Here is a 120,589-nt window from a genome sequence, read left to right as displayed (position 1 = left end):
TTTTTTTTTTTTTTTGAGACAGAGTCTAACTTGCTTAATTGCTGAAGCTGGCTTTAAAGTTGTGATCCTCCTGCATCAACCTCCTGGGCCACTGGGATTAGAGGCTTGCACTACCTCGCTGGCTCTAAAACATTCACTTAGTTTTTAATTGGATCGCTTGTATTATTTTACTATATTTTTACAAAAAATGTCAAAGGGATGAAATTAAAACATCACAGATTCCTTTATTACTTTAGAACAACAACACGAAAACTTCCTTATCTAAGTAGATAAAGACACCAGACAAGGGCTGGGGTTATAGTTCAGTGGTAGAGCACTTGCTTAGCATATGTGAGGCACTGGGTTCGATCCTCAGCACCACATAAAAATAAATAAATAAAATAAAGGTATTGTGTCCATCTACAACTAAAAAAAAAGACACCTGACAAACAACACAGTGGCTTTGTTCTTGAAATCCACTTAAATTTCACCTATTATTTTTCTCATATCTTACTAATATATTGGGGAAAAATATTTTAGAATCTCATCTTGAGATGGCTAATTCTTCATTATTTTGGGCCCTAGACATGCATTCTGTTTAGGATTAAGAGTGTTTTGTCCACCCTCCTGAAATTTCATTGTTTGGGGAAGAATGGGTTACCTGCTCACATCTAGAGGAGTGGTGGAGGCCATCATTCACTGGTCCCTAACCTGTTTTGTTTTCCTCTCCTTGACAGAGCTTCCTATTTGTCCATCAATCTCTGGCCAGAAACTCAGCTGGAACCTCCTTATAATATAATGGAATAGCCATAGCCAGTCCCTGGGTTAAAATAGTACTGTAGAATTTTATTGTTGAAATTCTTTTACTTTGGTTCTAAATTTCCTTTTGATTTAGAGACTATGTCTGCAAGATCATAATTTCAAAGAGTTATTGACTCTTCTTTTAGACCAGTGTACAGACAACACACATGAAACTATCAGCGCATAACCCTTTCTACTCTTTGGGGTTAACCATCATGTGTGTAACTCCTGTTAAAATAATAAAAGCATAATTCTGAATTTAGAACAATTGACTCTTGTTTTTATTGTTTTTCTGATTGTATGAACAATAAATGATTTCTTAAACATCCAAGAACACAAAATAATGTGTAAAATACAAGGTGAAATCACCCCCTTAGAGCTGCATTTTCTTATATGGACGGTAGGCTTCTAGCCACATGTAAGCTAATGAGCATTTAAAATGTGGCTTGTCCTCACCGAGACATGCTGTAAATGTAAAATATACTTTGAATTTTAAAGACATAATTAAAAACAAGAATGTAGCTAAGCACAGTGGCATAGGCTTGTAATTGCAGTGACTTGGGAGGATGAGACAGAAGGATTGCAAGTTTGAAGCTAACCTTGGCAATTTAATGAGACCCTTTCTCAAAGTAAACAAAGCAAAACAAACTGCTGGGATTTAGCTCAGTGGTACAGCATCCCTGGGTTCAATCCCCAGTATTTACATAGAACCAAGAAAAAACAAAATAAAAACCCAAAACAAGAATGTAAAAACATTAACATTAATTTTTAAACATGCATATGTTGAAAGGAGAATATTTTTTGGTATATTGGGTTAAATAAAACAATATGTTTCTTTTTACTTTTTAAAAATATGACTTAGAAAACTGAAAATTTCATAAAATCTATACTTTTTTTTTTTTTTACTGGAAAGTGCCACCTCTTAGCAATAATAAATTTAAAAAATCACTGCCTTTTATTGAGGTTTACCATACGCTAGAGACACTGTTTTGGGTCTCTAAGATTTTTAATTGAATTATCACGGTGGTGATAATAGTTTGGAAATTATCATTGCCATTTTTCAGAAGGCAAAGCACAATTTAAATTACAAGTCCAAGATTAGGAGAAACATCACATATATTTCTATACGTAAATAGGTTACACATAAAAATATATGAAATTAGGAGAAACATTACTAACATATAAAGTAGTTATCACAAAGCCTAGCATATAGCAGGAGATAAATAATGATAATAGATAATAAAGAAAGTTAAAGCTCATTTGGGGCTTCTAGATAACTTTTAAGTGGATATTTCATAGCAGCAGTCTCCTTCCTTGTTATGGTTCATAAATAAGGTTGCAAGACCTTAAAGGTCTACCAATGAATAATAACCAAGAAAGGGCATATTTAATTTAATGTACCTAAATCTTTGAATAAAGATTTGTGTGTGTGTGTGTGTGTGTGTGTGTGTACATGTGTGTATGTGTGAGATATTGGGGATTGAATCCAGTGGTACTTTACCACTGAGCTACACTCACACTTTGAGACAGGGTCTTATTAAATTGCCAAAGCTGGACTTGAACTTTCAATCCTATGGTCTTACCCTTCTGAGTAACCGGAATTATAGCCATGGGCCACTGTGCCAGGCTAATGACTTTTTTATTGTAAAAAAATATCGGCATATTTTTTAAATCTTTACAGTATTACAATTCATTATATTAATAACAGTTTTAAAATTTGAAAACTTAAAAACTATTATGTTTATTTCCCTAACAGATAATTGGAAAACCACCTTCGTTTTGTCAAGGTAAATTGTACTAATGTTGTTCCAGTTTTTTATCTACTTAGTACTTTGCGTTGTCTAAACTATATAATACTCTCCAGAAATCCACTATTACAACAATCTCCTTCCTGCTGCGGATCTACATTTCAGTTTATCCTTGTTATATGAGCAGTGTAACTTTTCTAAAACACAAGCTCCATTGTGTCAATCCCTTACTTAAAAACACCAAAAGAAAACTAGTGGATTGAAAGGTGGGAAGCAGAGTGAGGCCAGTAGTTTATAGGTGACCTTTGAAAGTTGACTTTCAAGTGGGAGCTTTTGCGAATGGGATTAATTCAATAAAAGGCATTGTTTTACTTGGTTCATGCCAGTATGGTTGGCAGATGAATTAGAGCCAGCAAAGATGAGTCAGGGCAATTGTCTGTTGGGGATCAGGTATACTGGGCTGATAGAAACAAAAATGTTTCTTGTAGACCCCGGGCCTTGCCAAAGAAATACTACCTTGCTGAGAGGCTCACAGTTTTAATTAGTAGAAAGCTCCAATTTTTTTAGAATTTGTAGGGTTAAATATATAGAAAATGAGTCAATTAGTTAAATGGGTAGCCATTTGATTTTGGACATAAAATCTGTATCTGAAGCACAAAAGAATTTCTGTGCTATGATTGAAGGGTTGCTGAGTCATTTCTGCATGTGAGACCTTGCCCAGGAACATCTGGACTTTTTAAGAGCCATAACTATGCTTCTGCCATTAGGATCCCAGGGCAGGTAAACCAGTTAAAACTTTGTTTTGGTTCTTGTTGGGGTTACCAGTACCCCGGGAGAGCAGATTCCTGTTTGGAGCTATGAACTGGCCAGGAAAATAAAGAGTCTGAAAATAATCAAAAAGGAACAGAAGACAATAGACAGAAATAGTTATAAAGGCAGGGCATTGGTGGGTCTTCCAGCCCTGATAGGAACTGGAACTGAACAAGGGAAAAAGGCCCAAATCCTTTTTTTAAGGGGAACTATGTCAGATGGGTTTCAGTGTGGTAGGCTTCTTGAGGAAAACAGGATAAAAATGGGGAAAACAAGTTGGGGCTTGGCAGGTTCCACCATCTCCAGGCAGCTGCGTTTGAACCTAGGGCTGTGAGCTAAGTCAGGGTACCAGCATGATCTGGGCTTTCTTGGATGGGGGAATTTCACCCAGGAGTTCCCAGAAAAATAGTCTCCCTGCCTTATGATACTCAAACAAACCCATAATTTATACACTGTTTCCAACAAGTTCTTGCTGTAAATTTGCAGAAATCTGTGATTCTGAAGTACTCTCTAAACTTCCAGAATTCCCTCCCAAGTCATTACTGTCAACATTTTGTTTCTCCCTGAGCTAGATAGATAGTCTTTTCAATCATCCTGGCTCATTTCAGGTGTGAAAGAAATGTGACCCTTGTCAGAATAAAAAGGGAGTCACTTTTGTCAACCCTAACAACAACAACCATAAATAAAGCTGGAGAATTATGAAGGAAGGATTTCTTCCTTATGATTCTATTATAATAATTATCATAAGAGATTCTGGCAGAGCCACAAGCTTGCACAAAAGCCACCATAACCATACACAAAAACCAACAAACCAAAACAAACAAACAAACAAACAAACAACAAAAAAAACACTTTTACAAGAACATCTGCCCAGTAACTGTTCATCTTGGACTGACTCCACTTTCTAAAATTTACCTTTGTGACTCAGATTGTTTCAAAATATCTGATGTAATCTTCATTTTTGTCTTTAAAAACATTCCCTTGGCTTAGGGATGCATGTTGCTCAGTGATAGAGCACTTTGCCTAGCATGTGAAGCCTTGGGTTTGATCCCCAGATCCACAAAACCAAAAAAACAAAAGCTAAAAATAAAACAACAAAAGTAATTCCCTTCCCTCAACTTACTAGAATATGTTAGTAAATCAGGCCCATTTTGCCTGCCATGCAGTAGGCCACTCACTGAAATGTCTAGTTTTGCAAAAGAGAACATGTTTTGTCACAATGTGGCCAAGTGTGTATAGCCAGGAGAGCAAGTCTCAAGTCTACTTCCAGGAAGACATGGTTTGAGATATGTATGAGCAGGTACAGGGAAAAGTGACTGGAGGTTAACTATGAGAAGGTGGAGGGTTAGGTCTAGGAGGTTTAATCAGTAACTAAGAGTGGGTGGTTTATTCAGGTTTCCCCTCCGTTTCAAATATTCCCATAGTTTACTATGGTATACACATTCCCATCAGAGGGCTGTTCTATTCCCAAATAAATTCACTGGAGAATCTCTCTTTGGTTGTTTTTTTATTTTAGTTGACACAGAGAACAGGCAATATTCATATTTGCTGCTCTTACACATATAATAAGACTGTGTTCTCTAGGAAATGGGTCTCTTGATTAAAGGAAAAAGAATACTCCTTCTCATTGCCTCTTCAGATCCAGGTTCAGACTAATCCCGTGGGAAATAGAAAAAAGCTAAGGCAAATGAAGCCAGAGGTAGTAGAACCTGGGAAGGAGGGAGTCCTTACAGAATCAAATGCCTTAAAATCTAGAAGCTTGAGTTACTCGATTTTCCCAAATTATCAGAGACTGGAGAACCATTTCAGAAAGAGGGGAGTTCAGTATAAAATGGGAGAGTTGGTAAAAGAAAGCAGAAGTTCCCTTTGTATATTTGGTATACAAATTTGGTATCAGATTATTTTTTCACTTCCTGCGAGCACAACTTCTTTAGCACCCTTCACCTGCATGCAGCCTGTGCTAATGTCTTTTCACTTTCTACTTCTGAACTGTTTTAAAGTAGTAAAGAGCTCCATTTTGCTTCCCCAATCAAGTCATTCCTGAAGATTATAATTTACCTTTATTTCTCCATTTTCTGAAATATTAAGTTCATACTTAAAATTACACCATTTAGTATGTAATAGGTATATAAAAAATGTAAGCCTACTCTCCTTCAATTAGATAATGTAATTCCTGAGTTTGGAAACTATATGTTAAACTTTTTTTGAATTATCTGGAAAAAAAATTATGAGCTCACGCTTATTTAATATACTCCCAGGTCAGAAGTTCTGCCAACTATGCAAGAACAACTGCTTAAAAGCAATGTATAACAGTTTCTCTTTCGGAATGCTTTAAACACTTTTAACTAAAATTTCATATAAACGTATCCATCCGTTTGACTCAACAAGATCGCCAAGTTATTCCTATGGCTGAGTTGATTGAAATCTTTAAACTTATTCAGAATTGTCACAAGAAGGGGCAGCCTTCACTGAGACTTCTAGCAATCAGCTCCCAAATTCGGTCCTCAGTAAGGAGCATCCTTATAATCATCCTATGATAAAGGCTTCAAATTTCGCAAACACTTGGGCAGGGTGTGAAACGATCATCTAACAATGACATTTGCTTACCCGTCAAATAAGGCAGTTGACTAGGGTCCCTGAGCTCACTACCGCTCAGATCTTAGCTCGGGTTCACATCATTAGGCAGCCAATTGAGCCGTCTGGGTGCCGTGCATCCTGGGAGTTGTAGTTTCCGGCTCTTTCCTGCAGACCACAAGCTCCACTGAGCGGCTGGAGGACGGTTGCCTGGTGTTATTAGCAAGCGGCAAGTATGGCTGTAGCACGCGCTGATGCGACTTTGCCTCCCGGAGAAGGTAAGGCGATCCCTACCCCAGAATCCCAAAGTTTACTCCACCCAGCCGAATTAAACAGATGCCTGGTAGAGAGGAGACGCCTGGGTTTAGAGATGCAGTTCTGGACCTGTTCTTTTGATGCGGAGCTGTGGGCGACGCGCAGGCGCGCTGCCTTCTGGGAGTTGTAGTCACGGTGTGCTGTCCCGCTCCGCAGCGGCGCGGCGAGGGCTGTACTGGGGACTTCAGTCCCCAGGAGCCTTCGCGACGCCAGTCGTCCGCGTCCCGCGCTCCCAAGCCTGGCTGGGCGGTGGGCTTCGGGTTGCTCTGACCTTTCTTAAACGTTTACTGTGAATTCGGAATGCCTAAAAGGAATTGGCAGGATCTATCTGTTTTGCTTCACGCGTCCGTGTTCCCCCTGGGTTCCAAGAACGTTCAGGAAACATTTCCTCAGACTCTTCTCCGTAGACTGACTTGGAACACTTGGAAATGGCCACTGGCCGTGATAAAAATCTAGGGGTGATCCAGAGGCCACAGTTCTCTACCCCTTGTTCTGCATCCTGGGTCAGGTTTGATCGTTGCTGAGCAGAGCGCGAGGTGTAAGTGCTTTTGTGACCCGGAGATACCCCTGTGGAGTGCCGGACCTGGGCTCCTTTGTTTTGGTTACGGCTCTGAGGCTGGTAGCCGCCTTGTGGATCCGCGGCTGGACCGAGATCGAGGCTCGTCTCCACTACTCAGACCCGGGACTGGTTGTCTGGGAGCCGTAAATTCTTGGGGCAGGAGTCGGTAGACGGTTCTAAGAGGTCTGTCGATCTCTTGGAATAGTGTGAGGAGATTGCACTTTCCTGGGACAGCATGCAGCTTTCAACAACATTCCCAGAGGGGCTCAAGACCCCTCACATGCTAAAAGCCTTTAGGTAATAGGAAATGTTGAGACCCGCCGGGAGAGCAATCACGCCTGATTATTTCCCGCAGTAGTCCTATCTAGGTAGAAATTTGAAATTGGCAGTTTCTCTGGCCCCGCCCCTTCTGATGGTTGCTTTTCTTAAGAAATCTCCACCTCCATAGCCCACCAAGGCAATTTAACTGACGATAATAGCAGTTAACGGTTATAGAGCGATTTTTTATGAGCCCATTTTCTGAATGCTTTGCTCACCTCATTTGTGTGTGTGTGTAACAGCATTTATAAGGCAGGTGTTATAGGATAAATTCCCATTTACAGAAATAGAAAAAGTGAGCTCAAGAGACATCGGAAACTTGCTTATCCAAAGTGGTTTACTGGTGGAGCCAGGATCTGAATGTCTGTTATGTTACCCTAAAGAGCTTTCCTCAGCATCAGACTAATGTAATAAGTGTATTATTCTATTTTATAGAATTAACTGAACTATGCTTTGATTTTCAAATAGTTTGGGCACTTACAGATAGGCCCAATCTGTTTAGGTTGTAAACAGATTGATATTTATCAAACGTTTATTTCCATAAAAAAATGCCATTGTTACGTACAAAATATGGAAGTAATAGCTCATACTTAAATGTGAACAATTTCAAAGGATTATAGAAACTTGAATATCACAAATCTAGTTGTAATTTGATAATTCTGAGGAAAAATTAGTTATTGAATCTGTGGTTATTTAGAACTCAAGATTGCTTTAGCTTTACATTTTTAAAAAAATTTTATTGATTCTTCTTACTTATATATGACAGTAGAATCCATTTTGATAAAATTATACAAGCATAGGATATATCTTATTCTAATTAGGACTCCATTTTTGTGGATGGGGCACAATAGTGGGAGCTTTAAAATTTTGATGTTTATTATGCTGTAGTATTTTTCTAACTTGTATAGAGGTTTTATTAGTATAATTCCATCCCTCTGCTCAGCTGTCATATTTGTTTGTGTGTTTTCTAACAAATTTTCTTCTCTTTTCAAGGATCAGTGGTCAATTGGTCAGGGCAGGGACTACAGAAGTTAGGTTCAAATTTACCCTGTGAAGCTGATATTCACACTTTGATTCTGGATAAAAATCAGATTATTAAATTGGAAAATCTAGAGAAATGCAAACGATTAATACAGGTGGGTGTTGCTATCCGTGAAATAGCACTAAGTTATTATTAAACAAAATAAAGCAATAAAATAACCTGACAAAAAGTAACTCTGCAGGCCTGGAAAGCGGTAAATGTTGCCTTAAATTTTTACATGACAGTTTCTCTTGAATATGAACATGTATGTGCTACATTTAGAATGGACTAGAGAAAGAAGCATTATTAAAGAGAAAAAACATTTTATGTTGGTAAAATACAGTGTTAAGATAAACTTTTTAGGGGCTGGGATGGTGGCTCAGTAGTAGAGCGCTTGCTTAGCATGTGTGAGGCACTGGGTTTGATTCTCAGCACCACATATACATAAATAAAAATAAAGTTCTATCAATAACTAAAAAAAATTTAAAAAAAGATAAACTTTTTACCTAATAATGAGAGTAAAGAGTTTATTCAACCATTCATCATCCAAGAAATGTTTACTGGGTCTCTGTCATGTGTCTCTCTATGTTCTAGGTTTTGACTCAGGGCTTACATTCTCAAGTTGTTGCTTTGTTAAAAATATCTTTAGAGGCTGGGGCTGTAGCTCAGTGGTAGAGCCGTGCCTTGCTTGTGTGAGGCAGTGGGTTTGATCCTTGGCACCACATAAAAATAAAGATATTGAGTCCATTTACAACTAAAAAAAATATTTTAAAAAAAGGTCTTTAGTGATTGAAGGAGGTCTAATCACTCAGTTATACCTGTGTTGCTTAGGAACAACAACAAAAAACCAGTAATTATATTGCAAATAATAGATTTAGATGATATATGTGAAAGATACAAATTGGGTTTGTGTGTTTTAAACCACTGTAATGTGAAAATAATATACACATGTATACACATATAGACACATAAAAACATACACACACACACACACACACACATATTTGTTTGTTCCTGGGAATAATGATATGTTTCCTTTCTACAGTTGTCAGTGGCTAATAATCGGCTTGTTCGGATGATGGGTGTGGCCAAACTGACCCAATTGCGAGTATTAAATTTGCCTCATAATAGTATTGGCTATGTGGAAGGTCTAAAGGAATTAGTACATTTGGAATGGCTGAATTTGGCAGGAAATAATCTCAAGGTAAACTGTGTATTTTATTTTAGTAATTAGGTTTTTTAGGTTTTTTTTTTTTCATTATAGATCTATTTTCTATAAAAAAGAAAAATTGAAGCAGTATAGAAATAAGTAGTTTAAAAAAAAATGAAATTACTCCCATTCTCCAGGGATAACGTTTGTCAACATAAAGTTTTAAAAAATCTCATTTTTAAACACACAAAGCAGTATTCTTGTAAATGGGAACAAGAATCCATATTATATTTAGGAAAAAAGTCAATCAAACAAATACAATGGTAAGGAGAGAGTTTATGTCCTGCTGAATTAAGGGTTAAGTAATATTTAATGGTACAATGGAGAATATACTGTTTTAAAAGTCATGATATCTGGATTCTAGTCCTGCTTCCACTACTTAGAAACTGTATAATTTTGGATAAGTTAATAAGTGTTTCTTTGTCTTACTTTTCAGTGGACTAGATTAAATGATAGTAATAGCTGCCTTTTGTTGAACAATTTATGGTAGTTATTCTCCTAGTGCTTTATCTGCTTTAGGTCATTCAATCTCACCACAGCCTACAAGGTAGGTATAGTTATGATGCCAATTGTATAGATGAGGAAATTGAAGCATAGAGAAGTTAAATAACTTGCCTAAAGTCATACATCCAGGAAGTTGCAGAGCCAGGATTTAAATCCAGGCTGTTTGGCTACATTCTAAACTTGTAAACTCTGTATTAATTTTCATGTTATTACGGTTTTTTCAGACTAAATATCTAGGATGGTATGAACTGCTTGCTAGTCCTCTATTCATAGAGGAATTGTGAGAGTGGAAATTTATAGCATGATAGTTTATTAAATTTTGTTAGCACTCTTCCCCTTTCTCTTGTTCAACTTTGCTGCCCTGCTTCTAATAATAATAAGATATGTTAGGTAACTCTTTCAGCTTCAGGAACTATGGAATAATTTTAATTTTTGATTTTGAGTGCAATAAATAATGTGATAATTTTCTTGTGATAGGCCATGGAACAAATCAATAGCTGCACAGCTCTACAGCACCTTGATTTATCAGACAATAATATACCCCAGATAGGTGATTTATCCAAATTAATATCCTTGAAGGTAAGCATGTTTTCTGTCATTTCTGAAATTGTATCCCAAATAACAAGAAAATATCATCTGATTATCAAGCCTCAAATTAGCTTCCCATATATGAAGAACAGATTGTTTTTATTATGATAAGAATTCTATTAGAGTACCAAAATAAAGTATGGAGTTTTTTATAGTTCTTTTCTTTTTTATCCTATCTTCTCTCTTTCTTTTTATTGTGACAGAGTCTCAGTGTGTTGCCCAGGCTAGTCTCCAAATTCTCAAGCAATCTTTTAACTTCAGTTTTTCAAATGCTGGGACTATAATAATACCCCACTATGCCTGGCTTTGTTGTTTGTTTCTATGACTGATTTGTTTTATGTGAAAGTGATCATTGTAGCTAAGATTCTTATTTACCATTGTGTGCACATGATAGAATTTCCTTCATGCTCAACCAGCAAACATGCTAGTGGCTTTAGTTATATAGTAAAAACACATTAGTAAGGTTGAAAGTAACAAAACCTGAACTTGAGTCTTTTTTGTTTGTTTGTTTGATATGGGGTCTTATGTTTTGTTGTGCAGCTCCTGAGCTCAAGTGATTCTCCTGCTTTAGCCTCTTAAGTAGCTGGTGCTAATAGGTGCTTGCAATTTACAAGTGTACACAATCATGCCTGGCTGAATTTAGTTGTTTTTTTTTTTTTAACACTTAGTGTTGCTATTTTTTTAGTAATAGTTGCTACTTAATTAACAATTAATTTCTCTTTACTTTAAAAGATGAACACTTTTTAAATAAATATATTTAGTTGTAGAGTGACAATAATACCTTTATTTTATTTATTTATTTTTATGTGGTGCTGAGGATCAAACCCAGAGCCTCACATGTGCCAGGCAAATGCTCTACCACTGAGCTATAAACCCAGCCCATAGAATACAGTACTTTTTAATGAAGGGTAATGTATCATGCAATCAACAGATGAAATTACAGCTTCAAAAAACATATGTAGGCCTTTTCTGTATTTTTGATTCATTGGATAGTAGTACTTAGATCAGAATAAACTCATTAAACCTTAGAAGCAATATCTTATCTCTGTGTTTCTTCAAAAATCACTTGGTTTTGGGGGATGGGGGGTGGTGTACCAGGGATTGAATTCAGGGGCAGTTGACCACTAAACCACATCCCCAGCCTTATTTTATTTATATTTTTTTAGAGACAAGGTCTCACTGAATTGCTTAGCACCTTGCTTTTGCTGAGGCTGGCTTTGAACTTGGGATCCTCCTGCCTCAGCTTCTGGAGCTGCTGGGAGAAATCACTTTTAGCAACAACTATACTAAACACGTTGATGTAGACAGATACTACTCTAATAGATACTAAGAGAATTCAAATGAACTAAAGATAATTGAACATTTTAATTTGTTTTTGTTTTTTTCTGGAATGGAAACATGATTACCAGATCAGAATCCTGAATATTCAGAGTCTTGTTTTTATTCTTGTTTGTTGTTGACTTAGTGTGAATCAGCCTCATATGCAAAATGCACATTCTGCCTTCCTCTAGCTTTTTTTTTTTGGTGTGTGTGGGTGGTACTGGCGATTAAACCCAGGGCTTAGGACATGGTAGAGAAGCACTGTAGTGCTGAGCTAGATCTGCAACTTTTTATATTTTATTTTACTTTATTTTTTGAGGCAGAACCTTTCTAAGTTGCCTAGACTGGTTTTGAATTTAATGATATTGCCTCAGCCTCCTGAGTTGCTGGGATCATAAGCATGCACCACTGCTCCTGGCTTCCTCTAGCTTTTAGTTACCAAAAGAGTGTAGTTGTAACCTATGGGCTATTTTATTTTATTTTATTTTTTTTGCTGTGTTAAGAATTAAATCCCGGGGGGCTGGGGATGTGGCTCAAGCGGTAGCGCGCTCGCCTGGCATGCGTGCGGCCCGGGTTCGATCCTCAGCACCACATACAAACAAAGATGTTGTGTCTGCCGAAAACTAAACAATAAACATTAAAAAAAATTCTCTCTCTCTCTCTCCCCCTCCCTCTCCTCTCTCTCTTTAAAAAAAAAAAAAAAAAAAATCAACCAGGGATTAGGGAGTATCTCGGTGATAAAGCACTTGCTTGGCATGCACAAGGCCCGGGATTTAATTCTTTTTTTTTTTTTTTTTNAAGTGCTTTATCACCGAGATACTCCCTAATCCCTGGTTGATTTTTTTTTTTTTTTTTTGGTCTGTTTGTTTGTTTTGTTTTTTATTTTATTTTTTTATATTTGTGATGGTCAGCATGCCTTTATTTGTTTAGTTTTTTTATGTGGTGCTAAGGATTGAACCCAATGCGTCATACATGCTAGGCAAACACTCTGTCACTGAGCTACAGCCCCAGCCCTGTATGATTGTTTTAATGACTTTTTGTTCACTTTTTTCATCCTCTATTTTGGTGTTTTGAAGGAAATGAATGAGAGTATTCAAAATTGCTCTCTGTATTTAATAAGGTAAATCTCACAGTATGCTTGGACAAGTCTTTAACTTGGACAAGTCTTTAACCTTCCCTGAGTTTAAGATGCTGTCATGAAAAGACAAAGTTAGATCAGAATATATCCTAGGTCCCTTTGAAGTATTAATAATCTTGATTTATGTGCAATGACAAGTATAACAAAATAGATTCCTTTATTCTTGCATATGCCATTTTAATGTTGTCTGACAATTTATTTGTACTTTATTCATTGGTAATTCATACTGTTTTTACCTTCAAGACCCTGCTTTTACATGGAAACATCATCACCTCACTTAGAATGGCACCTGCTTATCTACCCAGAAGTCTTGCTATACTGTCTTTGGCAGAAAATGAAATCCGGGACTTAAATGAGGTAAAATTTGAAGATATTCTGTGGGATCCAGGATATTGGAAGGTCCAGGAGATGCATTGGAGAGGTTAGTGAGCTCACTTTTAGACTGTGAGCATCTTAGAAGAAAATCCATCAAGACGAAACACTTGGCTCTAGATAATTGTTATTTTTTCCCCCCACTTTTTCTGGATGTAAGTCACACATTAAGGTTTAATTTCATTTATTATATTGCAGCTATCACATTGGGAAGTGATTGGTGATAGTGAGACATCTACATTTCAAGGATTACTAAGGCACCCTACCCTATGTTTTCAAAATAGGAGTATCTCTCCTAGGAAATAGTGCTGATACTTTTTAAGGGAATCTGTGCAGCAAGGACAAATGGTCATATTGTTGGGATTTTGGAAGTCTGTTGCTAATGAAAGAGTATTACTTATTGCTTTTCAGAACAATAGGTAAATTGTTAAATTCTAAAATGCTGCCAAAGATGTGTAATCAGCGGAAACCCCGTGCTTGACACTGAATAGTCCATTTTGTTCAACAAATATATCCTTTGTTCCAGATCTCTTTTTTGGCATCTTTAACTGAACTGGAGCAGTTGTCGATCATGAACAATCCTTGTGTGATGGCAACACCGTCCATTCCCGGGTTTGACTATCGGCCATATATTGTCAGCTGGTGCTTAAATCTGAGAGTCCTAGATGGATACGTGATTTCTCAGAAGGAAAGGTGAACATGACCTCTTTAACATCACATAAATCATGGAAGACCAAAAAGATTTCTAATGTATTACAGATTAATAAATTGGATATTTCTGAAAATGTTAGTTTAGAAATTAAGAGCATTACTGCAATCACATAGCAGGCTATATGCTGATTATTTAGGATTGTCTCTCCCTTCTGCATAAGAGCAAGAAGAAAATGTGAGCCCCAGAAGTTGTGTGTAGTGAGTCTAACTTAGTGCCCAACCTTATAATAATTTAATTTTGAAGAGTTCTTTTGTTAATAAGTTGTTTGGAACTTGAAACAGTTTTGCATAGATAAGAGATTATAGATATTGTGGAGCATCTTTGATCAATCCCACAAAAGCTTATAACCTATTATGTAATTAAGGGAAATATTAATGATAATATCTTAGAACTTAGGGCTAGTGGTGTAGCTTAGTGGTAGAGTGCTTATTTACCATGCACAGGGCCCTGGGTTTGTCCCTAGCAACACATACTCACACCACCCCCCCCAACAACAACAACAACAAACAACAAAACAAAACAAATAACAATAAAATTAGAACCCAATTACCTTTTATAATTCATGCAGACAGTTCCAATTTGGAACTAGTAGCAGACATACCAATTGGTCTTTCCCTTCTCATACCTGAGAACTGACAGAACTGGAACTTCCCCCTCTCTGGATCATTGATCCTCTCTGTGGCTTGGACTGGGACCCTGACAAGTGGAATCTTCTGGATACTGGTACAAGATCAGTAGAATCAACAATTTAGAAGAGTTAAGGAACTAGGATGTGGACAAGAGTCAGGGAATTAGAGGGGATGAGATGAAAGTTACTCTTTTTACCATGCCTCATTTCATTCTTTGCTCTTAGTACATACACACATGCATTCATGAACATAGCACTCACATTCTCCCTCACTTTTTAAAATCCTCTGTACTACAGATAGGTTACTCGAGGGGTTTCCTCATAGAGGATGAGTGGCATATTGTAATGAAATTTCCTTCTTGAAATTTCATGTAGTTGCTGGATAGAGTAGGGAACAGTGAGGAATGGCATCCAGGAACTAAATAGTGGTGATGCTGGTACAGATTAAAAGATATATGTTAGGTCTAGTTTGCTTACAAAATGGGTGGCTTTTCCTTTTTCCTGAAATTAGTGTTGCTCTGAGAAGAAACCTTATTTTGTTTCAAACTGATTGGTTCTAAAATTAAAATATAGGCTTACTTGAATTATCTTCTGTGGCTCTTCCTTTAGGAGAAAGAAGATATAATTATTGCATTTTTCTATAGTGGCAGCGTTTTCATATCTGAGAAGCATTTTTATATCTGGTAAGGTGGACAGAGATAATGACCTTCCATAATAGCCCAATTTCAACATGGCCAACCTGGTTTCCTTTATGTACCTTCATTTACTCTCCCTTTTTCTGTATTATTTTGAAGGAAATCTCAGTTTACATATCATTTCATCTGTGAATATTTCAGTATTTTTCTCTAAAAGAGCTTTTAAAGTGGTAATCACAAAACTAATATTACATCTCAAATAATTAAGGATAATTTTGTAATTACAGATATTCAGTCAGAGCTTACATTTCTAATAGTTTTTCTATTTTTTAAAATGGAATTTTTTTGAAATAAGATTCAAATAAGGCCATGTTTTGCAATTGGTTGATATTGCTCTTAAATTTCTTTTTTTAGTGTCTTAAAATATCAATTTTATTTGTTTTTTAAAACACTTTTTTAGTTTTCGATGGGCCTTTATTTATTTACATGCAGTGCTGAGAATTGAACCTAGTGCCTCACCCTTGCTAGGCAAGTACTCTACCACTGAGGCCCAACCCCAGCTCAATTTATTATTATTACATGCTCCATAGATTGATTGTGCTGATTGGGTGGTTTTCACTTGGGATCATGTGTCCCTGCAGTCACATCACATGGGACTAGAATCATCTGAAGGCTTGACTTGACTGGATGTCCAGGATGACTCCCTTAATCCCTTAAATCTATCTTTGTTTTTTTTTTCTTGGTTGTTGAAGAAATTGAATTATTTGGCCTAAAAAGTTTTCCCACTGTCTGCTCATTTTGCTGGGTATGGTTATTTCCTATGTCTTTAACATGTTCTTCTCTCTTCTGTACTACCTGAAAATTGGTAACTGGGATATGAAGATTTGATCAGGTTCAGGGTTTTTTTTTTTTTTGTAAGGTAAGACTACCGCTTTGTGTCCTCTATTGGGTGACATCCAGTGTCTGGTTGTCTCTCATGATTCTGATCAAAGCCTAAAACAATTAATTGATTAACAGTTGTAAAATTCTAATTCTATCATTCAGTTTTTTATTATGAAGAATCTAGGTTACCCATTGGTATAGTTTGTATAAGAAATGATATTTAATTCTTGCCTTTATTTACCATTTTTAGAAAATGAGTTGGTGATTTACTGGCATTCTCTATGACTAGTTTTTTATTTTAAAAATTGTCATTATGAACTAATGGATTTAAATGTTGTTAATGTACAGAAGTACTTCAGTTTGATAAGATGAATGGAGAAAATACTGATTGCTTCTTTGCAAATAATTTAAAAATATTTGGAGTCATTAATTCAACCTATGGAAAATCCTCTAAGTAAGAATAAAGCTTTAAAACATTATTAGAGTAAGAGAAATGAGTCAGAGCATAGATTTTTTAAAACTTGAATGGATTTATGAAAAATAGCCAATGGCTTTATAAAGGTTAATTAAGAAGGAATGTCATTGTTGCTTAACAATGTATTTTGAACACCCCAGTGTCATCCTCTCTTCTTTATTTCTTTCAATTCCAGTTTAAAAGCTGAGTGGCTATATAGTCAAGGCAAGGGGAGAGCATATCGGCCTGGCCAGCATATCCAGCTTGTTCAGTATCTAGCTACAGTCTGCCCTCTCACTTCTACACTGGGTCTTCAAACTGCAGAGGATGCCAAACTAGAGAAGATTCTGAGTAAGCAGAGGTAAACCCATTTATTTGTGGCAGTTGATGAATTCACAAGTGAAAATACCTCTAAGTCTTTTGTATGGTTAAGCCAGTGTTTTTGGCCTATATCTCCAGGCACTTATGCCCCTTGTCACTGCAGTAGTTCTGAATCACACAAGTGTAGCTTACTCTGTGGTATCTGTATTACCAATAATTTCCCCTTAATGAGGGAGGAGCCAAGCAATATGAGCTGGGGGAATGGAATTTTTAAAACTATGTACTTGTCAGGGCCTGGGGGTTATAGTTCAGTGTAGTAGAGTTCTTGCCTATCTTATTCAATCTCTAGCACCTCAAAAAAAAAATGTATTTGACTTTTTAATGTAGGCGTGTCATAGGTTTTTAAAGACTAATATTAAGAAGTATAAAAAAAAGAAGTGTGGGCTGGGGATGTGGCTCAAGCGGTAGCGCGCTCGCCTGGCATGCGTGCGGCCCGGGTTCGATCCTCAGCACCACATACAAACAAAGATGTTGTGTCCACCGAAAACTAAAAAATAAATATTAAAAATTCTCTCTCTCACTCTGTCTTTAAAAAAAAAAAAAGAAGTGTAACTAGAAGCATTTAGTGGTTACTTTGTTTATCAGAGATCCTGTATTTAAATATTTCTGTATGTGTATACATGTGTATATGAGGCTGTCTATGGAATTTAAAAATGTTTTAACCTTTTTTTTGTAGTGTTTCCAAATAAGACTATAATTTGCCAGTGATTAATGGTTCCTGCTTTGTAAACTTGTAAACTTCTACCTTATTGACATTGTTACCTAGGAAGAATAAGAGCTTTCTCTTTTGTTTTATGCTGGTAACATCAGATGTTTTGATTTTTAGGTTTCACCAGAGACAGTTGATGAACCAAAGCCAAAATGAAGAGATGTCTCCTCTTGCTCCTATTGAAACAAGGGTACCCCTTGTACCTGAGCATTCAAGCCCTGTTCAAGATTGCCAGATAGTCCAGGAAAGTGGTAAGAAATTAATTTATTTCTATTCACTTTTCTTCAGGTCATTTGATTTATTTGGTATTGTAATATAGAATAAGTACATATTTTATAATTTCTTGTTTAACTTCACTGATCATTTGGATCTGCTATTTTATAAATGTATATGTGTGTGTGTGTGTGTGTGTGTGTGTATGAACATTATAATTATTGCATCTAATTTTAAAAAACATTTCAAGGACTATTAGCCTTTTGTATGGACTTGAGGGATTGAGTATTATGATTATTACAAAAATTCATATTCTTAAAAATGTTTGGTTTGATGTTTTAGGTATATTGGAGAAAATCACTGAAGGCATTTTATTATATTTTATTATATTTCAAGGAATAGATTTCATTAAAAGCATACAACTAACAAAACAATTTAATTATTTAAATGATACTCTGTTGATTCTTCTAGAACCTGTCATCCAAGTGAATTCTTGGGTTAGGATAAGCAGTAATGATGATCAATTATATGCTGTTAAGAATAGCTTTCCAGCCTCTACACACACTACAAGATATTCTCGAAATGACGTTCACCTGGAAGACATACAGACAGATGAAGACAAGTTAAACTGTAGTCTTCTCTCTTCAGAGTCTACTTTTATGCCAGTTGCATCAGGACTATCTCCAGTATCACCTACAGTTGAGCTGAGGCTGCAGGGCATTAACCTGGGTCTTGAAGATGATGGTGTTGCAAATGAATCTGTGAAGGAGCTGGAAAATCAAGATTTGGATAAGGAAGAGGAAAAGGCTTTATGGGTTTCAAATGAGGATTCTGTTCAGATGCTGAAAAGTAAGATCAGTTCAGAGATAAATGAAAAAGCTGTGTTGTTACCTTGTCCTGCGCCAGCAATAATCAGTGCTATCTTGAAGGATGATAACCAAAATCTTACGTGTGTGTCATCTGGACAAAATGTTTCCCATACAGAGACAGATAGTGAGGAAACTATGTCTCAAACAACTTCAGAGAAATTTCCCTGCAGGATTTTAACCCAAAGATCTGTTGCTTTGGGACAAGATAAATGTACACTTCAGAAATTGAATGAAGCAGCCACAAAGCTTCAAGCCTATTGGCGGGGCTTTTATGCCAGGAACTACAATCCTCAAGCAAAAGAGGTGCGTTATGAAATCCGACTGCGCAGAATGCAGGAGCATATTGTCTGCTTGACTGATGAAGTAAGGAGGTGGGTCAAAAATCTTGTTGGGTGCTGTTTTGTCTGTTTGAAATATTGGTTTCTTAAGTCATTTGAACACTGTGCTGTTCTGGTCATGACACTTTTCATGCCATGTAGCCACTGTTAGCTTACTTGGTTGTCTTGTAGAATATACTGAAAGCATTTTTAGGGTACAGATTGTCAAATGCATCCCTATCCCCTTCAGAGCAATTGCTGCATGGATGCAGTATCACAAAATGTTGAATCAATGTGAGCTATAAAGGCATCTATAATTCTAAACATAAAAAGGTCCAGATGATATAGCAAATTTGGATAAGTAAAAGAGAGAAGACGAGGAAGTGTAGATGACATAGACGTAGAGAAAATAGCAGGGACTTAAAAGGGACTAAAATTTTGCAGTTACAATAGGAATTCTTTCTTTTTTTAAATTTTTATTTATTTATTTTTTAGTCATACATGACAGTAGAATGCATTTTGATAAATAATACATACATGGAATGTACATACATCAATCATATTGTCTATTTCTTTTTTTAATATGCATATATGTTTTAGATGTAGGTAGACACAATACCTTTATTTTATTTTTATGTGGTGCTGAGGATCAAACTCAGTGCCTCATGTGTGCAAGGTGAGCACTCTACCATTGAGCTACAGTCCCAGCCCGGGAATTATTTCTTAATTCCATGGCTCATATGATTTGCTGACTACCAACCCAAGAAGATTAGGATTTAATTAGCATTGCAGCTAGCAATATTTATTCAAATTATCAGATGGAAGAGGAGAAAGCAGCAAAGGAAACTGAGAAGGGACAACCTGTGTGGTAGGAAAACTAGGAGAATAAGTGTCCAATTCCACAGGAGGAAGGTGTTTTAGGAAAGATGAAAAGTGCCTTAGGAAGGAGAGAGAACTAGACAGTAGATTTAGCAGTTGGAGCTTGTTGGTAATTGTGTTGGTGACCCTTAAGACTATTCTCAGGTGTTATGATTTGCTAATGTACTTACAGAACTCTGGAATATTCTTTTGTTCATGCTTATGGTTTATTTCAGCAAAAGCATACAGATTAAAACATCAAAGAAAAATGGCACATAGGGCAGAGTGCAGGACAGGCCAGGTACAAGCTTCCTGTTGTGTTCTCTTGGTTGTGTTGTACAGACAGGGCTTAATTCTCACAGCTATGATGTATGACAACACATACGAACTCTTGCCAAACAAGTATGCTCATTTTGAGTCCTGATGTTCAGTGTTTTTTTTTTTTTATATATATATTTTTTTGTAGTTGTAGATGGATACAGTACCTTTATTTTATATATTTATCTCTATGTAGTGCTGAGGATCAAACCCAGGGCCTCACACATGCTAGATAAGCGCTTTACCACTGAGCTACAACCCTAGTCCCCAGGGTTTTTATCTGGGGGTCAGTAACAGGGATTGAGTGCTCATGTGTCTGACCTTAACTACTCAGACATCAGGTTCCTTAGACATCAGACTGATGCACTATGGCCTAAGTTCCCACGTGAACAAAACAGGTGTTCACTAGGAATCACATTGTTGGCATAAACTATCTGTTATGACTCAAGACTCCATGAATACAAAGATACTCTTCAGACAGGATATTCCAATGGCTTAGATTGGGGGTTATCAACCAGGAGCCAACCAGGGGCAGGTTCTGTCTTTGGAATATGCAGGCTCGAATGTGTCAGTCCTGCTGAGTTAAGCCTTTGCTGCACAGTGACTTTCCTACGAGCACCTTTAGTGGTATAGGAGGATGAAAGCCAGTTTGAAATTGGTTGGATAGTGAATAGGAGGTAAGAAGTTTAAAGAATGAGTATACCCAACTCTTAGGAAGTGTTTCTTTAAGAGAGTCGGTGGTTGCTAGAGAAGAATCTGGAGTTAAAGAAGATTCTCTTTTTTTAAAGATGGGAAATACAGAGTGTATTTAGGTGTTGATGAGAATAATTCAGTGAGGGAAAAGCTGATGGTGTGGAAGAAAAAAGGGAGAAGCACAGGATTGAAGTTCTTGGAGTACAATAAGAAGGGATCCTGTGCAAAAGTAGAGGAAGTGGCGTGAGGTAGAAGCAGGAGAATGTAAGGTGGTGTGTTTGATGGTGGGAGGATGGGAAAGTCCTGTCTGATGTGTGGTCTTTTTTAGTAATATATTAGTTGTGGTCAATATTTGAAAATGAGAAGAGAAGTAAGGGTTGAAATATGAGGTTTGAGATAGTCATCTTAATAGTGAATATATGAGAACTGGATGTTGTGATGCACCCAGCAACTGTGGAGGCTGAGGTAGGAAGATCATGAGTTCAAAACCAGCCTTAGCAAAAGCAAGGTGCTAAGCAACTCAGTGAGACCCTGTCTCTAAAAAGTGCCCCTGAGTTCAATCCCTGATACCCTAAATAAATAATTAAATAAATAAATAAATAAAAATAAAGGAGGGTAAAGAACCATTTGAAAACAGCAGTGATAAGCAGTTTTCTGACATTGATGTACAGAAGGCAAAAATAGCTTCCACTTGAGAAAGTGATAACGTTCTCAAAAGTGGGTCTTCTTTGGCCAAGGAAGAATCCAAAGAGAAATTGAGTGGAAAGGGAGTTTGTGATCATAATTCAGAAGTACCTGACACAGCAGAATGTCTTGACGGAGCTGGAGAAAGTAGAGAATTGGGCCTGAAGTTCAGAAAAGGGCTGGCGGCATAGCTCAGTGGTAGAGAGTGCTTGCCTGACATGCATAAGACCCTGGGTTTGATCCTCAGCTCTGGGGGAAAAAAAAAAAAAAAAGTTTGGGTCAAAATGGTAGTGACAGTTGGATAACTGAGGGAATCTTGGTTTGGTATGGAAATGGCAGCAGTGAGGGTTTGTGACAAAATTATGGAGATGGCAGCAGTGAGACCAGAGCTAAGACTTCTTAATAAATAAGAGGAGTGATAGATCTCAGAGGATATGTCAGGGACTAGGGCAAACAGGAAAGTGAAGTTTGATGGGATTAATCCTGCTAGTCTTAGACGAGGGTATTTCAAGGTGTGATCATAAGTGTTTAAGTGTGAGCCTTAACTTTTTGGATGTTTTGTATAACCAGTCCTTTCTGCACCTCCACCCCCTTAATGTATTTGGCTGGGAAATTGAAGGCAGATAAAGAGCCATTTGATATTTTATTTTTAAATTTTTTATAATAGACAATAGTTTATAGAAGAATATCTGAATTTCAATCACATCTTAGTTTTTACTTTGAGTCATAGTTTAAAACTAAGGTGTCAGTTTAGATATTCTAAAAGTAGGAGAGAATTATTAGATTTATTAATGTCTTTATACTGCATGTGTTTATACTGTAGTTATATTAGGTAGTACAGGTCAAAGCAGCCTTCCTTGATCAAAAATGTATTTTGAATTATTGTAGATTAAGAAAAGAAAGAGATGAAGAACATGTTAAAAAAATCGTGCAAGAAGAGGCTGTCAAATTCCTTTGGAACCAGGTAAACCCCCTTTTATTGTTAAGAAAGAATACTAGATTCATTGAAACAACTATAGAATAATCATGTATATTAAGTACCCTTTTTTTTTCTTTTTTCTTTTTCTCTGTTTATTTGTTTATTTTTGTGGTGCTGGGGATCAAACCCAGGGCTTTTTACACATGCTACCACTCTGCTGTATCCCCACGCCTAACCACTTTTTCTCAGTTAAGGGTGTATGTAGTTTTGTTCCTTTTGTTTGTTTTTGTACAGGAATTGAAGCCAGAGGTGTTTAATTTAAATTAAATGCTGGGGTTGTGACTCAGCGTTTAATTTCCTGCTGAGTCACAACCCCAGGCCTTTTTATTTTTGGAGACAGGGTCTCAATAAGTTGCTTAGTACTATAGTGACACAGTCACATCAATGTTTATAGCTCAATTCATAATAGCTAAGCTATGGAACCAACCTAGGTATTCTTCAACAGATAATGGATAAAGAAAATGTGATATATATATACACACAATGGAATAATACTCAATCATAAAGAAAAATGAAATTATGGCATTTGCCAGTAAATGAATGGAACAGGAGGCTATTCTGCTAAGTGAAATAAGCCAGTCCCACAAAACCTAAGGCCAAATGTTCTTGGTATAAGATGCTAACATACAATAAGGGTGGGAGAGGGAAGAATAGAAGTTCATTGGATCAGACTAAGGAGAAGAAAGGGAAGGGAGGAAGGATGAGAATAGGAAAGACAGTAGAATGAATTAGACATAATTTTCCTATGTTCATATATGAATACACGACCAGTATAACTCCACATCATGTTCCACCACAAGAATGGGAAGTTATACTCCATGTATATATAATATGTCAAAATATATTGTATTATCATGTATACCTAAAAAGAACAAAAATTTAAAAAGTCACTTAGGGCCTCACCAAGTTATTGAGACTGACCTCAAACTTGTAACTTGGGAGGCTAAGGCAGGAGGATCACAAGTTCAAGATAACCAACTTAATAAGGCCCTAAGGACTTAGCAAGAACCTGTTTCAATATAAAATATAAAAAAAAAGGGCTGGGGATGTGACTCAATGGTTAAGTGCCCCTGGGTTCAATACCATGCCAACAAAAAAAGTATAGGTCCTATTATCAAGAATTTGGGATATTTTTCGGCATTTTAGGAAGTTACATATACTGTATTTTTAGATAATAATTTAAAACATGACTATATTGATATCTAAAATGAGAATTATGTTAAAGGATCTACTTAAACAAATAGGATCTAACCTGTCTTATTGAATAATTCTTGATGTATATTTTGTACATTATTGAACCCTTTTTCAGCTAGACAGGTACTGTTGTGCTTCTTGTTTTTCTGGTAGAAGCAAGAAAACTGCTTGGCCCATTCACACTGTCCTGGTGAGGGCCTCTTGTTACCAAGGACATGTTCTACTTGTGCTAGCTTCGTTAAGGCTAGGGCTGCTATGTGGGGTCGGGTAGTTTTTAAAATTCCAGTTCTGCTATTTACCAACCTTCATAACTGCTGGAAATAAAAGCTCAGAGAACTGTTTTAAAACTAGCGTGATTTAAATTTTTTTTTAGTTGTAGATGGAGACAATACCTTTATTTTATTTACTTATATGTGGTGCTAAGGATTGAACCCAGGGCCTCACACATGCTAAGCAAGCACTCTACCACGGAGCCACAACCCAAGCCCCCAAACTAGCATGATTTTTATCTTATATAAAACTGTACTCTCTGGTTTATAGGTAAGGTCTCTACAAGCTTGGCAAAAGACAGTGGATCAGCATTTAATTTCCTGGCATACTGATGTTCCTCCTATATCAAGCATTCTGGTACCATCTAAACCTCCATTATTCACCCAAAGTCATGAGCCTTCTTCTGATTCAAATTCTGATTGGTTCATTGCACATGATGAAGTTCGTCAAGAGAAATCTTTACCAGAATTTCCAGACTCTGGTTTTCATTCCTCCCTAACAGAACAAGTTCACCATTTGCAGGATTCTTTGGATTTTGAGAAAAGTTCCACAGAAGGCAGTGAAAGCTCCACAATGGGGAATTCCACTGATACAGTCAAATATGGCAAAGAGCCAGATGTAGGGGATGTTAGTGAAGATTGTGGTGACTGGAGTAAGGAAAGCTCAAATGATGAGCAGGATAATAATCTGCTTGAACAATATTTAACTTCAGTTCAACAGCTAGAAGATGCTGCTGAGAGGACAAATTTTGATGAAGGGACAGGAGATAGTAAGCTCCACATAGCTTGTTCTTTGGAAAAGTTAGATGCTTTGTCTGACAGTGCTTCCATAGGTGAGACTCATGGTGTATCTCCTACTTTGCAAAATGAAGTCAGCCAGACGCCAGAGAATTATAAATTAAATGCAGAAGTCCAAGAACAGCAGCCAGAATGTGATTCCACATTTCAGGTATTGCATGTTGACGTTATTGTGTAGCATGTCTGGCTTCTAGGGAAGCAGAAATCCAACATTTTCTTAATGTTCTCAGTTACCTTTTTTTTTTTTTTTCCTTTTTTTGAAGGAGAGCAACCTCTATCCATTTTGTTACTATTTATATAAAATTTGTATTCTTGACTCACTTTTCAGATTCTAGGTACTAAGCTGAGTCTTAATTTGATTTGCTAGCTTTATATATCTATAATGTACCAAACAATATTTATATTGAAAGCTATATGCACTTTATTTCTTAACAATTGAATTAACAATGTTTCATTTATGTAATTGTTTCCTTTCAAAAATAAATTAGAATTTTCTAAAGAAAATTGAAAAATTTACCTTAATGATAAATAGAATTTTGGTTCTTTTGTTCGGGGAAATTAATTATATATTAAACAATATTTTATAATCAATTTATATCAATATAAATGGTAACTGTGAGGGCTGTGAACTATTGAAATTTGCCAGTCTACTTAGAATAAGAACATGTTTCCTAAGACCTTTTCTTTTTGAGTCAAAAAAAGCCATCTTATAAGCAAATTTAGAAAAAGAAAGTAAGATTATAGGATACTTATTTTTGTTTTGTTTTAGTTTGAACCCAGGGCTCCAAGCATGCTAAGCATGAGCTCTATCACTGAGCTATCTCCCATCCTCAAGATTATAGGATTCTTAGTGGGAATGACTAAATTGTCTCATGAAAAATTGTAGTTTATGTCATGCATGAGTTTTAACATATAAAGTAAAGTGTTCCATCCGGGATTAAAATCAAGCATACTTAAGAGAGGTAACCTAAAAATATTTCTTTTTGATATGAAGAAAGGAGATACTAAGCTCCATTTACTTATTAATGATGTCACTGCAAACATTTATCTTCTCATCAAGTGCTTTTTTACCCTGCTGATTGAGAATTAATGTGCCATTACATTGCCAGAAATTAATGTATGTTCATCTCTGTTCCTGCTTATAGTTCTTTATGTATTTCAACAGAGGTTCCAAGGCCATTCATTTCACTTTTGACCTCTGCCCTATAGTGAAGAATATTTAAAATAAGATTAGTGGTCGAATGTGAATGATTTTTTTTTTAAAGATTTATTTTCTGTCTACTCTTTGAAAAAAAGTGCCACATTTGAAAGATAATGGTGGTTAAGAAAAAATAAACCTCACCTCACTTTAGTTGTTTAAAAGAATATATGTATGTAACTTCAGGAAGACTAAAGACTGTGTTTTAATGTTGTAGGTAGGTACATCTGTAAATCAAGGATAATTTTTTGGAAGCTTAGTATTTTACTCTTTTAGCACATTCTAATATTATTGAATAACACATATCTAATTTCCCTTAAACTATGGACATGTACCTATTTAACACTATGATAACTCTTGAGTGTTCTCTAAGTTTAGGTGCTAAATATGTATTCATAATTCTCTTTAGAGCCATTAGATCCTCTTCTTTGAAATTATATGAAATAAAAACTTCTGATCCTTCAAGAATAAAGTTGAAGCTGGGTGTAGTGGCGCATGCCTATAATCCCAGCAGCTCAGGAGGCTGAGACAGGAGACTCTCAAGTTCAAAGCCAGCCTCAGCAAAAACGAGTTGATAAGAAACTTAGTGAGACTCTGTTTCTAAATAAAATACAAAATAGCACTTTGCATGTAGGTCAGTGTTTGATTGTCCCTGAGTTCAGTCCCTGGTACCAAAAAAAAAAAAAAAGTATTAATAAAGTTGAAGATCACATGCTATAGTTTGTTGATAGTTAGAAACATTTGTCTAGTATAGTCAGATGTATTTTTCTCAGTTTATAAATAAACGCAGGTTGAGAAAGCTTGGATTTCATTTTCTGAAATCTAGAATTCCTTGAAAAGGAATTGTTTTCTGTTTCTTACATGCAAAACAGCAATCTTATCTTCAAAAGGATTTTTTTTTCCCTATGAAGCATGTGTAACATTGACTGCATGTTAAATAAAAATTGAATTTTTACTTTTTGAATAATGCTTATTATCTTTTATGGATGAATTTTATGAATGAATTTTAATTTCTTCTTAAATATATCATATTTTTCTATTTGTAAAGTGCCTCCTTTGCTGCACATACTTAACTAGAAAAACCAATTTGCACTGCACTTTTACCAAAATACTGCTTCATGGTATGTTGATTTTTCAGAAAGCTTCTGAAATGTCATGCTTCAGTATTACTTAAGTAGGTTTCTGCTAACATCTTTTTTTCTCTTTTCTTTTGTTAAGTAAGGGCAAATACAGCTAAATTTATTTTATCATCAGCATGTCACCAGGATTTTCTTTTTTGCCTTTGGTTTGTTTTTCTAGCCCATAAATATTATTCAGCATTCATTATAATAAATTTGGCAAATTATAATAATTTTTAATATTCTTCTTTGTGTTTTACTTTTTCTAGCATTTAGAAGTACAAGAAAATTAAATAGCCAACTCTCTTAACTAGACAGAGTATGTTGAATGTAGATAGAATGAAAATAATGTAAATTAGAATGTAGGAAAACATATGAGTTTAGTGAGACTCTGTTTCTAAATAAAATACAAAATAGCACTTAATATAGACTTAATACATTTTGATGGGTTTATAATGTAATTTGAATATCTAAGATATTTGGTTTTAACTCTTATGATGTATTCATTGTCTTGACTGAAGAGGGAATAGGTCTGGTAAAATTTGTGAAGTTGAGCTTTCAACATGGTCATTTGCCACTTTTCTAAACCAGAGAGGTTTTGTTCAGTTGTACTAATTTAATTCACATTAGTTCTCTTGATTTTTGGAAGAGCCTTAGTAATGTATATTTATATAATACATAAGATTTTCTCATAAAAGGCTGAATTTGATCTTATTTTATCTTCAGTTTTACAGAACAACAGTTTTATAATTTTAATTCTCCTGGTGGTTCAGAAAGCTTTAATCATGACAGTTGATGATGTTCAATTAGTTTGCTTTCATAAGTTTAATTATAGAAGACATCACAATACGCATATTTTAGAAAGGTGTTTAGCTACACAATTGTTTGTATAAATGTAAATAACTATTTTTTAATAATGTGAGTGCCATTCTTGAGTGTGTTTTTTCTTTGTTTTGGGTTGTTTTAAATACCATCATAATGTATTTTTCTGTTATCTACTAAAAGAGATCTAGTTCGTTCTTTTTTTTTTTTGATACTGAGGATTGTGAATCTTGTGAATGTTATCTCTAGTCCTTTTCATATTTTATTTTGAGACAGGATCTTGCTAAGTTGCCCAGGCTGACCTCAAACTTGTGATTGATCCTCCTGCCACAGCCTTCTTAGTCACTGAGATTGCAGACATGCAGTGCTGTGCCAGCCAAGTTCTACTTTTTGTAAAGATTTTCAGAAGATAAGGCTTTATATGTTATATTATTTCCTGTGGTATGTTTCTTTGTGCAAAGTTTTCAAATTGGATTTATGACATGAATAATATAAATGAGTCTGATCAATTTCCCATTCATAAAAAGAGAATTCATTGTTTAATGTGTATTTTATTTTGCCACACCTCTTATTAAAAGGTATTTATTATACTCTAATGTTTTAAATTTTAAATATGTATGAACACTAATTCTGAAGTGAAACAGAAAGGGTCTGTAAGGAACATTCTAAACTTTTTTTGTTTTGAGAAGGGTCCTTTAACTCCTGGGCTTAAGTGATCATCCTGCTTCAGCCTCTGGAGTAGCTGGGAATATAGGCATCTAAATATTTTATTTTTCTTAATTTTTTTTTAATTGTAGATGGACACAATACCTTTATTTTTATTTATTTATTTTTATGTGGTGCTGAGGATTGAACCCAGGGCCTTCAAATGTTGTGGGGCAGGTCACTTAGAAAACACATCAAGTCCCAGTTTTGTCCAAATTGAAGAATCTTTATTTAGCTGGCCAGCTGGTGACTGCTCTTTGTAGGACCCATAACTGTCTCTGCAAGGAACAGCCCCAAGCCTGAGCATTTTAGGATATTTAAAGTTAAAAATCACATCCGGGTTGACATAGCTGCAGGCAAGCGGGTACAGAAGCTGAATTGGGCAGTTAGTGAGACAATGCAATGGGTACATTGGTACTTCCCACGGGACTTTCCAGGTTGGCATAGCAGTAAGCAAGCAGAAGGGAAGGGGGTCAAAAGGACCCTAGTTGAGTACAAGTTAGAGAATGGTTACTAATGTCTAGACAATCTCTGACAAGGTACATTAACCAAGAAAAATGGAAAGCAAAGAGAACAATTTCACATCGTATAAGAATTGCTATTTTGTGTTGCCAAGTGTGCTATGCTAGGTAACTATTAATGGGTACAGAGGTGGGGCTTTTCCATGGGAGAAGCATTTCTTTCATGATACGGAGTCTCAGGGTAAAATGGAGTCTGTTTGGTCATTGCCATATAGCCTGGCCCATAACATTCCCCACTGGTTTTATGGAACTAATCAAACCATTGATTAATCATCATTGGTATACAGTTGATTATAGTGAGTACAGAGGACCATCTGTTTTACAGAATTTACTTTTTATATATATCTTATTAAACAGTTGAAAATGCAGGGTCCAATTAAAAACCCTAAGAGGACAAACAAAAATGGACTGGCTACAGCTGATATAAGAGTAGTTAGCCAAGGGGACCAGGATAACAAATTTTGATACCAGTTTCCTCATGTTGTCTTGCTTCTTCCCTTTCCTTTAATCGCTTTCTGATTAGAGATAGACTGTCTCTTACCATTATTGAGTGATTAGTATAGAAGCAACATGTTTCCCCTAATGCCATACATAGGCTTCCCTGTTTTAAGAGCAAGAGATCTAAACCTCTTCTGTTTTGTAATACCACTTCTGCCAGGGAATCAAGAGAGGTCTCAAGTCTGTTCACTGATTAATAGTTCCCTCAGATCCAAATCTATCTGTTTGTTCAGGGCTTTGGAATTTTCATTTCTAGTTAAAAGGGCTGTTGTACCCAGGGTCTGAAGATCCCGCAACCTTTGGGCCCATTAGTAGGGGAACTAGTATAGAGGTTGTACTTCTAGGATGGTATATGAGCCCCAGATGTTTTTGTCTAACTTCTCGTCTAGCTACCATTATAGTAGCACACTTGGGGAATAGTGTGAACAGTCACACAAATTTGTTCCATCTTAATGTGCCAAAAAGCTGTAGGACAAGCAGGGAGTTACTCTTGATAGGCAGGCAAACCAAATACCTTCTGGAACCACACAGAAATTAGAAGACTCCTGGAGTGTATTTAATAATACCTGGATGGAAAGACAGGAATGTCAGTAGGGGAGTTATGTATTTGGAATGGAAGCATAAGCCTTGTTCTTATAAGTTTCCTAATGTTTGACTCCACCTTTTGTAGTCCAAAACCATATTACTCATAAATGGCTGTTGTTATGATTTGAAACCATAAACAAATGTCATGAGATCTAAAATCATAGGCTGAGCAAGAGAAAAAGATGATTTAACATTTTCTGGACTTAAGCTGGCCTTCATTTTGTGATTTAAATCAATTATTTATCTATTCTGACTGTAATTTTCCCCTCTAATGTTAGGGACCTCCTACTGCTGTAAGGAAAAAGGACGATGACTGCTCTTGGTGCTTTGAGCTGAGAGGGGGCAATGTGCAGTGGGGCAAGCAGTTTGGAGTCCCTTTTTAGAAATTGGGTAGGTCAAAGAGTCCATGGTAAAAATCTGGTTCAGGAAGAACCGATTGTAAATTCACCTGGGGGTGGGCATACAAAATAGCAGTTGTAGCATCTGGAACCTGTCAGTGAATATCCTGAAGATGATAGAAATCAATAATTGTTTACCAGGAGGTGGAAGACCTGAGAAATTGTCCCCATAACAAGGCCTAACAAAGCCTAATAAGGTCCCTTTTTAGGGAACATAAATCTTTAACATTGTCAGAGTTAAAAGGAATGTAGACACAACATTTAGTTAAGTTAGTTAATGTCATCTGATTTTTGTAAAATATCTTTTTTATTGGCATGACCTCTGTGTTCAGTAGAGATCCCTTTGTTACTTAGGGTTAGATAATACTAGCAGACATTGATTAAGTCTACCTGTGTAGGAGGTTAGGAAGATCTGTAGGCCTTAAACTGACTAAAAACTTCTGGCTCTGGCAGTTTCTATTGATAGTTATCAGGCATCCTTGCCTAAGAATCTCTCTTCTGTTGCCTCCAGTCTTACTTATTCTTGGGGGTGCTAACACAAGTGTACATCTTAAGTTAGATTAAAATATTGTTTTTAATTGCCCAGGAATGGCTGTGCTTTGGTTTTAACTGTTTTTGCTAGGTGTTTAGGATCAAGGTGGTCAAACTGACCTTGCTCCTATCTATTGGTAAGAGTCAGCTGAGTTCCCTTGGAGGGCAATCTTGGGGAAATCATGAGCAGCATTTTAGTGCCATCTGCGTTAGGATGGGTCAAGGTCTTGCTGACCATGTGGCTTCCCTTGGAAGCATCAGGCATGTCTCCCCTTTTCAATAACCCTCCTCTTTTGCAGCATACACACTCATTGGCTTTCTGTTCTATAGTGGTCTCATTAGTCTCCCTTATCGGGAGGTTATGTGGCCCAGAGTTGCGAAACTCTTCTCCTTTTTCCTGGGTTCAGGCTGACTCAGAGGGCAAGAGCCAAATATCGGTTTTCTTGGCCCCTTTATTTTAACCTGAATCTTTAAGCCTTAGTCTTAAACATCCAGCAAGTCATTCTTATCAGTCTTAAACTAAGAGTACTGGCCTTTAACTTTAATGTTTATAACTTTACAGTTAATTTTTTTTTAGTTGTACATAACACAATAAATTTATTTATTTATTTATTTATTTGATGCTGAGAATCAAACCCAGTGCCTCACATATGCAAGCAAGTACTCTCCTGCTGAGCCACAACCCTATTCCCTTTACAATTAATTTAATCCCTTTGAATTACTGTCTACAGCTGGTGGCTTAATATCTCAAATTAATTTAGGTTGTGTGTTCTTGAAGTTACCTCTGCAAAACATTAACAGACATCAATTATAAGGAAAATACAAAGTGAAATAAACAATAGTAAAAACCTATTTAGCTTGTATATAATCTTGAACCTTGGCTGAGTTATACATTATATCCCCTATTTGAGATCACAGTAATCTTTACAATGAAGTCAATCTTTGAATACAACTTTAAATCAACTGAAGTCTGGCCTACTTTGAAGTCATTCTGACATGCCGTAGGGTGGGAGGTAGAGCCTTATCTCAGCTAAGGCTGGGCTCTTCACAAATCTTAGGTAAAGTATTCTAGTTCTGAAGCTGAAATTTGTCTCTCTTTTTAGATATCCTTTTATAAAGTTTGCATATATTGTTTCCTGAGTCTGTATGAAAGTTTGCTAACTCAATGTGACATTACATCTAAAACATGAATCAAGGAAAGGCTGAGAGCTCTTAACTTTCCTTTTGGGTGGAAAAGTGGCAAAATGTTTTACAGTATTAACCTTTAAACAGATCAGTTTATCTTTTTTTTTTTTTGGTGGTGCTGAGGATTGAACCCAGGGCCTTAGTGCATGTGAGGCGAGCATTCTACCAACTGAGCTATGTCTCCAGCCCCTCTCATTGTCTTTTAAAATACCTTTCAATTTTTGTATCACAGTGTAAAAAGTAACATAAATTTTGGTTACAAAACATCAAATGATATAAATAAATCCCCAATAAAATCTGTTATATTTATAAGTTTAAAATTATCATTACAGACAACTTTAATTTGGAGAACACCAGCTTGTTAAAATGCTCCTTTAAACCTTTTACCTTGTATACCTGAAAGATATGAACACAATTAATATGTAAAGAAGAGTAATGTACCACAATTACATTGATGTTTTTATAGTAACCAAGTTTAGCTTTTAAAGAAAAATCTAGACTCTGTAATGTAGAACAATATTCTAAAATAACAGTTGCTGTTTAACTACAGATGTACAAACCTTAATTTCTCCAAGATTAGTTGCTCTAGAGAATAAAACCTCAATTACAATGTAATTAATATATTAAGAAGTTTTGTTTTGTTTTTTTTTTTTGAGAGAGAGAGAGTGAATTTTTCAATATTTATTTTTTAGTTCTTGGCGGACACACATCTTTATTTTTTTATGTGGTGCTGAGGATCGAACCCAGCGCCCCGCGCTTGCCAGGCGAACGCGCTACCGCTTGAGCCACATCCCCTGCCCCTGTTAAGAAGTTTTTGTCATTTTAACATATAGGTCAAACTTTGGTTTTTATCAGCATATTAATATTTGTTCTTAGGGAACAACCTTGAATAGTTTCAACTATTTGTGTTACATATATAACTAACTTAATTATATATAAACCTTTTAATATTTATCCTTTATTATAGACCTTTATATTACTTAATTAGACCCTCTTATTGTTTACTTAGATGTATTATAATTATACTTTACCACATAAAGACTTTCTTAAACATTTTTTCTAAATATATTTTATATTTAGAACCTTTTAATAATTTTTAATCCATTAATCCCTCTTTGTTTATACCTTGATATATTGATAATTGATAAATTACTCTATTTTAATAAGATGAAATACTTTTGTTATTTACAGTACGCTAATTGAAATGCAGTTGAAACCTCTTGACCCCTTGTGTATAGAATTATACCTATTGGCACTTTTAACTTTTAGTAACCTTGTTTTTGTGATGACACAAAGTAATTTTAAATTCCTTTTTTATTTTTTAATTTACGAATTTATGAAAACACCAATAATGTTTAAGTATTTTACCTTATGGAGTTTAAGGAGTTAAGAGTACTTGATATTATATTTAACAGTTAACATTTAAACTTTGTAAACCAATCAGATGTCTGTAACAAACACATTCATGATTAATTCCATACATGTCAGATCTAATTTGCTTATTAAAAAAAAATAACAAAACCAATATATCAGACAAATGCATTGAACAGCATTAGACATTTTTTTCTGTTGAAGAGAAATCTAGAGACAATGGATATTAGACACTTTATAGACATTAACATTTTATTAACAACTGTTTGACATTTTAGAAACAAAACTGTGCATGAGTAACTTTGAAAACATTTTTACTTTTATTTATTTACCCAGTTTAAGTTCAACCTTTTAAATCATATGAATCAAAGGTATTTGGATGCACTTTTTAAGTTTTAATTTATGAGCTCATATGTCAATTTTTGGTGCCAGATATATGTAGACATGGCAGTACATGTAGATGGACAGTACACCTGTGCACCTACACAAGACAGACAAACAAAAGCTTTGTAGGTTATTTTTTAAAAACCTGTTAGATTGAGAGTTAGCCATTGTAAATTGGCCTTAGAACAAAGCAGAGTGTAATCAGAAAAACATTAACCTATGCCTATCAGATCAAAAACATGAATTTAACAAATATAGAATTTTAAAAGCCTTCCTGGCCTTCGTCCTGAGGTGGTCCTACTTATCAAAGCTAAAAAGAGTTAAGGGAACATAGACAAATGACGGGACTTATTCTTCCCTGTAGGAACTTCCCAAAGAAACAGCACGATTGTCTCCTTGGGAGAGTCCTCCCAGGTAGGGTCCCATTCTAAACTGGTTTTTCTGGTTTCTTGGATAGTGGCCACCAAATTTTAGCCTGACATTGAAAAATCTTTGAACCATTTTTAATAGTTGGGAGTTATTCATGCTTACAAATACTGAGAGACAAAAGCCAATTTCCTAGACAAGATTATGCTTTTTATTATACAATTTAGAAGTAATAATTTTATAAAATACTTTAGTCCTAATCTGCCTTCTATAGGAACTGAATTGGCCTCCTGGCCCAGTTCCTAAATGAAGGCAATCTCTAGAATGCCTTTTTATACTTTTGACCTTTTTTTTTTTTAATCCTGTTGTCAGCCATTTACATTTTAATGCAAGCTTTGGTGAGCACAGTAAAAACCTTTTAAACCATTTTTTAACATTAGAAAAAAAAACCCATAGAAATTAACATGAAACAAAAAAGGGACAAACAATAACAAACAACAAATAAGAAAAAAACACAAGACAGACAATAAAACACACAACAGGTAAGGTGCCAAGGACAAATTTAACTGACAGAAGACCAGATTCAGACCAGAAGATTGAGTAAACCAGACTTGGACCAGACAGAAGACCAAGGAAAACCACACTCAGAACAAAGGACTTAGTAAAAACCAGACTTGGACCAGACAGACGACCAAGGAAAACCACACTCAGACCAGAGAACCAAGGAAAAACCAGACCAGAGGACTGGACCAGAGGACTTCCTAGCCCTGGACTCCAGGAAATAATGCTGTGTCTAGCTTTTTCTGAGCCTCTCTAGATCGGACTTACTTTGCTCAGGGAAACACAGATGACTCTTAGTACTTTTTGGTGGGTGGGGGTTGGTGGAGGGATGGCCCCAGGCCTGAGGAACATTTCTCAGAGGCCTTCTCCTAGGCGATCTCTCCACCACTTCACCTCCCTTGTTGGTCTCCGGGATGCGAGAAGAGTAGATCTTGCTGGGGCCTTCAAATGTTGTGGGGCAGGCCACTTAGAAAACACATCAAGTTCCAGTTTTGTCCAAATTGAAGAATCTTTATTTAGCTGGCCAGCTGGTGACTGCTCCTTGTAAGACCCATAACTGTCTCTGCAAGGAGCAGCCCCAAGCCTGAGCATTTTAGGATATTTAAAGTTAAAAATCACATCTGGGTTGATGTAGCTGCAGGCAAGCAGGTACAGAAGCTGAATTGGGCAGTTAGTGAGACAATGCAATGGGTACATTGGTACTTCCCACGGGACTTTCCAGGATGGCATAGCAGCAAGCAAGCAGAAGGGAAGGGGGTCAAAATGACCCTAGTTGAGTACAAGTTAGAGAATGGTTACTAACATCTAGACAATCTCTGACAAGGTACGTTACCGAAGAAAAATGGAAAGCAGAGAACAATTTCACATCGTATAAGAATTGCTGTTTTGTGTTTCCAAGTGTGTTATGCTAGGTAACTATTAATGGGTACAGAGGTGGGGCTTTCCCATGAGAGAAGCATTTCTTACATGATATAGAGTCTCAGGGTAAAATGGAGTCTGTTTGGTCATTGTCCATATAGCCTGGCCCATAACAGCACATGCTAGGCAAGCGCTCTACCGCTGAGGCACAACCCCAGCGCTAAACATTTTTAATGATTCTGCTTTCACTGATAAACCCCATTGTGCCATATTAAAATTGAAAGTCAAGTAAATAAAGCACTCCTCACAGCCTTGGAGAGAAATGGATAGTTGTCTTTTTAAAATGTGGTACTTCTTATCTATGTATGAATAGAAATCACACTGAATTTTAATTCCTTTGTTGATTTTAATGGATAGCAGAATCACTCTGCAGTGGCTTTGTTTGCTTTCTTACAGATTTGATTATTCTGAAACTTTTTTTTTCTTTAGCGGTGCTGGGGATCAAACCTAGGACCTTGCGCATGGTAGGCAAGTAGTATACCACCAATTTACATCTCCTCCCCCATGTTTTGTAATATTTTTAATGTTCACAATAAGAGTTTTAAAATAATTTTATTTTCAACTATTTTTAGATTTCTCTTTTGCCGCAGTCTGGCTGGGCACAATCAGGAGCCACTTGTCAAAAGAAACTAACTTTATTTTTAGAACCACACACGCCAAACAAAACAGCCTCTCAGGAAAAACCCTCAGAGCCTCAACTGCCACCACCGGCTTTCCACAAGCCTCTCTCTCCCACACAAGCTCCTCTCCACCTCCCACAATCCTCCTGCTCTTGAGGCCGATTGGCTGGGTCACGTGGGCGGAGCCAAAAAAGTCCCCCAATGAGCAGCTCCGTGGTCTGAAAGGGCAGGGAAACAGCCCAATGAGCATCACCGCAGAGGAGCCAATCAGCTAGATGTTGCTGGGGCCGCTGTGAGCCAATCATCAGCTGGCAGCTGGAAGTTTGCTGGCAGCTGGAAGTTTGCTGGGGCCCCTTCCGCTGTGGCTCTCAACACTCTTTAATTTTATTTTAGAAATAGAAGATTTAAAGTGGTTATAACCTGTTTTAGGAAGGCTTGATATTTTGTATTATACTTGATTTAACATGTATTTAATTTTCTCATTTTAAATAAAAGGTTTATACATTTGAGTGCTTCAACTTTATTTCTGTGATTAGTAGTAGTAATGGTTATTATTCATTTTGCTTGCAATCAATAGGTAAAGTTCAGAGCAGACTGCAATAGAATTATTCTGAGGAAGGTCCGGAGTGTTGTCATAAGTGAATACAGAAGAGTAGTTCTAGCCTCATGAAAATGGATATAAGTGAAAGGAATGCTAATTTAGTCTTATTCAGCACAGATTTTATTACCTCTAGGATATTCACTGGAATTCTGTGGGTAGAGGAGAGCATATATTATCTTCCAAGAGCACATTGTCAGGGGTTGGTGAGTACATTGGGCATTGAAAGTGTTAGTAGTAAGTTTAGTAGAAGCCTTCTCATTTGATAAAAATAGGAACAATAGTTGGTTGGTGAATTAAAAAATCAGTGTGGGGAATCATAAAAAATAACTTCATATATCATAAATTTTTAATGTCTTTATTGAGATTAAATTTGCTTAGAGTAAACTGCATATGTTTAAAGTGAGGAATTTGATAAATATTAACACATAAATGTGCTGATAAAACCATCACAACAATCAAGATGATGAATATGTTCATAGCCACCAAAAGATTCCTCATTTTTTAATGACACCTTTTTCTGTCAAGTTTCTTTTCCTTAACATAATTATTTTGAGATTCATGTGATTCCTTTTATTTCTGAGTAGTATCCTGTTGTTTTTATTTACCATAATTTATCCATTCATCTGCTAAAGGATATTTGGTTTGTTCCCAGGTTTTAGCTATTAGAAATGAAGCTCCTACGAATTTTTACCAATGTCTTAGTATAGACATATATTTTTATTTGTCTTGGACAAATGCCTTGGAGCAAGAATGGCTGTATCATAGAATAGTTATATCCAACTTTTCAAGAAACTGCCAAATCAGTTTTGTTTTCCAAAATGTTTTTGTTTTCCATTTTGCATTACTACCAACAGTATAGGATAGTTCTATCTATCCTACCTCACTAATATTTGTTATGGCCAGTCTTTTTAATTTTGGTCATTTCTGGTGGATGTATAATAGTATATCCCTGTGGTTTTAATTTATACTTCTCTAGTAACTAATGATATTGAGCATCTTTTAATTTGTTTATTTGCTGTCTGTTTATCCTCTTTGGTTAAGTGTCCCAAAATTTGGCTAAGTATTTTATAAAATTTGCCTATTTAAAAAGCCGTGTCATTTCTTATTTTGAGATGTTAGAGTTCTTTATATAGTCTGCATATATCAAATATTTTGTCCTGGTCTGTGTGTTGCTTGTTGATATGTGTGTGTGTGTGTTTGTGTGTGTGTGTGTGTGTATACATATATATATTTGGTGGGGGGGTTCTAGGGATTGAACCCAGAGTCACTTTACCACTGAGCCACATCCGCAGCCCTTTTTTTTTTTTATTGGTTATTCAAAACATTACAAAGCTCTTGACATATCATATTTCATACATTCGATTCAAGTGGGTTATGAGCTCCCATTTTTACCCCAAATACAGATTGCAGAATCACATGGATTACACATCCACATTTTTACATAATGCCATATTAGTAACTGTTGTATTCTGCTACCTTTCCTATCCTCTACTATCTCCCCTCCCCTCCCCTCCCATTTTCTCTCTCTACCCCATCTGTTGTAATTTAATTCTTTCCCTTGTTTTTTTTTCCCATTCCCCTCACAACCTCTTATATGTAATTTTGTATAACAATGAGGGTCTCCTTCCATTTCCATGCAATTTCCCTTTTCTCTCCCTTTCCCTCCCACCTCATGTCTCTGTTTAAAGTTGATCTTTTCCTCCTGCTCTTCCTCCCTGCTCTGTTCTTAGTTGCTCTCATTATATCAAAGAAGACATTTGGCATTTATTTGTTTTTTAGGGATTGGCTAGTTTCACATAGCATAATCCCACAGCCCTTTTTTTATTTTGAGACAGGGTCTCACTAAGTTGTTGAGGCTGGCCTCGAACTTACCATCCTCCTACCTCAGCCTCCTGAGTCACTATGATTACAGGTATGAGCTACCATGCCTGGCTATAATCATGTTTTTCTTTCTTTCTTCTCCTTTTTTTTTTGTTGTTGTTGTTGTTGTTGTTGTTGTTGGTACTGGGGATTGAACTCAGGGGCACTTAACCACTGAGCAACATTTTTAAAATTTTATTTAGAGACAGGGTCTCACTGAGTTGCTAAGCACCTAGCCATTGCTGAGACTGCCTTTGAATTCTAGATCTTCCTGACTCAGCCTCCTGAGCTGCTGGGATTGCAGGTGTACACCACTGTGCCCAGCTATAATTATGTTTTTTGAAAAGAAGAAGTTTAAAATTTTGATGAAGTCCAGTGTATTAACTTAAAAGTGTTTGTACTTTGTGTGTTATATGTAAAAAAATCTTTGCCATACTGAAGACCACTAAAACGTTCTTTTTTTGTTTTCTTCTAGAAGTATTGTAATTTTAGTTCTTAGGTTTAAGCTTATTTATCCTTTTCAGGTTATTTTTATGTATGGTATGAAACAAAATTTAAGGTTTATTTCTTTTGTTTGTTTTTGTTTTTGGTGCTGGTGATCAAACCCAGGGTCTTGTGCATGCCAAACATGCCATACCATTCAGTTACCTCTTCCAGCTTATATCTTCCATCAGTTACAAATATCAACTCAGAATGTATTAAAGACTTAAATGTAAGACCTGAAACTATGAAACTACTAGAAAAAAACATAGGGAAAATACTTCAGGACATGAAAATGGGCAAGCATATTTTTTGGACAAGACCCCGAAGCACAGAAAACAAAAGCAAAAAATAAACAAGTGAATTGTATGGAACTAAACAGCTGCACAACAAAGAAAACAATCACCAGCGTGAATAGATAACCTACAAAATGGGAAAAAAAATATTTGCAAACTATACATGTGACAGTGAGTTAATATGAAGAATATATAAGGAACAAAAAGCTAAACATCAAAAAAAAATTTTAAAAATGGGCATTAGTTTCATTTATATATGATGTGTCAAAATGCATTCTACTATCATATTACTAATTAGAACAATTTTTAAAAAATATTTATTTTTTAGTTTTAGGTGGACACAATATCTTTTATTTTATTTTTATGTGGTGCTAAGAATCAAACGCAGTGCCTCACACATGCTAGGCGAGCGCGCTACCACTTGAGCCACATCCCCAGCCCTAGAACAAATTTTTAAAAAATCAAAAACATTATATAAATGGGCAGTAGAACTAAATAGACATTTCTCAGAAGGACACATACAAATGACCAATAATTATATGCCAAAATGCTCAAAAATGTTCAATATGACTATGTCATCAAGGAAATGCAAATCAAAACCACAGTGAGCTATCATCTTACCTCACTTAGAATGGTTGTTTTGAAAAATGAAAAGTAAATGCTGATGAGAATTCAGAGAAAGGGGAACTTCTACACTGTTGGTGGGAATGTAAATTAGTTCAGCAATTATGAAAAACAATATGAAGTTTCCTCAGAAAAGGAGAACTAGAACTATGAGGCCCAGCAATACCATTACTGGGTGTTTATCCAAAGGAAATGAAATTGGTATTTTGACAAGACATCTATACTCCTATTAGCATATTCACACTCACTGTTCACCATGACCAAGAGATGGAAATGATCTAAGTTAATGAACAGATTTAAAAATGTGGTATATAGACAAAAATTGAATACTATTTAGACATAATGAAATACTGTCATTTTGATAACGTGGATGGGACTGGAGATCGTTATATTATGTGAAATAAACCAGGCACAGAAAGACAAGTACTGCATGATGTCACTCATTTGTGGAATCCAAAAAAGTTTGCTCTAGAAGTTGAGATAGAATGATGGTTACCAGAGGCTGGGGAGAGTGCCAGGGAGGGATGGGGAAAGGTTGATCAGTGAGTACTGAGTTATGGCAGAGAGGAGTTAAGAAGTTTGGGTGTGCTGTTGCACAGTATGGTGACTATAAATAATAGTTATATACTACTCATTTCAGAAAGGTAGAAGAAAAAATTTGGAATGTTTTCACCATAAAGAAATGATAAATGGGAAGATGGATACATTTAACCTTATTTAAACATTATACAGTGTATACAGTATTGAAACATGGTACCTCATTAATATCTACAATTTTTTAACATATCAAAAATAACTACTACATTTTGCCATTTCAATATTTCTTTAAAATGGAGTGAGAACCTAAAAGAATTTACAAAGCCATTTGAATTCAGAATACTTCTAAATTTTGATAATTTCTCTCTCTGGTCTTTAAGTCAATAGAAGTTCCCCCCCCCCCGCCGCCGTTTCAATCAATATACTTCTGAGTACTTCCACAGCATGTAACTTTGTTTTTCTTGACTATTTTATCTTTTTACACTTGATTTCAAAGCTTCATATGATAATAGGTAATTATAATATGTGACTGACAGTAACATAACTGGCATAAACTTGTTTGGAAACAAATATAACTCAAATGGGTGGAAATGGAAGTGTGCTCTCAAGAGAGGAAGGAAGAAGTCAGCAGGGTAACAAAGCTTTTCTTGTATCTTCTCATGCATCTTTGAAAGGAAAGAAGACCTCTTTGCACCTCAGACAAGGTTCTTCCAAATTTAGATAATTTAACCAATCTGGGAGGTTATACCCTTTAAAAATGTGTCTAAAATGAGACTGACTCCCAGTTTGGTGATTAGTTGGATGTTAGTGCTTTATCACATGGTATCTGAATTAGTAAGAATAATGGTTGCCAAACTTGCTGATAATCAAATCTTGGGAATACACATTGTATGATTCTATCTATATAACATTCTGGAAAATGCAACACTATAGGGAGAGAAAAGAGGTGAGTGGTTGCTAGGCATTGAGGAAGGGATTGACTTTTATAAAGGGGTCACATACAGGAATTTTTGTGTAATGAAACTATTGTATATCAAACTGTAGTTGTGGATATGAGTCCATTTCTTTGTCAAAGTCTATACAACAATATATTAAAAGATTAAACTTTACTGTAAGCAAGTTTTATCACCTTCCCAAATCTGAACTATGATGTCAGAGGAATCTCAGGATGGAATATAGACTATGAAAAAGAAATCCTACTGTTTAACAAATGTATGACATAATCTCACTGAAGGAGATGAACAAAAAGGGAGATAGCCTAAGTAATTTTGGAAAATTGTTTTGACTGGATAGTGTAAGGCTAAGTCAAAAAGTAGGGGTGGGCATGGTTATGACCTCCTGTAACCCCAGCTAATTGCAAAGCTGAAGCAGGAGGATTCCAAATTCAAAGTTACCCTGGCCAATTTAGCAAGACCCTCTCTCAAAAATAGAGCTGGGGTGGAGTGCTTGGCTAACATGCACAGGGCTCTGGGTTCAAAGCCCAGTACCACATAAACCACCACCACAAGAAAACACACACTTGCTCACAAAAAGCAAACAAAAAAATCTGTACTAATAGTTCAGAATCAGTGTACTCTAGTTGATAAGTTTGTTTCTTACAGGGTTATAAATTTTCGGTTATTTTACTACATGTATACTAGGGTTAAGAGTAAATATAATGATTGCTAGGTATCTTATTGGAGAAAGAAATAGGCAAAGGGAAAATGCTAGAATGAGACTTGTGATGCTTCATTCAAGTTATATATGCCAATATCAACTGATGTTTATATTAATTTATATACAGTTATGGAACTAAATATAGAAATGTGTTTATACATGGGTTAGTGTACACACATGTACTTCTGGTGCTTTTGGTTGAGACATCCTAGAAAGAATGATGCTGCCATAGCAAAAAGCACACTTAGCACCCAGATCTTGGTCTCTACCAATTTTCAATACAAGAAAGCCCAGAACATCCTAAAGTGCCAGAAATATAGCAGTGCTTAAAAAAAAAAAAAAAGAAATGACAGAGCATGTCAACCTGAAAGAGCTCCAATGGCCAAAACTGTAATAATTTGAGCAATAGTAGCTTTGTATTATAACCCAAGGAACAAAATAAATATCCATAAGTGTACCCTGATAAACAAACTGTTAAATAAATAAATTAAGCTGGAAGAAGGGAAAGCTATTTCTTACAGGAGCTTTCCAGACAATGAATATAGAGGAAAACAGAAAAATCATTTAGAAAACTGATTAATGCTAAAATTGGTGGACAGAACTTTAAAGAGAGACAGGATATTTACATTGCTTCAAAGTTTTTTTTTAATCGATTTTCTTTTAGTTGTAGATGGACACAATACCTTTATTTTATTTATTTTTATGGTGCCAGGGATCAAACCCAGTGCCTCACACATGTGAGGTAAGCACTCAACCACTGAGCCATAACCCCAGCCCCAAAGTGTTTTCCCCTAAACAAATATTGATTATTAAAGTGGTTTAAACATATATCCACAAGTTCTCTTATACTTCTTCCTTTAGAAACTAGAGCTCATTTCTCTTTCCTGAGCTTAGGCTGGATTTAATGGCATGTTTCTAACAAATAGAATATGAAAAGGGAAAATCAGAAATTCTTCTGTGGAGAAACCTTAACCAAGTGATCAAGATTGACACCATGAATGATAAATCATGTTACTCTGATAGGCTTCCTGCTCTGATGTGATGGGAGGGACACTTCACTGTAGTATTCTTCTTCCAAATGCAGATCCCTGAAAAATTGTGAGTAAACACAAGACAAACCCAAATTGAAGGACAGTTTACAAAATGCCTGACCAATATTTTTCAAAAGTTTTTAAGTTCACACACACACACACACACACACACACGCACAAAAAAAAAAAGGAGTGTTTGTCAGTTTTTCTGTCACTGACAAAATATCTGAGGAAAACAACTTAAAGGATGAAAAATTTATTTTGGCTTATAGTTTCAGTCCATGACTGCTTGGCCCCAGTGCTATGTATGAGGCTGTGCTGAGGCAGAATATTATGGGGGGGAGCATGTGGCAGAGCAGAGAGCTGGTCCACTTCATGGTGGCTGGAAGGAGAGAGAGAGGGAAAGGGAGAGGGAGGTTGTGGTCCCAATACACTTCCTCCAATTAGGCCCCACCTCCATCACTTCCCAGTAGCACCACTAGTTGGGGACCAAGCCTTCAACATGGGAGCCTTTTGGAGACATTCCAGACCCAAACTGTAACACAAGGAAAAGACTGTCACAGATTGGAAAAGACTAAGGAGACAAGATGAATAAATGCAACATAGAATCCTGGATGATAAAAAGAACATTAACGGAACAACTGGTGAAATCCAAATAAAGTCTACAGAAATAGTATTATATTGGTCTTCATTTCATAGTCTTGGTAATTGTGCTGTTATATACAATATTAACTTTAAGGGAAGTTGGATGAGGGGTATACAGGTACTCTACACACTAGAGCTCTTTGTTACTCCTCTTTTCTTTAAAATTAATTGAATAGTTTTAATATAAAAAAGATTTTTAAAATCTGGAGAGTGCTGGGCTTGGTGGCATATGCCTGTAATCCCAGCTATTCAAGATTAAATTTGCCTGGGCAATTAAGCAAGACCCTGTCTCAAAATAAGAATAAATAAGACTGGGGATGCATTTGCCTAATATGTTTGAGGCCCTAAATTCAATTTGTAGGACTTAAAAAAAAAAAAAGTCTGGAAAGCTTAACATAATGCAGGTATTACATATTCCTGCCCTTGAGACTCTAACTCAGCAGACTGGAAATAGGACTTAAAATTCCTACTTTTGTGTGTGTGTGTGTTTGTGGTGCTGGGTGTAAGCAAAAATAACTGAAACAGGAGCAGACCTCAATGGATCACCAAGCTGTCTTTATTAAGCAGCGGTGAAATGGCACATTTTCAGGGGAGAAATTAGCAATTGGTTGCAAGAGGGGTCTGTTTATAGGTTTTAATTGGAGTTAATTTTAGCAGAATGTTTAGTGTGACTTAATCATTAGAGATTTGGGTAGTCAGGAAACTAGTTGTGCAGGTTCAAAGTCTAAATTAGGAAACCATCTGTAAAAGCTTCAACACCCATTGATACTGGGATGAAAGTCCAGATCCTAGAGCCCAAGAGCCCATTGTCTGCCTTCTCCACCCAGGACTCATAGTTACTGGGAAAGGATGAAAGTCCAGAGCCCAGAGCCGATTGTTTGCCTTCTTCATCCAGGACCAATCCTTTATTCCTGAGGGTTGTTATTTTATATCCTTCACTGGGTATTGAACCCATGGCCTCATGCATGTTAACAAATGCTCTATCTATTTACTGATGTTATTCTGATTATCAGTGGAATTTGATTTGAGCTGGAGAAATAAAGAGCAGGAAAAAAAAATCTAGTATCTCCCCAACCCATATATGTACAATTACCTATCATCAATTATAAGTTCAGAAAAGGAAAATAACTGGGCACAGTGGCCTGTACCTGTAGCTGCAGCTACTGGGGAGACTGAGGAAGAAAAATTGTGTGTTCAGGGCCAACCTGGACAACCTAGTGACATCTTGTCTCCAAAAAAAAAAAAAAAAAGGCCCGGCTCTCAATGGCACATGCGTGATCCCAGTGACTCCGGAGGCTGAGGCAGGAGAATCAGGAGTTCAAAGCCAGCCTCAGCAATGGTGAGGCACTAAGCAACTCAGTGAGATTCTGTCTCTAATTAAAATACAAAATAGGGCTGGGATGTGATTCAGTAGTCAAGTGCCCCTGAATTCAATCCCCGGTACGGGAAAAAAAAAAAAAAAAAAGGAAAATAGACACATTTAACCTGATCTAAGCATTACATATTCTATACATGTATTGCAACATCATATGGTACCCCATAAATACATACAGTTATTATGTTCTATGTTTTTTTGTATCAATTAAAAATATATTTAAATAAAAGAAGAAAATCTGTCCCTTAATTTGAGGGCATGAAACAACATAGTAGTGGCACCAAATACCTCTTCCTGTGCACTGGTTCATTATGGTTCATCATGTTTTTGGAATTAGTGGTTAGTATGTAAAGTTATGCCGGACGCTTACTTTTTTTGTTTTAATATTTATTTCTTAGCTGTAGCTGGATACAGTATCTTTATTTTATTTATTTAGTTTAAATAATTATTTTTTATTTGTAGTTAGACACAATACCTTTATTTTATTTACTTTTATGTGGTGCTGAGGATCGAACCCAGGGCTTCCCACCTGCTAGGTGAGCACTTTACTGCTGAGCCACAACCCCAGCCCCAGGGTGCAAACTCATCACTTGTTCAAAGGGAGGAAGCAAAGGCACCAAATTAAGAACTGACTTAGGTTCCAGAGCACTGTACCCCAAGCTTCTGCCATCAGAGATGGAGCCAGATTTGCTAGTGAATTATCCCAAAATAGCTGCATCAGAAATGGGCTTAATTTGCTTTTACTTATCGACCCTTAATACCCACAGTCTATTTCCTAAGAGAAATAAATTCTGTGTTGGATGTGCTGAGTTGGAAGTGTGATGACTTTGCAGTGAGAAATCTTTTAAGAATCGAGTAGAGATGGACAGGTCTTTTTGCCCTGACTGCTTTTTGGGAGACTATAACTAAAATATGTGCACGATTACTCAAAGGCCTCATTTATTTTAAATGTACAGAGAAGTTCCTCTTAGCTCATTCTGAGGCTCTTCCTCTTTTCATACAAATGCTTCTGGGTGATGAGTGCCTCTGAGTGAATGGGGTCAATGAATCCCAAATCCTCATGTCTAAGTATTTGCCACTTGTGAGCCAAACTGTGAAGACTGGGCTCACCTATTGGGAGATAAAGCTTCATCAGAGCAGAAGTTCAGCCTGGGGCAGAGGGTCTTTAAGAACAGAGACATGGAAGCTACCTTTTATGACTACAAAAGGCCTTGGAAAGCTTTATTTCCTCCAGAAAGGAGAATGAAATTGTTACTCTAGAAGTTAGGGCAGAGCTACCCATTATTCCATTCATGAGTCTGGTTATTCATGCATGTAGGGCTGCCATGAAAACATCTGAATGAGCACATCGAGTCCACTGTGATCAATATATGAAAAAAATAAGATCAGTTGTAATTTATATTAATTCTTCTCCTTCAACCGTGGGATAACAGTCTGGGGGCGGGACACTTTTTGAACTTGTGTTTTGCTGTGATAACACCACTGTGCTCTGAGCACTTTTGAGAAACTAAGAAGCCAGCAATTCCTTCCAGCTTCCTGAGAGTGCATCTGATTCAGTTCCTCAATTTCACACAACTGCTGCTGATGTTTCACAGTTAGAATAATGTTCAAAACAGGATAACTGAGAATTGAAGGGCAAAGAAGATTCTGGTATTTTTTGCCAGGAGACCTGCGTCATATATTGTGAGAGTAAAAAGAACAGGATGGCTTCAAGTGTGAATAGAAGTCGATTAATTTCAAAGCAAGGAAAGATTCAAGGTCTTGCCATCTCCATACTTAATAAATTGTGTGTGTTTGGTACACAGAACAATAAATTCCACCACTGCACAAGAAAGACAGCCTAAGCAGGGTTATCTCTGGTTGTGGTCATTTTGAGGACACAAAAAAAGCCTTGAGGCCAATGCTTCAGGGAAATGGTGATGTCAAAAGGAACTGGGTTACCTAATAGAAGAAAAAGTAGGCCAAATTCTCCATCTTGTCAGCTTAGGCCCTGACTTCCTTAATAAGACTCCTGTAGTGCAAGAATTAAAATCAAGAATCAATAAAGGGGATGGATTAAAATTAAAAAACTTCTTCTCAGCAAAAGAAACAATCAGTGAGGTGAATTGAGAGCCTATAGAATGGGAACAAATTTTTACCACATGTACATCAGATACAGCACTAATCTCTAGGATATATTAAAAAAAAACCAAAAATCTTAACACCAAAAAAAAAAACAAAAAACAAAAAAAAAAAAACCAATAAATGGGCCAAGGAAATGAACAGACACTTCTCAGAAGATGATATACAATCAACCAACAAATATATGAAAAAATGTTCAACATCGGGCTGGGGATGCGGCTCAAGTGGTAGCGCGCTCGCCTGGCATGCGTGCGGCCCGGTTCAATCCTCAGCACCACATACAAACAAAGATGTTGTGTCTGCCGAAAACTAAAAAATAAACATTAAAAAATAAAAATAAAAAAAAATGTTCAACATCTCTAGCAATTAGAGAAATGCAAATCAAAACTACTCTAAGGTTTCATCTCACTCCAGTCAGAATGGCAGCTATTAAGAATACAGACAACAATAAGTGCTGACAAGGATGTGGGGAAAAAGGCACACTTATACATTGCTGGTGGGACTGCAAATTGATGCACCCAATATGGAAAACAGTATGGAGATTCCTTGGAAAACTGGGAATGGAACCACCATTTGACCCAGCTATCCCACTCCTAAGTTTATACCCAAAGGACTTAAAAACAGCATACTACAGGGACACAGCCATATCAACGTTTATAGCAGTACAATTCAAAATAGCTAAATTGTGGAACCAACCTAGATGCCCTTCAGTAGATGAGTGGATAAAGAAACTGTGATATATATATATATATATTCACTCAATGGAATATTACTCATCATTAAAAGAGAATGAAATCATGGCATTTGCAGGTAAATGGATGGAGTTGGAGCATATTATGCTAAGTGAAGTAAGTCAATCTCCAAAAACCAAATGCTGAATGTTTTCTCTGATATAAGGATACTGATTTATAATAGGGACAGGATGGGGAGCATGGAAAAAACGGAGGAACTTTAGATAAGGCAAAGGGGAGGGAGAGGAAGGGAGATGGCATGGGGGTAGGAAAAATGGTGGAATGAAATGAACATCATTACCTTACGTACATGTAAGAAGACACAAATGGTGTGACTCTACTTTGTGAAAAACCAAAGACATGAAAAATTGTGCTCTGTGTATTATGAATTGAAATGCATTCTGCTGTCATGTATGACAAATTAGAATAAAACGCAAAAAAAAAAAAAAAAAGAATTGGGTTGCCAAAGGGGTCAGACCCACCGCTGGCAGGAGACCAAAAGCTGCAGGGTCACCTAGTGCGCTGGAGCCTACTGGCTCCAAGGTAAAAGAGCCCCAACTCCGCGTGCTCGCCTCAAGGCTCTGGGCTCCGCACGCTTGGATGTCAATCAACATCCTAGGCCCGCCCACGGAGGAATTCGACCAATAGAAGCCGGGGGTCGGGGGTGAGGAGACGTTGCTGGGTCAGGAAGCAGGGGGTGAACGGCCTGGCGCTGCCGAGCAAACCCCGGTGTAAGGAACCCGCCCCTGGGGAGCAAATGGGGTGCGGTGGAACCCAGAGGTGAGTGCAGGGCTGCGGACTATGTGCGAGGTCCCAGCTCTCGGAGCGACCCGCGCTTGGCTTCTCAGGAGCACTTCTGGGCTACGGAGCCCTTCCCTCCGCGCTCTCTGGCTCCGTAGTCCCTGGCCCGGTGCAGAGGAGGTGCAGCCTTGGGGGTCCTGGCTGAGAGCGCTGGGGCCAGGAAGTTGAGGCCCGGGCCGAAGGGGAAGGCAGCTTTGGAGCCCCGGGCTGCCGCAGCCTCGCACCACAGGAACCGGCACCGCGGTAGGGAGGGGCGGGATGGGGCATGAGTAGCCCCATCTTCAGCGGTCTTTCTTGTGGCAGCGCGGTGTCCTGACCTGGAAAACGCAGCTCAGACCCTCTCTCCCGACCCCTCCCCGATGCGGCGTGCTAGGCGATGCCGCTAGGTCAGCCCCTGTCTCCAGTCTCATCGCTGCTTTGAGTACCAGCCAGCTGCCTCTTGGCCAGTGGTGCTGTCACACAGTGGACTGCTCTCACATTACTGAGCTGCAGTTTTGGGACATCAGATTTGGGTCAAATGTGGAGTGTGACTTCTCAAGGATAATGTGGAGACCCTGGCCTATGGCCCATCTCTGCTTGACCCAAGGCCAGGGGCGGTGAAGACAATTCTCTGGAAGGATTATGCAACGTTTTATGAAATTGTAAAATTTTCCTTGCTTTTCATTATGCTAAAGGGGGATTGCTGCCACATTGCCCAAAGATAAGGAATCACACTGCTCTAGTGGGCCTTACCCCTCCTCACTGCCTTTAATTATCATTTGGAACATGAGGGTGTGTTTGAATCTGGCAGGACTCCTACATCCTGATAATTGTCTAATTCTGCTTAGTGGAGGAAGCACATACTATTCCTCCATAGTATTTGGGTTCTGTTTCCCTTTGACTGTGTTTATTACACCTTATCAATGTCTCTTTTCCTTACATTCTCTCTCTGGGGCTGATAAAGTATTGTTATTTGTTATGGAGAAATGAAAAGAAGGGATAGATCACTAAAGTAGGGATTGCTACCTTCATTGCCTGGGGATCCGAGTGTCTTGAGAGGGCAAGATAAGTTACAATTCAAATTTCATTTCAGAAAGGCCATCCCTCACCAACTGATCCAACCTATACTAGTGGTTCCCCTACTTGACTGTACATTATAATCATCAGGGTACCTTTTTTTTTTTTTTTTAATGTTTCTTAACTACTCCTACAGAATCTGATTAATTGGGTGAGTGGGACCCAGGCATTGGTGTTTTAAAAAGCTTCCATAATAATTATTAATGTGCATGCAGGGTTGAGGCCATGACTTACCAAATGCCCTAGTTTTTTTCTTATAGCACTTATTACTATGAGACTTATTTAATTTGGTTACTTCTCTACCTGCCACATAATCTCTGTGGATACATCAACACTGGGCATATGAGGTGGGGAGGAAGGTACATGAAAGAAGTGGAATCTGTGGAAACAAATTCTACACATTACCCTCCTTCCTTAATTTTTCTAAATTTTTTAAAAATGACAGTGGAATGCATTTTGACCCATTATACACAAATGGAGCACAACTTCTTCTGGCTGAGGTTGGTGTAGAGTCACACTGGAAGAGTAATCATACGTGTATATAGGGTAATACTGTCCATCTCATTCCACTGCCTTCCCATCCCCAGATCCCTTCCCCTCCCCTCACTCCCCTCTGCACAATCCAAAGTTCCCTTGCTTAATCTTTATTGAAAATTAACACTCTCTGATTGACTAATCAATATTATGGTACTGGATAGGTCTCCATTCTTTCTAGATGAAACACAGCTGCTCTTTGGGAAATTTGAAATATAACCATTTATGTTTGGTTATATTCCATGTAAACCTCTGCTTGTGTCTCATAAGTAGGGGAGAATACATTCTGAATTAAAATTCCAGGTACTTGCTCTAACTAGTGAATTACATTTATGTGGATAATAGGTCAGAATATTTAGGATAGGGATCATTTTAGAGACTTGAGAGGTGCAATTATCTAGTAATATATTGTCTTTGTGACCTCTCCAGAGGGTGGTGTTCTTGTCAAATTTTCTTTGTTTAGTGTTTAATTCAGGTATTTCATTTATGTCATTGACATTTATTATTCCTAGTAATGTGAGCAACCACTGGTAATTCTCTTGTGAAATTGGGATAGAAAGTCATTCTATGGCTGTTACTACAAATACTAAAGAAAGATTGCTTAATATATGTCTTAGACTTCAAAACAGTCTTAATCAGAATTTGGCAGAATAATCCCAATAAATACTGGGTTCTACCTGCAAGACAGATTCTACATTTTGCGTTTTTATTTTTTTTCCCAATACTACGGATTGAACCCAAGGGCACTGTATCCCTTTACTATATTTTCAGTTTTGTTTATTTTTATTTTGAGAAGGGTCTCACTAAATTGCCCAGACGGGCCTTGAATTTGTGATCCTCCTGCCTCAGCCTCCCTAGTTGCTGGAATTATAGGTATGTGCCACCATGCCTGACTACATTTTGGTTTTTGCTTGTCCTTTGCACATAAAAATAAAGCATGAATAAGTAGAGTTCTAACATTATACAAAGATTTGAAAACAAGACTGCTCAAGTTTAGATTCCTTGAATTACAACTTTTATTTAAAAATTTATAAAAATACCTGTTGTTTTCTATAGTGGGAAAATGGATTGTTGAACTACATAATTATGTAGTCTTTAAGAAAAATAATATTTGGAGTTTTTATCTTTGGTTTATATTTTTTCAGTTATGCTGCTACTTGAAGTTTTGACCTTCAGCTAAGTTTTTAGAGTGATTTTCAAGGTTAAAGTTAACTGGTTAACAGTGAGTTCTGTTTTTTATTAGTAGGAAAAAAAAAAAGAAATGTTCTCACTACTCTTCCCACTACATCATACTTTTTTTTTTCTTTTTTTGGTACTGGGGATTGAACGGCGTTTTACTACTGAGCCTCATCTCTATTTCTTTTTTTATTTCACATCAGTATGTACCTAAGTTGCTAAATCTGACCTTGAACTTGGAATCCTCCTGCCTCAACCTTCTGAGTCACTGAAATTGCAGGTATGTACCAATACACTACATTGTATTTAAATCTATGCATATCTTTCTGCCTATAATATTGTAGTTTTAATTGCTAACATGTTTTCCTTTATCTTATTTTCAATATCTTTAACCTTTATATCATGTGCTTATTTCTGTTGCAGTAGGAAGAATGATATAAACATGAAAAGACATCAATGTATGCTTCAAATATGGCAAGAAAAGAATAAGGACTGCTGCTTACAATTGCCTGGGTTCAGGATTTCACGCTGGAAGGAATTAGAAATAAATTCTATTTTCATAGTTCCAATACATATCTCTTGGGAAATTTCCAAAAAAGGTAAATTACAGTGAATTATAAATTTAATTTTTGGTTGATCTTCACTTTTTATTGCGTTTTTTTCCCATCCAGTACTATTGTTCTGACTTGATTCCAAAGTGATTGAGGTACTGATTGATTGTTTTTTGTTCACTTTGCAAAATAGCTGTCTTGTGATAGTGTCTGTGTTTTGTATTTGTAGGAAAACAGCTGAAACCTGTTACCAGTTTCCTCTTTTTCTTAGAAATCTTTCATTTAAGCTAGGCATGGTGGCACACACCTGTAATCCCAGCAACTCAGGAGGCTGAGGCAGGAGGATCACAAGTTCAAAGCTAAATTCAGCAATTTATAATTTAGTGAGGCCCTAAGCAACTTGTTGAGACTCTGTCTCAAAAATAAGTAAGTAAATAAATGAATGAATGAATAAATAAAGGGCTGCCAATGTGGTTCAGTGGTTAAGTACCCCTGGGTTCAATCTCTGGTTCCCCCTCCCAAATAAATCTTTCATTTAAAATTGAATTATTTTCCCAAATATGGTTTAATGCTTTCTTTTTTTTTTTTTTTTTTATAGCTTTAAGTTTTTTTTTGTACCAGAGATTGAGTGCAGGGGTGCTTAACCACTAAACCATATCCCTTTTTTCAAATTTTTTGTTTTGAGACAGGTTCTCACTAAGTTGCTGGGGGCCTCACTAAGTTGCTAAGACTTAGTTGCTTTTTGAACTTGGAATCCTCATGCCTCAGTGTCCCAAGCCACTGGGATTACAGGCATGCACTACCCCACCTGGCCTTTAATTTTTATTCTTAGAAATCAGCTTTCTTCTTTTTTTTTTTTTTAAGAGAGAGAGAGAGAGAAAGAAAGAGAGAGAGAGAATATTTTAATATTTTTTTTTTTAGTTCTTGGCAGACACAACATCTTTGTTTTTGTATGTGGTGCTGAGGATCAAACCCGGGATGCACTCATGCCAGGCAAGCGCGCTACCGCTTGAGCCACATCCCCAGCCCCTCAGCTTTATTCTTTATGTTTTAGATTTTTATTTCTTGGTGGAAATTTAAGACAGATATATAAAGGAGAAAACAAAAACTGCCCAGAGGTGACTCCTGAGAACATTTTAGTATGTCTTTCAAAGAGAGATCTATCTAGTGTGTCTCAAACAATATCTACTTAGTTGAACAAAGGAGTCTCTGAAATGTCAGTGCTCTACTTACTTATAGCAGGAAGTCAGGTCTTTTCCTGGCATGACCCTTCATGATTAATGTCAGCAGAAATCTCTAGCCATGAGGGCTTCTTATATTGCTGCCTGAAGCCCTGTAGTTCTTTTAGCTTTGGAGTCTGCTCCCCTTGCCGTCCTTCTGCATCACTGATCATCCTGTGCTGCTGCTGACTTTCTGAAGCACTCTAATGTTCTCCGAATGACTGGCATCCACAGGATTCATAGACCATGCCTGCCCATGTGCAGTTAAATTCCTATGGATTGTCATCTTTGTTCTTCTCCCACTCTGTCCATTAGGGAAACCTATGATTTTTATGGCCGACTCTGAGAGAGAATTTCTGTAGCAGAAAAGTTTGGGTCTTGGTGAGAGATTTTTCCTCTGTTTCATAGAATTGTGTTATGAAATTTATAGGCACTTCAGGGTGGATGAGTGCCTTGGTATTAGAGAGGGATGGTGTCAGGGGACATGAGATGTTAGGTGAAGTCTTTCATAGTCCCTGCATCTGGTGGAGATATACAGGAGTTATAGATTTCTTTCTTTTACTCCCCCCCGCCTTTTTTTTGTGGTACTGGGTATTGAACCTGAGGCCTTGTGCCTACTATGCAAGCACCCTAACACTGAGCTGCACTCCCAGCCTTTATTCCTCTGAAAAGGGAGCTACCTTATCTTTAAGAAGACAATTGCCCACACCTTCAAGGCAGATGTCCTCCATACTTGCTACTTAGCTGGGGGAAAAGGAGTTTTCTGCTTCCTGCCTCCTGCCATATAGAGGGATGGCATTCCTTATTTTCCAGAGTGAAGGATATGAGTATAAACTTTTCAAGGGGAATTTCTGACAGTACAATGCAATTATGGAGTAGACCACTATAATTATTTGTTAACGTAGTCTTTTGAATCATTGTATACCATGTAAAGAATTAAGTTCTAAGAGGAAATTGAAAAAGTATGATGCATTAAGTTGCTTTTTCTCTGAAATATAGTTACTGTTTTTTTTTAAAAAAAATATAGTCATAATTAGTATAGTCTTGTTAGAGAGACAAGAAGTACATACTAGTAGAGATCAGCTGAGAAGTGAAAATAAGCACTATGGGAATTGTGAGGTTAGAGAGCATGTTGTCAGTCTTGTCTCCTTTCTGAAGCTGGGTTGTGGAAGGCTTGGCAGTGGTCCTTGTGGGATGGGAATGGTTCAGACAGGTGGAGTAGATAAATGAGAGAATAGAATACCTGCCAGGTCTAGCATAAAGCAGAGGGGGATGTTGATGCAGTTGATCTATTCTGAGATACTCTGCAGTATGATTATGCACCTTTTCCACCTTACCTCAACACTGCCCTCCATGGAAAGCCTCTCTAGCAGCAAAATACCAGTATCATCTCTGTTTACCTGCATCAAATAACAACTGGAGAAAGTATTTTGAATTTGCTACGTGGAAAATTGTTAGGAATAGCTGCCTCTGACGTCCTCTGCCTGTAACAGGTATGATGGAGAGTGGGGGATCTTGTTGCCCACTCCTCCAGCTTAATGTACTCCTCCACTTCTTCAGGACAGGTATCTTTCTTCCTGTATTTTGTTTCTTAGCTGAGGGAGAACAAGGACCACATTTATGGTGGGGGGAGCTGGATATTTTATGTCTCCTACCCTTCAGTGGGTAGCCCTCCTTGTTTTCCAGAGAAGACTATTGGAGTGGTTTGTATAATATCTTGCAGAGTTCCTCATAAAAACACAGGGTTTTCTCTTAATACCCTTTAGATATAATTTATATGATAATATTGTATAACTTAAGCTATAAGGGAAGGGAAATGATTTTATTTACTTACATCTCCGTGTGTTGTGGGGCAGGTCACTCAGAAAGCACACCAAGTGCCAGTTTTGTCCAAATCAAAGAGTCTTTATTTAGTAGGACCCATAACTGCCTCTGCAAGGAACAACCCCAAGCCTGAGCACTTTAGGATATTTAAAGGCAAAAAATCACACCTGGGTTGACGTAACTGCAAGCAAGCAGGTACAGAAGCTGAATTGGGCAGTTAGTGAGACAATGCAGTGGGTACACTGGTACTTCCCATAGGACTTTCCAGTTTGGCACAGCAGCAAGCAAGCAGAAGGGAAGGGGGTCAAAATGACCCTAGTTGAGTACAAGTTAGAGAATGGTTACTAACATGTAGACAATCAATCTCTGACTATTAATGGGTACAGAGGTGGGGCTTTCCCATGGAAGAAGCATTTCTTACATGATATGAAGTCTCAGGGTAAAATGGAGTCTGTTTGGCTATATTGCCCATATAGCCTGGCCCATAACACATATTTAACAATTATAAAATTTAAATTTAAAAAATTTTATTTTGCAGTTTCTGAGTTTGAATACATTCATTTTTGCTCTCTTAAAAGTTAAAACCTAAAAAGGTAGTAGGGCAAATGTTACAGCCTAGAGTTGGGATAGGAAACGGGGATGATTGTTGGTAATTGGAATATTACTGTGCTCTGGCTCTTTGCTCTCTTCTTGTGACTTTGGGCCTTAGATAAGGTTCAGGAAAAGGAAATCTGTTTTTTCTTTTACTCCACTCCAGGATATTGCAATTGGTGATTATTCTTTATTTCTTCTATTTGAAGGAGTTTGTTGAAGAAAAATATGCTTCTTGAATCAACTGCAGTCTCTCCCCTACACAAAGAGCTCTTAAGGCTACTAACAGGATAGAAGCAAATTACATTGAGAGCTCATTTGCAGCTCAGAAAAACAAAGACATGAGTTTTGAGGAGTGAAGGTATTATGATGTCGGCCATGGGTGATCAGGACACAGCCAGACAATGTGGACCAATTTCTTCAAACTGCGGATTTTTTGCTGTCTGCTTGCAGTGCTGATGGTGGTAGTGCTGGTCATCATTGTTACTGAGGTAGAGGTAAGTACCCACAACTAAAGCAGCCAGATCTGGGGACTAAGGATTAACTAGCCTGAGGCAGTACTGTCATCAGGAAACTTATCCCAAGTTACAATTCTTCCTTCCATTTATTCATTAAGTATTTGAGTGCCTCTGGTGGTCATATACTGTGATAGTCACTGAGGGTGCAGCAGTGAAGAATACAGAGATGATTTCATTACTTATGGAGTTCACATTCTGATTGTGCATGGGAGAAAATAATACGGGGTGAGTATCCCTTGTCTGAAATGTTTGGGACCAGAAAATTTTCAAATTTTGGAGGTTTTTGTTTTATTTTATGAAGAAAAGAGCTTTATTTAGCTCTGAGTTTTTTTCAATTTTGCATAACTATTGGTTGAGTGTCCCTAATCTGAAAATATGGAATCAGAAGTATTCAGAACTTAAACATTAAAAATGTTTTGGGGGAGGCTGGGGATATAGCTCAGTTAATAGAGTGCTTGCCTCATATGCAGAAGGCCCTAAGTTCTATCCCCAGCACCACCAAAATAAATAAATAAATAAATAAATAAAACTGTTTTGTAACACAGTGGTAGAGTGCTTGCCTAGCCCATGTAAGGCACTAGGTTCAATCCTCAGCACCACATAAAAATAAATAAATAAAGGTATTGCATCCATGTGCAACTAAAAAAATTAAAATAAATGAACAAACAAACAAATAAATGTTTTGGATTTTGGGCATTTCAGATTCAGATTTTTAGACTAGGGATGCTTACCTTGTAATAATAAGTAGTAATCTTAATCACATGGTATAGTAGTAATGTTAATTAGAGATTGTGAAAAGTGCTATAAAAGAGGAATTCCAAGGTAGCTTTAGGAGAGGAAGAAAAAGGTAGCTATCTTAAGCTGGATGTGGTGGTGCACACCTGTAGTCCCAGAGCTCAGGAGGCTGAGGCAGGAGGACCACAAGTTCAAAGCCAGCCTCTGCAACTTAGCAAGGCCCTAAGCAACTCAGTGGGACCCTGTCTCCAAATAAAATACAAAAGTTGCCCCTGAATTCAATTTTCGGTACCAAAAAAAAAAAAGAAAAAGAATCTTTTAGTGATTCCTGGAAAAAACTGAAGTAGTATGCAAGGGTAGGGAGTTGAAGAGTTTGTTTTGAAGGGTATTGTATGACACTGAAGAGCAGGGAGCATGTCTTACTGAACCCTCACAAGTGCTTTATGCTAAGAAGGTACTTGGTAATATTGATATATGAACTCATATATCACCAAAATTTATGGAGTAGTGAAAAGGATGTTGCCCTTTTTATTTTGTTAGTGGTGCTAATTCTGATTCAATTATAGCTTTTTTTTTTTTTTTTTCTTATTGGGTTTTATTAGCACAAGATGCTTTAAAAGCTAAGACACAGGCTTTTTCATTTCTCCTGCTGGAACTCACTTTGTGTTTTTTCAGCAGAACACCTAATCTTATTATGAAATGGGCCTGTAGAGTCCCTTTTTGTTTGTTTGTTTGTTTTCTCCCCTGTGGGCCATTAATAAAATTTGTTTGGTATTTTGAAGAATGCGAAGTGATTCTGTTAAAGATTTCCTTTAGAAAAAAAAAAAAGCGTAAAACCTAGGTCACTTCCTTTTCTTTGCTTAAACTGTTCTTGCATGTTTTTGCTGCAGGTAAGGCAGTGCCAATTCCATGTTGATAGTATCTTCTACCTGGAACCTGTCAATGATATATCTAGATATTTAAGAAATTCCTGTTTCGAGGAAAATATACATAACATAGAATTTGCCATTTTAACCATTTTCATTGTACAGTACAGCTCACATGTGCAACTATTGTGGGGCAGGTCGCTCAGAAAAATACATTAAGTCCCAGTTTTGTCCAAATTAAAGGGTCTTTATTTTGACCTGCCAGGACTGCTTCCTACAGGACCAAGTTGTCTCTGCAGAAAACAGCCCCGAGCCTGAGCATTTTTGGATATTTAAAGGCAAAAACTGCAAAGAACACATCTGGGTTGATGTAGCTACAAGCAAGTAGATATAGAAGCTGAATTGGACAGTTAATGAGACAATGTAATGAGTACATTGGTACTTTCCATAGGACTTTCCAGGTTGGCATAGCGGCAAGCAAGCAGAAGGGAAGGGGGGGGGGTCAAAATGACCCTAGTTGAGTACAAGTTAGAGAATGGTTACTAACATGTAGACAATAAATTTCTGACAAGGTACATTGCCCAAGAAACATGGGAACCAAAGAGAGAACAATTTTACATTGTGTAAGAATTGCTGTTTTATGTTGCCAAGTGTGCTATGCTAGGTAACTATTAATGGGTACAGAGGTGGGACTTTCCCATGGGAGAAGCATTTCTTACATGATATGGAGTCTCAGGGTAAAATGGGAGTCTGTTTGGTCATTACCCAAATAGCCTGGCCCATAACACAACTACTACCACCATCTATATCCAGAACTTTTTTATCTTACCAGACTCAAACTTGTATGCGTTAAACAATACTTACCCTTTCTTCCTCCCTTCAGCCACTGGCATCTACTGTTCTATATTCTGCCTCTGTATTTGATGACTTTAGGTATTGCATATAAATGAAATCATATAGTATTTATCTTTTTTAAATATTTATTTTTTAGTTTTTTAGGTGAACACAATATTTTTATTTTACATATGTGGTGCTAAGGATCAAACCCGGTGCCTCGTGCATGCTAGGCGAGCATTCTACCACTGAGCCACAACCCCAGTCCCAGTATTTGTCTTTTGCAACTGGCTTATTTTTATTTTTGGCAGCATAATGCCCTCAGAGTTAATTTATGTTGTATTGTGGATCAGAAATTTCTTCCTAAGGCAAGTAATATTCCTCTGTACACACACACAGACATTCCTCTGTGTACACAGAGAGAGAGAGAGAGAGAGAGAGAGAGAGAAGCGTTATTTAGCCTTATAAAAGGACCCATGCTATAACATACCTACCCATTTTGACCCATGCTATAACATACATACATTCATGGACATTTGGATGATTTCTACCTTTTGGTTATTATGAATAATGCTGCTATGAAGTTAGGTGTACATATCCAATTCTTTTGGGTATGTACCCCCAACTACAAGTGCTGAATTGTGATAATTCTAATTTTTTCCCCCTGCACTACTGGGGATTAAACCCAGGACCTTGTACATGCCAGGCAAATGCTGTACTACTGAGCTACAGCCCCAGCTTATTTTATTTTTTATTTTGAGACAGGGTCTTGCCAAGTTGTCCTTGTGATTCTCCTCCTTTAGCCTCCCAAGTAGCTGGGATTTACAGGCAGATACCACAATGCCCAGCAGTAATTCTAATTTTGGGTGGTAATCCTAATTACAAACCACCAGAAAGTTTTTCACAGCACCTGTGAAATTTTTCATTCTTACCAATACTGAACAGGTATTCCAGTTCTTCCACATCCTTGCCAATACTTAATATTTTCTTTCTTATTTTCATTTCTTTGTTATTGGGGATTGAATTTGGGAGTTTTACCACTGAATTGCATCCCCATGTTTTTTATTTTATTTGTTTATGTATTTATTTATTTGTTTTTTTGGGTAATGAGGATTGAACTCAGAGGCACTTGACCACTGAGCCACATCTCCAGCCCTATTTTGGATTTTTATTTAGAGACAGGGTCTCATTGAGTTGCTTAGCTCTTCATTTTTTTGCTGAGGCTGGCTTTGAACTCGCATTTCTCCTGTATCAGCCTCCCAAGCCTCTGGAAGTGCAGGCGTGCCCCACCATGCCCAGCTGATATTTTTTATTTTGAGACACAGTCTTGCTAAATTGCTGAGGCTGGCCTTAAATTTATGATCCTCCAGTCTCAGCCTCCTGGGTTGCTGGGATTACAGGCATGAAACACTACACCAGGCTGATACTTAGGCATTTTACAGAATCTGGTATCAGCGTAGTGTAGTTGAGGTTATAGCTATGCTTCTGCAACATGTTGACTGTGTGACTTTGGAAAAGTCACTTAATTCTCTTGAGTCTGTTTCCTGATTTGCAGTTATAAAATGTTCTCTATCTTCCTAGAAAGCTAAAAAAGCACCAAACACAAATGCTGTAGGTATACATAGGAAAACATCAAATCATTTTCAGATGCTAATACTGTGATGCTCATACCTGAGACTCATCATCTGGAAATGACTTAAGGCCTTGGTTTCCTAGAATTCACCATAAAACTGTCATTCCAGAGTTCAGGAGGAGCAAGTGATCTTTTCCCTTTCTTTAAGCATGTGGTTGCTTCTGATATTTCTCCTATTTTTTTGTTATTTTAAAAATTGACACATAATATTATATATATTTATAGAGCACCTTGTGATATGAGATTTTATTTGATGAGTTGAGGCTTATCTTTGTTTCTTTTTATGTAATTTCTTATCTTTCCATGTGTTTTACAATTTTTTTTCCTCTCTTGTTTTGAGCAACTTAATGTTGACTTGCCTTAGTGTATTGTTTTTAAGGTGTTGGGAATCAAATCCAAAGCCTCATGCATACTACACAAGTGCTGTACCTCTGAGCTGAACCCCAACCTGGTGTAGTTTTAATATTTCTTTTACTTGAGGTTCAGAAGTTCTTGGGTTTGTGTTTATGGTAAATTTGGTAAATATTTGGCCATTATTTTTCTAAGAGAGAAGTCTTTATTTTTCGTTTCACAAGAGAAGCTGGCTGAATTGGCTTCTTTTTGGTGATTACTCAGAGAGGACAAATTCCATCTTTTCCCAACCCTTTAACTCTTTCTTTGCATCAAGTTGGAGGGGTGCAAATTTATTATTAGTAGCAGCAGCAGCAACATCGGAGGCGGCAGTGCTATAGATGGCCTCAGGGTCGTGGCCATAGGTGTGGATGGGTCAGCCAAAATGATCTTGATCTTTTCAGTCAATGGAAAGATGTAATCAGTCTCTTTAGAGAAAGCCAGGACTCGCTTGTACTTACTGATGATTGAGTAGGGTACTGATGTCATAGGTAATCAGTATGTAGACATACACTGGCAAAGCTGTACATACCCTCCAGGAAATGATAATGTAGTTTCTTCTGTTCAAACTCTTTGGGTTTGTAGATATTGCCATTGTTCTTGTCTCCTTTGTAGACCAAAGGAGAAGAGGGAGATTTGTGGCTTTGCTGGCTACAAACTCTTAAATCAGCTGTCTGTCACTCAGGATTTCAGTGGTATCTGTGGAGATTTTAGTGGTAATGCTTTAATCCTGAAAGAAGGAGATTGTTTGTGTCCCCTGCCAAATTCATGTGTTGAAGCTATAAATCTCAATTTGATGAGTCCTTTTGGTAGATAATTAGATTAAAATTTATTGTGAGGGTGGAGCCCTTATGAGGGAATTAATGTCCTTATAAAGAAAAGACGTATGAACACACAGTGGCTGTCTGCAATCCAGGAAGAAGAACCTCACTAGAACTCGACCATGCTTGTACCCCTATTTTAGACTTTCATTTTTTAGTACTATGAGAAAATAAATGTTTGTTTAAACCACCTATTCTATGGTATTTTGCTAAAGCAGCCCAAGCTAAGACAGAGATCTTATGGCCCCAGACTAGTGACATTACATGGGCAATGGCAATAGCACAGGTGATAGCTGACACCTTGTTGGACAATAGCATATTTCTGATTTTGGTGAGGTCCTCCTTTGTGAATGCAAAGCCTATGTTAATTCATATTGAAGCAATAGTTTCTCCAGAACCAGATGGTTTTCCAGCTGCCCTTAGGTGGCCTTGAGCATAATGGTATTCTTGCCCCTCAGCAGATTTCCTGTGGAGAGACATGCAAATCCGCTGCATCTCTAGTGCCTTTATTATCTGCTCCAACATTGAAGCATTTTGAATAATCATCTAAAAGTTGGATGATCTTAGGAGAGTAGTTGTACTTTTAAGGTTTGCTGTGCTATCTTTCCCTGGGCATCATGGGCATCATCAGAGATTGGCATATAGGATTCAAAGATGATGTCAGGTCAGATTCTTCAAGCATAAGGTAAGCCAAAGAAAGCAAAGAACCCCAATAATAGCAGCATATTAGCATGCAGTTGCAGGTGACTTTCATGGTTCTTATAAACTTTAATCCTGTCTGTCCCATTTATGCAATACCTGTACAATTGAAATTGAGCAACAGTTTGTGGTAACTTTGAAATAAATGTGTTTTTAGAGTTTTATTCTTTTGAGAAAAGTAATAGTTGAATGATTAGTGATAGTATTAATGATGAATTATGTATAAAAACTCTAGGTTATGATTTTCAACCTATATTAATGTAACTATGTCAATTTCAGTGAAATATTCACAGAATTGAAAACTTGGGATTTAATGGGTTAAACCTAGATTGGGGATTTGGTCTTTAAGTGACTCCTCTTGCACAAAAACTGGCCTCAGAGAAAAAATTCATTGCATTTCTCAAGAGTGCTACAGCCAGGAACCATCTTGAGAAAGGGGATCAAGTGTTAATGACTAAACTAGGGATCAAAAAACATGGAACAGTCACAATTCAGGGTCCCTTTGGATACCTTGCCACATTGTGTGGAAGATAGCCACATGAAACAGTTGTGGCTTGGGAGAGTATCTGACACCCTCTGAGAGATTTCAGCAGTGGGGAATGTGGGTAATAAACAGGGGAGTTGGGAGCATAGCAGTCTGTGCTCTTGCCCTCTGTGAGAAGCAAGACCCAGTCAGTCATTTATGGTTTCACATGGAGACCAGGTCTGAGGACATTGAGACTGAGAATAGAAAATCTGGGGGTTCCTATGTGTCGTTCCCCCTACCCTGCCCCCAGCATGGAACTTGGTGTTCTGATCCCCACCATACACTTGGGAAGGCATTTTAGGGCTATCCCTAAATGAGTTGAACATTTGCCACACCCCAAGTGCACAGACTAGAGACATCCATGCTGAATGTACATTGCTTGGTGTAACCCACATATTAATGAAGTTTAGCTGGTGAGAAGGGCTGCTGTAGGCCAGATATTGGCCGCACAACCAGGCATGTAGACTTAGGACTTGGAAGTAAGCATGTGCCTGCCTGGTATGGTCCACATACCATTGAAACTTGGACAGTAGCAAGGAATTGCTATGGCTGTAATGGGAGTAGGGGCCATCTTTGTTACAGTCTGGTGAAGAACTTGTCTGCATTTTGCCCATGTTCTGAGACTTTGTGTGAGGGCGAATAAAGGTGATAGGCTAATTTATTTGACAGGGAAAATTTTATGGTAGCACAGCATTTAGGCAGTGGCATGGGTATTGCTGGCTGCTTTTAGTTAGGTTTATAGTGAGAATTGGGAGCTAAAAAGGGAGTGGACGGATTTGAAAAACTTGGAATTTGGCCAGAAAAGAAGCTTGTGTAAAGTTGGAGCCACAGAAGGTGTAGTTGCTGAAGAGATTAGTGCTATTAAAGAATCCTTGTACTTTGCATCTAAACAATGGGAACGATATCGTGAGGGCATTTTAGGATTTAGGAACTGTCTAGATCTCAACCTTTGCAGACTCAAGGGTGTAAAATTATAAGACTTTTCTTTTTATGCCCCTATTCCTCCCTTTTGAAAAGGGACTGTTTACTTTGTGTCATTGTATATCACATATATGTAACTTACTTCTGATTTTTACAGGGCAGCACAGCTAAGAGTTTGTCTTGAGACTCAGAGGAGACTTTGGACTTAGACTTTTGGGCAATGCTGAAACTGTTGAGACTTTGGGGGCTCTTAGAGATGGACTAAAGGAATTTTGCATTTTGATCTAGATATGAATTTTAGGGGGTCAGAGGTGGAATGTTGTGGTTTGGATATGAGGTATCCCCCAAAAATTCATGTGTGAGACCTGGCAGGAATTTTCAAAGGTAAAATAATTAGATTATGAGAGCTGTAACCTAATCAGTACATTAGTGCACTTGATAGGATTAATAATTTGAATGTATTGCTGGTTGGTAATTGGAGGCAGGTGGCATGTGACTGGAGGAAGAGGGTCACAAGGAACATGCCTTGGGGATTTTATGTTTTGTCTCTGACTCCTCCTATTCTCTCTGTGCTTTCCTTCTCCTTGCCTTTCTGCCAGGATCTTCTTTCTCACCTCAGTCACAGAGCAATGGAGTTGGCTGACTGTCGGCTTGAGACCTCTGAAATTATGAGCCCAAATAAAGTCTTCCTCCTCTAAGTGTTCTTGTCAGGTATTTTGGTCCAACAATAAATGACTTAACACAATGATGTGGCAGTAAATAGAATCAAGGACAAAATTTGCAATATCATGTTAGTAGATGCAGAAAAAGCCTTTGATGAAAAATTCAACATCCTTTCATGATAAAAGTTCCAAAGGAACTAGGTAGATAAGGATGATATTTCAGCATCATAAAAGCTGTGTGTGTTTGTATGACAGACCCATAGCCAACATTATACATCATGCTGATGGGAAAAGCTGGAAGCATTTATTCCAAAATCAGGTGCAAGAAAAGGGTGTCCTCTTTCACCACTCTTATTCTGAATAGTACTTGAAATTTTAGATAACAGTTATCAGGCAGGAGAAATAAATAAAATGGATAAAATAGGAAAGGAAGAAATCAAATTATCCCTGTTTGTTTTAGTATAGAATCTAACTGATTCCATACTTAGAAAACCCTAAAGACTCCACCAAAAAATCCTTGGAACTGTTAAACAAATTTAGCAAGGTAGAGGAAAGCAAAATTAACATCCAAAAATCAGTACAGCAAGAATGAACTTGCTAAAAGAAATTAGGAAAACATTCACATTTGTAATAGCTTCAAGAAAAAAACTTGGGCTGGGGCTTTTTCTTTAAGTTCACTGAATTTTCTTCTGAAATGTCTAATCTACTATTAATCCCATTCAGTGTATTTTTCATCCCAGAGGATTTATTTCTCTTCTCCTATCTCTCTGTTTCCTGTGGTGCTGAGGATTGAACCCAGGGCCTCATGCACCTGAAGTTGTACCACTGATCTATACCCCAATCCCTGCCTTATTTCCCTTAATATTTTGTATTTATTCATCTCTATGTAGTATTCAATCTTTCCTCTTTTTTTTTTAAATACATAGGATATGGCTATAATAACTCATTTAATGTCTTTGTCCTAGTAATATTTTTGTCAGCTGTGAGCTGATTTCATTTGATTGATTTTCACTTCCTTATAGGTTATATTTTCTTCTTCATATTTTGGTTGGATTTCAGATCTAGTTGAATGGTGAGTATTTTTGGTACTTCTATAAATAATCTTGAGCTTCATTCTGGGGTACTATAACTTATTTGGGAATAGCTTGTTGCTCTTTTTTCCTTTTTTCTTTTTGTTTTGGTGGTGCTGGGCATCTGTCTCAGGGCCTTGCACATGCTGAGCATGTACTCTGCTGGTGAACTGTATCTCCTACCCTTAGTTTGATCTTTTTGGTTCTTGATTTTAGGATTTGTTATTTGGGACCAGATCAGTATTTAAGAGTAATTCTTCTTCACTACTGATTTAAAACTTTGCTGAGTACTCTATTCATATCATTTGAATGCTGAGGTTTTCTAGTCTGGCTTATGGGAACAAGTTCTATTCTGGCCTGGTATGATCTAAGGTTCTGTTCTCCCTTATATTTTTTGTGGGTTCTTTCCACAGCCTCTAGGAGTTTCCTTAAATATACTTATCAGTACTTTGCTGAATATTCAAGTGGGATCTTTTTTAGATCTTGAACTTCTTTGTGTAGCTTTTACTTTGTCCCATAAATTTTGATCGCTTGGTCTTGTTAAGATTCAGCTCCATCTCTGACTTACTTAGTTCACCAGGCCGCACCAGGGTTCCCCTCATGTTCTGCATCCTGGAAACTCTCTAAAGGCAATATGCAAACGGCAATCACATGGTTAACTGTTTCTTTACTGCCTCTTAGGCAACCATCATTTCATTTATTTTGGTCTTTTTAAGAAAAGTTATTTCAGATGGGAGGATAAATTTGGACACTGTTTCTGTATCCTGGTAGGAAGTGGAAATCTGAGGGACTTGAATTTGAGAGTCAAGAAATAATACAAGAGCTGGAGAGGAAGAGGAAAGGATGGGATCTAGAGCACAGATAGAGCATATACCCAGATATAGAACAAGGAATGCAAGTACCTTGTGAGTATTCTTGTTATTTTATTACTAATTATGTAGGAGGAGCCACATTCCTTCCTTCAACCTAAGAGAGAAGGATGACATGACAGATGCATTTGCAGAGTAGGACATCAAGGGAATTCCTGCTTGTGGAGCAGGTTGAAGGTGGAAGGAGGGTGGAGCCCAAGTGGTTTGTATTGGAACTTGAAAGAAAGGGTTGGGAGATGGAGCTGGCTTTCTAGGGCTACAAAGGGAAAATAAATTTTAAGACTTTAAGAGTGTATGGTACTCACCTGCATTGACTTTGTGTGTGTGCTTATTTCCACTATATCTAATGACCTGAGAATAAGAATGGAGAAAAAATATAGTTGTGTAAGTCTTGGGTGGATGAGAAGGAAGGTAAAGAGGGAGAGAGAGACTTCAGAGGGTAGGTCAGAGTCCCACATAATTAATGTTTTGCAGTCAGGAAGGAATGTTGGAAAATTCCCCTTTAGTACTGATGTAGTTCTCAGAAACTTCTGGATTGAATGCTAGTTAAAAGATCTAATTATCTGAATGAACACAGCCTTGAATAATAATGGACAAGGGAGGTGGCAATAATAACAACAGTTCTGAAATTGAAAATAATAAATGGGTCTTTTAGTGGAGTAAGATAAAGCATTTTAACCTTGACTAAAGAGGTCATCTTGACCAGGATGAGAATATTATAATAAATTTTAAACTGTTCAGTTTATTATTGCAATGATAATTTATAAAGAAGCTTTGGGTGATGTAGAAAAGTTTTTTCAGAGCCTTGGAAGTTTCCATTTCTTAATTTGTTCTACATCCCTTGCTCCAACTCTTCTTGTGATTAGAGTGTCTGATCATTTTCTGAAAAAATACAGGCTTCATTTTATTTATTTATTTATTTTAAAAAATATTTATTTTTTTTAGTTATAGATGTACACAATATCTTTATTTTATTTTTATGTGGTGCTGAAGATCGAACCCAGTGCCCCATGCATGCTAGGCAAACGCTCTACCTCTGAGCCACAACCCCATCCCCAGGCTTTATTTTAATTAGGAGCATCATATAATATGAGAAGAAGGTGTATGTAGCAGCGTCTAACAAAATATTGCAGGGAGTCTTGCTGTCTTTCATTACTCTCATTGAGTATAGCCTCCAGCTTTCTTTTTGTCTTATTTATTAATATTTTAGATATGTATTATACTGCATATTAGGGCTTTTGATGGGACTAGAATATTTCCTCAAAGATAGTAAGTTGGTAAGGGGAATTTTTCAGTCAGTTTTGTCTTTCCCTGTGCCACTGTATAAATGAACAAATACTCCTTTAAAATGAGGCTTCTCATGAGATCCTTTCAAATGAAAATAGATGCATGTAAGTGTAAAATGTTACTACTCAGGCCTTTTATGTTCTTGGATTTTTCTGTTTTACTGGATTAAATCCATCATTTTTTTTTTTCCTGAAAGGACACATGGAAAATAATCTTACATGTCTGAAACTGCCCTTATTTTGCCATTATGTATAATTGTTATTTGTATTTTATAATACAGATTTGGACTGTATGCAATGTCCTTTTTCCTCAGAATCATGATAACTTTGTTTTCATTGTCTTCTAGTGTTGTAGAAGACAAGTCTAATGCTGGTCTAATTTTTAAAAATTGGTAACATTGTTTTTCTTTCTGGAAGCTTTTAGGATTTTCTCTCTATCAAATGTTTTCACTTTTTTATTGGTTGAATATTAATTATAAGAATGGTAGGTTTAATTATGGAATGTTTGTACATACCCTAAAACAAAATTGCCCAATACCTGCCCCATGCTCCCCTTCTACTTCCCCTTGATCCTTTTTCCCCTATCCTAATGGATACTTTCTACTATCATAGAGTTACTTTTTTCCCCTCTAGCTTCCACATATGAGAAAATATATATATATATAATACTTTTTTCTCTGAGTTTGACTTCTATCACTGAAAATTATGATCTATAGTTCCATACCTTCTTCTACAAATGACATAATTTTATTCTTTTGTTGTTCTTTTTAGTTACACATGATAGTAGAGTTTATTTTGACATATTTATACAAACATGAAATAATTTTGTTCTTTATGACTGAATAAAACCCCATAGTGTATGTCTCTCACATTTTCTTTTATCCATTCTTCTGTTAATGGACACCTAGACTGATTCTGTAACTTGGCTATTTTGAGTTATGCTGTGAAAACATGAGTTTTCTGCATGTATCTCTTAAGTATGTAGCTGGATTATATGGCAGTTCTAGGTTTAGTTTTTTTGAGGAGCCTTCAGGTGAATCCCATCATGGCTGTAGTATTATTTACATTCTCACCAATAGTGTGGAAGAGCTGCTTTTTCCCCTCCATCTTTGCCAGCATTTATTGCTATTTGTCTTCCTGAGAATTGCCATTCTAACTGGAGTGAGTTGGGAGTTCAGTGTAATTTTGTTTGTCTTTTTATTTATGGCTAAAGATGTTGAATTTTAAAAATATAATTTTTGGCTATTTGTACTTTTTTTGAGAAGTGTCTGTTCAGTTCAATTGTCCACTTATTGGTTTGGTTTTTTGTTTTGTTTTGTTTTGTTTTTTAGTGTTGAGTTTTTTGAGTTCATATAATCTGGGTATTAATGCTGTGTTGGAAGAGTAGCTGCAAAGATTTTTGCCCATTCAGTCTCTTTGCTCTGCTGTTTCCATTGTTGTGCAAAAACTTTTTAATTTGCTGCCATCTTTTATTTCCTTAGCTATAGGGGTTTCTTCAGGAAGTCATTGCCTGTGCCTGTATGTTGAAGTGGTTCATCTATTTTTCTTCTAATAGTTGCCAAGTTTGGGGTCTTATATTTAGGTGTACGATCCATTTTGAGTTGACTTTTGTTCAGGGTGAGAGAAAGAGGTATGATTTCATTCTTCTACATATGAATGACTAGTTTTCCCAACACCACTTGTTAAGGAGGCTGTCTTTTTTCCATTGTATGTTTTTGGCAACTTTGTCAAGACTAATATGACTTTGGCTGTGTGTGGTATTCTCTGTATCTTCTATTCTTTTCCATTTTTTCCTGTGTCTGTTTTTATGCTAGTACTAGGCTGTTTTTGTTACTATAGCTTTGTAATATAATTTGAAGTTGCATATTGTGATGCTTCTGGCATTGTTCTTTTTGCTTGGGATTTTTTTGGCTATTCTTTTTTTTTTAATATTTATTTCTTAGTTGTATTTAGACACAATATCTTTGTTTTAATTATTTATTTTTATGTGGTGCTGAGGATCGAACCCAGGGCCTTGCACGCGCTAGGCGAGCGCTCTACTGCTGAGTCACAACCCTAGCCCCTTCTTTGGCTATTCTGAATCTTTTGTTCTTGCATATTAATTTTAGAATTGCCTTTTCTAGTTCTGAGAAGTATGTCATTGGTATTTTGATGGAGATTGCATGGAATCTGTAGGTTGCTTTTGGTAATATGGACCTTTTAACAATATGAATTCTTTCTCTCCATGAACATGGGAGATGTTTTTTTCATTTTCTGGTGACTTTTTCAATATCTTTTATCAGTGTATTGTATTTTTTCTAGTAGAGATGCTTCACCTCTTTCATTAGATTTCTTACAAGTATTTTATTATGAATAGAATTGTTTTCCTGGTTTCTTTCTCAGTGGCTTCATTATTGGTATATAGAAGAGCTGTTGATACTTGCATGTTGCTAAAACTTCAATACTATACTGTGTTTGAGTGATGATAGTGGACATCCTTGTCTTGTACTGATTTTAGGAGAAATGCTTTCAGTTTTTACCCATTCAGTAAAATGTTAGCTTTGGGTTTGATATATGTAGTAGTATTTATGATGTTGAAGCAAGTTCTTTCTATCCCAAGTTTCTTCAGGGTTTTTTTTTTTTTTTTATCATGAAGGACTGGTGAATGTTTTCACAGACTTTTTGTCTGTCTATTTAAATAATCATGTGATTTTTGTCCTTGGTTGTAATTATGTAATTTATTTACATTTATTGATTTGCATATAATTGAACCATCCTTGCATCCCAGGAATGAAGCCAACTTGATCATAGCGGTTTTTAATTCAATTGGCTAATAATTTATTAAGGATTTTTTCGTCTATGTCCATCAAATATACTGGTCTGTAATTTTCTTACCTTAAGAAGTCCTTATGTGATTTTGTGTTTATGTTGATACTGGCTTCATAAGATTACTCTGGTATTGTTCCCTCCCTTTCTTTCTTTTATTTTTTTCTTCATGCCCATATTTATTTATTTATTTTTGATTGATATTATTTTTTAAATACATGATAGCGGAATGATATATATTACACATATGGAGCACATATTTTTATATCTCTGTTTGTATATAAAGTATGTTCACACCAATTCATGTCTTCATACATGTACTTTGGATAATGATGTCCATCACATTCCACCATCCTTGCCCCTTCCCTTCCCCTCCCACCCCTCAACCCTAACTAGACTTCCTCTATTCCTCCCATGCTTCCCCTCCCTACCCCACTATGAGTCAGACTCCTTATATCAGACAAAACATTTGGCATTTGGTTTTTTTGGGATTGGCTAACTTCACTTAGCATTATCTTCTCCAGTGCCATCCATTTACTGGGTGTGTTGTATTTCTATTCTTGTTGGGTTATAAGAATTTTTACATTTCTCCCCTCATTTCTTTGGTGATCCACTCAACATTAAGTTTGTATTATTCAGTCTTTATATGTTTTAGTTTTGTGATTTTGTTATTGTTGTTGATTCCTAATTTCATTCCAAGGAATTTTCTAATAAGATCCAAGGAATTATCTGAACTTTTTTGTATTTTTGAAGTCTTGCTTCAGGGCCTAAAATCTGATCTATTTTGGAGAAAGTTCCATGAGCACCTGAAAAAATATATTTAGGTATTGGTTGAAATATTCTGTAGGTGTCTGTTAAATCCACTTGATCTATTGTATATTTTAACTTTGTATCACCTTTGTTGATTTTGTCTGGATAACCTATTAGGTGTATTGAAAGCACCCATTGTTATTATATTGGGGCCTATCTGAGCCTTTATGTTGAATAGAATTTAGGTGTGCCAACATTTGGGCATACATATTTGCAGTAGTTTTATCTTATTGGGTTGCTTCTTTACCAACATGCAGGGACCTTCTTTGTATCTCTTAAGTAATTTTGGCTTAAGGTTCATTGTTGGATCTGAAAGTAGATATTCCTGCTGTATTTGCATAGATTATTTTATGTTCTTTCAGTTTTTTTGTGGATGTCTTTGTCAATAAGATTTGTTTGTTATAGGCAGAATATAATTGTGTCTTGATTTTTTTTGGGAGGGAGGGGTACCAGGGATTGAACTCAGGGGCATTCAACCATTAAGCCACATCACCAGCCCTATTTTTTTTCCTTTATTTTATTACTTTTTTGTGGTGCTGATAATCGAACCCAGTGCCTCACATGTGCAAGGCAAGTGTTCCACCACCGAGCTAAAACCCCAGCCCACCAGCCCTATTTTTTGTATTTTATTTAGAGACAGGGTCTCACTGAGTTGCTAATTACCTTGTCTTTGCTGAGGCTGGCTTTGAACTCGTGATCCTCCTGCCTCAGACTCTCATAGGTGTGCCCAGGCTTGTCTTGTTTTTAATTCAGCCTTTTAAATAGATAATTGAGACCTTTACATTCAGTATAATTATAGAAAAGTATACATTATTTCTTGTCATTTTGTTTTATTTCTATGTTTGATTTGATCCTAGTTCTCATTTGCTTGTCTAATCTTCCAGTGAGATTTAGTCTTTCCTGAGTTCTCTTGCTTGCTTTCGTTTTCTTCTGTGTGTATGATTCCTTTATCTTCTGCAGTTCCAAGCTAAGTTTATGCTTAGCTTGGAAAGTTTTTATTTCTGTTTTGATTCTGAAGGATAGCTTTGTTGGATGTAGCAATCTAGGTTGGTAGTCATTTTCTTTCAGAATTGAAAGCTCTCCTGGCTCTTAGGGTTTCTGCTGAGATATCTGTTATTCTGATTGGTTTGTCTTTATAAATGACTTGGTGTTTCTCTCTTACAGTTTTCAAAATTATTTCTTTGTTCTGGATTTTTGGCATTCTAGCAATAATGTGCCACGGAAAGAGGCTTTTCTGGTCTTCCTATTTGCTGTTCTAAATGGTTGATTGAATACTGATTGAATTCCATCTTATTCCAGGGTTTGGGAAATTTCCTGCCAGTATTTCACCATTTAAGTCAATCGTGCCATTAGTCTGTATCTCTGTTTCCTTTTTGATGCCTAGGAATCTTAAGTTGGCTCTCTTCATGTTGTTCCAGAGTTCTTGTACATTCTGATCATACTTTCTTATTTTTTCTTTATTACTTTCTGAATATTCCAGTTTGTCCTCCTTTTCTTCAGGCCCTTAAATTCTATCTTCTACTTGAACTGGTCTGTTAGACTTTCACCTAAGTTTTTTGACATATTGGGCCTTTCATTTGATTTTTTTTTTTTTTCACAGTCTCTCTTTCTTGAAGTGTTGTTTCATATCCTGTATTGTCGTTTAGTTCCTTTCTTTGTTCTTTTCATTCATTGATCAATTTAACAATTAGCTTTTTAAAAAATATTTTTCTTAGTTGTTGATGGACACAATCTCTTTATTTTTATTTGTTTATTTTTTTATGTGGTGCTGAGGATCGAACCAAGTGCGAGGCAAGTGCTCTACTAAGCTACAACCTCAGCCCAACAATTAGCTTTTAAAATTCTTTTTCCAGCATTTTTTCCACTTTGGTGTCCATGGATTCAGTTATTGGGGAGTTACATATTTTAGAGGCATCTTATTGTTTTCTCAAGTTTCCTATGTTTTTATGCTGAGATTTGCACATCTGTCAGGATGGTGCGCTTCCATTGTTGTATGAAGGTATTTTTAGTGAGCTGCCTTCTTATTATGGTGTTCTCTATGTTGAAAGTTTTTCTCAACATCAAAGCACTGAATTAACTGCTCAAAGTGCTCAAACTGTGCACTACTTTGAGAAGAGATAATAACCACCAATAATAGCAATAGCTTGACAGCAAGCCATAAACTAATATATTATGAAAACTAATAAAAAATGTTTTCGACAACTCTTCTAACCAAGGGAGGAAATGAGGAGTAATAGTATAGGAAAGCCTGAAGAATTAGGCAATCAAGAATTATAGACTGAGCTGGGTGCTGTGGTGCATGCCTTTAATTCCACCAACTCGGGAGGCTGAAACAGGAGGATCATGAGTTCAAAGCCAGTCTCAGCCACAGTGAGGCATTAAGCAACTCAGTGAGACCCTGTCTCTAAATAAAATACAATTCCAGCCACTTAGGTGTCTGAGGCAGAAGGACAGCAAATTCAAGGTTAGCTTGGACCTCCTTCTGAGACTCCGTCTTGAAAGTAAGAGATAAAAATAAAAAGGAATAAGATGCAGTTCAATGGCAGAATTTTCCAGGGTTTAATTAACCACCACAGAAAACCATGCAAGCAAAATAAAAAATTACAATTGACAAGACCAAATTTTCTCCTTGCGGGCTGAGGATATAGCTCAGTTGGTAGAATACTTGCCTTGCATGCACAAGGCCCTGGGTTCAATCCCCAGAACCACAAAAAAACAAATTTTGTTTTTTCCTTGTGTAGGTAGGTAAGGTGAAGAGACTTTTCCCTAGGACTTTTAGATTTGTCGTTTCTGAGGTATTGGAGATGTTTCAAGTGTTCATGCCACTGAAAATTACCTCAGAGAGTTCCTGAGTGTGGAGGTCCCAACTGAGTCCACAGTCTCTGTGCTGGGATGGGGCATTGTGCCTAATTTATTTCTTTCCATGTCTAGGACTCTGTCCTAGTCTTCTTATTGGCTCCATGTTAGGCCCAGAGGCTGGAGATTTCTCTGGTAGCACAAATGTGATGGTCCTGGGGTTTGTGCAGCCCAGAGATCAGAATCTACCCTGGTATAGGCAGTGTCTCTGCATACTCAAGGGGGGAAAGTCTGTGCTTGGTACTTTTAACACATCTCACCCCACCCTTCTCCATGTCCATCAGTTTGTTCTGAAAGCTTTACAGTAGGTTCACTCACTGAACAAACTTCTGCGTCTGCATTCTCAGAAGAGGTGCTTTCAGGGGTGTTTTTAAATGAGCCGAATCTGGCCTACTTTGAATCATCTGACATGCTGTAAGGTGGGGGGCTTATCTCAGGTATGGCAGGGCTCTTCACAAATCTTAGGTAAATGTTCTAGTTCTGAAACTGATCTTTTTAGATATCATTTTATAAAGTTTGCATATATTGTTTTCTGAGTCTGTATGAATATTCGCTAACTCAAATGTGATATTACAACTAAAATGTGAATCAAGGAAAGGCCGAGAGCTCAGAACTTTCCTTTTGTATGGAAAAGTGGCAAAATGTTTTACAATATTAACGTTTAAAAGATCAGGTTCTCATTATCTTTTTTTTTTTTTTTTGGTGGTGCTGAGGATTGAACCCAGGGCGTTGTGCATGTGAGGCAAACACTCCACCAACTGAGCTATGTCCCCAGCCCCTCTCATTATCTTTTAAAATATCTTTCAATTTTTGTATCCCAGTATAATGGGTAACATAAGGTTTTGTTACAAAACATCAAATGATGTAAATAAATCCCCAATAAAATCTGTTATCCTTTTTTTTTTTTTTTTAAATTTTTTATTGTGGGTTGTTCAAAACATTACAAATTTCTTNGCATTTGTTTTTAGGGATTGGCTAGCTTCACTTAGCATAATCTGCTCTAATGCCATCCATTTCCCTGTAAATTCTATGATTTTGTCATTTTTAATGCAGAGTAATACTCCATTGTGTATAAATGCCACATTTTTTTTATCCATTCGTCTATTGAAGGGCATCTAGGTTGGTTCCACAGTCTTGCTATTGTGAACTGTGCTGCTATGAACATCGATGTAGCAGTGAATCTGTTATCCTTATACGTTTAAAATTACCATTACAGAAAACTTCAGTTTGGAGAATACCAGCCTGATAAAATGCCTCCTTTAACCTTTTACGTTAAAGTCTTGTAAAACTGAAAGATATGAACACATTTTTAATATGTAAAGAAGAGTAATGTACCACAATTCCATTGATGTTTTTATATTAACCAAGTTTAGCTTTTAAAGAAAAATCTGGACTCTGTAATGTAGAAAATACTCAATAACAGTTGCTGTTTAACCACAGATATACAAACCTTAATTTCTCCAAGATTAGTTGCTCTAGAGAATGAAACTTATCAGACACAATGTAATTAATATTTTGAGAAGTTTTTGTCATTTTAACATATAGGTCAAACTTTGGTTTATATCAGCCCATTAATATTTGTCCCCCCAGGTCGGGGTCCCATTCTAAACTGGTTTTTCTGGTTTCTTGGATAGTGGCCACCAAATTTTAGCCTGATTTAGACATTGGAAAATCTTTGGATCATTTTTAGTAGTTGGGAGTTATTCATGCTTGCAAATACTGAGAGACAAAAGCCAAATTTCCTAGACAAGATTATGCTTTTTGTTATACAATATAGAAGTAATAATTGTATAAAATACTTTAATCCCTAATCTGCCTTCTACAGGAACTGACATGATCTACCCTGTTGGCCACCTGGCCCAGTTCCTAAATGAAGGCAATCTCTAGAATGCTTCTTTACCTTTAGCTTTTACTTTTGACATTTAAAAAAAATCCTGTTGGCAGCCATTTACATTTTAACACAAGCTTTAGTGAGTACAGTAAAAACCTTTTAAACCATTTTTTAACATTAGAAACAAACTGACATAGAAATTAACACAAAACACAAAGGGGACACAGAATAACAAACAACAAACAAGACAAACAATAAAACACAACAGGTAAGGCGCCAAAGACAAATTTAACTGATAGAAGACCAGACTCAGACCAGAAGATTGAGTAAAAACCAGACCAGACAGAGGACCAAGGAAAACCAGACTCAGACCAGAGGACCAAGCCCTGGACTGCAGGAAATAATGTTGTGTGAAGCTTTCCCCAAGCCTCTCCAGACATGGATCCACACAGACCAGACTTACCTTCCCCAGGAAACACAGATGACTCTTGGTAGTTTTAGGTGGGTGGGGGCTGGTAGAGGGATGGCCCAGGGCTGTCTCTCAGAGGCCTTCCCCTAGGGGATCTCTTCACCACTGCACCTCCCTTGTTGATCCTGAGCCATCTCCGGGATGTGAGAAAAGTAGATCTTGCTGGGGCCTCCAAATGTTGTGAGGCAGGTCACTCAGAAAGCACACCAAGTCCCAGTTTTGTCCAAATCGAAGAGTCTTTATTTAGCCGTCCAGCTGGCAACTGCCCCTCACAGGACCCATAAGTGTCTCTGCAAGGAACACCCTGAGCCTGAGCATTTTAGGATATTTAAAGGCAAAAATCACACCTGGGTTTACGTAGCTACAAGCAAGCAGGTACAGAAGCTGAATTGGGCAGTTAGTGAGACAATGCAGTGGGTACACTGGTACTTCCCACAGGACTTTCCAGTTTGGCATAGCAGCAAGCAAGCAGAAGGGAAGGGGGTCAAAATGACCCTAGTTGAGTACAAGTTAGAGAATGGTTACTAACGTCTAGACAATCAATCTCTGACAAGGTACATTGCCCAAGAAACATGGAAAGCAAAGAGAATAATTATACATTGTGTAAGAATTGCTATTTTGTGTTTCCAAGTGTGCTATGCTATGTAACTATTAATGGGTACAGAGGTGGGGCTTTCCCATGGAAGAAGCATTTCTTACATGATATGAAGTCTCAGGGTAAAATTTTGGTCATTACCCATATAGCCTGGCCCATAACATCTTCCACCTGGTAGGCTGGTATGTGTAGCCAGGGGTCTTTGGTTTGCTCTGAGTGCTGAGAGTCTGGGCAAGAAGTACACTGCTCTCCTCTCAGCTCCCTTGGCTACCGGTAGTAGTTTCACAGCCCTTAGTCACTGAGTTCTCACTGTATAATTCAGAGCTGTTCTCTCATATCACATTTGCTGCAGTTTCCAGGAGTGAGAAGATGCTGGATGATAACTTTCCTGGCACTGCCAGCTAAGGTGTAACCTTCACAAAGTGGCTACCAGTCATGGTATTCCACTTAAAAACTGAGCAAAACAAAACACTTCTCTTGCACCAGCAATTTCTGTGTCCACTAAGTTCTGCTGTTTTGAAAATGATCTTATCAGTGTGCACGTGTTTGCTCATTCTCTCTCTCTCTCTCTCTCTCTCTCTCTCTCTCTCTCTGTGCTGAGGATTGAACCCAGGGTTGCTTTACTGCTGAACCACACCTCCAGGCCTTTTATTATGTTTTATTTTGAGACAGAGTCTAAGTGGTTTAAGGCCTCACTAAATTGCTGAGGCTGGCCTCAAACTTGTGATCCTCCTGTCTCAGCCCCTCATGACTCTAGGATTATAGGCACACTCCACCATACTTGGCTTTTTTTCTCTTTATTATGGTGTTCCCGCTTCTTTCCCTGTCCAGGCAGCTTGTACGTACGTAAGTTCGGAACTGAACTGTTTCTCATAGTCCTAGTAACCATGATTTCTTGAGTTCTCCAAATCTCTGTTAGTTTAATGTTGGTCCTCAGTGTATTGCCCCAGGTATCCATCTTACTGTGTGGGTATTCTCTAGCTGTTTTGATTTTGAACTGTGGAGAAGTTGTAAAGTGCATCTTAACTCCCCTCCGCCATCCTGATCCCAATCTGGAGTTTAAAAAAAAAAAAAAAATTCCTCACAATTAGAGTTTGTAACATAACTCTGAATAATGGGATATCAGAAATCCGTTGTGTTATACAACAAATGGAGAAAAATAAAAATATAAATATATAAACATAATTTTTTTTTTTTGTGTGTGTGTGTGTGTGTGTGTGGAGAGAGAGAGAGAGAGAGAGAGAGATACGGAGAGGCAGATACTTGGGACTGAACTCAGAAGCATTGTATCTCTGAGCTACATCTACCCAGCCTTATTTTTATTCTATTTTTGAGACAGGGTCTTGCTAAGTTGCCCAGGCTGCCTCAAACTTGAGATATTTCTGCCTTAGCTTCCTGAATATCTAGGACTACGGGCATGTACAGATATAAGTAGAAAGGACTAAGTCTTTTTAAAAAATATATGTGTTTTTGGACTGGAGTTGTAGCTCAGTGGTAGAGCATTTGTCTAGTATGCATGAGGCACTGGGTTCAATTCTCAGTTCCACATATAAATAAATGAATAAAATAAAGGTCTATCAATAACTAAAAATATCTTTAAAAATATGTATTTTAAATTTTAATTGATGCAAATTGATACATACTATTGTGCATAATTATGGGTAAAGTGTGACATTTCAATCCATCTATACAATGTGTCATCAGGTCAGGATAATTGGCATATTTGTCACCTCAGATATACATAATTTCTTTGTGTTGGGAACATTCAAAATCCCCTCCATCAGCTATTTTGAAATATTCAATTAATTGTTAATCATAGTTCTCTTACTCTGCTCTATAACATTGGAAGTTATTCTTCCCGTCCAATTGTACCCCTGTACCCATTGTCCATCCTCCCCATCCCTTCCTTCCCTGCACTCTTCACAGGCTCTAATAACTGCTATTCTGTTCTCTACTTCCTTGAGATCAACATTTTAGCTTCTACATGTAAGTGAGAATATGTGCTATTAGTCTTCTGTACCTGACTTATTTCATTTAACACAATATCCTCCATGCTCATCCATGTTACTGCAAATGATAAGAGTTTCATTATTTTTTTCTAGCTGAATATTTCATTGTGTATATATGCCACATCCCCTTTATCCATTCATCCTTCTGTGGATGGATACCTATGCTTATTCTGTGTCTTTGCTGTTATGAACAGTGCTGCATATGATGTATATATTTCTCCTGCATATTAATTTCAGTCCCTTTGTCTATACACTCAGTAGTTAGTTATGTTGATGGATCATATGGCCATAAGTAGTTCTATTTCTAGTTCTTTAAGGAACCTACATTGTGTTTTCCATGTTGGCTGAACTAGTTTAAATTCCTACAAACAGAGTACAAGAGTTTCCCTGTCTGTATTCTTGCCAGTATTTGCTTTTTTTGGTAATAGGGAGGTGCATTATTATGGTTTTGATTTGCATTTCCCTGATGATTAGTGATGTCAGGCATTTTTTTCCATATACTTTTTGGCCATTTTTTATATCATCTTTTTAGAAATGACCTTTTCCATGTCATTCATCCATTTTAAAAAAAAATCAGATTATTTTCTCTTTTGCTATTCAGTTGTTTGAATTTCTTATATATTCTGAAAGTTAATCTCTTGTCAGGTAGTTGGAAAATATTTTTTCCCATTCTGTAGATTGTCTCTTTACTCTGTTGTTGTTTCCTTTACTGTGCAGAAGTTTTTTAGTTTGATGAAGTTTCACTTACAACAGACAGAGGTCTAAGCAGGAAGACCAAATTGAAGATTAAGGATTGTTTTTTAGGAGATATAAATTGTGCTCCATAGGAAGCACTGGAGTCCTGTTAAGCCATTTTCTTGCATACTTGAGATAGAGCTTCCTTGGTCATGGTGTATAATCCATTTTATGCACTGTTGGATTCAATTTGCTAATTTTTTTAAAGACATGTAAATTCATGAGAGATATTGGTCGGTCATTTTCTTGTAATGTCTCTGTGTAGTTTTTATATCAGAGGATCACTGGCCTCATAGAACGAGTTAGCAAGTATTTCCTTTATCTTTATATTCTGGAAGAGATTGTAGAAAATGGGTATAATTCTTCCTTAAACATTTTTTAAGTATTGATTCAGTCTTTTAATATCTTTACTGTTTTCTATTTGCTGTCCTTTTTCTTTGTTCCTGCTTTGACTTTCACTTTTTTTTCTGCCTTTTGTGATTTTAGTTGAGCATTTTATATGATTCTGTTTTCTCTCCTTTCTTAGCTATCAATTAAACTTAAATTTTTTAGTGATTGTCCTAGATTTTGTAATATACAATCAGATTTCACTTTCAAGTAATACTGTACCACCTCATAGATAGTATGATTACCTGTAACAAAACATTCTGTGAGATCACTTAAGAATAAGAAAAAAATGGCTGGTGTGTGGGTGCATGCCCATAGTTCCAACTCCTTTGGAGGCTGAAGCAGTAGAATTGCTTGAACCTAGGAGTTTGAGGCCACAATTTTTAAAACCCCACCTCCAAAAAACAAAACAACAACAAAAACTGGCATTTTTATTTTGTGTTCAATTATCTCTTCTCTGATGTTCTTCCTTCCTTTATATAGATTCAAGTTTCTGACCTATATTTTCCCACTCCCTGAAGAACGTCTTTTAACATTTCTTCCAAGGCAAGTATACTGGCAACAACTTCCTTCAATTCAATTTTTGTTCATCTAAAAAAGTCTTTATTTCCCCTTCATTACTGAAGGATGATTTTTTATTTTTTTTTTTTTTTAGTTGTCAGTGGATCTTTATTTATTTATTTATATGAGATGCTGAGAATCCAACTCAATGCTCACACATGCTAGGCAAGTGCTCTACCACTGAGCTACAACCCCAGCCTCTCTGAAGGATGATTTGACAGGTTACAGAACTCTACATGGATTTTTTTTTCCTTCTCAGTATTTTAAACATTTCATTTCCTCTCTATTCTTGCTTGCTTAGTTTTTGAGGAGAAGTTGGGGTGTAATTCTTACCTTTATCTCTTTGTAATTAAGATGATTTTTTTTTCTTTTGGCTTCTTTAGCATTTTTTAAAATTTTTTAATTTATTTTTTAGTTTTCGGCGGACACAACATCTTTGTTTGTATGTAGTGCTGAGGATCGAACCCGGGCCTCCTGCATGCCAGGCGAGCGCGCTACCGCTTGAGCCACATCCTCAGCCCCTAGCATTTTGAAATTTATTTTTAATTTTCTGCACTTCAAGTATGATAGGCCTACATATAGTTTTATGGGCAGTTACCCTGCGTGTTGTTTTTCAAACTTCCTGTGTCTGTGGCTTGGTGTCTGTCATTAATTTGGGGGAGAATTCTTAGTCTTTATTGCTTCAGCTATTTCTTCTGTTCCTTCCTTTTTCTTCTGGTGCTCTCATTATGCTTATGTTATACCTTTTATAGTTGTCCCACAACTATATTCTTTCAGTCTTTTTTCTTTTTTTAGTTTTGGAGATTTCTATTGAAAGATCCTTAAGCTTAGGAACTTCTTCCTTAGTTGTGTCCAGTTTACTAATGAGTCCACCAAAGGCATTTTTCATTTCTCTTATGGTATTTTTCATTTCTAGCATCTCTTTTTTGATTCTTTGTTAGCATTCTCATCTCTTTGCTTTCAGTGCTTATCTGTGTTCACCTGTGGTCTACTTTTTCCATTAGCATTATTAACATAGCAACATAGTTTTATGTTAAAGTTAATTTTTATTTTTATTTTTCATGGTGGTGGGGATGGAACCTAGGGCCTCACAGTGCTATACAAGCACTCTTCGCTGAACTACATTCTTAGTTGTTTCAAATTTCCAGTCTGGTAATTCTAATGTTTCTGCCATATCTGAATTTGGTTCTGATGCTTGCTCTGTGTCTTCAAACTCTGTTTTTTGCCTTTTAATTTGCCTTGTAATTTTGTTTTTTGATGGAAAACTGGCATAATGTACAAGATGAAAGGAATTCCAGTTAACAAGAGTTTAGAGGTGTGGTAGTAAGGTATGTGGGGGGAGGGTATGCATTCTGTTACTGTCATTAGGTCTCAATCTTTAAGTGTATATACCCCTTGGCTTTGAACCTTGTTAGTTTTCTTGATTTTTCCCTAGTAGGCTGGAGTTGTTTTTTTCCCCCTCCTTCCAGGTAGGTTAGGCTTTGATAAAACCCCAACAGGGTAGGATCTGGTAAAATAATTACTGTTGAGGATGGGCTTTCTTAAGTACACAATAAGGGGGTAAGTTCTGGGGATTGATATTGGCCAAATTATATAGTATGCATGTACGAATATGTAAGAACAGATCCCACCATTATGTTCTACTGTAATGTACCAATAAAAAAAATTGAGGGAAAAGAATAATTCACTCTAAGAACCTGGTGAACTCCTCTGGGTAAAATTTGCTAAAGTATAGAGACCCATCTATGAATTCATTTCTCACACTGACTTTATTTTGTAAAGTAAGATAGTAAGACAGCCCTGTAAAACTCGTGAGCTATGGTTTTTAAAGCAGTGTCATCTTGGTTGATTTTATGCAAATTTAAACTGAAGCAGAGATTTATTTGACTGATATTCAGATATTTAGTGTAGTAGTGATTTCTGTTTTTGTGTCATTCTCTTTAGTACTTGGACCACGAGACTGTTTCAGCCACATTCATTGACAGCAGCGGGCAAATTGTTTTATCCCAGGCTACAGGCATTAGCCGAAATCCCTACTGTGGCTATGAACACCAGACTCTCTCCCGTCAGGAACGTTTGGAGGAGGACTCCTTGCTGGCCACCTTACAGGGGCAGGTACCTGATGTGGGCTTAGTCCCCTTTGTGAAGAGCACCGACCCTTCTTCTAGCTACTTTGTCATCTTGAACTCCGCAGCCTTCTTCAGGGTGGGAAGCCAACTGGAGGTACTGGTTCATGTGCAGGATTTTCAAAGAAAGCCCAAGAAGTATGGTGGAGACTACTTGCAGGCCAAAATCCACTCCCCCAAGCTTCAGGCAGGGGCTGTGGGCAGAGTAGTAGACTATAAGAATGGGTTTTATAAGGTTTTCTTTACTTTGCTCTGGCCAGGCAAAGTTAAAGTGTCCATATCTCTGGTTCACCCAAGTGAAGGGATCAGAGTTCTTCAGCACCTACAGGAAGAAAAGCCAGACAGAGTGTATTTCAAGAGCCTGTTCCGTTCAGGAAGGATTTCTGAAACCACTGAGTGCAATGTATGTCTTCCTGGGAGTCTGCCCCTGTGTAACTTTACAGATCTCTACACTGGAGAGCCTTGGTTCTGCTTCAAACCGAAGAAACTGCCTTGCAGCAGCAGAATTAATCATTTCAAAGGTGGATATCTGAAGGGTCTTCTAACTGCTACAGAGAGTGCTTTCTTCCAGAGGTATGTGCTCCTTGGTAATTTAAGAGTTCTTTTTTACTGCCCTAGTCACATTTAGGAGACTTTGTTGTTTTGAGCATATATTCCTTATCTCGCTGAGCTTGATCCAATTCAGGAGAAGTAGTGAATAAGAAAAATACAAATTTGCATTTATTTATTTATTTAGTCATTCATTCATTTGTTTATTTATTTTGGGATACAGGGGATTGAACTCAGAGATGTTTAACCACTGAGCCACATCCCCAGCCCTGTTTTATACTTTATTTAGAAATAGTTGCTTAGGGGCTCACTAAGTTGCTGAGGTTGACTTTGAACTCATGATCCTCCTACCTCAGCCTCTTAAGCCACTGGGATTATAGGCATACGCCACCATGCCTGGCACAAATTTGTATTTGTAATTAGTATGCCCTACTACCCCAGCACTAGGGATTGATCCCAGGGCCTTGCACATGCTAGACAAGCACTGTACCACTGATCTGCACTCCCAGCCCTTTTTACTTGGTTTTGAAACAGGGTTTCACTAAGTTGCCCAGACTAGGCTTGAACTTGCAATCCATCTGCCTCAACCTCCCAAGTAGTTGGGATTTTATAGGCATGTGCTACAATACCTGGTTTAATTAGTATTTTAATTAGTTCTTCTCCAAGCTCAAATTAATCTTTTATTCTTGAATTGTTGGTCTTTCCCTGATGTATTTTACTTAGAACTACACATCATATTAGTGACTATAGAGACAAGGTCACTTATTCACAGAACAGATTTTCAAAAGCATCTGAGAACAGGGCTTCTAGTGATATCTAGTGGATAGGTTATTGTTTTAGCTTTCTTGTGTCAAACTAAAAACAGCTTTTAAAAAGTGACATAATATTAGTTTTCAAGAAACATTTGTTGATGAATAGAAAAGTATACAGGGCTGGGGATGTGGCTCAAGCGGTAGCGCGCTCGCCTGGCATGCGTGCGGCCCGGGTTCGATCCTCAGCACCACATACAAACAAAGATGTTGTGTCCGCTGATAACTAAAGAAAATAAATATTAAAAAAACTCTCTCTCTCTCTCCCTCTATCACTCTCTCTTTAAAAAAAAAAAAAAAAAGAAAAGAATACATATGGCAAAATTACTGGGTTACAAGGCATACCACAGCAAAGTATGTATTTTTTAAGTTAGCAATCATTAAAATTTATTGCACTATTTTGTTCAAGTTCCTCTTTTGAATATAAAGCATAAAAAAATTAGCACAACAGTCAATGTGTGGAGTAACCGGCAGAGTGGAATGTAGGGAAACAGTAAAAATTGTAATTTATGTTTTCTTTAACGTTCCTTACATTTCTGAATAAACGAACATTCCTAATAACTTCTAGTATTCTCCTGCATAGTAGAATAACTATGATTGACAACAATTAATTGAATATTTGAAAATAACTTGCAGAGAGGATTTTGAATGTTTCTAACACAAATGTCTGAGATGACATGCCCTTTATTCTGATCTGATCATTACACATTGCATACATGTATTGAAAAGTCACAGTGTACTCTGTACGTATGTACGATTGATACGTGTCAGTCAAAAATAAAAAAAAAAAATTAAAAAAAGTAACATGTTGTAAATTATTTGGTAGAAAGTATAACTTTTTTAACTTTTTAATGAAGTCTATACTTTTTAAACTTTGCCTGGTAGAGAGTTATTTTTGTTTAATACGTCTGGGCATCTCCCAGATTGCATATTTTATGTCTACTCTACATGGTGGAGTAAAAGTTGTTGTCATAAAGTGTGGTCTGTTGGAGCTCCTGAAATCAAACCCTCCGCTTCCACTGAAGTTTGCTATAGGTCCTGGCAGTGTAAGTCTAGTGGAGTCTTGCCATGCATACACGGGGCCAGCAGAGGGAGCCCGACTTAACTATATTTGCTGTACTGTTCTTGAGAAGACTAGGTATAGCTTAGCACAGAGTAAAAATGACACACACTCATACACACACACACACACACTCACATATCCTAAAGAAAGGAAAAAACAAAACCAGAAGTTTTATTTTTAATCCTACATTCAGATCTCAGACTCGTTATTTATCAATGACTGTTATCAGATTATTTCATTTCTGTGCACTGTTTCGGGCCTATATGTGAAGACTACCCACCTATCCCTTTTGTTTTTATTGTTTTTAGAGAGAATTTTTAATACTTATTTTTTAGTTTTTGGTGGACACAACATCTTTTGTTTGTATGTGGTGCTGAGGATCGAACTGGGCCGCACGCATGCCAGGCGAGCGCGCTGCCGCTTGAGCCACATCCCCAGCCCCACCCATCCCTTTTAGAGTTGTGTTGTCAGTCCATTTGGTGGCTTAGCAAAAACAAAGAAGCACAGTTTATAATTACTCAATTTCTGTGTGGAAAATAGTGTGTGTGTGTGGGGGGAAGCTAGAGAATTAGTGATAATCTTTAAAATATTCCTGATACTAAGTTTTACAATCAAAAGCACCTGTTGTTAATCTAGAAGAATAATATCTTTGTAATCCTGCATTTATTTGCATGTCCTGGGTGAATATGGCTGATGGCCTATTGTAGAATCATTACAAAATTCTCCTTATCTGGAGGTTTGCTGAAAAAACAATGTTTGAGGTGGCATACATCTTTGGAAACCAAACATTTGCAGAGTCCTGATAATTAATATTCCTATCTTTTCCTGTGATAAAGATCTGCAATATTACATCAGACTGTCTAAAAAGAAAAAGATTGAAATTGATCTTTGGAGAAATTTTAGGGTGTGCTATTTGAGCTTATTTGGCCTGAATATGTTGCATTAATACCTGTATGTACCTCTTTTCCTTGGTGGCTTCTAACCTTGCTTAAGTTAGAAGGAATTAAGAAGGTTATTTTTGGTATTTGACACCCTAAGTAACAGGTGGACAGTTAAGTCAAGGTAATCTTTGTTCTTTACCTTTAAGGGGGAAAAATGTGTTTGTCTTGGAAAGATAGAAGTACTTTCCTTAAAAGATCCTGTTAATGTAAGGGAAGGCCTTTTGAAAGAATGAGCTTATCACCTGAAAAGTTTCCCGTTTAATTTAGCAAGATTTTTATTTTTTCTAACTTTGTGTTAAAAAAATTCATGTCTTTAGAAACATTTTTAAGATTAATAACAGTGAACACCCATACAGCTTTTTCCTAGAGTCACCATTGTTAATGTTTTGCTGCATTTGCTTTGTCTTTCTGTGTGTGTGTGTGTGTGTGTGTGTGTGTGTATGTGTGACTTTTGCCCCTGGATCATTTGAGAATAAATTAGTCATTATGGAACGGTACCCATAAATATGAATCTAAAAATGTGGACTTTAATGTATCACCATAACACAGTCATCATAAGGGAGACTTGTATGATTGATACAATATTATTATCTAATATTCAATCCATATTCAAGTTTTCCCAGTCATCCTAGTAATATCCTTTGTAGTCATCTATTTGAGCTAATCTAATCTATGATCACACAGTGTATTTATTTATCTCTTTAATCCAGGAGATCTGTTTAGTCTATTTTGTTTTTTATGACATGATAGTTTAAATATTGCTGTTTTGTAGAATGTCCTTTACTTTGGATTTGCTTTATTGTTTCAACATGACTAGATTCAGGTTAAATATTTTTGTAGGAAAACTATAGAGGAAATTTTCCTACAGATATTTTTATGGGAAAATTATGTAATTGTCATATGATAATACTCAAAGCTTATGAAAGTAGTTTATTTGGACTCTTTTAAAAGTCATGTTCTCCTTAAGTATCACTTATCTGTAATGAATCCAGCCCTGTATACATTCTTCATTACTTGTTTATTTTGTCTTTTTTTCTCATTAGAATGTCAGTCCATTAAGAAAGAGATTCTGTGTGTGTGTGTGTGTGTGTGTGTGTGTGTGTTTACTGTGATAGCTCCTGGCATCTAGGACAGTGCCTGGCACATAGTAGAAGCTTGAAAATTATTTATTGAATGAACAAACACATCTGTTCTGAAATTGATGAAACAATTATAAAAAAAAAAACAATGACTGAATGTTCCTACATCAAGAGTTTAGAAATTTATTTCATTTTTTATTTGTTTTTGATCTAAGTATAATAGACTTGATTTTTGTGGCTCAGTATCTACAATAGCTGTATTGGGTTTTTAGTATTCTGATATTCACTCTCTCTCAGTTTTTCATGCAGCCATTCAAAAAAAGTCTGAGTATGGATTCTAGCCTGAGCTAAGTGCAGAAGTCACAAGGGTGAATGAGGCACCATTCATGTCTTTGAGGAATATGTATTTTAGGAAGGGCCACAGGCACTTGAGAGTCATAGTAATGATGAATAAAGTACTGCATCAGTACATATCTGGGGGCAAGTGTCCTCAGTGGGACTCATCTCAGATCTGGCAAAGCCAAAGGAATCTGACATGCTACAGAGACACACAGCCTGATAACTAGGTAGTTACCAATTAGACATTCTTGTTAGCGTGAGCTATTCTGAGTACCAGAAGAATAAGTAATGTAAGCCAGAACTTGTCATTTTGGATTTTGCATTCTTAGGACTGGCCAAGAATATATAGTGTGGTGAAAACTTACTATGTTAACTTCCTCCTCACTTTATATACACATATAACGTACTTATTACAAAAGACCTGGTTTGTCAGTTATTCATATTGTTGGTTAACACTTACATTTTACCATAATAAGGCACTGTGAAATCATATCCATTTTTTTGCTATGTGCAGATAAAGATGCATACCCGAAAATAAATGCCTCTGAATCTAAGCTTGTGCTTTTTTATTCCTTTTAAAGTGGTGTCAATATCAAAATGCCAATCAATTCCAGTGGACCTGATTGGGTGACTGTGGTTCCCAGGAGGATAAAAGGTAAAAAAAAAAAAAAAAAGGAGTTTGATGATTTATTGTTTTTCTTGCTAAATGGGTTGAAGCTCTGTCTCAATGATGTTATAAATTTTTTTTTGTCACTTTAATGTGCCTGGTTACTTCTGGCACAACTGAAAATATTAAAAACTGATTTTAAAAACATTAGCTAAATCTTATGTGATTAATTCTGGGTTTTTCTATTTATGTTTATATGAAAATTATATTTTTTTATCATCCCTTCCCTTCTGTTTATCTTATCAAGAGCCCATAGAGCTATATTGTTCAGTATAGTAGCTACTAACTTCATGAAGCTATGTAAGTTTAGATTAATTAAAATTAAATAAACAGACACTAGTATGGCAATATGTAAATCAATGGATGTGTAACTGATGTGATTCTGCAAGCTGTATACGGGGTAAAAATGGGAGTTCATAACCCACTTGAATCAAAGTGTGAAATATGATATATCAAGAACTATGTAATGTTTTGAACAACCAACAATAAAAATTAAAAAATAAAATAAAATAAAATAAAATAAAAAAGGGGAAAAAATAAATATTCAATTCTTTAGTCACACTATGTGAAAACATAGTAAGTTTTCACCACACTATACATGATACTTGAGAGTGATCATGTTTTAACAGCATTTAATATAGAATCTATACACGATTACAAAAAGTTCTGTTGGATATTGTTATACTAGAGATACTCAAGGAATGTGTAAAATTGGCTTGCAATTTTTTATTGGTTCTTTTTAGCTATAGCTGACAACAGAATTTATTTAGACATAAAAGAATGGAATATAATTTGTTCTAATTTAGCCCCCAGTACTTCCTGATCCCTTCTGTTCCTCCTACCTCCTGTTCCCTTTCCTCTACTCTGCTGATCTTTCTACTATTTACTTTTTTTTTTTAATTAATGTCTTGTGGGTATACTTGATGGTGAGATTCACTGTGGTATATTCATGTATGTACATAGGAAAGTTAGGTCAAATTCATTCTACTGTCTTTCCCTTCCCTTTATTCCCTTTTGTCTACTCCACTAATCTTTCTTCTATTCTTTTTTTTTTTTCCCCTGTCTCCTTATTTTGAATTAGCTTCCATATATCAGAGAAAACATTTGGTGTTTGACTTTTTTGGGTCTGGCTTATTTCACTTAGATTGTTAGTCTCCAGTTCATCCATTTACTGGTAAAATCTGTGTTTAACTTTCCAGGTCATTCTGATGCATTGATGTAGGATATTAATAGTAAAAGGATAAAATTCAGAGGAATGTGTTATGATTTTGCAGAATAGATATAGCTAGTTATAATGACTTTTAGAAAGGATGAACATTATTAAGGAGATTTACACAGATGGTGGGCAAGATCCTTTTAGTTGTTGAAAACATATTAATATTATCCCACACAGTAGATGTAAAGCCTTTTGCCTTAGGGGTGAGGTATATAATATACATGGACCAAGCATAATGGGCATTTAGCCATACCTTGTGCGGTTGTGGGGAATTAATGAAAAGCAAGGACCACCTCAGTAGGGCAGCCTGAATTCTGCTGTTTGTACAGCTTTGTTTCCATGCATAAACAAACCCAGTGCAGCCAGATCTGTAGATTTTTTTTTCACAAAACCCCAGAAATGTTAATTTTAAAAATGTGATATTTCCAGATCTCACAGCATTAGCATCCAATTCAAAATAGCATGGGGGCTAAATAAAATTAGTCTGTGGCAGCGATACAGGCAGGAAACTGCCGGTTGTCTCTCTAGTCTCCACTGTTGTGTGTCATAAGAAATCTCAATCTTTTCCTAACGAAGAGCTACATTTGATTTACTTGAACCAGATGGATCACTAGTTTTAGAAGGTACATATGAGAAACATCATTAATAGAAATACTTATCAATCTTGATCTCAGCCCATGGCCAAGATGTCAGTAGACATGATGCCTCTCAACACTCCCATGTTTGACATCCTCAGGAGGCCCTGTCCCAACACCAAATTTACTCTTCTTTTCCACAGCCCTGTCTGGCTTGCCCACCTTTGATGTCTCAGGTGTCTTTGGAATGGTTGGTGGAAGGAGCTTTTATGTTTACCTCCACCTGACAGATCTTAAAGATCAGCCAGGAAGTGGTGTGGTATGTGGTGTACTATTCTACTTAGAGGGAAGACAGACTCTGTAACTAGTGAGGCTTTTGATGGATTTTTAGAGGAATAAAGTAACCCTAAATCAGTAGGAGCAAGTAGGCTGGCTTTCATTGAGAAAGCATCTTGTACCAGATAGGTAATTAGAAAGAAAGAGAAGGCCAGGTGCTTTGCTTTATGTAGAATCAAAGGAACTCAGCTTAGCAGTACTTCATTGAAATTCACCTTAGTGACCCACAGAGGGCACTCAAAGACCTTAAATAAGAGTTCATATTTTTCCTCCTATGCCAACAGTTTGTTTCTGCTTCAATTTTCACCCATTAATTTTAGCACCCATTAGCTTTTATCATTAGTAGTTATTTCTGTGGCAATCTAATGTTAACAATCTAATAATGATATCACTCATTCCTTCAACACTTGTAGCTGAAATTCTTTTGTAAAGAGGTATTATCCCTTTCCCCACATTTATTTATATCAGTATGGACTCATCATAATTTCATATTTGAGTTATAATCCAGCTTAATCGCTTTCTCTCAAATTGTTACAGATTTGAAACCTTGTCAATTGGAATCGTTCCAGGAATTTTCTCTACCTTTGACATGTTCTGATTCAATGGAGCACTTTCTTACTCTCTAGCACCACCAGTTACTCTAGCCTCCTTTTTTTTTGCCCTATCCCTGGATGTGTTCATCATCTTTACACCTTTATCATTTCACTTACAAAACCTATATTTTGGAGTTTGCTCTCTATGAAATTTTATTATTTTTGTTTTAGCTAATTAACTTCCTATAAGGTAAAATTATTCCAACATTCCTATTTTGAGTCTAGTGGATTTCTTGAGACTGCTTAATGCATGGATATAATTGTAGTCAAGAACAAAGAAAGAGTTTTTAATAAGAGTAGGCTAGCTTATCAAGGCCAAGTGTTTGGTTTCTAACAGGTTTTTCCAGTGTCATAATTACTGTTGAACTTTCATTAGCATTGTACTGTAGTCCCCAGACTATCATAACTAAAGGACTTGGCAACCTTAATGGATCCCAACCTCATCAGAAACTTGAGCTCGTGTTTTTTTAGGGGGTGAGGGTCGGGGTGGGGGTAGGGGATGCTTACCTATTCTACTGAGATATAATACCCAAACTTCCACCCTTAATTCACATTGTATCCCTCTTGTCCAGATCTTTCTAGATGGTTTAGGAAAATTTATCTTACTGCCTCCCCCCCTTATTTGTCCTATTTTTTGGCCCAGATAGCCTCCTATGGTTAACAATGGCATGGGATGACACCCTCTGGAGGAAAATGTTAGCTATGGGCTTTAAAGAGAAGCCAGGCCATTTTAGAGATGACTAGACATTATTTGCAAATCAAAGATAAACCTGATTTTGTACAAATATCTTCATATCTGCCTTTACAATCACCTTGGCATCAACATTTCCTCTTACCAGCAATATTCAGTATAACTAACCACTAAATTGAGTAATAAATCTTTATTTTTATTTAATCTTATTCCAAATTAATATCATATTAGGGGTTATATTATCAGTTTAAGATACTTTCATATCTTAGTTACCTTATGTGAAAATGCATTGAATTTAACAACCTCTGACCCCTTGAAATCAGTCAGGTAATATTTTTGAAACAACTGACCATAAGGTGGCAGCACAGGTATGTACATTTCACCTTAAAAAATAGAGTTCTTAAAGAATGGATGTCAGATTCAGTAATTGATTTGCTTTGCTTGATTTAACTCTGGTAGTAATTGTAATTGAAATGTTAATTTTTCCTGTGTGATATATACATTTCTTTTTAACATGTATTTGACAGAAAATAGTCAAATTACCAAATTAAAAATTTAACTTCAAAACCACTTTTAATTTTCTCTAGTAAATGTTTTCTGTGGACCTGGGTGTCTTCACTATAGCTCTCTAGCTCTGCCATTTTGATGTACTGATGAAACGAGGGAGCTTGGGCAAGGTGTAGTTACATGGTAAAGCCACCCTTGACAACATGTTGAAAGATTCTTTGATTTTTTTGTTTTTGAGATGGGGTCTTGTTCTGGTATCCAGGCTATCCTTGAACTCCTGGCCTCAGGATCTTCCTGCCTTAACCTCCTGAGTAGCTGGGGGACTAGAGTTACTATCTGACTTGAGAATTTTTTTAAATAAGTTGAATAAATATTTATTCATCACCCTTCCGTTGTTCTTTGTTAATATATTTACCAAAGTAAAGCTTTTGAAGCACGTTTACTTTTCATTTGGGCCCTGAACGTATAAAGAATTAGCAGATAGCCAAGGGGAAAAATGATTAGATCTGCACTTTGTTAAATAGGGCATTTTCTTTGGAGGATATAAAAAATCCAAAATAATTTTGAGTAACGTGGATAATATCAAGAATTCAGATAAACTGAAAATAGTCACAAATAGGGGACATACTTAAATTTCTGATTGGTGTAAACATTTGCATTTCAAATTGTGGTTTAACAGATCACTACACTGTAAAATGATTGGAATATGATCAAGGTTGAACTTTGGGTTATGTAAGGAAGTGACATAAAATGATTGGTGGTTTCTTGAAGATTAGAGATTTGAATAATTGTTAGAAATATAAATATATATACCTTCAAGAAAAAAAGCTGAAAGAAATGGCTGACATCTACTGATATCTATTTCTGAGAAGTACCTCCTGCACAGTGGTTAAAAACCTGGGCTTTGGGGCCCACCTGCTCAGGTCTGGTTCCGATTTCATTACTAGCTCAGCTCTGGGACATTGGTCAAGTTGCTTAATTATTCTGAAAGGCAGGGATAGTAACAGTACCTTTTATAAAGAATTATTGTGAGCTTCATGTGAGATATTAGGTTTAATTGCTCAGGATAGTGTCTAATGCAGAGTAAACTGCAAGAAATTTAGCTATCACTATCTGTTTTGACGCATGCAAAGCATTTGTTTCCATGGAGGCATTTTTCCAATGGAGGTGTTAGGGCAGACAGAGGTTGACTCTCCCTCTAAAAGGTAGATGGTGATTGTGTTGTGCTTTGTAGCTAGGCTACAAGGTGAGTACACGTTGTGATGCTTTTTTATGCCTAAGACCTTATCAACCTTTTATATTGTGGAGAATAATCCTTTATATGTCATTTGTCTCAATGTGGTCAATGAATTTAGGACCCACAGATTAAAACTTTCCTTTTAATGAACCAAGAAACATTGGACTAATATTACTATACATATATAAAATATTAAATTCTTACTTGCCTCACAGGTATTTGGATAAAAAATAGTTATGCTTTTTCTGGGACATTGCTGGACATGTGCTTATATCTACACATTTCTTTGGTGTTTGCCTTCCTTTATTTTTTGTCTTTTATAAAAACATGCATACTCAAAGGAATGCTCAGCGTCCCCCTTTCCCCTGGTGTCCCTCAATACTCCCACACCTATTTCACATCTTCCTACTTCTGTGCAAAGGAGAACCTTTCTGTATGAAGGGGAAAGTCTGGGATGTCTTTCAGATATGATAACAGGAAATGTTGCCCAAATGCTTGCAGTCTAACAAATATATAGGCATTATTATGTTTCCTGCAATATTTTTCATCTATTACTAAAGGAAAATTAAAATATATATATATATATATGTGTGTGTGTGTGTGTGTGTGTGTATTTGTTTATTTATTTATTTATTTATTTTCCCTTTTTCTAACTAACAACCTAGAAGTACCTGAAGGCTCAGAAACTTTTCCTTCTGGGTATTATTACAAAGACCAGTGGAAGCCCAGAAGATTTAAGATGCGCCATTTTAATGACCCTGACAACATTACAGAATGCTTACAAAGAAAAATGGTGTATTTATTTGGTGACTCGACAATCAGGCAATGGTTTGATTACCTCACTACATTTGTTCCAGGTTGGTACTTTGCTTTTTGTTTCATAACTATATCCTAGAGGAATGAAATCCGGGTTATGTAAGGAAGTGACATAAAATTGAAATACGTAGACTCACTCTAACTCTGAAGAAAGGCATCAGGTGAAGAAGCAATTTCTCTGTAGGATTAAAGAGGTATCCTCATTCTGGAGAGGTATGTGCAATTTCTGATCAATCCAGAAAGATTTGTCCACTGATTATCTGTTTGATCACCCTGGACAAGTCATTTACTCCTCAGGGCTTTCTTTCTCCATGTGTGAGATGAGACAGCAGGACCATGTCACTTTACAGCTGTCTTTTATTTCTAATATTCGGGATTATAACATAGAGGTAGACATTTCCAGTTGTTTCTCTTCTAGTTGTTCGGTCCAACCTCAAATTTATAGTAGATTTAACTGGAAGGAAATTTACTGTGGTTCATTTTACTGCATCCATGTAGCAAAACCATCCTTTAGGCCTACCACTGGGGGCACTCTGAGGTAGAGCTGGCTCCTCTGGAGGGAGTGTGGGCAAGTCCCAGTGTGGTTAGCTTCTTGTTTCTCTGGGGCTACTCTCCAGACTCAGAACAAAACCCACCACTTATTCACTGCTGAGAGCCATAGCCAAGTAGGACGCATGGCATTTTTGGTTGAAAGGTGACCCTGCTCAGGGATTAGGGTGGCTCCAGGTTTAGGGTGGATCCTGCTGGGAATAGGGCGTATCCTGCTGCCTTGGGCTCCCGCTCCTTGAGTTCCCGTTGAGTTCTCGCAGGGTTCTGAGAGAATTGGTACGCAGAGCCCGGTGGAGGGAGTGTATTTTCCCAGAACATGCGTGTAGAGTGCCGGTGAGAGTTCGGGAATAAAGAGTTGCTGTTTGAATCTACAAGGCTTTGTGGTGGCTCGGTTATTTTGTGCCCAGCCAGACTGCGGCATTTCACAATGGTGTTCTCTTCTTTCTGGAAGGAATATTGATGGGATGAGGAGGGATGGATCCTGGTAGTAAGAATAAAGACCCTGCTTACAATTCAGGAAGTTCTGTGGGAACTGATTTTGTGGGTTTTTTTGGATGATTATATATGGGAAAGGCTTTTCATAAAGTAAATCCTCAATGTTTGTTATGAGTTGCTGCTTGTGATGTGTTTCATTCATTCTCCTATTTATTACAATAGCTTACTTTCAAATTTAATATTTAGAAGGAAAGGAAGAAGTAGATATTACCCCAAAAGGAGAAAAGTCAATTGTAGTTTTCACTTGTTTTTTATTGAAACAGATATAGTTGAGTTTTTGTTGGTAAAACAAATTAAAAATCAGAAGGGAAATAATCTGTATAGCACAGTGCTAAGCATGATTTGATGCTGACCACACTGGGCCTTTCAGATACCTATAGTTTCTTCTTAATTTCTAACGTTGTAACTTGGTGTCTCCTTTAATTGCAATGATCATATAGACAGTTTTGGTTGTTTTCCACAGACCCTTTATAGACAAATTTTCATCCAATAAAAATAAAGCCTCAGGCTGGGATTGTGGCTCAGTGGTACAGCGCTTGCCTAGCATATGTGAGTCACTGGGTTAGATCCTCAGCACCACATTAAACAAACAAACAAAAACCACCACCAACAACAACAAAACTAAACAAAATAAAGATATTGTGTCCATCTACAATTAAAAATATTTAAATAAGAAAGAAAGAAAGCCTTGTGTGGGTACTTGATCAAAAGCAAACAGAAGCTTGAGCTTTTATTTGGTTTAAGTAGGGTTGGGTGCTAAATAGTGATGAATCTGGTAGGAAAATCTAATAGAGAAACCTTGGGTTGTAGGCAGAAAAAAGTGAAACCTGCTTGAACCCTTATAAGGAATATAGGACAATTACAGTCTGATGCTATCTCTTCACAATTGACTGTAAACTCCCTCAGGGCAAGAGCTGTGACACCTCTCCAAGCCTTGCTGAAAATGAGCCCTGAATGCTTAGGAAATGCTGATGGAATTGTGTTGCCAATATTTGTTCCTTCTATTCCCTGTAAGGCACTTTGGGAATGTTAAAGGATATGAGCTCCCCTTTCCTCATGCGGGCATATATCAAGTGATCAAGTACAGAGTTTTTAGGAGTAAAAAGGGATCCTATGGATTCCTTGGATCTCCAGAGTATTTCAGAGAAATAGACCTTGAAACACAACTTAGATAAAGGGGGGGGTGGGGCAGAAGGGAATTCTATATTACACTGCTGCCTTTGTCATTTCTCAGACCAGAAAAAATTCTGTAGGGTATTAACTGTGATTTTTTTTTCAACCATGGGGTAAAACTGAAAGTCAAAAGAAACCAGAGTTGCTTCTTTCTTTTCACTTATTGCAAAAAGAGGAACTTTCTACCATCTCCCCAGAATTACAACTTAGATTATTTTATTTTTTTAAAAAAGTTTATTTTTATCCAGGTGTGATGGCATACACCTCTAATGCAAGCTGCTTGGAAGGCTAGGATTAGGTGTATGCCACCTGCATTAGGAGGCTAAGGTAGAAGATTTCAAATTCAAGGCCAGCCTGGGCAAGTTAGCCAGACCTTGTCTCAAAAAATAAAAAGAGCTGGGAATGTAGCTCTGTGGTGGAGGACTCCTGAGTTCAATCCCCAGTACTTGCAAAATGTGGGAGGGAGAAAAGCTTATAATTGTGTATATTTTGGGGATACAATGTGATATTTTGATATATATACATTTTAGAATGATTATATCGATTAGCATATCTATCACAAATGTATTTATTTGTAATAAGAACATTTAAAATCTACTTTCAGCCATTTTGAAATGTACAATACATTATTAACTACAGTTACTATGCTGTACAGATCCCTAAAACTTATTACTCCTGTCTAACTGAAATTATGTACCCTTTGAGTATCTTCTCATTCCCTCTACCCCCACCAAAACTCCGCCTCTGGTGAGTTTCTGTATTCTACTGTAAGTGTGAGACTTTTTAAGATTCCACATATAAGTGAGATCATGCATATCTGTCTTTCTGTGCTTGGCTTATTTCACTTAGCATAATGTCCTCCAGGTTGATCCGTATTGTTGCAAATGATAGAATTTCTCAAGAGAATTATTTGATTACTAATTGTGCTCATAAAACAGAAGTTACAGCCCTTGTCCTGGAAGATATAATATTTACCTATTAGAAGCATAAAGTGTAAATGCCAATTTGACTTTTAAATATTCAACTAGTGGTGCAAACAGCAAGAGTTTTTGGCCTAAAGTTAAACAGGTATGTTGTTTTTGAGGCATATTTATAGATGTAGAATCGTTCACTGATGGCTTTACTTATAATATCACATTTGTGGAGTGTTTTGAATAATTAATACGTCAGAATAAAGGCCGATTGATTCAAAGGTGGGCAGGGAACAGTGAAATAGGTATTCCTTTAGTATTTCTATTGTATGTTTTTGCTGGACTTTTATTTTAAAAGCTGTTCTTTGAAGCTACTTGGTAAAGAATATTCATATATATGCATACATAGCTTGAATGTGTTTATGAATTTAAGTTTTCCTTGTTTCAGACTTAGTGGAGTTTCAAATGGGTAGTCCCAAGAATGTGGGTCCCTTCCTTGCAGTGGATCAGAAGCACAACATCTTGCTCAAATACCGCTGCCATGGTCCACCCATCCGCTTCACGACCGTCTTTAGCAATGAGCTCCATTATGTGGCAAATGAACTGAATGGAATCGTGGGAGGGAGGAACACAGTGATTGCCATATCTTTGTGGTCTCACTTCAGCACCTACCCCTTGGAAGTGTATATCCGTCGGCTCAGGAACATCCGTCGGTCAGTGGTCCAGCTCCTGGATCGAAGCCCTAGGACTGTAGTGGTCATCCGGACAGCCAATGCCCAGGAACTGGGGCCCGAAGTGAGCCTCTTCAACAGTGACTGGTACAACTTTCAACTGGACACCATCCTTCGGAGGATGTTCTCAGGGGTTGGAGTATATCTCGTTGATGCCTGGGAGATGACCCTGGCCCATTATCTACCCCACAAGCTGCACCCAGATGAGGTTATTGTGAAGAACCAGCTGGACATGTTTTTATCTTTTGTGTGCCCCTTGGAGACCTAGGTTGCCCTGGAGGGGACTAGAGGAATAACATCTGTGATCTCCCCAATTGACTTCCAGTGCATAAAGTTTGTGGGTGGCCCCATTATGAGATGGCTACCATTAATATATATAAAACTTCAAAAAATGCCGTACTTTATATAATGACCTGTAAGGACCTTGGAAAACACAGGCTACATTTATATCTACCTATAGGATTTTTTCCAATCTTGACTTAACCATGGTAGAATCCTTATTAACAGCATCTACACACTACATTGCCCTTGTAACCAAAGATGCTAATGAGTTTTTTTGACCTAGCTTCTTCTGGGACTGGAGACTACTGTGTTAAAGCATGTGAGAAATGTTTTGATGTAAATGGAAGGGACAAATTTGGTTGTCAGTGGAAGTGTTTGTGGCTTATTTGGTAAAGGAAATTGAATATATCTGCATGAATAGTCCAAGTGGTCCATCTTTAGGGGGTGAATTAAAGAGGGTTTATACTTATAGGTTCCTATGAACATACTGAAGACTGCAGTGACCCAGGAGTTTCTCTTGATCTACCTTTTCTGAATTACTTGAAAAGGCCAATGTGCTTGGTCAGAATTTTATAGTATGGGATATTAATAATTTCCCACTTTTATCTAGGAAAGAAGTGAAGGGGAAATATGAAAGCAGTATGGATAAAATCTGTGCTTTGAATTGATATTTGCATTGGATGATTGTTTCTTATTTGGATCAGCTAAATTTTTGTGTGATGAATATTTATTCTAAAATAACCACTTTTGGAACTGAAAGGGGGAAATCTATGCCCAGAAGTTTATTTTTATGTTCTAAAGTTTGAGGGGTTTTAAAAATTGACTTTTATGTAAAGAATGCTATTTATTATTATAAAGATGTAGAAGTTTTTTTCTGCCAATTTCAAGTGTTTCCTTTTTGGTTATTTTGAACTACATACCAAAATTAGAAGCTAGAATCCAATTAGATATTAATAAAATCAGAAATTAAAATTCATGACAGGTATTCCTTATTTAGGCATATGTATACATATTCTCTCCCATTCTCAATTGTCAATTTTCTTTGACTTTATCTTACGTTTTTCTAAAAAAAATTTTTTAGTTGTAGATGGACACAGTACATTTATTTTATTTATTTTTATGTGGTGCTGAGGATGGAACCCAGTGACTCACACATGCCAGTCGAACACTCTACCACTGAGCCACAACCCCAGCCCCATCTTACTAGTTTTAAATGAATTGAAGTTTATTTGGGGTCATTTACTAAGTACTGTCCCATGTCTAATTTTAGTTGTCATTAGGTAGACACATGAGGAAACATAGGTCATTTTAGAGATGACGATGGATGCTTAAAGCATGAGAAGTATGCACACTTAGAAGAATGAGTCAAATAATTTGGGTTTTTAACTTAATGTCTCAGATCTTCCTTTCCTTTTCTTCTAAAAATCATCGTTTATAATGCATTTTACGGGTAAAGAGCATTTTTGTTTTCTGAGCCTGAAGAGGACCAAAGGAGTTAAATTAATTTTAATGGACCTTAAGCTTGTTATATTTGATAAAATTTCAGAATTGGGGTCTGTGCCTCCAGGAATTGGGGAATTAATGTTTGTGACAAGAGGCCAGTGATTCTGATGCAGCAGTGGGGTTCTGCACATGAAGAAACACACAGAAGGGGAAGAGGGAAGGCGGAACCAGGAAAGTAACACTGCTTGTCTACTATTTCAAGGGCTTCCCAACAACTTACTTAATTCTAATCATGATCCAATAGTGTAGGTGGTATTAGCTCCATTTTATAGATGAAGAACTTGAAATTAGATTTGAATTAAGGTATATGGGAGACCAGCTTCTTACAATTTTTTAAAGAAGTTTTATTTTTATTTTTTTGGTACTGGGGATTGCCCTCAAGGGTGCTTAACCTCTGAGCCACATCCCCAGACTCTCCCCCGCACCCCAACTTTTAAAATTTTATTTAGAGACAACATCTCATCGAGTTGCCCAGGACCTCACTAAGTTGCTGAGGCTGGCTTTGAATTCCAGATCCTCCTGGCTCAGCCTCCTAAGCTCCTTGGGGTGGGGGATTACTGGTACTATGCCTGGCAGAAGTTTTCTTTTTTGATAACTTTTTGGCATTTTCTCTAGAAGAACTGCTGGAGCAGGCTGAGGAGTCACTTTTTTAGGACAATTTCATGGAGAAAGCAAACACTGTATCTCCAAGGGTTTGGAGTGAGGCTGCTGCAACTGATTTTCTTGTGACCTTGTCCAGTTTTTAATTACTTTTTAATTTGGTTATATATTTTATTTGCTTACATATTTTAATTACTTTTTAATTTGGTTAAAGATTTGATGACACAATTTCTTGAGGTAGTTTCAGTCACTTTCATTCCTCCTCTGTCTTTCTGCACTGTGTGTCAACTTTGATAGAGATTGAAATATTACATAAACCTTTCTTAAAACAATTAGACACAGGTCAAGTGTCTCTAATCTGAAAATGCGAAACCCCAAATTCTCCACAAACCAAAACTTTTTGAGCACCTGACATGATACCACAAGTGAAAAATTATACACTTGACCTCATACGATAGTCAAAAAAGATGCACCAAAAAAGTTACATAAAATTACCTTTAGGGCAACATGTGTAAACTGTATGTGAAACAAAGTTCATGTTTAGACTTGGGTCATGTCACTGGGCTATCTCATATAAATATGCAGATGATCCAAAATCCAAAATATTTCAAACTCTGAAACACTTCTGGTCCAAAGCATTTTTTTAATATTTATTTTTTTTTAGTTGTCATTGGACACAATATTTTATTTTATTTATTTATTTTTATGTGGTGCTGAGGATTGAACCCAGGGCCTCGCAGGTGCTAGGCGAGCCACAATCCCAGATCCTGGTCCCAAGCATTTTGAATGAGGAAAATTTAACCTGCACAATACTTTTCTGAAAATTTTATTTTAGGATAGCATCACATAGTTCTATGTGATTTCGGCCAAAAAGTGGTTTTAAATATATATATTTCTCATTATAAAAATTAAGGCCATCGTAGAGTACAAAATCTAGAAGAAAAAATCCGGATTAAAAAATCTATAGTTCTATCACAGGAATGCAATGAACATCAGCATTTTTATATATTTTCTTCTAGGATTTTAAACCACATACAGTGGGCCTTTCATATCTGTAGATTCAACAAACTTCAGATAGAAATATTTGGGAAAAATTGCATCTGTACTGAACACATACAGACTTTCCTGGTTCTTACTCTCTATACAACATAGAACAACACTTATTTGCATAGCATTTACATTGTATTAGATATTACAAGTAATCTAGAGATGACTTATTAGATTAGATGGGAGGATGAACATAAATTATATAATACCATCTTACTAAGGACTTGAGCAGCCTCAGATTTTGGTATTTGCAAGGGTTCTAGAACCAAAATACAGAGAGACAACTGTAGCTAATAGAGAATATGTAATTTGGATATGTTTTTTAATTTAAAATATAAATATTTTCTGTTAAATAGCCTTAAAAATTATAAAGATCTGCCCAATAGTTATATTAATGATGTTAATATTACCTAAGTTGGCCGTTATGGTTGAATGTTTTGGCTTATAATAAAATATTAAAGCAATGTTTTATATATAATTTCATTGGATTAAAATATGGACTTTTATTTTGGAGTCACAGTATTAATATAACTTAGTGAATTCTCATATTCCAGAACTAAAATGATTGATTTAATGGTATTGTGAAAGGGAGAACTCTAATAAGGCTCTTCTATGCAAATTATATTTTACAGAAGTTACCTATTAAAAGTAACCTTTAGCAGATAGCAAACAGACCTTTGGTGTTCCAGTATGATCCATTTCTAAATGGATCTAAACTTCTTTCTTCTTTTTTACCTTTATTTTATTTATTTGTTTTCTTGTGGTGCTGAGGATGGAACCCAGTGCCTCACTCATGCTGGGCAAGTGCTCTACCACTGAGCTGCAATCCCAGTTCCCAGGATGATACATTTTTATCATTCCATAATTCTATTAAATACCACTTGACTGACATTTCCTGGCTGCAGGTCTTAGGTTTCAGACTGATAAATCAGGGTTCATGACAAGAACAATATGGTAAATCTTTACATAGTCATGAGTTACATGTCAGAAGTGAGTCTGTTTCTGGATCTGTTAAAGGAAATGGTGATCACTGAGTAGCACAGGGAAATAAACTCCCAAGGGAGCAACAGAAATAAGACTCCCCAACCCAGCAAAAAAGCTGATTAGCATTATATTAGTGGGTTCTGGGTAAATTCAGCTTTTAAATGTTAGCTAGTCACTAACACCAGAAATTCTTTTTTAAATGTATTCATTTTTTTGAGTGAAGCATTATTCTCCCCGGTTTATTCAACAGTGCAGTCTCAGTGCACTCAATGTCTGGCACTGCTGTGTGCAATAAAGAAATAAGATTTGGAAGTTGCTGTTTTTCTCTTCCAAAGTGAGAATGCAGTGTCCTGAGGCTTAGGGGCACCTGGCAGTCTGAGAATGGGAGGTTATGGAGGTCAGCAGGTTGTTGAGAGCAGAAGTTTAATAGGACACAGACTGGAAGAACGCAAATGCACTGCCCCAACTTCAGGTTGAAAGTGCACTTAATTTTTTAAAAGTGTAAAATACATTAAATATACAATTTCCTCTTTAATATTTTGCATTAAGTGAGAGGAGGTTAGGTAGGCCTCTGGAGTTCAAGGGACCTGCAGGTAGCTATAGATAGGCCCATTTCTACTGCAGAACCAGACATGGGCGTCTCCTGGATTATAACACGACCTGGAGAAGACAACTCTTAAAAAAAAAAAAACAGAAAGAAAAAGGAAACACTAGAGTTCACAGTAGCAAGTGTCCCAAAAGGAAAAGCGACCATGAAACTAAATGTGATTGGAGAAATCCTTTCAATGTGCTCTGACGGCTCATTCTTTGTTTAAACCCACCCCACCCCCATCGCCAGTGAAAATAATCGTGTTTCAGGACCATCGCTTTATTTATGCTGCAGAGTCCAAGTCAATGAAAGCACATGACGGGGATACTGCTTTTTGATTGCGGTGTTTAAAAAGCTGCGAGGTGGAAGGCAAGCTCCCCGCCCCCCCCCAGATACCCACTGCAACCCACACTGAGGCCGTACAGAAAGAGGCGGCGCTAATGAGAAGCCAGCCCCAATCCCTGCTGGAGATTCATTCGGGACCTTCAAGAAACGCATCTTAAGAAAAAAGTTTTGTTGCTAGACGTGGCCTCTGATCCCCTCGCGTGATTCCAGGCCGGGTCTTGGAGCCCGCCCTCGAGGGGAATGTCCCGGACTCGTGTCGGTACCTTTTCGGTCTGGGAATTTCCAATGTGCGGAAAAAAATCCACAGACCTAGTCCTGGCTGCCCCCTCCCGCCTCCCCGGGCCCTCTGTGCCCACGCGGAGGATGGAACCCGAGGAGGACCGGGTTCGGCCTTTCAGAAAGCTCGCGCTTCGTTCCCCGCCCCCACCGCCCGCTCCCGTGGGGAGCTGAAGGCGAACCCTATAAAGGGGGCCGGGGACTCGGCAGCCTCCTGCTGCCACGAGGTCAGAAGACGAGCTGGTAGAGGAAAGGCGGCCTCTGCTCCTTATCATGTAACCTCAAAAAGGAAACTGATCATCTTTTCTCACGCTCTCACGTACTTCGTTTATTATCGCTGATTACAGCTGGAAACAGTTGATTTGCTTTTACGTATTTGTATGACTTGACTCTTCAAACACAAAGGTATATTTTTATTATTTGATATTTAGTATGAAGAAGTGTCTTGAAATGCTAAGTTCCCGCCCTTTTCTTTTTCCCATATTTTTTCCTTGGGAATCACTTTCTGATGTTTGAGTAATATTTGCTTTGGGGCAAAATATTGGGGGGTGGGGCAGGTTTTCTTTTTTTGGGGGGAAGATCTGGGGTGATTTTATAGTTTGTTAATAGCATGAATGGTGTCTGTTTATCTTAAAGGCTTAGGAGGGACCAAGATGCTGATGGCGGAAGTGGATAGGACAAGTGGCGAAGGGAGCCTAAATCTCATGTAAAGGGTTTAGCTTTAGTGACTTAGACCTGTGATGCCACAAGGCAGAGGTATGGCTTTAGAGGTATGCTTTTCCAAAAAGGGCAGGCATGTCACTGTTTTTATGGAAAAATATATCCAAGTATATTGGAGAGTATTTGGTAGCTTGCCCTCAAAAATTTTTATATAACCTCTATAAAATTAGAATTTATGAGTGACCGTTTTATGAATGAGGGAAATGTGAAATTTGATGACTTGGCTGGATCATCAGTTTCATAACAATCTGTATCAGTATTTTAAGGTGTTTTGTCCAAATAAAAGCATGTTTCTATGTAGGATCAATTAAGATTTTCTTCACAGGGATAGGAAACTGGCTGTAGTAGGTGAGGGTGTTGTCCCCAAAAGGCTGACATTTATTATGTAAATTTTAGTACATGGTTATATCTCTCTATATATATACTGTCAATTTGAAACTGGCATCTGAAGAAATACACTATCTGGCTGAGTGGAATTTTTTTTGCTTCTCTTAGTCAGATAGTAGGTTGTTTCACAATAAAAGGAGAGTAAAGTTTCCAAGGCCCATTCACCACTCTCAGTATTCCTTGATAGAGGAGGGAGTCCCCCACAGGATCATCTAAATATGCAGGTAACCCTGAAGTCTGTTTATTAGCTTCAGAATATAAGGTGTGATCCAGCAGCGGCTCCACAGTCTCTTCAGCATCATTTTGCTTCGGCTAAGGATACAGTTGGGCAGGTGCAGGTGCAGGGGTGGAAGAATCCATCTGGGAGGAGTTAGCATATGAAGCCATGGCTCAGCACTGGCTTGTTAAACCCTTGGCTTTCTTTCTAGTGTGGAGGTGAGGACTACCGTCAGCCCAACTGAGTTGTTCAGATACTGACTTTTCCTCACTAAGGGAAGGGATGCAAACCCTTGTCCTTATACTTTGTCTTGAAATAGGTCCTCCTTTCCAGAAATCAGAAGACACTCTCTAAGAAGCTACAGACTCCTGAGAACACTACTAAGGGGAAGGCTTTCTGATTTTTCTAAGATCAACCATGAATTACTCCTGGGGGAAAAAAAAAAATTCCTTTTGGTTCTTAACCTGATGCTGATTTGGTGGCCTTTTGATTTTTTTCCCTTCAGGTTAATAGGAAGATCACGAGGGCCCAGGCTGAACTTCACCTTTTGACTCCTGTGGCCTGATGCTGAACTCCCAAGGGTGAGAAAGGCAGATTTTTCTAACCAAGGAGGATCTAAGTATCACTCAAGTCTTGGCTGCTAAAGTCAAAATGGGGAGTGGGATGTTTTCTAAAGGTTCTAAGATTCTTGTCTTTTTAACCAATTTTTGAAGTTGTTTCAAGACTATTATGAATTTTACTTATAGGCATGTGACTGTGATTTCTTGTGAACTAAAGCTTTTTGGTGGTTTAGCAGTTTTTCAACAACTTTTGTTGAATTTCCATTATTTTTCATGGGGAGAGCATATGAACACATCTAAGAGGGAAATTCAGCTCTCTGCTGACCAACGGTTTCAGGGTTAGGTAATTTTTAACAGGCTCCGAAAGCATCATATCCTCAGAGTTTTGGTGAAGAGGCTCACTAAAGCTAGCGTATGTGGTTTCTGATCAAAGTACTTCCTGTTCCTTTAACTTGGAGCTCTCTGTGAGGAAAAACATTTTCCTTTCAAGCTTAGTGGTTAAAATTATCTTACTGGAGGAGTTAGTGGACTGGGAATTAACAAGTGTTTGTAAACACTTGTTTTAGGAGTCAACTAATAAGAGTGCCTTTAGCCTTCATAATAACATTTGAGGTGAGTATAATTAGTCTTATTTTATAGATGAGGAAACTGAGGCTCAGGAGGATTGAGCAATTGGCTCAGGGCCCTTCAGGTAGTAAGTAGCAGAGCTCTGGTTTGCCATCAGGCAAAGGTACAATAGGGAGTGGTCCATTCTTCCCAGGGTCCTGAATTATCTAGCCCCCCTCCCCAAATCACACACTTGGCCACCACCTCCTCCCTTTTCGTACTCAACTAATAAAGTTTGAGTTGATAACTGCCATAACCCTCTGTATTTTAAGAAGACCACAGAATATGCTTTAGAACTATATGGGTGGCTGGACTAATATTTTGGAGAAAGGCAGCCTTTTACTTATTAAGCCATTTTTAGAAATTGTAGGATTGTAAAGAAAGGGGTATTGTGCTACACATTTTTCTTGCCTCTGGCAGGACCTTTCATTCCATTCTGGAAAGTGAAATGTTGGAGCATTCTGAGTCACAGCTCTGGTGAAGGGTCCATGGCAGCTGCCTCTAAAGAGTAGAGCCTTAGGCATCTAGCAAACCCATTCACCTGTTCCAAACCATCCCTGCCAGAGCAGGGATCAGTTAATAAACTACCTGAATTAAAGTCTTCCAGAGGTAGCTCCCAGGTTAGTAGTTTGCATGCTTTAGGTCCTTGGTGATTTCTAAGAAGTCTCCTGTGATCCCTTTCTGGTTTACATTTCCTTTATTCTCTATAGGAAATAAATTCATTTGAGAGGAGTAATAAGTGAACCTCTTGAATGATTAAAATGCGTTGAATTAAGGAAGAGTATATATAAAACAGTAGTGGAGTTTAACCCTGGGGTGTTCTACCACTGAGCTACATCCCCAGCCCTTTTTATATTTTGTTTTGAGACAGGGTCTAATTAAGTTGATCAGGCTGGCTTCACACTTGTGATCTTTCACCCCCACCCTCTCAAGTAGTTGGGATTACAGGTATGTGCTCCTGCACCCAGTTTTATATTTGTCTTTAAAGGCAGTATTTCTCAATTAATGTGAGTAGAGTCACTTAGGGATCTTGTTGAACTACAAACTCTGTTTCAGCAGGTCTGGGGAGGAGCTTGATTCAGCCTTTTAAACAAGCCTAGGTGATGCTGATGTTCTGTCCCAAGGTCCACACTTTGAGTAGCAAAATTATAAAGCTCCATAAATTTCTGTTAATAAGAAAAAATATACAGTTTTTTCTGCATATATCATTTTACCATGTGTGAAAATAAATCCTGTCATCGTTATGTTAACAATGGTAATACTACATTCTCTATTCATAATGCCAAATATCTGAATTAAACTTACCAAAATTCTGTTAAACACTTAGATACTATAACTATACAATGCTAACTTCCAGATATTTGGAGACAGTAGAAATGAATTTCTCTTTTTGTTTAGATGTTTATCAATGTTCAGATACTTTTAATACTGATATGAGACTTTTGGACACATTCTAGCATTGAGTAGTATATGTGCACCCTCAGTCCTCTGATTTTTTTTTCAGTCATATTTGCTGTTTGTACAGCACCTGTTTTTATAGAGTGACTAATACTTTAAATCATGCATTCTCAAAGAGGGCGATGTTGCCCCCGAAAGGACAAGTATTGGTTCTTGGGGGAAGAATCTTAAGATAACTGCAGTGGTTTGTGGGCTTGCAAAGAACCAGGGTACAAAAAATGGATACACAGTATATCTGTGCAGTTAAACTTTTCCTCAAGGGATATTTAGGGGGAAAAATATGTAAAAAGTTTCCTGAGGGAGTCTGATAGTGAAAGAAAGGCTGCTATAAATGCTCTTCATGTACTTATTCATTTAATGTGAAACATTTTTTTTATCTGGTCTATTGTGTTTTAGTGTCTTGCTTTGTGTCTAATCATTGCCATAATTTTTAAAAATACTGGATTCCAGAAGGAGAATATTTTTTTAAATTTCTTTATTTGAGGAAAAAAATTTTTTTCTATTATGTCCTTAAATATTTTAAATATATTTTTAAAATTGTGGTAAACAACATAAATGTTACCGTCTTAACTATTTTTAAGTGTATAGTTCAGCAGCATTAAGTACTTTCACATTACCTTATAACCATCATCAGCATTCATCTTCAGAAACTTTCATGTTCCCAAATCGAAACTTCTATTGATTTAACAATAATTCCCCATTCCCTCTCCCCCTTCAGCTCTGGCAACCACCATTCTGCTTTTTGTCTCTGTGAACTCATGGCTGTAGATACCTCACATAAGTTAAATCATAAGTTCTTTTGTGACCAGTTTATTTCACATAACATAATGTTTTCATGGTTCTTTGACGTTGTAATGTATGTCACAATTTCCTTCCTTTTTAAAACTGGATAGTATTCCTCTGTGTTCGTGTGTGTGTGTGTGTGTGTGTGTGTGTACAAATGCCACATTTTGTTTGTCTACCCATTTATCAGTGGACACTGGATTGCCTCTACCTTTTGTCTATTATGAATTATGCTGCTATGAATATGTACATATAAGTATCTACCTGAGTTTTTGCTTTCAGTACTTTTGGATATGTGACCAGAAGTCAAATTGCTGGATAATGGTAATTCCATGTTTAATTTTCTGAGGAACTGCCATATCATTTTCCACAGTGGTTTCACAATGTTTTTTTTTTTCTTTTTAACTCTGTTTGTACAATGTTTGGCAGAGTCTAAGTGTGCACAGCATGAATATGACAGAAAATAATGCAAAGTTCAGAGTAAATAATTTGCTGAGTGATTCAGCAAGACAGCTATTGAATCAAAACAACCTTCCCTACACACACACACCCTTGCCTGGCTGCATACTTTAATGTACACACTTTGAAATGAGTGTATAGCTGGAGATAATCCCTTTGAGAATCATGAGTTAATGCATTTGGATTCCATATGGGTCAGATCCTCTTGTAAAATTTGGACCTTTTTCCATGAAATTCCACATTTAAAGAAACCCAGAAGGCTTGCCAGAGGTTCAAAAGGGGACAGAACTACAAAGGTGACCCACAGATATGGGGATTAGGACTTGTGAGTGAAGATGAACCAAAAAATCCTGATACAGATTATGTGAACTCTGATTGGGGCCCTACTCCTTTTCTCCACTCCATTCCCTCATCTTTGCAGTATAGCACTTCAGAATCCATGAATTTTGGTTGAACAAATAATCCATAATGTGAAACAAAAGTGAAAGAAGGTTTTATTTTCTAATCACAATAGCTGTGAAAAGCTACTATGAAGGATATAAGAACTTCCTATTTTGTAACTCTGGTAAGGGCAAAGGAGGTAGGTTTAATTTAAGGTAGAAGACAGAATTGGTGGAAACTGAAAGTGATAGGGCCAGGTTTCTGAATTTAGCCTTGGAATCTCCAGTGTCATCTGAAAGATGGCAGAGGCTAGTGTGAGGACCTTCCCAGCCCTGCTATTCTGTGCTTATGTTTTATATCTTTTAAACAGTCAGTGAAAACAGTTTTCTTTGTTTGCATGTGGTATTGTACAGCATCCAGCATGAAGATAAGAAAGGGATTCTTAAACACAACAACACTCATTTAAAATCTAGGGTATGGTGAAAGTGCACAGCCAGGGTTTGTAACAGGCAGGAGGTGAAAAGTGTGGGGATAATAATGTTAAAGGACATCCTCTCTTCACACCACATCTGATTTAGGTTTGTCACTTCTCAAATTTTACGGTTCTTCCCTTTCTGGGGGAGCCTCTCTTTAAAATGCAAATAGCCTTTAGGAGAGGTTTCTGTTTATGCCTTGATGTGATTATATTTTGAGATCCTTTCTTGAAATTTTTCTGGAGGAGAAGGACCCAGAGACTGCCCTATCACATTGCAGACAAAAAGTAAGATGCAGTGGTGGGAGCAGAACAGGGAATAGAATATGAAGGTTGAAATCAGACTCAGGCCCACCTGTCTCCTTCATCTGGCTTCCTTATTTCTGTCCCTGCTGCTTCCCCTCTAGTCATGTCAAGGTTATGGAGCTACCTCTGATTCTCCTCGCTCGCTTGGTCGGACAGCCTGGTGCCAGTCCTATAGATTATTTGCCTGAAATATTTCTCTAAATATTTCCCCCTCTCCATTCCCATGGGCACCACTCCAGTTCAACTGTTTATGACCTGTTACCTTGACTGTTGCATAGTTTCTGTCCTGGTCACCTGCATTCACACAGCAACTGCTTCTGAGCATGTCTTTACCCTTTTTAGAAACGCTGAATGGCTCCCTAGGGCTCCTTGCATGATCCCTCCAGAGTTCTTAGGGATAGGGCTCAAAACTTAACTCCATGATTCTCCCCTTCCCAAATGTTCTCTTCAAATTTGGCTGGTGGACCAAAGATGCCAGAATGCTCAAAAATCAAATAATAAGCATAGCTTAGAAAAATGGATAATATTTGTCATCATTGGGTCTATACAATGTGCCAGGGATTATACTAGTCATATCATGTACACTATCTCTTTGAACCTACATAATGATTTAATGCAATTAAAATGCCCATTTGAATGATGAGAAAACAGAAAAGAGAAGTTAATTAAGGTAGGAGGTTAAGTACAAGGAGCTAGCATATGAACCCAAATTGTTGACTTCAAAACACAACATTTTTTGCTGGGTGTGGTGGTGTACACTTGTAATCCCAGAGACTCAGGAGGCTGATGCAGCAGGATCACAAATTCAAGGCCAGTCTCAGAAACTTAGTGATACCCTGTCTCAAAATAAAAATAAAAAGGACGGGGGATGTGCTCAGTGGTAAAAAGCACCCCAGGTTCAATTCCCAGTTACCCAAACCATCCCAAACCAAACCCCAACCAATCGACAAATCAAAAAAAACCAAAACCACAAAACAGAAATAGCACTATGTTTAAGTAAGGGATAAAGAATATTACAGACAAGAATTCTAGCTTGGACAAAAGTTTATGGCAAAAATTAATGTTGTGTTTTTTGAAGATCATTCATAAGATCTACATGTCAGGAATAATTGGAAGTACTGTGGGGTTGAGTATTAGTTTGTGGGAGCTGTCATGGCACAGTACCCCCATTCCCACTGGGTAACTTAAATAACAAAAAAGAATTTTCTCATAGTTCTGAAGACTGGAAATCCAATATCAAGGTGCCAGCAGGTTTCATGTCTTCTAAGTTGCCCCTCTGATTGACATATACATGGCCATCTTCTCCCTGTGTCCTCCCGTGGCCTTTTCTCTGTGCACACATATCCCTGATGGCTCTTCCTTTTCTTTTGACAACAAAAGATTAGGGCTCAGTCTAAGCCTCATTTTAACTTAATTACCTCTTTAAACGTCCTGTCTCTAAATATAGTCACATTCTGAGATATTGGGGATTAGGGCTTCAACATATGCATTTATTTTGGAGGGTACAATTCATTCAATAACTGGTAAATTTGATATGACTGGATTTTAGAGGATGTGCAAATCAACAGATAAGGGTTTAGTTTTAATATGGGAGTATAGGGTCTAATTGTGGTTGAGCAGGAGCAATGTTTCCCTAAACTTCCAGCTACTCTTAAATGTGATTTTTTTCAAATGCGTTCCAAGAGGTGAATGGGACCACTTTGGAAAAGGAACTATTAGGACTTTTCTATTGTGGTATGAAGGAGCAGAAAAGAGTTGAATCTTTAATAAGTCTTTTAGAGATTTCTGGAAAAGCGAAGGTAGTATTTTGGTGGGGGATACAGGGGCAAAGAATGAGTGTGGCCAGTTTGGTTTTAGACCTGTCAATTATACTTTGGTCAACGTGGGATAAGAATTTAAAGAAGAGGCCAGAGTTAGGGATCAGCATTTGGAGTCTTTGCCCTGGTCAGAGTTGAGTGTGTGTGAGTGAGTAACATCAGAGTTTGAAAAGGACAGGAGGCAAGGATTCCCAGGCCTTGAACTGCTTTGTTGTTACATAGGTCTGGAAGGTGATAAGGGAGGCTTTTAAAGATCTATCTAAAATAGCCCCTCTGACTGTCTTCCTTCATCTTGCCGTTTCTCTTCATAGCACATTATTACAACCTGGCACTGTATTGTATATTATATTATATAGCTATTTGATTATTGCCTATCTTTCTCATAGAATGCAAATTCCATGAGGGCATAGACTGCCTGTCTCTTTAGTACTATACTCCTACTACCTGGAGGAGTGTTCATTATTCAATGAATCTATGAATAGGTGAATTTTTTTATCAATAGAATTTAAGTTGATGATAATTATATTTCCAGATATTGCCTTTTTATCTTTTCTTGAAGTAAAATTTTGTTCTTTGAACAAACACTTTTTGGTAAATGAGTATACAGACAAACGTGTTTGAGAATCCAAAATATCCAACCTGAAAATTTAAATTTTGTTCGTATGTTCCCTCAACTTCTGCCTTCCCCAGATAAAGATCACCCAGTCTCTTCTTTGCTATAGTATATCTTTTTTTCTCGCATTGTTATTGGTGCATTATATATATAATGGGGAGTTTGTTGTTACATATCCATAGTGCACAAAATACAACAACAAAATTTAGCCAATATAGCTCCTCAGCACTCCCCTCCCCCCACCACCTCTCTATAGCATTTCTTAATAAGAAAGTAGAAGTGACTCTGAAAATTCAGGCATTTTGGCAGTCTGGTTACTCTTAGCTTATTTGTTTGCATCTACACTTTTTTGTTGTTATTTTCATAGAAGGTTATTTGTCAGATCTTTTCTGCTTTTACCCACCATACCTGTATTTAAAGACTCCCATCTCATGGTACCTGTGTAGATGTCATCCGTCCACACAAACCTGAGAACTCTTTTTATGACCATTCTCCATACTTTTCCCTGGGATGGGGTTGTCATAATTATAACTTTAGATAGGATAGGCATTTGTAAATTTGTAAATTTAAATATGACTCTACATTTGTTTCATGTGGGTAAGACCTAGTACAAATGACTTCTGTCTTCCAATAGTCTGAGTGGTGTAAATGACCCTACAATGATTGGGTCATTTAGATTTAGAGCAGTGGTTCTCCAACGTGTGGGGAAGCCCTCCTTAAAGAACTATGAAAGTCGCTGAAGAAGTGTTTTCAAGAGCCGCAGAGCATTTTGAAGATCACAGTGGCTGGACAGTACTTTCTGATGGGAGCATGTCATTCCTGTTGGGCACACTGGAAAGAAAAGGGTTGAGAGAGAGATTTATCAAGGATTCTGAGAGGTTTGAACAGATAATACTGAAAGATGACTTTCTTTGTTTCTGTCCTCCACTCTTCACCATAGAATTGCTTTTTGGTCTCCCAGATCCTGTTTGTTTGGAGTTTTGTGGAACTTTTATCCTGTATAGGATGAGTAGGCTGACAGGAAAAAGTTACTTTCTAGGCAACAGGACAAGCTGGTAAAATCCAGAAAAAAATTAAGTGATGAAATTTTGAATATGATTGTTGGAAATAGAGAAAAGTGGAAGGATGTTACGGGGAGAACCTGTTGGCTAAACTTCATTGCCAGCTTAGTGCATCTTTAAAATTGTTCATTATAATGGTTGTCTGATTTGTAAATTTAACAATTATGAATTAAAAATACACAAGACTCCTTCCTAACCAGTTTGATTGCACAATGTAAAAGTACTCTGGGGGAGAAATGCTATGCAGACATAAGTTATAACAAGAGGTTTTTGTCCAGGCTTTAGTTTGTGATCTATCCTTTCTGCTTCCCACAGCAACAGATACACAGTGGTTATAATAATTTATGGAATTAATGTTAAGTTTCTAGGATGTGTCAAATACATTACATACATTGCACATTATTTCATGTAATTTTAGCAATTTGATTTAGAAGCTAGCATCTCAATTTACAGAAGTAAAATGAGGCTCAGAAGTTAAAGGACTTGCCCAAGGTCATACAATTGGTAATTGTTAGAGTTGGGTTTGTAGGCTTCAAAGTAATGACACCATAGAGCCTTTGAGCACTTTTGCTTGAAATAGGGTTGGCAGATTTCTTTCTGTTGTGGGCCAAGTAGACAAGATTTTTGTTTTAGGTTTTGTGGCCCAAGAGACAAGATGGAGGATATTATGTAGGCACTTATTTAACCATTTTGACTCACTTGACCACTTATATAAACACTTAAAATATAATCATTAAAAAATGCAAAAACCATTCTTAGGTAATAGGTTGTCCAACAGGCTGGATTTGGCCTGCAGGTGGTAGTTGCCAATTGCTGGCCTAAAGTATCCTGAAAATTTAAGCAAAAACAATTTTAGGGGAAGAGAGGCATTTGTTCAAATGAATAATTGTCATTAACTGTGTATTAATTTTGCATAGTTTGTTTAATATTAGAGTACAGATTTCTTCATTCATTACTTTCAGTATTAAATCATCTTTGTATCATAACATTTTCCCATTTGTAGCTATGCATATTTGTTTTATTTTATCTGCTTCTCAAGGGTTGTGGTTGGTAAGATTTCATAACTGTGTATTTTACTTCAATCTTTGACCATTCTCCCAGTTATTACTTAACACTAGAGATAGTGTGTGTACAAGTTATCTAACACAGCATTCAGTATATGGTGGACTTTCAGTAGTGATATCAATAAGTTTGCCAAAGTATATATTATATTGTGGGTCTATACTTTTTATTGTTTCATTAGTGATGATATCTGTTTTGCACATGATCCAGGCCAATTTCGATTTTTCTTCTCTTAAACATTTTTATAATTGGACTTTTTATATCGGACCTACTGTCCTTTTGATAGAAATTCAGAATAAATCTCTATCGACCAATGTCAAAGACAACAACAACAACAAAAAAACTCCCCTAAACCAAAAACTTTAAATTTTAAATTCTAAATTCAAAGTCCTTCTAAAATAAAGATTATTTATATAAAAAATAAAAATTCTACAATTAAAATTCTTCTTAAATAGATGTGGCACATAAAGTATTCATGCTTTTATATAAGCAATAAAATTATCTGATTATCATCTATTTTGATAGATATGTGTTATCTGTGTTTAAAGTGAAAGGGATAAGAGATTATGAATATAAATGTTTTGAAAAACATAAATCAATGTGTAAATCAGTCTAATAAACATGTATATTAAGCAACTGTATAATGAAGATATGAAGATTTAAACATACAATATCCTGTTTCTATATTAATGAGGCAGTGAGTTAAATTTAACCTTTTCTTCTGTCTTGAATAGTGGAAATAGAGTTGGGATAGAAAGGAAGTTTCCAGAACCAAGTATTCAACAACTAATAGTCCAATCTGGAACTATTTAGTTGGACAATATAACATTATCTACATTCTATCATTAAAAATTATTTAAATCTTTGCTTATCATTTAAATAACTATATTTCTTAAACTAGAAGAAAATGTTTAGTGAAGAAAACTATTATTTTACAATTTTGCAAATCTCTTAATGTCTGTTTTTACAGAAGAGGGATTCTCATGTCTATTTCTGCATTGAACTTGTTGCAATGTGCTGTTTTTGGTGAAGAACATGAAAATAATAATGTTGCCTTATTCAGATAGGTAGTTGGAAAAAAGAAAAAAATTAATATTTTTAATAGCTTTAAAATAAAATTTTAAAATAAAAAAATAATTTTTAATAGCTTTTCAGATAATTTGGACGGTCTTTAACAGTTGTTAGATGGCCTTCCATCACTATAACAAAATACCTGAGAAAATCAGCTTAAATGAGGAAAGATTTGTTTGGGCTCATAATTAAGGGGTTTCAGTCCACAGTCACTTGACTATTGTTTTTGGGCTATGGTGAGGCAGAACATCATGGCCAGGAGTGTGTGGCAGAGCAAAGCTGCTGCACACCTCCTGCTTGGGAAGGAGAGAGAGAAAGGGGTTGGGAGTGCAGCGCACGTACAGAAAGAAGGAAAGGGGCTGGGGATAAGAGGTAAAGTTCCCAAGGGCATACTCCCAAGAACCCACATCCTACAACAAGGTCTTACCTCCTACAGTTTCCATTAATCTATCCAGCTATGAATCCTTTAACAGACTAATCCATTGCTGAGGTTAGTGCCCTCATGATACAATGAACATTGTTGTAGTGGGGACCTACCTTTCAGCACATGAGCCTTGGAATATTTCAGATCCCAACTACTGTAGTCTCCCTTTATCTGTGGGTGATACATTCAAAGACCCCCAGTGGATGTCTGAAACTGCAAATAGTACTGAACTCTATTACATTGTTTTTTTTTCCCTATACATACATACCCACAATAAAGTTTAATTTATAATTAGGAACAGGAAGAGACAAACAACAATAAAATAGAACAATGACAACAATATGCTGTCATATAAGTTATGTGAATATTGTCTGTCTCTCAGATTATCTTACTGACCTGTACGCACCCTTCTTTTTGTGATGAGGTGAGACAATGTACAGCCTGCACGATGAGATGAAGTAGTGAATGGCAGAGGCGTTGTGTTATAGGCTGTTAGGTAAACTTTACTTGAACACAGGCATTGTGATACCATTGATGTGATAACCCACATGGCTAGTAAGTGACTAAGAGAGGACAGTGGGTAGAGTAAGGAGACTCTAGACACAGACATGATTCATGTCCAGAATGGGACAGAAGGGGCAGATCAAGATTTCATCACATTACGCAGAATGATGCACAATTTAAAACTCATGAATTGTTTATGTCTGGAATTTTTCATGTAATATTTCCAGACCATGGTTTAGTGCTAGTAACTGCAGAAAATGAAACTTCTGATAAGGGTGGGAGATAGCTACTACGTGATAGTTATTTAAAAGATGGATACAAGGTGGGATCTGAAACCATACCAAAAAGCTTTTTGTCCACTGACCCATTTAAATCCCTTGTCCCTCTTGCCCTTTGAATGGATATTTTGCCCTGTGTGATTTCATAATGTGTTGCATTGTTCATTTAGAAAATATTAGTTAATTGATTTATATAAATTTCCAAATGATATTATATTTCATTATATAATATTAAAAAATCACATTTGTGAGTAATATCACCACTGGTCTCATCAAAAAAGTCTTTAGTATTGGGCAGCTGTCAAGCTCAGGATATCTGATAGAAGTTTCCCAAAATTCATTTTATTCATAATATTCACTTGAAAACTTGAATTTTATCATTGGCAACAAATATTTGTGTTAGCTATTTTCCTTAAGATAACAGGCTTACTTTGTTCATTCAAAAAAAAATTGACAAATACCAAAGTTTGAATATCCTGTCAGTCAAGTAAAATTGGTGTGCCATGGCAAACAGTGATTAGCTCAGCTCATAGTTCAGTGTTTGATTAGAACAAATGGATAAGTCATGTTGTTCAACCTAACAGACAAGCACTTTCTAGGAGATAATCATTATACTTCAGTATGCAGTACAAACTTCTATGCCATTTTCCATTTTGACACATAGAATAGTAAAAAGATGTACTTTCAAGGGTCAAGATTTATTGATTTCTTTTTCTTTTTTGTTTTCCTTTGGTGATGCTGGGGCCCAGGGCCTTACACATATTTAGCAAGTACAGTACTACTTAGCTACAACCCCAGTCCAAGAGTCAAAATTTAATAAAATTAATAATCATAGTTTCATCTAGGACTTTGTTAAAGTAAAATGGTTTTGAAAAATAATTTTGCAAGTGAGTGGTAGTGAAGAATACAGTGATTATTGGTTCACTTTGCTGACTCCCTTGATTTGCTCTGAGGCACAAGCAGCTTTACTGATCATTGCTTTTGTACCGTCATTGCAACTGTCAATGTACTTGTTCCAGGATAAATGATGAGATTCAGAAAAGTTATTGTACACTTTGAACATTTCAGTACATAGTGTGTTTGTGGTCAAGTATTCATATAAAAGACTGGATAATTAGCTGGTGCTAATACCAGATGAATGTAACCAACATAGCAAGTCTGAACAGTTCTGTAGATTTGTCCTTTCTAAGGCATAAGTGTAATTTGGCAGGCAAGATCAGTTTGCAGTTAAATCTTTAATTCAGTGAGTAACTGTACCTTTGGAAGTTGACAGTGCGATGATTACTCTTGCTGACTTTTCATGTACAAGGCTTCCAGAAAAATAAACTACCAGTCTTTATTGGTTTCTCACCTCTTATGTTCGTCTCCTCAGCCAACGCAGTACAATAACTCACCCTTTAAAATACTGGCTTTTTCATTTCAAGTGTGAAGAGCTCTTCTAAATAGTTCTTGGCTTTTCAAAAGTTTGTTACATTTACAGTTAATTATAGTTATCAACTAGGGGGTGTAGCTCAGTGATAGAGTGCTTGCCTAGTATGCAAAATGCCCTGGGTTCAATACCCAGCAACAAACACGCACATGCACACACACACACCATACCACACACACTCAATTCCTTTTTTAGCAGTCTCGAAGTGGGGTTACAACATAACTGGGACCATAAAACTATTCAAGATGTTTTATTGCATAAAACATAATAAGGTAAATTATTAACAGTTCTAAAGCCAGGGGAAAGATAGCATTGCCAATTTTAATTTCTAATTTAACAGTTTCTTCCAGTCACTTGGGAAAAGATCGGTTCTTTTTATGAGTGACAAAACTCTCTGATATGGCATTTTTATGTTTTTTTAAGTGTCTTTAGGTATAGACAGTACATCTGAGCCTTGAGAAAGTATGTTGTCTAATCTCCCTTTTTAAAGCAAAAGATCAGACTCCAGCATCATAGAAATAAGAATTTTTTTTTTAAAGAGAAAGAATTTTTAATATTTATTTTTTAGTTTTCAGCGGACACAACATCTTTGTTTGTATGTGGTGCTGAGGATCGAACCCGGGCCGCACGCATGCCAGGTGAGCGTGCTACTGCTTGAGCCACATCCCCAGCCCAGAAATAAGAATTTTAATCTCTCCTCACCTATGATGACTTTGGACAAATTCTTATTTATTTATTTATTTTTTTGTAAATAGTTTTTGTGCACCAGGAATCTGGAAGTGGCACTGGAGTTCTGGCTCAAGGTTTCTCATGAAATTACAAACAATATTATCGACTGAATCATCTGAAGGCTGTGCGTAGTTCCAGGATCTGCTTTCAGAGTAGCCACTGAAATGACTGGCAAGTTGGTGCTGCCATTGCCCTAAGTAGACTTTTCCAGACGGTGTTCTCATAACATGGTGGCTTTCTTCCCCAGAGTGAATATTCAACCATAATGGATTAGAACAATGGGGGTGTTATATCATTAAACCTAATAGACTAAATGAAATTTATACTTCAACATTTAAATGAAGCAAAATATATCTAAACTTTCTTCTTACAGCGATGTCAACAAAACCCATTCCTGACCATGTCAGGGAGAGTTTCTGAGAATTGGGGGTTGTGGTCTTCTCAAACAGTACTACTGCTTTGGTATTTCATGGAAAATTTGTTTATTGTGAAACATTAGTCATTCATTGACTATATTAAGTTCTCCAGATACCATGATTCTTGTCACTAGATAGGGCCTGAGGAGGTCTTCAGAAGCGAAAAGGGGACTTCAAATCAGCCCTGGAAGTTTCCCCAGAAAGGAATTTCAGGATGTGTGAAAAGAGGTTCAAGTAAAGATTTATTCAAGAAAGCAAATAATAGAGTGAGATATGTGCTCAAAGGGAGAGACTGCTGGTACTGAAGATTGAGACACACTTTTGGGGTCTCAGGCATCTTCTTTTTTTTTTTTTAATTTTTTATTGTTGGTTATTCAAAACATTACATAGTTCTTGATATATCATATTTCACACTTTGATTCAAGTGGGTTATGAACTCCCATCTTTACCCCATATACAGATTGCAGAATCACATCAGTTACACATCCATCGATTTACATATTGCCATACTAGTGTCTGTTGTGTTCTGCTGCCTTTCCTATCCTCTACTATCCCCCCCTCCCCTCCCCTCCCCTCCC

The 120,589-nt window shown here is 36.9% G+C and overlaps 2 protein-coding genes across 10 annotated transcripts; both read left to right on the top strand.

Moving 5' to 3' along the window:
* Positions 1-5,980: 5,980 nt before the first annotated feature.
* Cep97 (centrosomal protein 97) lies at positions 5,981-28,697 on the top strand. Of its 7 annotated transcripts, none has more exons than XM_048803384.1 (12): positions 5,990-6,190; positions 8,098-8,240; positions 9,171-9,329; positions 10,317-10,418; positions 13,129-13,242; positions 13,784-13,950; positions 16,765-16,929; positions 17,776-17,909; positions 18,343-19,111; positions 22,499-22,574; positions 24,324-25,001; positions 28,265-28,697. In XM_048803384.1, the coding sequence occupies exons 1-12, from the start codon at positions 6,148-6,150 to the stop codon at positions 28,301-28,303; spliced, it is 2,589 nt and encodes an 862-aa protein (XP_048659341.1). In that variant the 5' UTR covers positions 5,990-6,147; the 3' UTR covers positions 28,304-28,697. The 7 variants fall into 7 exon arrangements, with proteins under 7 accessions (XP_048659346.1, XP_048659342.1, XP_048659341.1 ...); XM_048803386.1 differs by lacking the exon at positions 5,990-6,190 and adding an exon at positions 6,319-6,765 and having other exon boundaries at positions 28,265-28,696; XM_048803387.1 differs by lacking the exon at positions 5,990-6,190 and adding an exon at positions 6,782-6,969 and having other exon boundaries at positions 28,265-28,696.
* Positions 28,698-49,225: 20,528 nt separating this feature from the next.
* Nxpe3 (neurexophilin and PC-esterase domain family member 3) lies at positions 49,226-103,725 on the top strand. Of its 3 annotated transcripts, none has more exons than XM_048803381.1 (8): positions 49,226-49,368; positions 52,359-52,435; positions 52,582-52,754; positions 56,551-56,838; positions 83,174-83,928; positions 88,717-88,790; positions 94,623-94,814; positions 98,350-103,725. In XM_048803381.1, the coding sequence occupies exons 4-8, from the start codon at positions 56,746-56,748 to the stop codon at positions 98,898-98,900; spliced, it is 1,665 nt and encodes a 554-aa protein (XP_048659338.1). In that variant the 5' UTR covers positions 49,226-49,368; positions 52,359-52,435; positions 52,582-52,754; positions 56,551-56,745; the 3' UTR covers positions 98,901-103,725. The 3 variants fall into 3 exon arrangements, with proteins under 3 accessions (XP_048659338.1, XP_015334050.1, XP_048659339.1); XM_015478564.2 differs by having other exon boundaries at positions 52,579-52,754; XM_048803382.1 differs by lacking the exon at positions 94,623-94,814 and having other exon boundaries at positions 52,579-52,754.
* Positions 103,726-120,589: the final 16,864 nt, after the last annotated feature.

The sequence above is a fragment of the Marmota marmota genome, unplaced genomic scaffold (genome assembly GCF_001458135.2).
Source record: "Marmota marmota marmota unplaced genomic scaffold, marMar, whole genome shotgun sequence".
Classification (NCBI taxonomy): domain Eukaryota; kingdom Metazoa; phylum Chordata; class Mammalia; order Rodentia; family Sciuridae; genus Marmota; species Marmota marmota.
This window is presented reverse-complemented; position numbering and strand designations above follow the sequence as displayed.

Excerpts from the sequence above, each read along its gene's own strand:
- Cep97 (XM_048803384.1), top strand. The coding sequence starts at position 6,148 with ATGGCTGTAGCACGCGCTGATGCGACTTTGCCTCCCGGAGAAG. Across the intron at positions 13,243-13,783 it reads AAATCCGGGACTTAAATGAG|ATCTCTTTTTTGGCATCTTT; the intron begins GTAAAATTTGAA and ends CCTTTGTTCCAG. Across the intron at positions 13,951-16,764 it reads GTGATTTCTCAGAAGGAAAG|TTTAAAAGCTGAGTGGCTAT; the intron begins GTGAACATGACC and ends TTTCAATTCCAG.
- Nxpe3 (XM_048803381.1), top strand. The coding sequence starts at position 56,746 with ATGTGGACCAATTTCTTCAAACTGCGGATTTTTTGCTGTCTGCTTGCA. Across the intron at positions 83,929-88,716 it reads GAGAGTGCTTTCTTCCAGAG|TGGTGTCAATATCAAAATGC; the intron begins GTATGTGCTCCT and ends TTCCTTTTAAAG. Across the intron at positions 94,815-98,349 it reads CCTCACTACATTTGTTCCAG|ACTTAGTGGAGTTTCAAATG; the intron begins GTTGGTACTTTG and ends TCCTTGTTTCAG.